General features: G+C 37.4%; 4 protein-coding genes across 20 annotated transcripts in view; 2 read left to right on the top strand and 2 right to left on the bottom strand.

Annotated features, from left to right (window-relative positions):
• Window positions 1–37978, bottom strand: part of SHROOM1 (shroom family member 1) — a 44716-nt gene extending 6738 nt beyond the window's left edge. For 2 of the 3 annotated variants that reach the window (XM_034404658.3, XM_060688557.2), the window contains exons 1-4: window positions 37754–37978; window positions 9917–12649; window positions 3903–3973; window positions 276–839 (exon numbers count right to left, since the gene is read on the bottom strand). In XM_034404658.3, coding sequence (XP_034260549.2) covers window positions 276–839; window positions 3903–3973; window positions 9917–12499 — 3218 coding nt within the window. In that variant the 5' untranslated portion in view covers window positions 12500–12649; window positions 37754–37978. Of the gene's footprint in view, window positions 1–275; window positions 840–3902; window positions 3974–9916; window positions 12650–37055; window positions 37127–37753 lie in introns of all 3 variants that reach the window. The other variant, XM_087883642.1, reaches the window with a different exon arrangement.
• Window positions 37979–56934: 18956 nt separating this feature from the next.
• GDF9 (growth differentiation factor 9) lies at window positions 56935–58945 on the top strand. The gene is made up of 2 exons (XM_034408740.3): window positions 56935–57436; window positions 57896–58945. The coding sequence occupies exons 1-2, from the start codon at window positions 57031–57033 to the stop codon at window positions 58837–58839; spliced, it is 1350 nt and encodes a 449-aa protein (XP_034264631.3). The 5' UTR covers window positions 56935–57030; the 3' UTR covers window positions 58840–58945.
• A 20204-nt stretch (window positions 58946–79149) lies between these two features.
• On the top strand, window positions 79150–80945 carry LEAP2 (liver enriched antimicrobial peptide 2). The gene is made up of 3 exons (XM_034404667.3): window positions 79150–79259; window positions 80040–80176; window positions 80766–80945. The coding sequence occupies exons 1-3, from the start codon at window positions 79200–79202 to the stop codon at window positions 80800–80802; spliced, it is 234 nt and encodes a 77-aa protein (XP_034260558.1). The 5' UTR covers window positions 79150–79199; the 3' UTR covers window positions 80803–80945.
• Window positions 80946–84706: 3761 nt separating this feature from the next.
• Window positions 84707–141853, bottom strand: AFF4 (ALF transcription elongation factor 4). Of its 15 annotated transcripts, none has more exons than XM_060688558.2 (25): window positions 141464–141848; window positions 137207–137270; window positions 136287–136371; window positions 123037–123189; window positions 122641–122767; window positions 116856–117647; window positions 115448–115492; window positions 113823–113909; window positions 109811–109847; window positions 108730–108778; window positions 107667–107687; window positions 106950–107004; window positions 104714–104751; window positions 104332–104494; window positions 101401–102324; window positions 98365–98453; window positions 97029–97263; window positions 93442–93539; window positions 91515–91578; window positions 91281–91417; window positions 89996–90067; window positions 89189–89282; window positions 88796–88839; window positions 87780–88000; window positions 84707–87527 (listed from the first exon to the last, which is right to left on the bottom strand). In XM_060688558.2, exons 5-25 carry the CDS (start codon window positions 122761–122763, stop codon window positions 87406–87408), a joined length of 3510 nt encoding a protein of 1169 aa, XP_060544541.1. In that variant the 5' UTR covers window positions 122764–122767; window positions 123037–123189; window positions 136287–136371; window positions 137207–137270; window positions 141464–141848; the 3' UTR covers window positions 84707–87405. The 15 variants fall into 15 exon arrangements, with proteins under 15 accessions (XP_060544541.1, XP_087739763.1, XP_087739766.1 ...); XM_087883637.1 differs by having other exon boundaries at window positions 122628–122767; window positions 141464–141751; XM_087883640.1 differs by lacking the exon at window positions 101401–102324.
• Between the last annotated feature and the right edge of the window lie 2326 nt (window positions 141854–144179).

Here is a 144179-nt window from a genome sequence, read left to right as displayed (position 1 = left end):
TCTCTGATATTCATGTAAAAACAAAAACAAAACTCCAGAAGAATCACAAATGCTTCAGTCAAATTTGTTAGCAGGAAAAGCTAGCTACCAGACTCCTGATTTTTTTTGCCATATTAGATTAACGTGGTTCTCCACCGATTGTGCCTATGATATTCATGCACCAATGTTTTTTTTCCAGTTGCAAACAATCCACAGAGTTGTTAATATCCATTGTGCTGCACACATTTATCTCTACCCTTACATTCAATTTAAAGTTCTGTGCTTCCTAAACTTACTCATTTGCTTGGGCAGATTGAATTCCCCCATTCCTTCTGTGAGTCCTCCCTATCACTGAAGTGTTCACAGGAAAAAGGCCTTCCATGAGATCATAAACAGTCTTTCTTGAGGGATGAGGCATGAGGATATCAACCAGAGATCTGTCTTCCGCAATAACCTCAACTGCAAGATGGCCACATTTTTGATCCTGTTGAGATTTTGACTGAGTTATGGATAAAGCTGTATCTTGCAATGAAAACTGATGCTCCTGTTCATTTTGCAGAACTTTTAAATTCGCAAATTGTTGACTCAAATGTTGAGGTCCTTCATTGTCTAGGGCTGTGCCATTGTCTGTTCTCTCTTCTGACTGATCTGATAGGTCTTCTTCCTCTCTGTGCTGCCACTGGTTTCCCCCAGGATCACTGAACACTTCCAAGTTTTCACTTATTTTTTGCTTCAGCTGAGAATTCTTACTGTTTTCTTTGGAGAACAAAGACAATTCAACTTCTTGACCGTGTGAATTCTCCAAGGATTTCTTATCATCTTCACTGCCTGCAGAATCTTCTTTCTCAGACACAGAGAAGCTAGAACAAAAAAGTAGATACAGAATTATGCAATTCTACACAATCTTCTTTTTTCTTTAATGATACTTCTTATGAGCCAATGCACGGGCTGTGTTTACATGTGACAGTAAGCCACAATATACTTTGTTTAATTTTGGTTTAGGAATATTGTATAAACCCAAATATTGTGGTTATATCCCGGGGCTTCTTTAGATGTCATTTTTACAAATTTTAAAAAAAAACATTTTAGAGTTGCACTCTACCATAACCTCACTTACCCACATACGAAATAGTATACACATTTTATACTATAATAATAACTTTAAAAAATTAAATAGGTAGCTTTCCCCAGATGTTATTAATTTGGAAACAGTGTCGAATATTTCTTTGGACAGTCATGTTTTCTATTTCCCATCCACCCAAACTTAATGTCATAAAGTTTTGAAGGTTGCAAAAATTCTGTAAAATCGCACTGCTGGAACATAATATGAAGTGCCATAAATGCCTCACATGTCTCAATCATGTCCTGTTGGGATTAGTATTTTTTCTCAAAAAAAACCCCCAAAAAACAAAGACCACCAGAAGTTATTTATAAAAAATTCATCTAAAGAGGTACTTGTATGAATTAATTTAATAGTACACTTTTACACCAATTATCCAAGCATAGAGCCTGCATAGGAGGTATTTGATGGGACCTGTGTATCTCAAATGACTTGTTACTATTATTGACAGTTTCACAGCCGAAATAGGCTTCAGAGTTGCTTCAGAGACAAGACTGAATCCTTTTCTTATCAAAACACCAGAGGTGGGTTTCAGCAGGTTCTGACCAGTTCTGGAGAACCAGTAGCGGAAATTTTGAGTAGAATGGAGAACCGGTAAATACCACCTCTGACTGGCCCCACTCACATCTATTCTCTGCTTTCTGAGTCCCAGCTGATTGGGAGGAAATGGGGATTTTGCAGTAACCTTCCCCTGGAGTGGCGTGGGAATGGAGATTTTATAGTATCCTTCCCCTGCCATGCCCACCAAGTCACGTCCACCAAGCCATGCCCACCAAGTCATGCCATGCCCACCAAGCTACACCAACAGAACCGGTAGTAAAAAATTTTGAAACTCACTACTGCAAAACACTACTTTATTTTGTACACAAGTTCACATGTTTAATTCCTTTATTGTTTTAAACATTATATTCAAAAACTGCTGAAATGCTGAAGTCAGAAGAACTCATCCAACAAAAGTATTTTAGTTCCCACTCATTATTTTAAACACATTTCTTGGTTTAGTTTTAGGCTTAGTAATAGTGGCAAATATTGCTTGGGCTACAGTCACTGTATTAATACTTGCCTTTATAAATAAGCATGGGGATGAGGGCGGATATGGCAAAAAAGGAAATTGGTGTTCGGTTTGCGCATGGTTTAGTATAATAGTTATGCGCCTCTTTTTTATTCAAGTAAGTTGGAAACTTCATCAGCCATTAACCTCTAATGACTTATAGCATCTTTGACGAGGTCACTAATGCAGGTCACGAGCAAGGAAACAAAAAGCACCCGGATTGCAAGAAGTATTTTTAATGCCATCATTTGGGCTAAAGTACAAAATGTGGGGAAACTGTGATAGGAAACTTCAGCCCTCATTTATAATTGAGTACATTAAAAAAAAGTATCTTGGATAGTTTTAAATCTTTTCTTTTCAGGCTTTCAGTAACCTAGGCTAAGCTGCTATTTATAAGTAACTAATGAACTCTGCCACCTGTTGATTGTTCATGTCTATAATTCCTCCCATTTTTTCCCCTCAGCCTTGTCATACTCTTCATAATCTCACCCAGGCACTGTTGAAGTGATAGAATTTCTGTTTTCATTACTACTATTTTGGCATAACAATGATTGGATTACTCTAAAAAAACGCTAAAGATCACTACTGGGAAAATAACTCTACATTTATCAGCTTTTTTAACCTGATAGTTATATCACATTATCATGTGATTGCTTAATATGTATATTACCACATATTTAATATATATTTAATATAATTGCCCTGAGCATTTTCTACAAAATGGCAAGTTATAAAATTAACAATTTTTTCAAGGTATTTTCTGCTATTGGCTCAATTTGGAAAATGTCCCTTTTGAAATACACAGTTTAAGCATAAGTCTGGGGAAACGCGGGTTGTTTTGATTGCTTATGGTGAAAGACAGAGGGAAACATACAAGAGAGGTAAGAGGTTCTCTGTGTGGAACAAGCCACTTTTTGATAATGCCAAGAGTCAACACTGGAGAGAGAAAAAATGGAAATGCAAGAAAAGGTGAAAAATAAAAGAAGAAACTAAAAATTAAACAACTGCAGGATGGGACAGTACAAAGGCTTTTTAAAAAGTATTAGATGATGGCAGAGGGAAGAGGATCTAGAAGCTTCTTTTGGAAGAGAATGCAGCAAATGGTTTTCAGAGAACCACAGACATATATGTACCATAAGGCAGTGGTGGGATTCAAGTAATTTGACAACTGGTTCTCTGCCCTAATCATTTCTTCCAACAATCAAGAGCCTTGATAGTACAGGGGTTTAGTGCACCCTGTTATTAACACAGCTGCCTGCAATTTCTGCTGGTTCGAATCTCTCCAAGGCTCAAGGTTGACTCAGCCTTCCATCCTTTCTAAGGTAGGTGAAATGAGGACCCAGTTTGTGGGGGCAATAAGCTGACTTTGTATAAAATATACAAAAGAATGAAGGCTATTGCTTAACGCATTGTAAGCCGCCCTGAGTCTCCGGAGAAGGGCGGCATATAAATCAAATTAAAAAAAAAAAATCAGTTTGCCACACTGCTCAGAAAGTTAACAACCGGTTTTCCCGAAATGGTGCAAACTGGCTGAATCCCACCACTGCCATTAGGGTACATTAATGAAAAATATGAAAAAGAATCTTTGGTGGAACGACAGCGAAAGATGAGGGCGAGGGGAAATGCATATGAAAATGCCAGAAATGTCTTGCACCCTGCATGAAAAGCACATGTTGGAAACCATGTTCATCTCTGCATATTAAAATTCTAATGAAATAAAACTGGCCAGATTTATTATATGGTCCCATTTACCTGTGATGTGCAGCATAATATTCATGATCCTGAGATGACGAGGTTGAAAAAGCTGTAGATCTATAGTAATCCTAAAAAAATAAAAATTCTGTAAGAAAGTTTCATCATTACAAAGCACCCAGGTTGGGTTTTTTGTTTTACTTTTAATCTAAACGTGTTGATATAAAATAACACGTTAGCAACAGAAAATGAAGATGTTCGGGGCCAAAGTATTGTACATAGGGACTCTGGTTAAAGGTTGTCGATTGCTAAGAATCCAAATAGCCATGTTTTCGGTTCAAAAACAGAAACAAAGACTTTGATACTTACCAGACCTAGTGGCATACCCAATAGGAGAAGAGCGGGTCAGCTGAGTGCCAAGATAGGCTTAACTATGGACCTGTTTTGCCCTGAATGGTATTTCAATACTCTGCAAAGCATTTTATCCCTCACTAGCTGTACCCGGCCATGCGTTGCTGTGGCCCAGTCTGGTGGTTCCACTGGGCTAAAAGAGTGAGGCTGAAGTCCCAAACTCTCCAAGAACATTTGGTGGGCTTGGGCGACTCGATGTCACTCACTTTCATTAGTCACATGACACCCCCCCCAGCCACGCCTATCCAGCTGGTGATGGAGAAAAAAATGGCCCTTTTCTTGCGACTGGGGTTGATGATGTTTATAGGCCGCTTTCCCCCCCCCCCCCCGAAAGCATATCCAGGGGGTGGAGAGGGTGGTCTAGTTGGTGAATTGCTGGTCAATTGCTGTGGCTCAGTCTGGTTAAATGGAAAAGAAAGGAAAGAGAAACTGCACGTTTCTAATATATTTAATTGCACAATGCTTGTGGGTATACAATATTTTTTGTTGTTCCATTGTGTGTGTAGATATAGAGATTGTCTGGTTTTCCGACTCTAGAACATGCAACATATAATTGTCCATGTGAGAAACAATCCGTGTATAGATCTAAACTGCAGAATTCTAAAGATTGGCCCTGAGCTTTGTTGATGGTGATTGCAAAGGCCAATCGAATTGGGAATTGCAATCTCTTAAATTGAAATGGCATATCTGTTGGAATCATAGGAATGCGAGGAATGAGGACATCCTCACCTTTGAAAGGATTTATCTATCCTGGAAATTATTGATGGAGTGACATTTCATAACCAGTCTGCTTTTCCCTAAAATTCCCTTCATCTGTGCTTCCTATAAGTATTCAGGTATATATGTGCAAATGCCCATTTTTAGACATTTCATTCAGTAAAAACACAACTGCAGCTGTGGTGTAGTATGTTTCCTCAGAGAACAGAGCAACAATTTATATAGCATTTTTAAACATGTAAATGTATGTGCTACCTGAGTCTTCTGTATCTGGACTGCTGATATTTTTTTGTTGATATGTTTTGGAATTATACCTAGTGAAAAATTTGTGATTTAATTTTCAAAAGTCATGTGGTAAAATGTTGGTGTGTTGGTTTTATGTCCAGAGATGGCGCTGTTTTTCAATGTTTTTCAATGTTTGTCAATGTCTTTCAATGTTTTCCAATGTTTTTCATGTTTTTATCTGTCACAGGTGTGACATGTATATAATATAGGTATATAAAAACATGCCCATAGTCGAATGCAACGTTGTGTCAAAATTTGAAAGCAATCAGTGAAGAACTTTCGGAGATGTGCAGTTGTGTACAAACGGAGATTTACATTTTTATTTATATAGATTATGATCCAGCCACTGATACAACATTCACCCAAGAAATGCCAACCCTAGAGAGAATCCAAAGATTGTTTTATAATTTCTAAATTTAGCAGGTTACACTGAGTCATGCTCAAACTTTGGTCACCATTTTATATAAGACGTCTAATCTTTGAGGTCTTTCAATTGGCCCATTTAGGTGTTTAAATGGGCCAATTGAAAGACCTCAAAGATTAGACGTCTTATATAAAATGGTGACCAAAGTTTGAGCATGAGAATAATTATGGCTCAGGGATGAAATGAGGGGTCCTTGGTGCTCTCTAACTTTGGTGGTTTCCTTGCAAACATCTCATTACCAAACAATTACCATTCATCAGTGTTCATAAATAACTGCAATACTGAGAAAAAATATTTTTACAACTGATAAGAATGTAAGATAACAAGGGGAAAGGCTGGCTGACTTGTACTGAAGGGATCCCTACAAGGGGATTGGAAGTTGGACTGGTCTGGAAATTCATCTCACACTATAAAAACAGAAAATCCAAGCAGACTAAACATTTGCTTCACACTCCCGGAGCTTACCAGTGAAACCCCAGACTTATTGCTTAAATAGTGATCATATGGCATCATGTAACTTTGCTACAGGTAGTCCTCATCTTACAACCATTCGCTTAGTGACCATTCAGAGTTACAATGGCACTGAAAAAAGGGACTTAAGACTGTTTTACACACTTATAACTATTGCAGCATTCCAATGGTCACATGATCAAAATTTGGACAGTTGGCAACTGGCATGTATTTGTGACTATGGCAGTGATCACCTTTTGTGACCTTCTGATCAGCAAAGTCATTGTGGAAGTCAAATTCACTTGACAACTGTGTTACTAACTTAGCCATTGCAGTGAGTCGCTTAACAACTGTGGCAAGGAAAGTTGTAAAGTGGGGAAAAACTCACCTAACATCTATCTTGCTTAGCAATAGAAATTTTGGGCTCAGTTGTAATCGCATGTTAAGGACTGTCTGTATTCAGAACCAAAGAGGGAAAGGTGCTCAGATCTGGTTTGGATGGGCTCACCAGGCCTGTTATCCTTAAAAAAGGAACCAAGAGAACAGTGGTGGGTTGCCCTCGGTTCAGACCAGTTCGCAAGAACCGGTAGTAAAACCGGTGGGAGACTCCGCCCACTGACCTGGATGTCATCAAAGTAGATCTGCGCATGCGCAGAAGAGCACACGGGCACGGGCATGATGCGAACTGGTAGTAAAGGTAAGTAGAACCCACCCCTGCAAGGGAAGATGTGGTTTCTCTAAGGAATAGCTAATCCAAACTGGAATATTACATAACTGATTCCTTCTTGCTCCAGATTGAGCACCTCTCCATCCATAAAATATGTTGTTGTGCAGCTACAACCACCAGCTCTCTTTCTCTCTGACATACACACATGCACACACACATGCACGCGTGCACACACACACATAACCAATGGAATTTTTTCCCCACCTTTCATAACTATGCAGGAAGAAACATACTTGGGGAAGTGGGAAAGTCACTGCTACAAAGGGGAAAGCTGCAACTTCCCTGTACTCTATGTTATAATTCACCCAAAGTGTTACTTTGCTTTCTGATTTTCTTTAATTTATATTTACATACACACACAGATATATGAATTAAAGAAAACCAGAAAGCAAAATAAGGCGCTATACAGAATGTATAAATTAGTCTCAAGATCCAGCGGTACAGTACTCTAGTCTGCTTATTTCCATATCTCCTTATGTCCGATGACCTATGGACACAGAAAGCTGGCCCATAGTGTAGACCACTATTAATCTAAGTCAGTGTCATCTTTCATTGGGAGCAGTTCATAAGGTCTTGGGTTTAGAGTTTTTTCAGTGCTTGCTACATGCTCAAATACTAGAGGGCCATGGTTTTAACTGGTCCAGTTGCAATCAGTAGATGTAACATTTTGGTTATCATATTTTAATCAATGAAGCCAAACTATTAAGGTATTTCAGAATATAACTGACTGTAAATTAAAATAAATAGACAGCACAGTTTAAAAATAAGGGAACATTCATGAAATTCATAAATCCAACTTTTCTATCTCCCTTCGCATAATTTTACCAAGAAATCAGGAACTTCTTTTCCCTCTGGTCTTTTAAAACAAATAGCTCAAGAGTTATCATCTGAAAAGATGTAAAGTTCTCATTCTCTGTAATATGAGAATTATCCCTCTCCTTAAATTCCATTTAAAAATGGAAAATAGTCTTCTCCATCCATGCCCTCCAAATTAATTGGATCAAAAGTTTCATCATTGTCGTCCCACATGGCTATATCTGGAGGGTATTGAAAAGGGTATCTTATAGACTGGATCTCTAAGCCATGATTCAGAAAATCTAGGAAACCAAGTACAATGATTCATTAAACTTTTCCCCCCTGTTTTATTTTTTACATTGCTATATGAATACTCTGCTATGTTTTTTAAAAAAAAACATTTAAAAACAATTGTCCCAATGGTGCTTTTTCAGGAGGCAACTGGACTTTCTTGTTTTTTCTTTGAAGACGTTTCGCTTCTCATCCAAGAAGCTTCTTCAGCTCTGACAGGATAGTGGGGAATGGAAAGAAGGGACAACCATGATCTGGATAACTGAGAATCTCTACAGACATTTAAAACAAATGATTATAGAAAGTTTGTTATCAGAGAAATAGGTAACTGAAATCTCTTGAGCTGAAGAAATAGGTAATTGGAGTTTTGGCATGTATTTCTTGTTTAGTGTGGAGAAATAAATGTGGAACATGACAGAAAATTTTAAAAGGTAATTTAAAAAACAGTAAGATTCAAGTATTAATAAAGACAGATAATTGTCCATGGTCAGTAGCTTTTTTTTTTTTAGCCCAAAATCAAGTTGGGAACATAAAGAAGCAGCAGATTACATGGCAAACTATGGAACAATATCGTATTTTCGATAGACAGAAATCAGTTGAGTTTCAGTATCTGTATCATGGCACATTACATGGTATTTGATCACCTTTAAACTCAAGACAAAACCTCTTATTCAAAAATTACTAGCATACAGAAAATGGTAAACTTTGAAAGTAGTTTATCACCAATAAATTTCACATAAAAATCATTTTATACGAAATGTAAAATATGACTTCCAGCAAAAACACCCCAAAATGATTCACAATGAAAATAATATTGTGCTGCTTCATTCAGGCTGTTCCCTTTGGGGGGTGGTGGTGGTGGTAGAACAGAGTTAAAAGAAGTTGGAAGCCAAGGACGTCATTTAAGATATTTCTGCTCAGCCCTTCAGGACTTCTGGAGTAGGATTGTCCAGGTCCCTCCTATGGCATCCTGTAAGATCTTCCCTGTCATAGTCCCTGCCCAATTAAACAGCATCATCCTGAAGGTCCAGATAGCCCTGATATCTTGGCCTTTTATAAGGCATTAAAAATCTGAATGTTACCACAAACATTTGTCTGTTCTCATGATTCATCAGCTGAAATGCAATGATTTTTAGAATCTAGTTTATGTTATATTATTATAACTACACTATTCTGGATTAATATTTTTGTGTATATTTTTCTTTCCTTTTTTTGCTTTAATCCTCTCTGCCACAAAAAGTTATTGTTGTGAGATGGATGATTACATTCATTGTTTAAATAATAAATAAAGAGAACATAAGAAACCAGACCTTAGCCAAAACAATTCTACTCTGTTTCCCCCAAAATAAGACATCCCCTGATAATAAACCCAATCTGTCTTTTGAGTGCAGGGCAATAAGGCCAAGTGTTTATTTCAAGGTTCAAAAAAATATAAGACAGGGTCTTATTTTCAGGGAAACACGGTATGTCTAAGATAAAGAGGAAGTTATTACTTAGTCTCTCATTCTTTTTAAATTCAGCTCTTTAAAAAAAAACCTATCATGACAAATCTACCAGTAATCTATTAACTATTTTATGATATTAAAGTATTGGGAAAGGAAGAATAAAAATATTATAGCAAGTTACTGTTTAAGTCACAGTGATTTTGATGAAAGAGAAAGTAGTCCAGATATTTTCTCTTTCTTTCTGCTTAATTATTAATGCCCAAACATACTGAAGTTCATTGGAATTACAGTACAAGTGAGGTAATTTTTCAGATTATGAAATTCATTCATTCTTCAAGATCATGCTGGAAATAAAAGTGACAATGAAGCATAAGTCATGCCTTCCTCCCTGATTTTTTTTCAGTCAGTGATCTCTTCAATATATTGCTTTTACACAGATGAAATTCGGACTCATATGTATTATAGCATACTAAAGGAAAGAGCAAATTATCACCAGAAGTAAATTATGTATTAATAGCTTCATAACTACCTGAACAGGAGAAGGAACTGATTGGGATCTCTCTCGTACTCTGCTGGAAACAGTATCTGAGTGAAGAAGACTTTGAGCAGGTACATATTTGCTGTTGTAGCTTTCTTCACTGATAGCAGGCTGTGCTTTTGAATTCAACAACTCAGACTCCAGTGATCTGACAATACATCTATCAGTTGTAGTGCTTGTACAGGTTAAAGTAGGGAAGGTAGAAGGTGGTTCATGAATTCTCCCAGAAGCAGGGAACGGAAAGAACATATTCTGTGACTTCCTAATGATACCAGGATTGGAAGTGTTGTCTTCTGGAAGCCTCTTTGAACTCAGAACTCTGAGTTGTGAAGTCTGCTGTGACCAGTTCTTTGCCATGGCAGGTTGTTGCCCAATCTTTCGTTCCATGTACTCTAGGAGCGCATTTTGTTGCAATTGCTTCAGTTCAGCTTTTGAAATGGCCCTGCCTTGATTTTCCAGAGCTTTACTTCTGATTATCCTTATCCCCTGTCCAGTAATTTCATCAGACCGGGATCTTGCCTTTTTCTCTCCCCATGATATATTTTGATCCTTCTGATCATCCAATTGGTTGAGCTTATCAGGTTCAGAATAAGACATCTTCTTTTGTTCTTTGGTTGCCCTTTTCCTGGCCCCAATTCGAACAGTCTGTGGCTTTCTGGATTCCCAGTCTGCATAAATATTTTCCTGTGGCTTGGATGGAGGAATTGATTTGGAGTCCTCATTTGTACTAGATAATGAAAATGACCTTAAATATTGAATAGATGGCCTTGAAGAGGGCTTCTCTTTTAGCCGAACAGGCAAGCTCATCTGTAAATCCTTCCTCTTAAAAGATGTCTCTCTTAGGACTTTCTGTTGGGCAAATTTAAGTTTTTCTCGGTAGTCATTCTTGAACTTTTCATCCAAGGAACCTTCATTCTTGTTGGCAATATCATCCACGTGGATGTTACTGTCTTTTGGCCTTATTCCTGGTTCAGCCAAGCCTGAATGATTGTTCCTTGGAGATTTCATCGAAAAATCTTCATGTTCTTGATCCTGGTTTTTATTATTCATAAGGCTGGAATTTCTCCCACCAGAGAGATAATAAAGCAAAGGAGTTGTCTTTCTATTTATCTTGATATTGGCAGAGTCATTCTGGGGTTGACTTTCAGCCCTTGAAAATGGCAGTCTGGGGAAACCAAAAGGCTTGAGCATTTCCTCCTCTTCAGGATATGCTAAAAGGCTGGTGCTGCTGGTTGTATTCTGATCTGCTTTTCCAGGGCTGCTGAACAATTGAGAAGCAACTTCCTCTGCATCATAATTGAAATAAGATCTTGAACGTGGTGTCTCGTAAATCTTACCGTAAGATGTTTCGGTAGGAGCCAAAGCTTGAGAGGGCAGGTTCTGGATTTTTAAAGGCTGCTGCCAAATGCTTCCGTTGTCTCCTTTCTCAGAACAGAAAGTGCAGTCCTTATCTTCATAGGTATTAATTATTCTTGGTGTAACTTCATTAGGAACAGAGCAGTCAGCGTATTTTAAACTTTTACTGCTCTTGTGATCGAAACCTGAATAATAATCAACTCTGAACAGATCCAGAAGCTCGTAAAGCTGCCCCTCCTGTTTCGTGAGTACTGTAGCCCTGCTCGTCAAATCCAAGTGTGGCTTGTGTACACTGCTGGCATAATATTGTTTGTTCTCCAGTGGATCATTAACAGGTTTGTGGTTGGTCTGCGGTGAAAGAGAAGGCTTAGCCCTCGTTGCCTCTGGAATTTTATAAGCATAAATTGCATTCTGAGCAGTCAACATCTCCTGGCTCTTCTTGGACAAAGAGCCCAATTTTGACTTTTCTTGAAGAATAGAATGCTTGGTGGAAGAGGCAGTACTATTCTTTGCAGTGTTCAGGGTAATAGGACACCAAACAACATCCTTTTCTGTGACTTGACTTTCATTCTGAGAAAATGAGAGCCAACAGTCATTACAGCAATTTGGTAGGGTGTGCAAAGGAAGCCCTTGATTGCCCTCTTCCTTGTAGGTTTCTCCTTGAACATTACGGCTAAAGCAAATTCCAGCATGAGTTTCATCCACATTTCGGTTAGTTTTATAGTGATCTACTTGAGCTGTTGGGGATGGCGGATGAGAAAGCAGAGGTGAGAGCCTGGTCAATGGTGATGCAGTTTGGTATAACATCTCAAGGGTTGGCTTGCTTCCATATGATTTTATATATGCAGGGCTGTCCAACCTAGGGTAATTGCCTTTTCTCTTGTTTGCATACATCTGTTCATCCTCAACATGTCTTGCACTGGGATTACAAATATTTCCTATATATCCTGAATCCATGTATGGCAGTTGCTTCAGAGGAAGCAAATCATCAGAGCCTAATGACATAGGGACGTCTGGAAGATTTGAGCTGCCTGAGAAAGAACTGTATGCAGAATCTGTTTTTCCAGAAATGTGCGTATATTGGTCTATGCCAGGAAGAGGGGTCTCTGGAGATAAAATGTGAACATTGTTAGGTGAGACCAACGGTGACAAGAGCTCAGCTATTTCTCTGACATCTCCAGAGTGCCATTTTGACACTTCGTTGTCAGAAGAAGACATTTTGTACTATGAATCAGTCTGGTCTTCTAGAAAAGAAATAATCTGAAGAGATCTCTGGTCTTATTGCCAGGAATGCACATTTTGGATCATATTTCTTTGGAGAAAGTTTCACCCATCAGCTTCACCTTTCATGAGAAGAGGAGATGGATGCTAGAAAAGAAAACACAGAATTAAAATACATCTAGTACATCTGTTTGTTTTTTCTAGCTAATCATTAAGATGATAAACCAGGCAAAACATTTATCAACCCAAATGTTTTAAACATCCAGTACCATATCTTATAAAGAAAATAACCTATCTCTCGTAGTATAATTTTAAAAAATTGCTCTTATGATTGAATATATCTGTGAAACTCTGGTGCACAATTATTAATATTCTACACATACCTTGTGAAATCATTGTGATATTGTTTTCTGGTGTATTTTATAGTTATAACTGTTACTGGAATTTCATAATTCCAGTAATTAATATTATAGTTTTTATAATAATCATATTACATATATTTTATTGTACTTTTTAACCAATACAGCAAATACCTGATACCAAATATTAGGAGTAATAGCACTGAAGCTGTAATTATGAATCCTATTGTCACATGAATTATATTTACATGTGCATTGACATTAGAAGAGGAGATCATGTTGTTGTTGTTGTTGTTGTTGTTGTTGTTGTTGTTGTTGTTGTTATTATTATTATTATTATTATTATTATTATTTATTCAATTTATATCCCGCCCTTCTCCTAGTGGACTCAGGGCGGTGCACAGTCAGAACTAAAATGTTAACTTTCCTCATCTGTTACATGAATATATTTGCTTTACAAATGATCTGTGCAGCGATCAACCGCTGGCTGATTGTGACACAGCAAAAGTTGTCGCATTTATTCATTCCACCCCCACTTGTACTTTTATCCAGAAACATTTGATTGGTTAGCCTTAAAAAAAATATTCAAATTGTTTTCATGGAAATATTTTATCTGCTTTCGCCACCGCTGTGTAAAATTTGAACAGATTTTGTTTCAGCCATTTATTTATTTGCCAATAATGCAATTCCTCCCCGAAACCTGTCTCGGTCAGAGAAAAAAACAAGGTAGGGTTGTTTTCACAGGCATTTGTTTGAGTGATAAGTTTCTAATTTCCTGGTTCCTCATTCTGGAATTTGACTCTTGTTCAGACTTTGGTCACTTAGAAACTGCCAATCCCTTGTGCAATTTTCTTCTTCCCACCTTCTCTTTGCAGAACCTTTTCTCTTTTTTTTTCATTTGGTTGTCTCCTGGTGCCAAGAAGCCTTTACTGTCTCTGGATATATTTTAGGCTGAAACTACAAACGAAGGATCCTACTTGATCTCCAGCTCTGAAGACACCATAGCAAATATTAACCTTCTATGGCAGGGGTGGGCAACTGTGGCCCTTTTACAACCTGTGGATTTCAAATCCCAGAATTCCTAAGACAGCCAAGCTGGCTCAGGAATTCTGGGAGTTGAAGTCCAAAGGTCATAAAGGGGCCATATTTGCCCACCCCTGTTCTATAGTTATATCTTAAATATAACCTTAAATGTCAGGATTGTCCCTTTAGTTTTCCTAATACTATATGAATGTGAAGATATTTTAAATTTAGCTAACGATCTTTATTATTGCATAATACTTAGTAAAAAGGAAAAGAGTTTGCATATGAAAATGCCTTGGAAGGTTATCCCCACAATTTACATGCACTGGCAGGACATTTTAAAAACCATTAAAAATATATATATTAGTCCAAAGAAGTGAACTCATGGTCTTTAATTTTTAGACAAAAAATTAGCATGTAAATCAAATATTGAATCAAAACAAACAAACAAACAAACAAACAAAGCAGCACATGACCAAAGAATTTTTGAAGCTTTTTCTGAAATAAGCCATGCAACTAACAGCAGAACTTACTAAATGTATGAATCAAAGAAAAGATTATTAGGGGGGAAAAAAGAATTATAGCTGTATTTCAAATACTTTGGATTCTTGTCAGTGCTGGGACATTCAAATTCAATCCTCATCACATGCGTTAAACTATTTTAAATGATACTAAAGCCAGCATAGCTGATACTGCTTAGCAAGTCCACTGAAATAGCCTTTTACCTCAGAGAAGAATAATGGTATGTTTATCCTAGTCTGATCCAAGGTTATTTTCTAGAGTGGCGGTTTGGATTCTATTTAATCATTGAAGGAATCCTGCCAGCGAATTGCTAAGGTCTCTTTGCTGCCAAAATAAGAAGTATGTTTAAAAAGAATGCAAAGAAACTACCTAAGCACCATGGCCCTGATTATCATGCCACATAAGTCACATTGGTAAGGCTCCCGAGAGTTACACTGGTTTTGTGACCTTATAGAGAATGAAGACTTTCCACACCAGAATTCACTGCCAACATGTAGCTAGTACAATATTGAAAAGGTGGTATTTTTAACGAATCTAAATCAGGCTACACAGTGAAAGGTAAGATTTTATCTCATGTTCAAGCTCCATAATCGGTTAGGATAGTAATGAACTTTTATTTTCCTGTCCTATGTTTGGGTTTAGACCCCCAGGAGGATCTCAATGCATGCTGAGTAAATAGTTTCTAATCCAGTTAGATAAACTAAGACTCGTATTTAAAGAATCATGAATCATTCTCCAGTCTTCATTGCCACATCAAAGACATAGCTAAAGTTAAATGCATGTCTTAATTGGCAACATGTGTAAAGCACTTGAGTCACTTAATTTTCTCCACCTGGAAGAGGAAAAAAAAAATCTGGCAATTTCCTTCCTAGACTACGGAAAGACAACCAGATAAAATGACAGAAATCCCAAGAGTTCTGTTGAGTCACAGATCAGGGATGGCTGCACACATGACATTTCCAGAGAGCTGCAAAATTAAAAATATATACCAGGGGTGAAATCTAAAATTTGTTACTACCAGTTCTGTGGGCGTGGCTTGGTGGTGGTAGGGTAATGTGACTGGGTGGGTGTGGCCAACTTTTTTTTTTTTACTTTTGAAAGCATTTTTTCGGATGAAGAGGTTGTATAAAAAATGCTTTTAAAAGTGAAAACAACAGCCTCTGATGATCGTGGGGCTCAGCTGGGCAGGGGGGGCATGCAGGGATTTTTGTTACCAGTTCTCCAAACCACCTGCCACCATCGCTACTGGATCGTATGATCCGGTCCGAACCGGGAGCATTTCACCCCGATATATACCATATATAAGAGCATATGTTGGAAATGGCTTAAAACTCACATTTGGGGTATAGAGATCAAAATCTCATATGATCACCTCAGCTCTTCAAAAAATTATCTTTATCATTTTTATTTTATTATATAAAATACAAAAAAGAAAAGAAAATAGGAAATTAAAGGATTCTGAACAAAGGAGTTTGCTATTTTTATAGTGACTGTATACAAAATATCTATCTACAAAATATGGCTGCTAAGTTGACTTCTGAATTTTATCTTAGATATTTCTCAAAATAGTTTTGGCCAGAACAAACTTCAGCCCATTTTGGGTATTATTTTCCAAGTACAAGTGGCCTTCCCTGTGACTATATATGTGTGGTGTGTATCTGTCCATCTATCTGTCTAGTTGGATGCAATGGTTAAAGTGCTGCAAACAGAAAGATCTGAGTTCCAGTCACCTATTAGGCATAGAAGTCTGCTGGATGACTTTGGGCAAGTCTCTCTCCAAGTTCTAACCTGAAAAATGTCTTGAAGGAATGTTCTGTCAAGTTACTCTTGTCAAGAAAACTGTATGATCCTGTCAAAGTTGACAGGAGTCAAGATTGATTCAAAGGCACAAACACACATTCACATACAGACATGTAAGCAATAACTTTGCTGTCTTCGGTCTGACCTAAGTGTAGTACATAAAATTATCTGCTACAATGTCCTATGTGTCAATGACTACTTCAGCTTCAACTAAAACAATACACGAGCACACAATAGATACAAACTTATGGTAAACCGCTCCAAACCTGATTGCAGAAAATACGACTTCAGTAACAGATTTGTCAATGCCTGGAATGCATTACCTGACTCTGTGGTTTCTTCCCCATATCCCCAAAACCTTAACCTTAAACTATCTACTGTCAACCTCACCCCATTCCTAAGAGGTCTGTAAGGGGCATGCATAAACGCACCAGCGTGCCTACCGTCCCTATCCTAATGTCCCCTTTTATACATTTAATGTATACATTTAATGTATTCATAATCATATTTATACTTATATCTGTTATCTAATATATGTTTGATGAAATAAAGAAGGAAGGAAGGAAGGAAGGAAGGAAGGAAGGAAGGAAGGAAAGAAAGAAAGAAAGAAAGAAAGAAAGAAAGAAAGAAAGAAAGAAAGAAAGAAAGACAAATACAATATACCTTCCTGAATTTGGAATTGCCATCTGGCCATAGCTGGAATATTTGCCCACACAAGAGCAAATCACATATCACTAAAACCTACGTCATTTACCAGCCAATTGTAAAAGCTTTTGTCCCATCTTTTTTTCATTTCTACCAGCTGAGTGGCAAGTCAGCAGCAATGAAGAAGCAAAGCATGGGAGAAATGTCCCAGAAGAAAGCATCTTTCTTCAGTTGTGGAGGTGGGCTAAAAAAACAACTATCTGGTACAGAGCAGTCAGATTTTATTTATTTGTTGCATTGCTCCATCCAGTTTGCAGATAGTGTCAACCAGACCACATGGGGTGTCTAAGCAACAGGGATTGCTCCAAGTATGACACACCTCATTATTTCGGTTCCAAAGACAGTATGGAAAAGGAACAAGGCATAAAAAACATTATTTTTCAAAATAAGCAAAAAGGGTAGAGAGTTAAGTACTGTTTTGGACACAATGTTTTCTTGGAGAAATTGTATCTGGAATTTAGTACAAAATTCACATAATGATCATGAGGCTAAAGAATTCAGAGTTTACTGTTTAAATGGTCTACAGATCTCACAAAGATTATTGTTAATCTTTGCCAGAATCAAGTTACTTTCATAGCCCCAGGAGGGTGAATTGGAAAGGTACACATATTTTCAATATTTTAGTACATTTGTCCCAGATTTGGACAAAGGGTTACTAGGTCAATGGGTATAAATTTCTGGGGGCTCTGATGGTGTAGTTTTTATGAAGGACATATTCGGAGGTTAACATGTTAGAAAATCAACTACCTTTAGGGCACTGTGCCCTAAAATAAAGTTGTCTGACAGTTGTGAATCATACATCTTAATGGTAGGCAAACAGTTTTGGCCTCCCAAATAGCAATTTTCCTGCAAACATTCTGAGGTCATTGAGAAAAATAAATAAATAAGCTGTCTCTCAATAGAGCTCTGCATTTCAAAACATGTCATGACAGTCAATATAGTAAAAAACTACAAAAGTTGAAAAAAATGAGGCACTGGCACTGTAGCACTGATTCTTACGGTGTCCTGGAAAAGGAGGGATAGGATGATAAAACAAAAACAAAAATTAACTTTTTAAAATCTCCCTCTTTGGTTATTCTGGACAATTATTTGTAACCTACTTATCACGGCTGTTGATCTGGTCTATCCTCAGTCCTGGAAGGCCACTGGATGACTTAGCCCAACCTACGTCACAGGGTTGTGGTTGTGTGGAGAAAGAATTCTGCCTGCACAGCCTTGACAGATAAGTTTTATACCTAATAAAGAAGTAGATAAGTTTTATCTTCCTGACACCTCAAAAATCAGCCACAATTTCTGTAGCTAGCTTAGACGATAAGGAGATTACTCCTTCCCATCCTTAAAAACAAATTGATGCACTTGGGGACCTGTACTGCTCTTTCACAAGGCTTATGTTAAGGTGAATTCTTTTCAAAGTCCTGACAATGAACATGCCAACAGGCTGAAAACTGTATCACATCAGAGGTGTGATCAACTAACCTATAGAAGGTGGCATCCTAAGATGTTTCTGGGTGATTCCAGGTTGATCTATGCACAGTCCTCCTCTCTAGTTCCTGGTCCTTAAAAATGTTCATGTTACAGGAGTTACTGTAGTTATCTTTTTGGCAGTGTCTATTCATTATTTGTCCTTGATCACTGTTATCTGCCACTATTTATCTGCTCTTGTCTCTTTAAAGAGGTGGATACAGCAGCACATGGACATAAAGGGCTTGAAGTAGCATGCCATTTGGATGTAATAAGTGGTGGTAAATAAAAACCAATCTTCCCCATTGTTTCCCTAATAAAGCACAGTGAACTCTTCAGCTGGCATTTGTTGCCTATTTATGAAAGCAAAGAGATAATTGCTGGGAATGTGAGTACAAAAAGATTAAACTTGCATACATGTATTAGACATCATGATTTAATTGTGCCACTTGTGTGGTGACGTTATGAATCATATGTTGTTGATTTGACATAATATGGATTCTGCAAGTTCTTAGAAGCAATTAGAGACATGTTTAGCAATTCGATTGCCAAAAGATTATTTTTCAAACTCCTGACACACTGATGAATTATATCCAGTTCTAAATCAGTTACAATCTTCTATCTTTTATGGATACCCAGAATCAGATGCCTGAGACAGATACTTCACCTGCCTAAGGGCAGAGCAAGCCCCTCCATAGCTCATATGAACAATTGTAGGAGTTCTTGAGTGCTCCATCTCACAGCATCTCCTGGCAGAAGAATGGGAGAAGGAAGATGCCACAGACTTTCATGAGAAAGAAATACCATTTTCAGTACAAGAGAACTATTATTTTCATATTATATTATGCATTTTGGGTTTCAGTTGGAAGGAGATGGGTAAGTTCATTGGAGAGTTACCTTCTCCAGCAAAGAACTTAGCATTCCAACATAGTTTCAAGAACAGTTTTGACATCAAAACTTATTTTGAGTTTAGGGTTAGGGAAATCAGCCAAGTTGGGTAAGAGGTAGAAGCAGAGAATAGTTAATTGATAAAGTAGATCTACAAAACAGTTTAAAGAAGTGGGAAGGAAAAAACCAAAATGATGTGCTGCTTGAGGAGCAGAATACAGCCCTCCCCATGCCATGTGCAGAGTGATGAGGTCTAAGTCCTTTGCCTTAATGATGGAGACAGCCTTGCAAGTAAGACAAGTCCTAAGGAAGAGCAAAGTCATGACAGTGGAAATGGCAGTGGAAGGGTAAATCTGTCTCTGAAAAAAAGCCACCAATGTTATGCAGTAAAGCCACTAATGTCTATCTGTCTGTCTGTCTGTCTATGTATTTATTGTGATTTTGCAGTAGATTATAATAGGCTATTATTAGCTTTTCAAGATAGCCCAGATACGAAACCAAAACCATGAGTACTAATATGACCTTTATTGTAGTGTTACCATAACCAAAACTTGTATGTCTGAAAGCACTTCCTGCCCTCATTTTATTTTCAAAAGAATTAGAGAGAATCCCTTCTAAGAAGCTTTCTCCTCCCCTTCATTCCTTTGGACTTTCTCTTATCAAAACATTGTTAGGCTGCAACTCTTCCTCTTGTCTCCCAAGGTTATTCTCATAGTCCATTCCAGCTACCTTATTATAATGTTTTTATTGTACTATTCTTAGTTACAAGCACACAGCAAATACATCTATTAGGACTGGTGATGGAAAAGTAAATATACACTGAAGAAAGAAATAATCAGTTCAGGAAATAAAGAGGTGGCGGTGCATAGAAGAGAAGAGAGCCCAAGGATTGTTTTGTTTCTCCAAAAGCCATGGAGAGATCAGAAGCCTGGATACTTTTCCATTCTGATCAGAGGTGGTATTCAGCAGGTTCTGACCAGTTCTGGAGAACCGGTAGCGGAAATTTTGAGTAGTTTGGAGAACCGGTAAATACCACCTCTGACTGGCCCCATCCCCATCTATTCTCTGCCTCCCGAGTCCCAACTGATCGGGACGAAATGGGGATTTTGCAGTAACCTTCCCTTGGAGTGGGGAGGGAATGGAGATTTTACAGTTTACAGTATCCTTCCCCTGCCACGCCCACCAAGCCACGCCCACAGAACTGGTAGTAAAAAAATTTGAATCCCACCACTGATTCTGATTCTGAATCAACTTGAATGCTCAGACCCTTGTATTCACATAATCTCAGCAGTCTTGGAAGGCAAACTGATTTATTTCCATAGGAAAGTAAATAAAAAAAAATATATCAAAAAATAAATAAATCAAAAAATAAAATAATAAAATCATCTTTGGAATCTGCCACCTCAATGCACATCACCCACCTGTCTTTTCATAGAACAACTGAGCCTAGAGTCTATTTGGAGATGGAAAATGGCCATGGGTCCACTTTTGTCTACCAAATGTGTTTTGTTAATATTTGTTGACCATAATCCTAATCCTAACCCTTTTTTTAAAGGTGACTTGAAAGGGACCACTTCTCACTCCTGATTGGATCTTCAAAGTTTGATTTTTGTGGGATTTAGATATCCTTGTCCATTTATCTGAATTAATATGTCAGGTTTTTTTTCTTCTTTTTTTAACTCTTTCAAGGTCAGCACCCCATTCGCTATATTTCCCTTCATCAAGTGAAAATTACTGAAGACATTCTGGGTGACGCAAGAGTATTGCTCCTGTGAAGTTAAAATCTACCTGGAACATGCATGGATTGATTTACAGGCTCACAGGTAATATGATCAACACTCATTAATTTATGGCCTCCCTGTCAAGAACTGATTTGCGGTTTAGGCACTTGTACATTTGCTTTTAACCAAGTAATGGGGAGGAGGAAGCAAAAACGAGTGCCCTTTCTTAATAGAAAAGAATGAGACAAAAGAATCCTATTAATAGTTTTTAATTCAAAAATTTATTTAAAAATCCATCCGTTCTCAGAAGAATGCAATCAATAAAAACGTGAAATGTAAAGCAAATATCATGACTAGTTCACTAGAATTATGTCTGGTACCCAGCTGCGAACGACCCATGGCTTATCAAGGTACAAATGACTAAGATCAATATTTAACTACATTCCTAAAATTCCATTCAGTACAAGTGGCATCTGGCATCCAAGGTTTCTGGTTATTTACAAGCAAAAAACTCTGGGGTGAAAGCACCACCATCAGGCACAATGTAGACATTCAGGGAGAGATCTAATTATTGAAATTTGAGCCTCTGATTAGTATCTAAAATGTCAATAAGGATGAGTGAGATGTTGTTGGTCAATGGTGAGGAGAAATGTACATTGTAGAAAATGCAAATTGTAAAAGGGAAACCTCAATGAGGTACTATCAAGGAGCCTTGATAGTACAGTGGTTTAGTGCACCCTGTTATTAACACAGCTGCCTGCAATTTCTGCCGGTTCGAATCTCTCCAAGGCTCAAGGTTGACTCAGCCTTCCATCCTTTCTAAGGTAGGTGAAATGAGGACCCAGTTTGTGGGGGCAATAAGCTGACTTTATATAAAATATACAAAAGGATGAAGGCTATTGCTTAATGCATTGTAAGCCGCCCTGAGTCTCCGGAGAAGGGCGGCATATAAATCAAATTTTTAAAAAAAATGATCAAAGGACAATAGCAACTTCTGAATGATGAAAAATTGCCACATTTAGGATGTTTTAGATGAGAAAAAAGCAAGCAAAGGGAGGCATGACAGAAGTGCGAAGAGACTTTTTCCTATAAAGGAGAATGTTTGTAGCTCAGGGTTGAAATGAGGAGCAGCTTTGATGATGTTACCTAATTTGGGTAATGAAACATCTGCAAGATCAGAGAGCGACAAGGACTCCTCAAACTTTTTCCTTTCCTTCTTATAGTTCAGTTTAATTCAGTTGAAAGCAATAATTTCACAAAGTATTCCAAATATGAAATACGCTATTCTGAAATGTAGTAATAAACACCAACAAGAACGACATTAAAAAGAATTGACAAAATCAGCAAGAATGCTATCACTGGGTACCACTAATGACTGAAACAGTAAAAGAACAGTCACAATGTCTCTCAAAATCCTGGGTGGCACCACTGCATTTCTGTTCAAATCTAGTTAGCTAATGTGAGAACCAAATGCCAAGTGAACAGACCAGACCCAGTAGTGGACTCCTGAGGCTTTCAGAGAAGTTCAAAATTTTCCTAAAGTTTGCTTTTCTTACACTTGTAAGTGTTCATTCATACAGTAATAGCAATAGCACTTAGACTTACATACCACTTCACAGTGGTTTACAGCCCTCTCTAAGCAGTTTATAGAGTCAGCATATTGCCCCAACAATCTGGGTCCTCATTTTATCTACCTCAGAAGGATGGAAGGCTCAGTCAACCTTGAGCCAGTAAAAATCGAACTGCTGGCAGTCGGCAGAATTAGCCTGCAATACTACATTCTAACCCATTGCGCCACCACAGCCCTTAAGATGCCTTTAAGGTGTTTGACAATAAGAGTATGCTATATTTTAACTTTTTTTTTATTCCATTGCCTGTACCGTAAGTTGTACTTTCTGTTAGAGAAACATGACTGTAGGACATTTGTCCCCTTCACCTAAATCCAGAGGGCCCCTTTGAAAAGTAAAGGTAAAGGTCTCTCTCGCACATATGTGCTAGTTGCTCCCGACTCTAGGGGGCAGTGCTCATCTCCATTCCAAAACTGAAGAGCCAGCGCTGTCCGAAGACGTCTCTGTGGTCATGTGGCTAGCATGACTAAATGCCAGAGGTGCATGGAATGCTGTTACCTTCCCACCAAAGGTAGTCCCTATTTTTCTCCTGGCATTTTTTACGTGCTTTTGAACTGCTAGGTTGGCAGAAGCTGGGACAAGTAATCGGAGCTCACCCCGTTACCCGGCACTAGGGATTCGAACTGCTGAACTGCCGACCTTTCGATCGGCAAGCTCAGCGTCTTAGCCACTGAGCCACTTTGTCCCTATAAAAATTAGCATTCTTTGAAAAGTATTGTCCATCAAAGCAACATTTCTATATGTATTTCTTTTATTGTTGGCCATGTTTCTAATCAGACATGCGTAAGATTATACTCATTATCTAGTTCTAGCAATTCCAAATTGGTACCCTCCCAACAACAACCCCAGATGTTATATCGATATATAATCTATAGTGGTGTGCTGGTAAATGTTTTACTGGATCTGCCAGCTCAATTGCCAGCACCAGGCTGCACTGCTGCCACCAAACTAAGCCATTGTTGCTCAATTCTGCTTTTATCTGGCTACAAAATTTCAAAAACAAAATTTAACAATAAGTTCTCATGAGCCAATATAAGGCAGTTCCAGCATACTACTGACTGGGGATGATGGTAGTAGTGAACCAACATCTGGAGATCCTCCAATTTGAAATGTGGATCCCAAATTCACCGAACCAACTGTAAGCATTTTGAACTAATATTCCATACACACATATGCTTACTGTAATTTATGTGTGTTTTCTTGATATTAATATCAATCTCTGTAAGAGTAAAGAGTGATATGCAACAGAGATAAAAAGGAAATGTTAAACTATAGCATACTCTTATTGTTAAGCATGCTGTACACACTATTGCAGACCAAATGTTGCATTGAAATGAAAATGATTTCCTATCAAAATCAAAGGAAATATTGAGGTGCCTCTGCATGCAAATCTGAATCTTTTTAATATGTTGCAGCAAACAAAAAATAATTTATGATTTGCCTCATCCAGCACAAAATCCAATTTTTCTTTGAAATATTATTTTATTTATTTATTTAAAGACAAATTTTAAATTTTAAAATTTTAAAAACAATTTAAAAAGGAGGTTAGGCCAGGCCAGCCTGCTGGAATAAAAATGTTTTGATGGCATTGGCGGTTGTGATGCCTATTTGAGCTTCAGGGAGCCACAGCAGAGGAATGAAAGAGCCACATGTGGCTCCAGAGCTGCAGGTTGCTGACCCCTGTTTCTAGCAAAATCTGTCTAGCCCCCAACCTGTGCACAATAATTAGTGCCTCAAGAGGCTCTGTGTAATACTCTGCTTTTCTTGCAACAGACACAGACTTGACAATTACCAGCTCTGTAGCAAATATCAGAGATCAGGCCTTTCATAATCAGAATGAGATCTTGACTCATAACCAGTCTTTCTGGACAATTTGGAACCTGAGGCTAAGAGATAAAGGAGATCTCTGATAACATTTTACCACTTAACTGGCAAGTGACGATATGGGACCTGACAACCATAACTTGAACAGGGTAATTTAGGGGGAATGTTTATTTTTTATTTATTTATTTGTCAAGCATATATAAGATAACAGATAAAAGTATAAACATGATTATGAATACATGAAATGGATATGAATAAAAAGGGACATTAGGACAGGGGTGGTAGGCACGTTGGTGTACTTATGCACGCCCCTTATGATCTCTTCTGTATCATGACTGCTCAAGGAACTTAAGGCAAGAAAATTCTACATACATCCAATTCTCAATAACATCCATACATGTTTCACACATTTGTTTGCTTGATTGATTAGCTGCCCGGTTCAAAGTACATGACTTTGAGTGGCTTTTAAACATAAAATCCATTTTTTGACTCACCTGAAAGGATGAGGTAAATTTCATATTACAACTTTGCAAAGTACATATATTTTCATGTCTGGTCTGAATGTAAAACTATATTTCCCATATGACTACATATTACTTTTAATAACATCTACTGCTCCTTTGAAGTTAAAAGGAAGTTAACATATTTAGCCTGAAGCGGGGCTGGGGGTAGATTAGATTAGATTAGATATGAATTATATTAATCAGTATTATGATGCAGGCTTAGTTAGACAGTCTTCATGCTTTAACAAGGTCAGCATAAAAATGGATTTATTTATTTATTTATTTATTAGTCGCATTTCTATGCCACCCAACTCCCTAGAGACCCTAGGGATTCCTGGCGATTCCTATGTTTTCAATAGTTTAGAGATTTACAGAAAATTTGTGGTTTTTTAAAAACAACAATAGTACTTTCAACACTAATTGTTTATATATCCAAGATGTGTCATTTAAAATTCTATGCAGAAATGCACTTTCACAGAGTTAAATATCTCAATAATTGAGATCAGGATGCCTTTGGTAGATAGCAATCATAAAGGTAAGCTAAATAAATAAATATATTCAAAAGGGATATATCATATACTGAAGATCCTTGGTTACTCTGAGATTCCAGCTACAACAGTGAGATAAAATATAAACTGACTGCATTTATTATGATCACCAATAGCCTCCCACCGGCCAGTCCGCTCCCACAGTCTGGATAGTGTACACAGAGTAAACTATAGCTGCAAGCCATGATCCCTGCCAGATGACTATAATAACTTCTGAAACTACATGAAGATTCTGCAAGCAAGCTTTCAGTACTGTTTATTTACATAGAAGAGGCAAGTCAACAACAACAACAACAACAACAACAACAACAATTATTATTATTATTATTATTATTATTATTATTATTATTATTATTATTATTATTATTATTATTTAGAAATTCTAAATTTACCGGACTTGAACATTTTGACTCTACAAAAAAACACTTTACTCGGAACAGCTTACATCCTCCGACGATACCTTAACAGTTCCTAGGTCCTTGGTTAGGACTCGAGCTGCTGAGCTATTAACCAGCCTCAAAGGCTGTGAATCTCACCAAAAATTAAATAATAATAATAATAATAATAATAATAATAATAATAATAATAGAAATAATAAAATGTATGTGAAAAGTTATCAACCATAAACCAGGTAATTCTAAATTAGCTAAATATTTACAACAAAAGCCCGTTTTTCTTTGCCTATTAGCTGATTCATAAATGTTATTTTCAGACTTCCATCTTTTTGCCCACAACTATTTCTAAAACTGACTTTCTGGTATATTTTGTCTTTAGTGTGTCTCATATGAGTTCCACCATGCTTCATAAACTATATCAATATACATCCTAGTGTGTATCACCCATAGGGAAACTTCACACTGGCCTATTAATCTGACTTCCACCAGTATAATGGCATTGGTTAGCCTGAATGATCACTTCCCTATTCCTCAATAGAATAGAATAGAATAGAATAGAATAGAATAGAATAGAATAGAATAGAATAGAATAGAATAGAATAGAATAGAATAGAATTCTTTATTGGCCAAGTGTGATTGGACACACAAGGAATTTGTCTTGGTGCATACGCTCTCGGTGTACATAAAAGAAAAGATACTTTCGTCAAGAATCATAAGGTGCAACACTTAATGATAGTCATAGGAAAACAGTCAATATAAATCTTAAGGATACCAGCAACAAGGTTACCGTCATACAGTCATAAGTGGGAGGATAGGAACGATGAGAAGATTAATAGTAATGCAGACTTAGTAACTAGTATGACAGTGTTGAGGGAGTTATTTGTTTAGCAGAGTGATGGCGTTCTTGTATCTAGTTGTTTTGGTGTGCAGTGCTTTATAGCGACATTTTGAGGGTAGGAGTTGAAACAGTTCATCTCCAGGATGCGAGGGGTCTATAAATATTTTCACAGCCCTCTTTTTGACTTGTGCAGTATACATGTCCTCAATGGAAGGCAGGTTGGTAGTAATTGTTTTTTCTGTAGTTCTAATTAGACTAACCATTTGAAAAGCTAAATAAAGAAACAATCCTGTGTGTTACAGCCACAAAGAGGGACAATTCCACTTAAGAGGCATAATAACTTATCTTGCAAATTATCACAAAGGGTAAAAATGCTACAGTATATGTATTTTCATTCCTTTTTTTTGTAGGGAAACTAATGAATAAATGAAGCAGGAAGCCTTCGGCTACTGTGTTGCTAGTGTTACTTGGCAGAGGCAAAGTTTTGAAACAATAGTGTCTTTATTACCAAGTGACTGAATAAATAATAACACTCTCGACCACAGACAAGCTAGCTTTTTTGTTTTTCTTCATTCTGCAAACTCCCCAAACAAAACAGCTCAGGACTCCAAACATTTAGGCTAAGACTCCTCAAAAGTGGGGAATCTCCATTTTTGCTGGATTTTTAAACCAACAAAAATAGCTTTTAGCCATCTTCTCAAAGAGTATATGGAAGCTGTTGTCAGCATAAGTAGAGGATATCTGAATGGGGAAAGCTGGTTTGGCCTCCGATTCTTTGCTTTACATACCCATTCATTTGTAAGGACAAGGGGCTACTGGATGTCTATGGAGATTCTCAATCATCCAGGCCATGGTTGTCCCAAAGGTGTTTTTTCAAACGTTTTGAAGAAGGTTCTTGCATGAAAAGCTAAATGTCTAAAAACAAAGGAAGTCCAGTTGCCTTTTGAAAAAGCGTCTTTGGGACAATAGGCTACTGGAACAAACTATACATGGATGAGACTGTATGTACATACACACATTGTACATGGATGACACACACATACATACACACAGAAACACATATTTCTTTTTTCAATTCTTTGAGATGAAACAAAAAGTAAAATCTTCTTCTTGGCTTCTGTATTTGAATTTAAAACCCATTAATAAAATTGAAATTATTCAGAGTAGGCAAATAAGATTTTTTTTAAAAGGATGGGGATATTTTTACTGTGCCTAGGCAAAGTTTCAGATGTCAGAGAGATGCATGATTTGTAGTCTGAACAGTACAATACAAATCATGTATATTTATTTAATTCCTCAAATGAGGAATGATAATTACTGTAACTAATCAAGTGGCTTCTTTATGAGGTGGTAGATACTTCAGCTGGCACTCTGACATAGTTTCCATCATTTTATCTATGGGAGAACCAACATAAGGTAGTGATTAAGGCAGCAGGCTAGAAACCAAAAGATCATGAGTTTTAGTCCCGCCTGAGGTAAAAAGATAGTTGGGTAACCTTAGGCCAGTCCTTCTCTCTGAGCCTTAGGAAGAAGGTGGCAAAGGCAATTTTTTTCTTCTGAAAAAACCTTACCAAGAAAATTACAGGGACTAGTCCAGGTAGTTACCAGGAGTCAACACTGACTCAAAGATGCACACAAAAGGATTTTACATCAATATTCTCCCTACCTCTAAAAAATTACAAGAAATTAAGAATTTCTCTCAAAGGGAAGGGAGCATAGTTGATTAAAATACTTACATACAGAGATTAAATACCCTCTTCCAAGTTATCCTAAATTTCCTAATGGTTACACAAGATATGTAGCTCTGTCTGGATTTCCCTTTAATCCACCAATAAAGCAGGACATATAACTCTTGCAAATGTCTGATAAGAGGAAAGGTGATTTCATGTTAAATTACATAAAATAAGCATTCCCTCCCCCTGCTCTTCTGAAGCATAGCTAGACACATTTTCTATATCCAGTGGTGGGATTCAAAAATTTTTACTACCCGTTCTCTGGGCATCGCTTGGTGGGCGTGGCCAGGGGGTGTGACAGGCAGCACTCGGCCTCCTGCAACCCCCTGGGAGCAAAAATGGGCTGTGGAGGGGATGCCACCCTGCGCCACATTTTGGGCCTAGGAGGCCTACCTGCACTTACCTGGGAGTCAAAATGGGACACGTGGAGACTCCTGGAAGAGGCAGGGTAGGCAATTTAACTACCAATTCGCCCAGTGGTGAAGTCCAAATTTTTTTTACTTCTGATTCTGTGGGCGTGGCTTGGTGGGTGCGGTGTGGCTTGGTGGGCGTGGCAGGGGAAAGATACTGCAAAATCTCCATTTCCTCCCCACTCCTGGGGGAAGGATATTGCAAAATCTCCATTACCACCCCACTCTGGGGTCAGCCAGAGGTGGCATTTGCTGGTTCTCTGAACTGCTCAAAATTTCCACTAGTAGTTCTCCAGAACCTGTCAGAACCTGCTGGATTTCACCCCTGGGTTCGCCTGAACTGGCCTGAACCAGCTGATTTATTTATTTATTTATTTATTTATTTATTTATTTATTTATTTATTTATTTATTTATTTGCTTTAATTTATATGCCGCCCTTCTCCGGAGACTCAGGGCAGCTTACAATGCATTAAGCAATAGCCTTCATACTTTTGTATATTTATACAAAGTCAGTTTATTGCTCCCACAATCTGGGTCCTCATTTCACCCACCTTTGAAAGGATGGAAGGCTGAGTCAACCTTGAGCCTGGTGAAAACTGAACTTGCAGTAATTGCAAGCAGCAGATGTTAATAACAGTGCTTTAGTCCACTGTACTACATGCTCTATAGTATCCCACCACTGCCTATATCCAATCTCAAGCTTGACTCTCCCATTAAATAACATGTGAAAAATAAAAATATTGTTGATCAGCACAGGGAAGTATTTGCAGTAATATCAAAGTATTATTGCTTATTACAATTATTTGCAGGCCACCTGATTCACAGGACTTTCTTTGGGGAGGGGGAATGAAGCCTATTAAAATTCATAAACATTAAATGGAGGGGGGAGGCAAATTTTCAATCCATGTTACTGCAGTGCATATATATACTACCTACATATGCAAGCATACATATGCTTTTTATCAGAACAGAATGAAATTTCTGGTAAAGGAAAGTCAGTCCATGTGCCAAATAGCTTTTTTTATATTGCATACTTTTAACTATAGCATCACCCTTCTAATAATTTTTACAGGACAGTTTGACTGAGACCCAATCCTTCTCGGTGCTCAGTCTGCCCTAATAAGTGCAAATCCATCAAGCATACCAAAGCCAGATGAATGTCGGTTGTTGGGTAAGAAGTACAAAAGGAGACAACAGACACTCATGGTGATTTAGTCCTTTCAGTTAGTTGCACAGTAAAATATGCAAGCACGCCAGTAATAAATAACAAATTATCTGCAGGAGAAATCAATGAATGAAAGAGGAGGAACAAAAAAAAAAATCCCAGGAAAATTGTAAAATGACAGTCTTGAAATAAAATAATAGGTTGGAATACCTTGGGAAAGGAAAGGATGGGTGAGGGAAAAAAATCAGAATGAAAATCTGGATAAATTAAAGAACTGAGAGATATTTAGAAGAGAATGGGAGCGATGATGAAGATAAATAAATTGAACTGGGAGAGAGTGTCATACCATATAACCATGGAAAAGAAAGCCTGACCAGCAACAAGATATTAATCAGTGGCAAGAGCAGTGGTGGGTTGCCCTCAGTTTACACCAGTTCTATAGAACCGGTAGTAAAACTGGTGGGAGGCTCCACCCACTGACCCCAATGTCATCAAAACGCTTCTGCGCATCTGCGCGCACAGCCCCACTACAAACCAATAGTAAAGGTAAGTAGAACCCACCCCTGGGCAAGAGGTATATTTCTATCAATCTGTATTTTTAGCTCTCACAAACATGCCATTTTATTAAAAAGGCTGTGGATTGTACAACTAATTGAAAGTGAAAACAAACCTGTCAAATTCTTAAACCCATTGTTCACCTTCCTCAGCTGGACTTTGTATGAACAAACCCCAATGATTATGACTTTTCAAAATGCCTTTGCTCATGGTCCTTTCTTCTACGAAATCCCCAATCTATATATTGAAAGTGGAGCTCCATGTAGGATGTTGAATTAGAGAAAGGAAGTTAGATATCCATCCTAATTCAGGTCAGTGTAAAACCATATGCCAAGAGTTCCTCATTTTGAGTTGGCAATTGTGATTTGAGCCAAGTTAAAACACAACGTTAGTTCCAACCTCAGTCATACCAGGGCCTTATTTTGACCATATGTTGTCTGTCACTTCTTATTCCAAAAAATGTAAAGCAACTCTTGGTTTATCTTTTCCATTTTGAAGCAGCTTGGTGGTCCAAATCTCAAAGCAATAAGCATTAATGTGAGGGCTATGCCATGTTTCTGATTCAAAGGCACAAAATGATTTGGAGCATGCAGAGTTGCTCAGGAATCACCCTAAAAAACAGTTGCATCCTGTGTTAGAATTGTGTAGTTCACTGCCATGCCAACCTGGGGCAGAATATATGTGGTTAAAGCACCATTTTGCCTTTGAATCCAAAGTGCTGTTTCACAACACCTGAGTTAGATGATAGATAGATGGTAGATGGTAGATGATAGATAGATAGGAGAGAGACAGAGAGAGAGAGAGACAGAGAGGAAGAAGCTTCTTGGATGAGAAGTGAAATGTCTTCCAAGAAAACCAGAAATTCCAGTTGCCTCTTGAAAAAGCACCTTTGGGACAAATAGACAGACTATATATTTCATTCTATAAAACAAACTAGGCATTTCACTATTTCAACTTAATCAAGATGTAAACATGACCTAGCAGCATCTTTTTTCTGCTGCATCCCCATGATATTACCATCATCTCATCCCAAGCCCATTGCTGAAACAGCTTAAGTTATTCGTAGCTGAATCATGCTAACATAGTGTTTTTTCTCTTAAGTCGACAACATCCATTTCAGCTGCAAGATCAGTACTATTGAGATGAGGTGAATCGGTTCCTTTCATGGTGTGGAGACAATAACTTGGTCCTTAACACCAATAAGACCAAGGAGCTTATAGTGGACTACAGAAGGAATAGATCAGACATCCAGCCCTTGGTTATCAATGGGGAGCAAGTGGCCAATTTTAAGTTTTTGGGTGTTATCGTAAAAGAGGACCTGACCTGGGGCATTCACGTTGAGCACTGGTCAAAAAGGCCCAGCAGAGATGATACTACCTGAGACTTCTCAGGAAACAACAACTGAATGAAAAACTGCTGGTGGCCTTCTACTGCTGCACTATAGAGAGTATCTTAACTTACTGCACCTGTGTATGGTTTGCTAATTGCACAGTGGCAGATAGAACAGCACTCCAGAGGGTTAACATCACTGTCCAGAGGATCATTGGTTGCCTTCTCCCCTCTTTGGAAGAGCCTTATGGCTTCCGGTGCCTTAAGAAAGTTCAAAAATTTTTTAAAGATCCATCTCATCCTGGGCACCCTTTTTTTTGAACTATTACCATCTGGCAGACGGTACAGGATAATAAAAACAAGGACTAAGAGGCTGAAAAACAGCTTCTATCCCAGAGCAGTAACTACGTTGAATTCTACTGTATAGTGCAATATTAATGCAGTATCAGGGGTTTTCAATTCAATTGTGTAGAATGTGAAGGATGTGTGTTTTTATTTTATTTTTTATAGTTTTCGTATGCATGATGTACACTGAAGATGTCATTTAATTTCATTGTACGAGGTGCAATGACAATAAAGTAAACTTAACTATCTATTATGACTCACCACCCATTATATCGGAGGTGTGAGCAAGTAACCAATAATGGGTGGCATTGCCCAGCTTCTTCTGACCATTTCAGGCTGATCCGTGCCTGGACTTCCTTTCTGGTCAGTTTTGTCTGCCTTCATTCCTCTGCTCTTGTCTCTGGATGCAGAGCTGGATACAGCAGGAATGTGCCAGACATCTATTAAAACTGCATAAGAGGGCCAGGCTTATTGGAAGATCTTCAAGACTGTTTCCACTGCCAGTTTAGCATAAAGCTGGAATAGCAAGCCAATAACCCCTCCACAATGACTCCTGTAAGAAATAGAAGAGTCTGGGGCTCACACATTGTTGTACTGATAAAAAAAGGAGAGGCCCAAGAGAAAAATCTCAAATAAAAGTTATTCTTGTAATTTGGCAACCTCTGCAATCCCAATTGTTTGTTTGTTTGTTTCTGATGTTATTCAGTTCAGACCAGTGGTGGGTTGCTACCCGTTCACCCTGGATCAGGAAAACTGGTAGCGGTGGCAGAAGGCTCCGCCAACCCACCCAGACGTCTCTGCACATGTGCAGAAGTGTTGTGCGCGTGTGTGAGCATGCATATGCCTGCAAGCAAACCAGTAGTGACTGAAACCCACTACTGGTTCAAACTATGACAGAACAGGAGAAGGGAGGAAGGAAGAAACCTAGAGACAATGAAGAGAATCCTGCAACTAATCCCATTGCTATTGACATGTTGTTTATCCATAATCAGGGCTGCACCATTCAGCAGGGAGTCAAAACGAACAGAACAGGAGGCAGCAAATTTCATACCTTATATATTTTTCTGCCCTCATAAGGATAGAGTTACACAGGCACTGTACGTTTTCGTCATTGGCTTTAAGTTGGTCTGCAAATTCCTCTTTCAAATTAGTTTAATTTCAGACCTGCTCAGAACTATCTTCTGCCCAAAAGCATTCCAAAACACTGTGATTATGTTAAAAGTTGCACTCAACCGTCCTCCAGTGAAAAGTAGTGAAAGGAGCCATGTAGAGGAGGTGCACTGATGCTGAGCCAATTTTCGGTTGGCAATCACAGCTTGGAATTGCCAGTGCTATTCAAGTCTCAAATGGCTGAGCAATCATTTTACTCACAAGAGCACAATCTGTTTCGGGCTTGTCATGCAGGTTAAACAGTTTGTTACATCCAAGGAACATATTTTCTAAATGCTTAGCTTCAAGTACTGCAATGGTTTTTTAAATATGTAAATATCCTTAACAATGTTTTGACAACAGCACATGCACTGTTTTTTTCCTCCAAAATTATATTTAATTTTAATGTAATATGTGAGATTTCTCCCTTTATTTTGTTTGATTTCTTCAGGATAGAGAAAGTGTTCCTACCTGACTGGTGACATTTTCTGCAGTTTCAAGATATTATTAAATCAAACATTTCGCCATTCACACAATGATAAGTATACATTTTTTAAAAATAATAAAAATTTGATTTTAAAAAAAGACATGATTAAATCATGATTCACTGAATATAAGATAAATTATTGCATTTGGTTATTAGTACCATCAATGGAATATAATTCATGAATTATTTTACACACTTATTTTAAATCGGATTTAAAAGCAGCACATTTAGTCTCCATTCAATCTGTAAGAATGTTTATTGCATAGAACAGAATATTGCAACAAATACATTCAAAAGAATGTTGCAACAAATACCATTCATATCGTCCAATGTGCATCAAATATACTGTTATAAAATTTTGAAGGGGTTATAAAATGGAATTATAGCTGTTACATGAATATTAAAGTAACAGAATTTTACTTTTTAAAAGGATATAATTCAGTAGGCAATTCTCTTATACATGTTGTATCCCTCCACTGCTGATCTGATTTAAGTGGAAACATTAAAAGCAATCTCCCAGTTGATTTTGTTCCAAGTCTTAATAGTTTCTTAAATGATAAAGCATCTGTAAAAAGCTAAGTCAAACACTTTTAAGAAAAAAAAAAACCCTGAATGTCAGATATATTGATGGAAGGGTTACTATTAAGATTGATGTAAGTTCACCTTGTGTGGCCCCACACAATTACCATTCTCTGAGCTATGCAGCATTCCTTAAATACTAGAATTACTTATGTAACACCAGAACTGGTTTATTTACATTTCCCTGTATAGATGATGCATTAACTATGCCAAAGTATTTCTTGCCTAAAAGACTTTTAACACCTATGGAGCCAAAGAGCATCCATCACAGGCAAAGGGCCCACTCACAGATGCTGCTACTTCATCTTTTATTTCCCAATTAGCACCAGATTTACTGTATAAAAGGTAGTGAAAAGCAAGGGAAAAAAGAGGCCAAATAGAATGTCTGAAATCAGAAAAATGAAAGCTTTTACCTCATGGTCTCTTGCCAAATTCACCACAGTCATTGTATGGCTTTGAATGATGATAAACTAAAATGGATCGCAGTCGGCCTCTTCACTGCCCTGACAAGATTAACTTAATTATCCCCTAAAATCTGACTTTAAGCTACAGAGAATGAGTGGAAAACAAAGTCATAACATCTGGATCTCTTGTGGTTTGATGATTACTACTTCTGTTAACTGCATGCCTTTAATTTTAGATATTTTGTCTGACTTTGAATCTAATGTTTTCCAGGATGGTTCAGAATAAAACAAATCCAAATCACAGCTAAAGTTCCCATGAAGTAACAATTCTTCATGTAGTTAAAATTCGGAAATCAGAATGTTAATGTTGGCAAATTAATATTGTTACCATTTCTGCCTCAATGATGTAGCAGTGTGATGAAATTTCTCCTACAGGAAATCCTTGACTTACAGTCACAATTGAACCCAAAATTTATGTTGCTAAGTGAAACAGTTAATGAATTTTGTCCCGTTTTATGACATATCTTGCCACATTTGTTAAATGAGTCACTTCAGTTGTTAAGTTAGTGACATGGTTGTTAAGTGAATCTGGCTTCCCCATTGACTTTACTTGTCAGAAGGTTGCAAAAGATGATCACATGAGCCAGGATACTGCAACCATCATAAATATGCATCAGTTGCCAAGAGTCTGAATTTTGATCACATGCCCCTGGGGATGTTGCAACAGTCATAAGTGTGAAAACCAGTCATAAGTCACTTTTTTCAGTGCCATTCTAACTTCAAATGGTCTAAAATGAACCGTTGTAAGTTGAGGGCTATCTGTAATTGGTCATTTTAAAGATTCATTGGGTTGTGAAGGGGCATAATTTATTTTTATTAGATTGGTTGGGAAGGTTCATTTCATTTATGACATTCTTTCTAGATGTCTAGCCGTTTCTGCAGTTTTTGTTCAACTTTGTTTCTCATCAGTAGCAAACTTGAAACATATTGAGGACTACAGGGGTCCTTTACTACCGGTTCGCAATGGGAGCGTGCATGCGTGCTTGCTTCGCTCGTGTGCACTTCTGCACATGTGCAGAAGCTTCTGCGCATGCGCAGATCATCAGTGATGATGTCAGGGCAGGTGGACGGAGCCTCCCACCGCCATTACTACTGGTTCACAAGAACTGGACCAATGGTGAGTTGCTACCGGTTTTCCCCAGTTTGGTAGAGTCGGTAGCGGAAATCTTGATAGGAGAGTGAACCGGTTCACTCCAAATGTCGGTTGGGCCCTCCCCCCTGCCCCCGTGCCATACCTACCTTTATTTCTTTTGTTTTTAGCTCAGCTGTAAGGCACGGCAGAGTGGATTGCCACATTTTTACTCAATGTGCTTGCGCGCTTGCGCGTGCAAAGCACATGCGCGATGCAAACTGGTGGTAAAACTGGTTGGAACCCACCACTGAACCGGACTGAACCGGGAGCAACCCACCACTGGAGGACTACTGTATATTGTAGCTTTTCACACAGACACATCTGGGCTGCAATACTCCCGACAGCCACTAGATAGCACCAGAGACAAATAGAGATTCTAAATTTTAGTTTGCACTGAAGTTTTGCAGCCAAAATGCAGGAGCCCCAGAATTATTTCTTCTGGTATGTATGTATCTTCAGCTGTTTTTAAAAGAATTTTAATTCCACTCGGGTAGAACAGCTTTGGTAAATCCTCTGAACTGCTCATAGGTTTTGTAAGGTTTCATAAGGTTTTTATCAAAGGAAATTATAAAACATTTTTATTCCCCAAAAAATATTTTATTCTCTTATTTATTGTTTGCCTATTGAAAGCTATGTATAACTTTACATTTTGTGGCAGTTAAAACAAAATCAGAAAATATATCCAAAGTTGTTTTAAAACACATATTCTGATGATATTGAAGTACAGAGGAACATGGCCTTTCTGGTGTTGATGGAATTTACTGTAATTTGTGTTAACATTGTTGCCTTTTTTCCCCTTTGAACTTTTTGTTGAGAAAGAGTTTTTACCCAGCTTCTGGTTATTTCTTTGGCCTGAAATATTGTTCTGGGAGCAATGAAAATCATATTAGCGGACCCTTGCATGATTCAATAATCAAAGGCTGCTTGTTTAGGTGATGGCTTCACTAAAACCATATGAGTGAATAATAAAATGAATAATATTCACGTACTTTACAATCTCAGCATCCTGGAGAAGATAAGGCAATCCCAGTATGTTTGGTCCTGAAAAAACTTGCTTCCCCTGAATTAAACAAACATCTCCAGATAATGTAATGTTAATGTATTTGCAAATTCAGAATGAGCTGACTAAAATCCCCAAGTACTATTTTACACACAATAGATTCTTATAAGGTTTCCCACACTTATAGAAAATAGTATATATTATAGTAATGTATGACTATAAACTAATACATTAAAAACCAAGTCATCTATAGTTCAAATGTAAAAAATGAAAAAACATACATAGCTCCATTTTTTAATTCCTCATCTGCTCCAGTTCAATTTTGCTTGAAAGAAATGAGTGGCTTTCCATGCACAGTTATCTTTTTGTCTTTGTTAAATGCACCAAATTGGATTCAAATGGCTTACAGTACATAGTTTTGTTCCTTAAAATACCCCTAAACTATAAATTCTAGCAACAAGAAGGCCTTCCTACCTCCGCCAATTTCAAGCTCATCTTCATCTAGAAATCTCAATTTATTTTATTTTTTTAAAAAAATGCTGCTGTCAGACGCAAAATTTTTTGCCACATTCCTGGGCAATAGATTTATCAACTGAAGGTAGATATCATGTTATCATTCTGGATTTGTCTATTTCTCAATGTACTATAGGACTATATAGGAATCATTATAAAACCAGTCATAATTACCTGCTTGTCATCATTTGATGCTGCCTCTGTCTAATTGCACTTTCCAAAGTAGCAACTTGGAAGCATTAAAGAGACCGATGTAGATGATATGCATTCCTAGTCATGCTGTCTACAGCAAGATGTTGCTGCTATTCCTTTATGTTGGATTTAGGAGTACGGTTTCCTTAAGCACAGTAGAAGCAGCTCTTTGAGTTTTCCTTGGTTCCCTAGCTACTTTTACATCTTACAGGCAATTGGAAGAATTCCTCATCCAATCACATGAAAGTAGGTGGGGTTAAAATAATGAACCTGAAACGCTGGCTTCAAACTAACTGTGTTTCAGCCTGACCCAGATCCTCTCATGCAGGAGAAAAAGAGAAGCGCCGGATAAAAAGGAAGATTTACATTCAGCTTAGAATTTGTGACATGGCTTAGATTGTAATTAGAATCTTTTAAGGTATTGATATACTGCATAGAATGGCTACATGTTTATATGGCTCTTAATTTACAGCAAGGATTTTAAATGCCTCCTTTGTCTCTGCAGAAAATTATTGTAAGGCTGTCCTGTCTTTTCTTTGTTTTTTTATGTTGCAGACATTAGTGAAGTTTGGCTTCAGAATATTCTGGCAACCCTTCCAGCTCTTTCTCTGACTTTCTAATTACATATTTGGTTTCCAGATATGCTGGCAAATTATATGCATGAGGAAAATCATAGTGTGGAAAGTATATACATTTCAACTTCTCATATGTCAGGTGCATATTAAAATCTAGTATTGACTGAGTGTATCCCATATATAATTCATTAACAACTGCTGGGAAAGACAGCAGAATAATTGTTCCAGGCAACAAGGCCTCTACTACAATTCCAAAAGCTTCAATTAAATTTCTTCAGGTAATGAGATTTTTTTAAAAAAGTTCTCAGCTGAAGCAGACAGTGCTTAACAAGACTTCCAAAAATTATAAATGGGTATATAAATAAAAACTTCTTTCTCCTTTTGTGACTTGAAAGAGTCCATTGAGGTTGAGCAGCCAAACACCTACAGTAGTGGCCAAAATTGTGGAAACCTTTTGGGAAAAGTGTATTTTCTAAAACTAGCTAATAACACCATTTTTTGGGAGTAGTGCCATAAAATTATATATCAATGGAAAGGTAATTTAATCAAGAATGTAATATAATAACTTTTATGAAGGATTTGCTATTAGAATAGTGGTTACAGTATAAAGAAGAAAAGTGAAACACGTAGAAAAAACGAGATATACAAAAATTATCACCATAGAAAAAATGAGATATACAAAAATTACCATGTCAGTTAATACTTCGTTGGGTAACCTTTAGCATGAATTACGGCCTTACAATATCTTCCCATGGAGTGAACCAAGTCTTTTAGTTCTGCAGCTATTATAATGTGAAACCAAGATTGAATGATTGCTTCTATTAACTGGGTTTTATTGCTGGGTCGCTTCTGACTAACTGACTTTAGTTGGCTCCATAGATTTTCAATTGAGTTAAGACCTGGGCTATTCCCAGGCCACTCCAGCAATGTAATATGATTATCTTGAAACTTCAAAAGAAGTGGTGTTATTAGCCATCAAACCTCAAAAATACACTTTTCCCAAAAGGTTTCCACAATTTTGGCCACTTTTGTAAAGACCAGAAGATGGCATGAGAACCATAAACTCTCCTGAAGTAAATACTCTATAGTAAACTGTAGATAGAAAATTCATAAAACTGCTCTGTTTCACTTGAATTTTGCACCACGAAGTATGAAAAACAATTGCGGGAGGGGGCGGATAATGTTTTTTGAACGCAAAATCATTCACTTCTCTCAAAACATAGTTTTTTCAATAGGCCTGAGGATCCCCAGATAACAGAGAGCCCGCATCTTTGTTGTGTCCTGTGTAAGATTCTGATGCCTTCTCTCATGAACTTGTTTGTATTTATGTATTAATGTTTTAATGGCTTTTGAAGAACGTTTTCATTGCTGTCTTTAGTTCTCCCATTTGTGAGATGGGCAGTCATATAAATTTGATTGATAAATAAAGGAGATCCTAAAAGATACCCAATTCTTGTTCTTCTTTGTGCAGAGCCAAAACAAGATCTTTTGATCTTTTGAGGGGAGGACAATAAAGAGAACTTCCTTCACTCCATCTACAAAAAGGACATTATTGTAAAACTAAGGTAATTTGACATCTTCCACTCTACTATCAAATAGCAGATCACTTTAGAGGATATAGATTTATTCAGTGACAAAAAAAAAATAGTCTTCTAGCAGAAGGATAAACTGGTGCTCATGAAAGACAACTAGATAACTACAGACTCATGGTATCTGCCATTTGACCAGGTTGATGGATTCTTCTAATGGCACAACTGATCTTAGCATTAAGTTGCAAGCTTAATCTTATATCTGTTTCCATTCTGTGCACATTTATGAGAATAAGTAGCAATGTGGGAAAGGAAGTTACAATAATAATCATCCTTCCTAAGTGACAGAAAGGTGGTGTTTTTTAAAGAAAAATAGAAATTGAACTATATAATTCTTTTATCATTTTTAATTGATAAACAATCCCAGAGATGAGATGTTCATTGAAATATTTTTATTTTAAGCTACTTTGAGACACTATATACCTTTAGGTACAGTGGTGAAATCCAAATTTTTTTATTACCAGTTTTGTGGGCGTGGCTTGGTGGGTGTGGTGTGGCTTGGGCGTGGCAGGGGAAGGATACTGCAAAATCCCCATTCCCTCCCCACTTTGGGGCCAGCCAGAGGTGGTATTTGCTGGTTCTCCAAACTACTCAAAATTTCCGCTACTGGTTCTCCGAACTGCTCAAAATGTCCATTACCGGTTCTCCAGAACCTGTCAGAACCTGCTGGATTTCACCCCTGCTTAGGTAAAGGAATAGAACTATCTGGAATCAATAAAATAAAGTACTAATTTTTTTAAAAAGTAGCTAAACTCAAAGTTATGAGATTACCACACCAATACAAGCATTCTAAAAAGAGCCTCTAACTTATTTAAACATGATAATGGCAATATTTTCCTTTGTAAGGCAATATTACTCAATAGGAAGAGTGCTATTGGCCCAATTAAAATGACACCAATAAATATGGCTATAAAGTCATAAAGATGATATCAAAGATATGAGACATGGAAAATTAAGGCTAACATTTCATTGAAATGATGTATATCAGCAATGATACCTCCAAGGTTAAAAATATGAAAGCAAGTAGCATCGTGAAAATCAAAATTGTATCTACCACTTCAAACATTGGTGTCTATACTTTCTGCTTTTCTTTTGAGGATCTCATCAACTACATCCAATCATGGCTTCCTCAGTCTTCATAGCTTCAATCAATTGGTACTTTCACATAACAATTTTTGAAAAGTTATAGGGATATTAAGTTGGTAGCTTATTCTTAACTGTGCCTTAAACACAATTTAAATAAAATAAGATTAAATAAAATCATTGTTTAAATAAAAACAAGAACTTTTGGTTTTGCCATGTTTTGGCCAGCATGCCACAAGTGCAACGAAAGCCCAGCTTTACACCAAGTATGCTTATGCTATTCCATACAAACTAGGATCTCTAACCTAGGAATTCCCTTACATGTCAACATTCTGCTTTCCACATCCCACCAAGTAAAAGCTATGTGCAATATACTCAGGAAGCCATATTCAACACTTCCAAAGACAACACAAGACATAAAGGTTAAATAAAGATGTTCCAAATGCACAAGATTGCTGAATTACAATTTGTTCAATCAATTTTGGAAGAGGAGAAGGGACTTTATTTAGTTTGTTCATAGTTAAAGTTTATGCGTGTGTGTGTTAAAGCCATCATTACTATATGGAAACATTAGCTTTGAAAAAGAAAATTTTCATAACTACTTAAGCAGGGAGTTAAAATCATACTTATTTATATCCAAGAAACATTTTACAAGAAATAGAATATATGTAGCTCAGGGTTAAATTGTGGAGTGTTGGGGGTGGCATATAATTTTCTCCTTGGTAGTTCCTGGATTAGGGTATTATTTTCTGCTTGATCACTCAACCTACTACAGCACAACTACACCAAGCCAAGCAACTCTAGAGAGTGAAGAGAAATCAAAACATCAATGTGGAGGGAAGTATGCAGTGGAGTACCCCAAGGCTCTGTTTTAGGCCCAGTGCTCTTCAACATCTTCATCAATGACTTGGACGAGGGGATAGATGGGGAACTCATCAAATTTGCAGATGACACCAAGTTGGCAGGAATACCCAACACTCCAGAAGATAGGCTCAAAATACAGAAGGATCTTGACAGACTTGAACATTGGGCGCTATCTAACAAAATGAAATTCAACTGTGAAAAAAGCAAGGTTCTACATTTAGGGAAGAAAAACAAAATGCACAGGTACCTATATGTGGTACCTTGCTCAATAGTAGTAACTGTGAGAGGGATCTTGGAGTCTTAGTGGACAACCATTTAGATATGAGCCAGCAGTGTGCAGCAGCTGCCAAAAAAGCCAACACAGTTCTGGGCTGCATAAACAGAGGGATAGAATCAAGATCATGTGAAGTGTTAATACTACTTTATAATGCCTTGGTAAGATCACACTTGGAACATTGCATTCAGTTTTGGTCACGACGATGTAAAAAAGATGTTGAGACTCTAGAAAGAGCACAGAGAAGAGCAACAAAGATGATTAGGGGGCTGGAGGCTAAAACATATGAAGACCTCAAGCTATTCTCCAAAGTACCTGAGGGTAGAACAAGAAGCAATGAGGAGAAACTAATCAAGGAGAGAAGCAATTTAGAACTAAGGAGAAATTTCCTGACACTTAGAACAATTAATAAGTGGAACAACTTACCTGCAGAAGTTGTGAATGCCCCAACACTGGAAATTTTTAAGAAGATGTTGGATAACCATTTGTCTGAAGTGGTGTAGGGTTTCCTGCCTGGGCAGAGGGTTGGACTAGAAGACCTCCAAGATCCCTTCCAACTCTGTTATTCTATTCTATTCTATTCTATTCTATTCTATTCTATTCTATTCTATTCTATTCTATTCTTTAATCTATATAAAGTAATAATATGCAAGAAAAATTTAAAATGGCAGCCCCCAACTATCAGCACTAATACTAACTAAGTGGTACCAGATTTCCTTCCTAGCAGTCCAGACAGGAAACAAAGCAAAAGGATCAGAATTCAGATTAATAATGTTTGCTAGAATGAATGACATCAAGAGATCAACACATGATGTGGTAAGGCAAACCAAGTATTAGGATGGCTGGCTCCATTCCTATAGCATAAGGCAGTGCCAATCAGTACAAAGAAGCATCTCATACAAAGCATATTCATCGCCACTGTATGTTACCAGTACCAAACATGGACACTTACAATAAAACATAAATGAAAGTTAGTCACCGCAGAAATGAGATCTTTGAGGAAAGCTGCTAGAGTGACCAGAAGAGATAAAATCAGAAAGGAGATCATAAGAGAAAGAATTGGCATAGATCCAATCTTAAACTACATACAAAAACAGCAAATAAAGTGGCTTGCTCACCTGGAGAGGATACCGTGGTAGTCCATACTATACAAGGCATATGTAAAAGGAGGAGAAAGTCAAAGAACACAAGGCAGACTTAGAAGAAGATGGAGAGATAATATCAAAAACATATAAGACTGGGCAGCCACCTATCTGAAATGGTATAAGGCTGTGATGGCGAACCTATGGCACAGATGCCAGAGGTGGCACGCAGCGCCCTCTCTGATGGCACTTGAGCCGTCCCCCCCAGTTTAGCTCCGCTGCGCATATACGCGTACCTCCCACCGGTCAGCTGGTCTTTGGGTCTCTGCTGCGCATGCACAGGGGTTGGGCCACATGCGGACCCCCATTTGCACATGCATGGGGGTGGGGCACATACACAGGGGTCACGGGCATTGCATTTGAGGGGTTTGGGCATGGATGTACGCCAGGGGTGGGTTCTACTTACCTTTACTACTGATTCGCAACAGGGCCGCGTGTGCGCTCTTCTGCACAAACACAGAAGCATTTTGATGATGTCGGGATCAGTGGATGGAGCCTCCCGCCTGTTTTACTACCGGTTCTATAGGGGCAACCCACCACTGATGTGCGCATATGGGCACTTGGTCCAGAAAAGGTTAACGATCTCTGGTATAGGGTCTCCTGATTGAGCAGGGGGTTGGACTAGAAGACTCCAAGGTCCCTTCCAGCTCTGTTCGGATTGATTGATTGATTGACTGATTGATTGAACATCAATTGACAATGTTTAAGGCTTCCAGAAGAACAAGAACCAGAATTTTGTATCTCCCTCAATTCCCTAGGGAGGTAAAAAAAAAAAAGCAGGATGCTGATGATGATGATGATGATGATGATGATGATGATGATGATGATGATTTGTTAGGTGAAAACACAAAAATTCGAATGACTCCTCTATGTCAAGTGTAGCACTTTTATAAATACTATTTATGGAACATAATTTTCTTATGCTCTTATAATGAAGGAGGTTCAAGGTTTGATCAATGCAATATCTTGCTGTTATTTTTGAAACTTTTGCTAGACTTCCTATCAGTGTGAGAAATAACTCTCATACCACTTCTTCTTAAATTTTCCCCTTCCTTGTCCCCAGAGAATCCTGGAGATTTTCCTGTCCCCCCTCCTGAATCCTAGCAGAAGCAACCAATATACAAATAATGTCTACCTTTTCTCTTCACTCTCTACTCTCAAGCAACGAGAAATAAGCTTCCTTTTTTTTCCCCACAAGAAAAAGTTTTAGACCAGGAATTTATGGCAGCCGAGTGTCTATATGACAAGTCATCCAAATAGGATTGTTTTCAAGATAAAGCAGAGGAGGTAGAAAGGTATCCACTAGGTAGAAACTAATCTAAGATTAGTTCAGGTTCAGAATTAGGCACCTCTTCCCTTGTTCAGAAATCTCTTCTGAGCATACAGGCTAGGAACAACAAGGCTTTTATAAACAATGTCTTCCTCAGGGTCCCAAATTGTCACCCTCCCTCTTAGAGTCTGTAGATATCTATGGCAAATATGAAGATTAAAATTCTTAGGTTTATATGGATACTACTACAAACGAAATTGGTAAAGAATACAAAATACATAGACATACAGTAGCTAAGGGGCTCAGTGGCTAAGACACTGAGCTTGTCGATCAGAAAGGTTGGCAAGTTCGGCAGTTCAAATCCCTAGTACAGGTCTCCTGCATGAGCAGGGGGTTGGACTAGATGATCTCCAAGGTACCTTCCAATTCTCTTACTGTTAAATTAAATAGCCTCCCGCTTCCCAGGCTCTATCAACATCTAGGTAAACTTTCTAATGAAGTTTACAACCCAAAAATTCCAGCAAGTACTTCACTTTTAAATGAGGCACCTATAGATAGACAACTTATATTGGGAAAAGCATTTCCCAATCACATTATCCAATGTGGGTTAAAAGTGACCCTATTCTCTGAAATGCTGCCCATATAAATATGTGTTCCTTCAGATATCTGAATCCAAAATTACAATGGATTTTCTAGGTAGTTATCAGAACCTTCAATTGGAGTTAAATAATTTGGTAACCAACAGCACTCTTTAAATATTAGCATCATATGTGTGCCAGTTACACCCTTTCCTGGACTGGCAATCTCTACTCACAGTCACTCATGCCTTAGTCACTTCCTGTCTTGACTATTGCAATGTGCTCTACATGGGGCTGCCCTTGAAGAGCATCCGGAAGCTCCAGTTGGTGCAAAATGCAGTGGCCCACACAGTTTTGTGTACACCCCAGTATGCACATGTATCACCTCTCCTGCGGGAGCTGCATTGGTTGCCAATTTGCTTCCGGGTGCAATTCAAGGTGCTGGTTGTCACCTTAAAGCCCTTCATGGCTTGGGACCAGGTTATCTAAAGGACCGTCTCTTGCTGATCACATCTACCTGATCCATCAGAGTAGGGAGGCAGGGAATGCTGCGGGTCCCATCCCCGAGGGAGATACATCTGGTGGGACCCAGAAGAAGGGCCTTCTCCGTGGTGGCTCCCTCTCTCTGGAACATCATTCCCCCAGAGATTAGAATGGTCTCCACTCTAATTCTCTACCGGACGGCACTGAAGGCTGGTTCTGCCAGAGGGCCTGGGGAACCCAGAGCAGGATGGAGCCCATTAAATGGCTTGTGTGATTGGCTGTCGCTGGGGTGGGGGATGGGGGTGATTTTATTACATTAATTTATTTGATTTTTTATTAGTTTCACTGTTTTTAAATGTGGTTTTTATACTCTGTAAGACGCCTTGAGTTGCCATGGGTGAATAGGCGGCAATATAAATTTAATAAATAATAAAATAATAATCATAATAATAATCTTATATAGTGAGCCAATTTGATGAGCACCAGGGTAGATCTGGAGACCGTGAGTTGCAGGCCTGTCTTAGAGGCAAAGGGTGACCTTGGGCCAGACACTTTTTCTCAGCTCCAAGAAGGAGGAAATGATAAACCACTTCTGAAATTTTGCTAAGAAAACTGCAGAGACTTGTCCAGGCAATAACTGGGAGTCAAGACTGACCCAAAGACACCGAAAAAAAAATCCTATTATTTTGTGGATATTTTCATTATTGTAATGTTTTTTAAAGATTATTTTAATCTAAAATAATCTAATAATTATAAAGTTTTATAATTTTAGAATTGTAAGCTGCCCAGAGCTACTTAGTTGACTTGGCGGCTAGGATAATTGAATAAACAAAGATAAATAAAATTTATTTTCAGCGACAAAATGTCCCAAACTGACCACACATCTTTTCAGAGGTTAACATAGTAAGAAGAAAAATACTTGAGGTTCAACATACAAAGGAGCAAACATTCCTGATCTAGACATGCAAGAATTAGCTCCTGCATAACAATGCCCCCAATAATAGCAACACCAGTGGTGAAATCCAAATTTTTTTACTACTGGTTCTGTGAGTGTGGCTTGGTGGGCGTGGTGTGGCTTGGTGGGTGTGGTTTGGTGGGTGTGGCAGGAGAAGGATACTGCAAAATCTCCATTCCCACCCTACTCCAGGGGAAGGATACTGCAAAATCCCCATTCCCTCCAATTTCTGGGGGAAGGATATTGCAAAATCTCCATTCCCACCCCACTCTGGGGCCAGCCAGATGTGGTATTTGCTGGTTCTATGAACTACTTAAATTTTTCACTACCGGTTCTCCAGAACCTGTCAGAACCTGCTGGATTTCACCCCTGAGCAACACATATACCAGATGACCCCACTTACAAACACATCTCTCCTGAGTTAAATTATACCTTAGTTAGGGACATAATAAATGGACAACACAGACAACATGGGACAAACATGAATCAAAAATCCTTTGCTAGTACAGGAGATTATATGTGGTGAGAAAGCTAGGACACTCCCTAGAAACTCTATCCATTTGTCATAGGGAAATATCACAGGTAAACAATTGCATTGAAATACTTTTTCTTCAGATTAGGGAGTCAATCACGCATGTGCTATTTCTTCCAAACGAGCTGCTTCATCCCTATTTGAAGTCTAGTACTGTAAGCAAGTTCCAAAGGGCTTCTTAAATTGTTAAGAGCTAGTAAGTTTATGTATTTAAATTTATTTACTTACTGTACTTCCTTTCTTATTTATATATAGGAGTTTTTGTAAAAATATCCATTTTTGATCCTTACTTAGGTCTGTTTTTCCCACGCTGCATCTTTTGCATTTGTTTTATTTTATTTTATTATTTTCCACTTTTTCTTTTTATAAATAGTTCAAAGCAGTGAACATACCTAATATTCCTTCCTCCTATTTTCCCTGCAACAACAACAACCCTGTGAGGCAGGGGTGGGTTCTACTTACCTTTACTACCAGTTCGCAACGGGATCGCGTGCGCTCACTCACTTCGCATGCGCAGATCGCTGATGACGACATCTGGGGCGGTGGGTGGGGCCTCCCGCCGGTTTTCTACCAGTTCTTGCGAACCGGTCTGAACCGGGGGCAACCCACCACTGCTGTGAGGTGAGTTGGACTGAGAAAGAATGACTGATCCAAGGTCACCGAGCTGTTTTTCATGGCCAGGGCAGGACTAGAACTCACGGTCTCCTAATTAGAGACTGGTGCCTTGGCCATTGGACCAAACTGGCTCTAGTCTTATACCTTGTTTATATTGTGTTGTTTTATCCTGGCCATACGTGGTAATAAAGTTTTTGTGACTTGTGACTAAATCGTGTTCTAGCAGGACATATCCTGCCATTGCTTTATCGTTCATCTTCACTATATTATCTTGTTTTATCCTAGAAGGCAAAACTATCCAGAGCCAACTTTATTTCTGTCTTTTGCCCTCCTGTCCATGTTGCCTGTCTACTCTATATATCTGAGCAGGCAATATTGTTCCATTCCAGAATATTACAATCTGTCCCAAAGTTGCAATTTAGTCAATGACTAAAAAGCAAAAGAAAATAAACAAATGGATCAGCCTATTTTTCTTTCTTTCTCCAATTAAGTATGCAGGATGTTAAATCCTGAACCATGACAGGTGGCATGTAATATGAAAGAATCATGAGGTAAAACAGAAAGTCCAGTTGCCTTTTTAAAAAGCATCTTTGGGACTACCATGACCTGGATGACTGAGAATCTCTATAGACAACCGTGAGATAAAGTTTCCATGTTCTGGAGTTCTGGGCGGGAAGGAATGAGTTAAAAGCAATACCAGCGTCTTCCCTGTTGTTGGAAGAAAGTCTGCAAACCTCAAAGCATTCCTAACTTGTTACACACATCTTGGCAGCAGTGACTGAAAGCTAGCCAGAAGAACAACAAACAGCGAAAAAGAATATAAATGGAGACTCTGAAACCACCAGCCACATTTAATCGCCGAACTGAGTTTGGGCATGAAACATTTGAGAAGAGTGTTTAAGCTCTTCATAAATTTTGCAGAATATATTTTAAAAAGAAAAATATATAAAAATGAAACTGTTTTTATACTTTTTAAAATGAAAAGTGAGAAAAGAAAAAAGGAAAAGGAAAAGAAAAAAGAGAGAGAGCAACTATTCTTCTGGACAGGATAAAACAGTTTTAATAATAAATTAAATATCCCTGATTTTTGCAGGCATGGAAAAACACAGTTTTTCTTTTTTAACCAGGGATTGAAGTGACAGAGTGAGCTATTTTAAAAGATTTAAAACTTGTAGAAAGTTTAGAATAACCAGAAATACAGTGTATCTGATGGTGTGCAGAATCTGGGGCATTTTGAGATAGGAAAGAGAAAGAGAAACTTTGGAGAAGCAAGTGAAGTAAAAGAGCCAAGAATCCCTATACAGGTAGTCCTTGACTTACAACAGTTCATTTAGTGACTGTTCAAAGTTACAATGGCACTGACCTATGACCATTTTTCACACTTATAACCATCGCAGCATCCCCATTGTCACATGATCAAAATCCAGATGCTTGGTAATTGACTCATATTTATGACTGTTGCAGTGTCCTGGCATTATGTGGTCAGCTTTTGTGACCTTCTGACAAGTAAAGTCAATGAGGAAACCAGTTTCATTTAACAACTGTGTTACTAACTTAACAACGGCTCTGATTCCCTTAACTGTGGCAAGAAAGATCTTAAAATGGGGCAAAACTCACTTGTCTCATTTAGCAACATAACTTTGGGGCTCAATTGTGTTTGTAAGTCAAGGACTATCCATATAGACAGTTCATAAAGGAAAGATAGAACCAAAATTAAATAGAAGTTAAACAATACAGTAAACTGTGAGCAATATGAAGAGAAATATGTCAACATCTGCAGTTCATGAGAAGAAAGAATACAAATGAGATCAATTATTTTGCATTTAGGTGCCTATCAAAACAAAACAAGACTTGCAACCTGTAAATACAAAGAGTGTCAATGAAAGCAAAGATGTTCTGTTGGTAGCAGGTCAAGTAATGAATAACCCAATAGGACAAACTAATAGTTTACATTAATGCAAATGAAGACAAAATGTTATCATCCCAATTAGACTGTGGAACCAGTTATCAAGAAACCTGATAAACTGCCATATTTCCCTCAAAGAAACGAATTAGTTTTTAATATACATTGAATTACACTTCATTAAAGCTGGGAGGACAATGCCAACTCAAACGGATTAGCATAAAGACAAATTTTCATTAGTAGATCTGCTAAGGATTTTTTAAAATTATATTTTGCATTTATGACCTTTTTTGTCTAACTGATCATGCTCCAGTTACAATATATCAAGTCTCTTCTTATCATTTTTTAAAATATGTTTCATTTTGAAAGTTTCAGATTGGAGAGAAATATGTGCTTGCCAGGCAGATGAAATGATTTAATTGCCATAATCTGCCATTTATGAAAATAAATATATTTTTATACTTCTAGCAATTTCTTTAAATAGAAAAGAAAAGGTCATTATAAGCTATATTGTTATTTGTCCTATGTTTGCTGAACCTAGATGACTTGCTATCTTCCCATCCATCCATCTCTAACAAAAATGTTTTGCCAAAAAATAAATATAATTTGACATAACCATATAAATAATCAGGTGGCTATTTTCAGGTATCCCTGAAAAAAATCTGCCTTTTGTTGTTTAGTTTTATTTGGAGATTCGATTTGTATATTACCTGCGTGTAAGAAAAATAATTTCTTTTTCCAATATACCACCCTTTGAGGAAAATAGCCAACGTTACACTATTTTCCCATAAAATTAAGATAAGGCTAATATAATTAAAGATTGTGGATAGTGACCATTCATGCTGGCTGCTTCTTGAAAGATTACTCCTTTCAAGACTAGGTTTCAAATCAAATCATTCTTTGACTTGATCAGAAACGGAATGAATATCATGTTGGGGTTTATCATCACTACTGTATATAGCACTTCTGCCCCCCTGTGACACTTCACAGAAACACATTTTTTCCTTTCTCCAGATATTCTGGAATGATTTTTCAAATGTTGTTTACGCTCAGGTACAGGGGTGGGTTCTACTTATCTTTACCACCGGTTCGCAACTGGATCGCATGCGCAGATCGCTGATGACGACCTCCGGGGCAGTGGGTGGGGCATCCCACCGGTTTTACTACCGGTTCATTCGAACCAGTCCGAACCAGGGGCAACCCACCACTGCTCAGGTATCATGGTATCTTTTATGCCCCCTTACCCCTTCTACTTTACCTCAGCAAAGGAAGAAGTCTGGCCTGAGAAATAATAATTGGACTAAAGACACCAGTAAGTTTCCATGTCTGACTAGGAATTTGGCCCTTGATCAGTTTCACTTCTGCTGTCTGTGCTCCCCCGTATGTTGGAAAAGGTATAAAGGAGGGAAGACAATGTTTAGATCAGCGAACAATCAAACCAGCCAGGATCAGTTTTGGAACCTAATTTTGCTTTGGCAGGCTGTTCTATAGTAAATCATTACTCTCTTTTCCTTAATTCATGTCTATTTTTTGTGCTGGATCTTCTTTTCTATGCTTTTTTTCTTCCAGGATCAGATGAGAGGGCAATAGGAGAGAGCAATTCAAGTTCCTCTCACTATGTGGTGACTGAGTTCCATCTAAACCAGGGGTGGGTTCTACTTACCTTTACTACCAGTTCGCAACAGGGCTGCGCCTGCATGCTTGCTTCACTCGCGCACACATGCGCTTTTCTGTGCATGCGCAGAAGCGTTCTGATGATGGCGGGTTGGTGGGCGGAGCCTCCCTCTGGTTTTACTACCGGTTCGAACCAGGGACAACCCACCACTGATCTAAACCCACCTAGCTTCTTTCCTACCTTAAAAATTGAAGTTCTAACCATATTGGAGGCTTTGCCTCCCACAATGCTTCTCACTGTCCTTTTAATTGTTCTATTGTTCTTTTCTTTTTTACTGTTATTTTAATACACTCGGGTATCACTTATGGTTGCGTGTACCTTGAAACATTTTTCTAGATGTGCACATTTACTGCTTTTTAAATAAGTGAGCAGCTTTCAGTTCAGGTAATACCTACATTAGGTCAAGAGAACAATTCGGAGCATGCAGTTTGTACTTTATAACTGGGGCAGATGTCGCAGGGATTGAACAAAATGCCAACATAGATGAATCCACAAATAAACATGATCTTCCCGCAAAGGTCATTCTTTTTTTTTTTTTTATTGTTGACTGTCCAGAGTCATGTACTTGGAAAGGATAGCCTGGTAAATTAATCAATCAATTAATTAAATTAATAAAGCCATGCCTATCCAGCAACCCAATCATTTGCCTAATAGTGCCAATAAGCATACTTCCTCCAAGACATATCTCCTCCAAGTGATGCTAGGATCACTGGGCATCCCTCCAGACTCTCTAATAGGTCCACAAAAATCACATTTATTTGCCAGCCTATGTTGAAACATAAACAAGAGAAGCAGTAGTGGCATCAAATGCATTAATTTTAATTTTTAAAATGGTAAATATTAATAAACATAATCCATGCAAACCCATACATCTTTTGTGGTTCTCAATAATTTTTTAGAAGTGGGAAAAAATCCCAAGGGACAAAAAATTAACAAGCATTGGTTTAGATTATAGTACCTGACAAGAATCTGGTCACAGTTAAAGCAAACAATTGCATATCACAAGCTCATGAGTAACAAGGTACCAAAAAAAAAAAATCACATTAAATGGGGATAGAATGAGGGATCAACAGGTGACAGGAAATCATAGGAGGATGAACTTTACCAGAATTTTCACTAGAGGGATCAGTAGAAGTTGAAATAGAATCCATTGATATGGTATCATAATGATCCAATCCATGGAAATCTGCTAGAATTACATTGATAAGAGAGAAATGACTTTTCCTAGAATCTGACATTTGTTATATTACAAGGTGGCAAGAAACAAAGGACTATGAACTGAAAAAAATTATGCAATTGTTTCAGCATGACATGACCTATCTATGCAGAACTGCATCCATTTCTAGGAAGAAGGAATAATGATTCCACAATTGGCAGAAATCAAGCACAAAGTGCATTCAAAGTACTGAAAGATATTTACAGCAAAGTAGGATGGGACTTTGATCCAAATACAATGTATAATACAAAGTAGAACCATCCATTAAAATTATTGCTACATAAAGCAAATGCTACAAGGCCAAATCCGTATCTAGCGCTGTTTGTTCATCAGAAGACACCAGCCACAAACCTAAGTCTAGCACAAGACAAAGAACCATGGTTTGTTTACTAAGACTAAGAATAGAGAAATTTTGTTTGAATCACTGGGTATCTCTTAGGAAACAAGAAATAAATGGAGATCTTCCAGTCTTACAAACAGGGCACAAACAGGGAATTAGTGCCCCCTTCAAAATAGAGCAGAGTCAGTGATGGGATTCAACTAGTTTGCACCTATTCACTAGAATCGGTTGTTAACTTTCTAAGCAGTTGGGAGAACTGGTTGTTGGAAGAAATCTTTTGCTTTTTTCCACTTCCTGTAAGGAAGGCAGGAAGGAAACATTCTGGTGGTGTTTTTAGCCTAATCTTTATTGCCCTGCTTACAGAAACTGCCTCTCAGTTAACCCTCATTACATTGTAACAACTAAAGGTTCTTACGCCCAGACTTACTGTAGCCTGAGCTTCTCTGGAGGGTTTTTTTTTTCTTTGGTGATACTTTCCTGGGGTTTGACTTTCTTAAAGGGGAAGGGTTGTTTTAAGCTTTTTACACTGCTGTTGGGAGGAAATACTCCCCTGTTGGAGTTCTTTCAGCCAGGATGCAACCATCAGCATTTTGAAGAAATAATTGAATAATGAAGCAGAGCTGCCGGAAAGAAGCTTTTAATGACAAGGAACCAAGACGAGTGACATTCAGCAAGGCTGAAGCTAGAAAGATTGACATTCAAACGGGAGTTTACATACCCTGGGTTTTAAACTGGTTTTTGGTGAAGTTTAATTCTGTGCTTGGTGAAGTTTAATCCTGTGTTTATTGATGGGATAATTTTCCCTATTCAGCTTTGTTTGGAAGGAAAAAGGTTAATCTCTGTTCCTGAAAAGAAGCAGGAACAGAATTCAGAAATCTTGCTAGTTCCTGTGTCTATTTGTTCTGGTAATTGGGTTAACAAGCAACAGCTACTGTGTTTGCTCTTTTGCTACATTCTAGCACTAATTGCTTTCTTTGTAGTTAGGCTTATCTCAAGCCTAACTTGAGCTTGCCTGGGGTGTAAACTCTGGCAATGAGCCAGACAAGGCTTATGTTTTAGTTTTAAAAGGATTTAAACTGTTGTGATTTGTAATTATTTGTATTGTGTTTGAATTTTTTCCTGCCTCATGGTTTCTTTTTCTATCTGGGGAAGGGGTCTTCTTTCACTGCTTTAGTGGTTCCTGGCACTGTCCTTTCGGGATGTACCTCCAAGAGGCAGGATGCAAGCTTGGCACTGATTTTTTTTACTGCCTTTCTGGTGGGCACGTGATCTCTCCTTAAATGTGGATGATTTCCTTAGGATATCTTATGAGGTGAGTGAGACCAGCCTTGCTTGACAAACTTGGAGGGCAGAGACTTGAACCTGGGTTCCCTATATAATTTGTTAACTTGTCTCTTTAGTTCGGCATTTTGTAGCCCAAATATGCCCATGCACTTTCTGGAGAGCTTAAATGATCTCTCTGCTAAAGGGTTTCACTTTATGAGCAAGAAGTAGATGAACTATTGAAATATCTGCAGATCAGAAAGGCTATGTTCTAGTCCAGCTTTTTTAAACAGAGCCTGAGAATAATTTAATCTCCTTAGAAGACTCAGGAGCTAGTTCAGAACAAACTTCCTTCCTTTGATTTAATAGAGATCTCAACAGAAGTATCTGTAAAATATTCTTTAAATAAAATCTGTTTGGAGGCTAAGCTTCTCTGATCATGTACGCCTCTTAAAAATGAAAGGGAGATGAAAGGAATGGTAGAGTCTTCTGAATCTATTATAATAGATTACAAACTTTTCTAGTCCCACTGCTTTCTTGAGGCTAAAGTGATGTGCAGTTCTTAAGTTTCAAAGTCTTTGTAATTGCCAGTTTAGGATTTTGACAAAGCAATCTGTTGTTCTCCTGTCTGCCTACATGAAGATGAAAAGGGAAGAAAAAATGGTGGTTATTGCACTTACTTTGGTGGTGTCATCACCCACAATTAGCTTTGCTTCCCTTCTCCACTGCAAGCAAATGGACTCCTCAACATTAACTAAGCTCTCTCTCTATGAATTGTTTTCTAGACCTCTGCCATGGACAATGCCTGGAATTAAGTTATCTGGCAATCCTGAGAATTTTAGAAATAAAGAATACTTAGAGCCGACAGACTCTACAATACAATATAACCTACAGAGGCAGCTCGTTTCTGCAGGAGAAGAGCCCCTATTCTGAATAGCCCCATATCACAAAAGAACATTTTTAAGTATTAGTGATTAATTCTCTGACTATAATTCTCTGAACAAACCCATCAAGCAAAATCTGGCTTACCTCTATATAGAAAGACAAAACTCAGATTACACAACTATGACATTATTTAAGGAATTTCTGCCAACCACAACTGAATTCCACTTACGCACCCACACCTAGACACTAGGAAAACTCAGAGCTGGAAACTAGATTGGAATTTTAAACAAAAACATTCTGGAAGTGACCAATGGCAACCAGTGTTATATTACTTACTTCCAAAAACCTACATATCTCTACCACCTGTCTATAGCATGGACAGTTTTTTTTTAATTGCAGTAGGATAGAAAAGTATTTAATAAATCAATAGTCATAAGGAGTTTGACTCAACATGAAAGAACCTTTAACCAGTACATTTTTGTGTAAATACCAAAGAAACAATAATCAAATATACAAATGTATTACATTATGTAAATGAAATACTAAAAACTTTTTTAAAACCTGCAGAATACACAGCTTTAAAAAACTCAAAATTGCATGATAAATGCTCATTACTGAATGAGTACAACAGAACGCTCTTGTGAGGTATTTCTAAATAAATATGGAAAAATACTACAACGTATGAAAATCAAACTGTAGATCTGTAAAAAAAACAAAAAACTATACCTTTGAAGCTAACAGCCATAGTAAGGAATATGTTTAGCTTTACTGTGATTTGAAATCCATTCTAGAGTTCCAAAGCACTGCATATGCTGTTTTGGGTGGTTGCAGAATACTTATTTGCTCTTCATTTTGTGATAACTCCTCTCCATCAAAGGAACTTTGAAGAATTCTTCCAAACAGTATGTAATTTGAAGACAAAAGGCATACACTGGTATACAACACACTAGCTAACTAGCCAATCTATCTATCCAGTCACTGTATTATGAAGCTGCATAATGAAACATTATGAAGATCTTTGGATTTCTCTTCTACATTAACTAGAGACTGGAGCTTGGTAGAAACTGTTACTCAGGAGTTAGACTTGCTTGCTAGATTTACCAAGGACTTTAATTAGAACTCTTCAGTAATAGTTAAAAATATTCAGCTGGAGGAACTGATTGGAAAGCTGTTTATTCTATTTCTTTGCCTCCTTTTTCCAATCACCATAAGTTCTTTTACTAAATAACAAGCAGCAACATCTGCAATTCATTTTTCTCTTTCATTCCATTTATGGAAAACTCTAATGAAATTGTCTTGGCATTCATTGTGTCTTAAGCAGGAAAAGTTGTTTTACACTGGATCATTATTATCATTCTTAAAACTGTAGAGATTTTTTTAAAAACAGAATAGCCTGTACATTTTATTCACCTTAACAGAAAATAAACAAGTTATATAGTAATATTGACCCTTTCTCCCTCCCTCCCTCCCTCCCTCCAGGAGTTCATTATTCTCTATATGGCATGCTTGTCTTCACTTGAAAGGCCAATGCAGTGAAAAACACATCCCAAACAAGCACTACTCTGTGAATGTGTCTTTAACATGAACAGGATTATCAAATTAAATGTTTCTACTATTGGCATTAAAGTTAAGCACAGCTGTAGTTTTAGAATCAGGTTTAACTAATCTTGAGCACAAACTTAAATCTCTTTCCCCAAGGAAACCCTATTTTAAAGTACAGGCTTACTTTCTGGAAAGTGTTATAGAGTTATAGCACACTTTTTCACCACATGTTCCAAATTATTTTAGCTAATCTGATTTTAATGTTACTAAACTGCAGGTGAAAACGTTACTTAATTCACCTGCAAAGGGAGGAGTCTGAAGTAAATAGGATGGCACCATCAGATGTGTCTTTCCTTGGTGTCTAATTAGTGTAACTTTATTTAAGAGGCTAGAAGGAGCTGCCTCTTTTTTTTTTTTTTTTGAGGGCTTGGTCTGTTATGGGAGAGATAGCTACTTTGCCCAACTAATCCTCATCATGAAGTTTTTAGGGAGTTTATTTCTTTGTTTCTGTTTGGACAGGTTCTTCTTTCCTGGGGTCCTATGTGCCCCTAGTTTGAGAAATGAAGGGACTTCTCAGCCATTACATTACTGCATCACAGAGATGCAGGCCTCCAAGAGATCTCCATCATTGGTTCTTCCAAAAGAAAATGGCCAAGGCCCACATGCTCCTCTTTTCAAGCTGCTGTCTGGTCATTATCCCCAGGGCTTGGAAACTGATGTCTCAAGACCACCCCCAGATTCTAGAGCCTTACGTTATATGAAGCATTTGTATAAAATGTTTGCTACCAAGGAAGGTGTTCTTAAGCCCAACAAAAGCCATCTCTACAACACTGTCCGCCTTCTTACACCACATGCTGAATGCAAGCATCCGACTACTAATGGTATGTGAAAACTTTTTTGGGGTTAATTAATTTTTTGCCCCTTGTCAAAATATGGGTGGTCTTGCTTGTTCTTCTATATACAATGGAATGGGATACATCTTTGGGGTCTCTTTTAATAGTGTAAAATATATATTTTGCTGTAGTTGGAAAATTACCTCTCTTTTTTTTGTCAAATGTCAATAGTGGTGGCCATGTTGTTTCTCCAAAGCTTTATACTTTATAAACTTACTTATACTAGGCTTTTTTTTTTTAAAAAAACTGAATATTCAAAATGGCTGCCACCCTAAAATATCTGCCTTCCTTGACATTTGCTCAGAAAAAAGCTATGCCTAATCAGAAAGTCTTAGATCAATTGCTTTCATTTGCAAATATACTAAAGTATACAGTGATTAAGAGAAGCAACCTGGGAGGGCAGGACTACTTTGTTTAAGCATTTTTTTTTCTTCAATCTCTTTGCAGGAGATCTTCATTCAACAGACCTGTTTTTCAACTTGGATTGTGTTACTGCCTCAGAGCACTTACTGAAGTCAGCTGTACTCTTCTCATTGGATGAGTCTGTTTCTACAGCTTCAAATCTTACCTGTGTTTGCAACATGACTATTCAAGAAAGTGATGCCTCCAGTCAAGTGTACATCAATGTTCCACATGCAATGGTATTCATTTTGGATTTGGAACGTAGACGCAAATGGATTGAGATTGATGTGACTGCTATTCTTCACCCTTGGATAGTCACCAAGAAAAGAAACATCCATATGGCTGTGAATGTCACCTGCTTGAAAAATGAACATTCTCCCAACTCTGAATATGGTTTCTTCAATATGGCACAAAGATCCCTTTTTCTTCTCCTCTATACTATTGACACTAGTGAGCACACTTATCACAGATGGAATTTTCTCCAAGTCAGAAAGAACTTTACATTATCTACTCTCAAAAAGCATCCTTTCACAATTCCCAGTGAAGAGGCCAGGAAAGGCCTTAAACAGGGAAGAGCACCTCGTCACCGAAGAGAAGAAGATAGGAAAATGAAAAACACTCCAGTTCCAATATTTAACATAAGTCAGTATTACAAACAGTTCTCCTTTCCTCAAAATGAATGTGAGCTTCACAGCTTTTGGTTGGAATTCAGTCAACTGAACTGGGACAAATGGATAATTGCACCACATAGATACAATCCTCACTATTGCAAAGGTGAGTGTCCAAGAGTTGTTGGTCACCGCTATGGCTCTCCAATCCATGCGGTGATACAGAACATAATGCGGGAAAAACTGGATTCTTCTGTCCCTGAACTTTCCTGCATTCCAGCTGACTACAGTCCTTTGAGTGTTTTGAAGGTGGAGGCTGATAGATCAATTGTATACCAAGAATATCGGAATATGATAGCGAAAACTTGTACATGTCGTTAAAACTAATTGTGATGTAATAAACCTTGTAGTTTGGTATTTTTCCTTATTGTGAATTGCCAATTAGTTGAAAAATAAAGTATGAAGTGTAAAAGCAGATAATTCTAAAGTGTTTGTTTTTCTTTGCTTTTTCTGATCTGCAAGAGAAATTAAAAGGTTTTCTTGTTTTCAAAGTAGAAAAATTATCCATGAATTGTAGGTGTTTTGGGTGTTTGACAAAAAGCACATTCTCTAAATTAACAAAAGGAGTAAATACCATGTCATGTCACAATAGTTTTTGTTTGTCTTAAAACACTAGTTTTTAAACTAGTGTTTAAGCAGAGGGTCTTACTATTACTAATTTCTCAATTGCTTAATTTTTATATTTACTTTTAGTGATTGAAGCTGGTTGAGACTATTATGACTACCAGATGTAAATTTCATTTTAAAGCAATAACGATTTTTTTCTGACTCTGCAAGTTCATGCTGCAAAATAATGCAGACTAAGTTTGTTATATCTCTATAAACCCCTAGGAAATAACTTTGAGATTTTGTAATGGCTATGTGAAGATACTTCTGCAATAATCAGCAAATTGTATTATGTTATGTACAAATATTGGTAATGATATAAGCATGAGTTCTGTGCAGAAGTACCTTCTTTTACAGCAGAGGTCTTCAAACTTGGCAGCTTTAAGATTTGTGGATTTCAGCTCCCAGAATTCTCCAGCCAGTGAACTTCAACTCCCAGAATTCTGGGAGTTGAAGTCCACAAGTTTTAAAGCTGCCAAGTTTGAAGACTCTGTTTTACAGGCTTGATAATGTGGAAAGAATTTTGCATCAGACCTAACAGGCTAAAGAAAAATCCCTTTTATAATGGGCCTTTATCTGATTTATGACTTTAATTAACTCTGACATTCAGGTTTTAAATGCTTTCAGTTTTGCATTCTGATTTATCAATGGAAAACATCATTCACCTCAATATAAATTAAAAATCTGCACTATAGCCCATGATATTAGTGAACTTTTAAAAGTAGGTATTCTGTAGGGTTGCCAGGTCTGCTTCCAAAAAATAGCGGACAAGCGGGGGGGGGGGTTAAGTAGTAAAAAAATAAAAAAAATTTACAATTAAATTATATCTTTTCTTACAAACATTTTAACACATATTAAAATAATCACTTCAAAACTTTACTTAAAATTCAAAACATCAAATATAATAATATGTAAAATATTAAATTACATTTTACTTTGCTGTCATGTGTATTTTTTATTTGACTGCACAGCTTTGATTAATTCTTTGTGTTTAAGGAATAATTCTTTAATTTCAGTACAACGTTGAGAAATATTAAAAAATATACAAAGTTCACTTCGAACTGATGGTACAAGCAGTCGGTTACGTTCGTCAGTCCACAAATTTCCTATGACGCTGAAAATTCATTCAACATTTGCATTTGATACCGGAATTGATGCACAATACTGGAACAGTTTCAGTAAACTTGGAGCTGGCTCTTGCTTGAAAAAGTACGTCCACTTATCAAGGGATGAATCGCCCTGCAGATGAACATAAACTTCTTCTAAGGCAGAAATTTCATCGAAGAGAGTGTTGGGTGGAAATTCTTCTCGCTATGGTGATAATAACCAGATGTTCATCATTTCTTCTAAAGTTGGAGGATTATTGCGATCAATTAGATTGAAACAATTTAGCGTCTCATATATTGAATCGGTGAAATTATACCACTTTTCTAGGTACGCAATGGCTCTTTGATACATGTTGATGGCTTCTTTCTTGAACTTTTGCACGGCATTCTCAGGCAAATGTTTTTTACGTAAGGCAAATAAAACTTTCATTCCAAAAAACTGCTCATCGTATTTTTTTTGCAAAGAATCACGCATCTTACACATGATAATGTGAAGATTACATGCAAGAATTTTCTTGCTTTCCAGCTTCAGTAGGGTGTCGTGCATTATTGACATGAAGAAGTGCGTGAAATATAAATACAATTCTGAAATTGTTGGTTCATCGTCCTTTGCGAGTTCATTTTCCTGATCCGTAATAGGTTCCAGATAACCTTATGGCACTCATCAAATCCAAGAGAAATAGAGGTATCCAGTTTAAAAGAAGTCTTTCGACCGCTTTAAACAAACTTAACCAACGTGTTGGAACATGGCGCAAAACTTCATGGAAACTTACATACCATTTCATCATAAAGCTTTTGAATAAAAAAAATGTCCACTATTTTGTGAAAAAAAATAGTGAACATAATGTGAAAAAAGTGGACTGTCCGCTCAAATAGTAGACACCTGGCAACCCTAGCTTCTGTAGATACCTTAAAGCATTTTAACTGAAATGCCATTTAAGTATATTTATAAGCCTGAACACTTGCTGTAAATAAATGTGAATTGTAATTTGTCTTGGTTTTTATTTTTCCATTAATCCCAATCCTTTATTAAATATATTTTGTAGCAATCTTTGGTAGTCAAACACTTTGATCAGTTTAATGAAAACAGGTACAGGAAAGTAATTGTTTTTACATTCTTGGAACTAACTAGGTAAGTTGAAATATGTAAACTTGATATGAAAAACAACCCTGTAATAGACAGTAAAATCTTACCTAGTCTGCTGCTATCTGAAGTTTGTGATAAATTTTGTAATGGGTCATGTGAAGATATCTCTGTAATGAGCAAGACATCTGTGATAGAAGGTAGATGAGGTCTGGGTTGTTAGTATGCAAATTATGACTACCAGATGTAAAGAATATTGCAGGAAGGGATTAGAAATTGGCATGTTTGAATTTCATTGCCTTGGAAAGTAAGCTTGGATTAGAAGAACAGATGGCATTTTCTCCCATGCTACAATGCATTGAGTTTCAAAACCGGTTGTGAGTCCTAAGATGAAACTTAAAATGTTCAGTGGGATAGTTAGCAACATTTCTAGGATCTTGGGTGCCCTGAATAGTTTAGAAAACTATTTGAGTTTGATTTGGACATTGTGCTGAATCAAACTATCTTTTAAATCACAGATGGATTTGTATAGTAAAGCACAATCACACATTTTTCTTAGGCTAAAATATGCACTGAGCCCTTCAGCAAGTTGCCTTGTCAATGCTGAGCTATCCCTTCAGTCATCTGGTTGATTTACTGCTGTTGAAGCAAATATTTCCAAAGTTTTGAGCTACATCTCCCACAATCTCATTAATCATGCTTTAAGAGGCTAATGAGGCTTGAAATCCAAAGATGGATGGTCAGTTATTTAAGACAGCCCTACTATTCCTCCCATGGCTTTGGGTGACAATGCCTTCGAGTCCCATAGTTAAGTTTCCATCAGCTGTTTTTTTCCTGAATATGTTGAATGCCAATTTTAAAACCAAAGCACAGCTGCCATTGGTGCCAATGATCACTTATAGTATACTGATATCAGGTAAAATCCCAGTGACTAGAGTTACTATGCCAGGTTTATATCCTGAACTACAAATCTGTTCTCCTCGTGAAAGAAATAGTCTATTTAAATAACCAAAGTTATGAGAGACAAGCTCTTTCTGACCTGAAAGCATCAAAATGATATAGTTTGGATGCTTTATTTGTTTAATATTATTGCAGCATTAGCAGAAAGTTTCAGCATTTTCATGGTTGGGTTGAGTTTTTTTGCAATAGGAAAGCAAAGGCAGTGACTGGATTGGCAGCAAGGGCTTTTTTTATTTAGAAAGAATTGTTGAGGCCAAGAAACAGTGAAGAATGATAGGAATCCAAGCCAGATCTTTAGGTTAGGTTTGCAGAACATGTCAAATCAAATGTGCTTGGCTGATTGGTGGCTTCGACATCTTAGTGAAACTGGCCAGTATGGCTCAGTGCAAAGTCAGAATTAAAAGTCTAAATTAAACCATGATTCAGTTAACCATGAACCAGAAGCCATGCACTAGAAATGCCGTGTGCATTTTTGCCTGTTAGAAGAATTTATCCTGAAATCCCAGGCTGATTTTTATGTGCCTACTTTAAATACTTTAAACACTTTAAACACAGCAGTGGTGGGTTGCTACCGGTTCGCCCCGGATTGGGCAAATCGGTAGCAGTGGCGGGAGGCTCCTCATCACAGATGCGGAGAAGCATCACATGCGCAGAAGCATCACAAGTGCACATGCGCCGACGAGCGAACCGGTAGCGATGGGTTTTGAAACCCGCCCCTGGAACACACCACAAAACACTATTTTGTTATATGGAAGTGAAGCAACAACACTAGATTTTAATGGTGGATATTGGCTTGTGATAAAGCGGCTTACACAATGCCTGTGTAAGTATCACAGTTTTCCATATTAATGTAGGGAGCTAGGTGCAGAGGAACAAAACACGTAAGAAGTATAGCACATACACACTTACATAAAATGCTTTAAGAATGTTGTGTATTGTAATTTGCATGAAATCAGCATTGGAGAAAATACTGTATAATATTCTACAGCCTCACAATCTATATCATTTATAATGCCTTGTTTGTGTGTAATGTGAAGATCGAGATAATTGAGGGTGAATTCACAGTGATGTCTAAGGCAAAATATTTCTTGAAAAAATACATCATTTTACTATTTGCTGCCTTTGAATAACATTGCAAGAACAAGTACTTTGATGATGTTAAGACCAGAAATATCAAGTATAAATTTGGAGAATGCTGTTACCAGATATTGGGATGGTGTAGAACTTCTTCTTGATCCAAAGTCCTGACCAACTAAACTCAAGTAATGGATGGTATCTTGAAAATGGCAATATGATTGACTTCCTGATGGATATTACTTCAGATCCGGGTCTTGATTTCTGCTTCTTCTCTCCACTCCCTTAGCAACATAACTTTTGCATGGGTGCAATTGGGTTCTTCCCAGCCCTTCAATTCTAGGATAGTCTAAGCATGATGGATACTAAGCAAAACAGAACTTGGTTAGTCTAGGGAAATGCCAACTGCAGGAAGGAACAGCCTCTTGATTCATTGCTGGATTTTGGAAAATGAGCAGCGGTATCAGTGGTTTTGGGATAGAGGACTCTTCTTAAGCCCAAAGCAATAGAAGGGGAGCTATGGACGTTGAAGTGCTTTAGAAGATGTAAAAGGAGCAGCACCAGGAGAGGATTGCATACCAGTCTAGACTTAAGAAGTTTGCCTTTCTTAAGAACTTAGGGAGACTTAAGAAGTTTCCCTAAACAATCAAGTCTTAGGCTAGCATGTAGGACATACCTGCCTCAAGTGAAACCACAATTGTGCTAATCCCATGGAGAACCTGAGTGGAAAGTGCAAAGGTAGTTCCCTAGATTTGCCACATCACCTCAAAGGTTGTCAGAACCAAGTCATTTCCCTTTTCAGTGACTAGTGGGGAAAGTGGAGAGGCCATAGTGGTGGATTTTACTAACTAGTCACTGAAAAGGGAAATGATAGTCCTCCCATAAATTGATGCACAATGTTGTTGAGAGTATAGTGGTATCTGTTGAGATTATTGATATATTTCCACTCAGAGCTGAGTAAGAGATGTTGTGGCTGTTCTTACTTGATGTCTGGGAACAATAAGAGATTTAATTCCAGCAGAGTGGCTGTTTGTGCAGAAACTATCTGGCTTGCTGCCACTTCTTATACTAATTCTGGGATAACACTTATCCTGAAGTAACAGATTTACAGTTTGGGAATTGAATTTACAATTCCTACAGAGCAGCAGATTATGACCATGGGCCAAGGGTGACTTCAGCTAATTTTGATAGTTCTGAAAATTACCAATTTATTTAGAATGGGAGGCTTTAGCCATTTACATATTTATTATCATAAATATTGCAATTGGGGTACTGCAGTATGTTTTCTTAGGGCTGCCCCTGAGCACTATTCAGAAACTACCGTTGGTGCATATTATGCAACTGAGGGTTGAGACCCACCTTTAGCGGCAAAACCTTGGTCAAAATAAGATACAATACTGATAATAACATGAATGCTTGAATTTGGGAGAATTGCGGGACCATCTCCTCTGTATAGAATCTATCCATCCTGTTCAAGTTATCCAGCAGATAATATAATGAATCTCCTCCTTGAAAGAAATCAGAGAGGTGCTCCATGGAGGGTTGCTCCCAGTTCAGTCCGGTTCTATAGAACCAGTAGTAAAACCAGCGGGAGGCTCCGCCCACCCGCCACGATGTCATCATTTATTTTATTATTTTATTTATTTATTTATTTTATTAGATTTCTATACCGCCCTACTCCCGAAGGACTCAGGGCGGTGCACAGCCAAACAATAAAAACACATACATACAAAATTTAAAATAGAATAAAATCAAATTAGATAATTTTGGCCCCGACAAATTTAAAACCCCAAACTTTTAAAACCAATTTAAAACTGAATATATAAAATACTAAAAGATATTTAAAATTTTAAAAATCTTTTATAAAAGAGGGGGGAAATTAGGCCAGGCCAGCCTGGTGAAATAGTAAGGTCTTTAAGGCGCGGTGGAAGGTGCGCAGATCCGGGATCCTCCGTATCTCTGGGGGGAGCTCGTTTCAGATAGTAGGTGCCCCCACAGAGAAGGCTCTCCCCCGGGGCCGCCAGTCGGCATTGTTTGGCTGACGGCACCCGGAGGAGCCCCTCTCTATAGGAGCGTACCGGCTGCTGGGAGGCTATTGGTGGTAGTAGGCAGTCCCGCAAGTACCCAGGTCCTAAGGCATGGAGCGCTTTAAAGGTGGTAACCAGAACCTTGAAGCGCACCTGGAAGACCACCGGGAGCCAGTGCAGCTCGCGCAGGAGGGGTGTTACATGGGAACGCCATGTCGCTCCTATTACCACCCGCGCAGCCACACTCTGCGCCAGTTGGAGCCTCCGGGTGCTCCTCAAGGGGAGCCCCATGTAGAGAGCGTTGCAATAGTCCAGGCGGGAGGTGACAAGGGCATGAGTGACCGTGCGTAACGAGTCCCGATCCAGAAAGGGACGCAACTGGCGAATCAGGTGAACCTGATGAAAAATCCTCCTGGTCACGGCCGTCAAGTGCTCTTCTAAAGACAGCCATGAATTCAGGAGGATGCCCAAGTTGCGAGCCCTTTCCGTGTGGGCCGATGATTCGCCCCCAATAGTCAGTGATGGCATCAACTGACTATATCGGGATGTCGGAAACCACAGCCACTCGGTCTTGGATGGGTTGAGCCTGAGCCTGTTCCTCCCCATCCAGATCCGTACGGCCTCCAGGCACCGGGACATCACTTCAAGGGCATCGTTGGGGTGATCCGGGGTGGAGATGTACAGCTGGGTGTCGTCAGCGTACTGATGGTACTCCACCCCGAAACCACGGATGATCTCGCCCAGCGGCTTCACATAAATGTTGAACAGGAGAGGCGAGAGGACCGACCCTTGCGGCACCCCACATATGAGGGGCCTCGGGGTCGACCTCTGTCCCCCTGTCAATCATGGGTGATCTGCGTATGCGCAGAAGCAAGCAAGCACGCTCCTGTTGAGAACCAATAGTAAAGGTAAGTAGAACCCACCCCTGAACATTTTCCTCTGGAGCAGATCTATGTTAAAGATCCTGATACGATTAATGTTCAAGAAAGCTAAAAGATTTACTGTATCTAGATGTTTCAACACATTTTTGAAGTTAAGCATTGCCTAGCATGTGGGTCAGTAATTTTAACTTCGTTTGTTTCAATTATGTTTTCATTATTGCATTTTGTTTGTGACTTCAATTGTTTTTATGTAAATGAGCCATCTTCAGTAGGTGGATCTATATGTAGTAAGGAAGTAAACAACTAAATATGGATGCATAAGAAAGAAAATATGTGACCTCAAAAAATGGGATTATGTACACAAAACTTTCAGGAACCAGTGATGATAGAAACATGGGAAAAGATTTGTGTTAGAAATGTTAAATTTACGCAAGCACAAAACTTAAGAGAAAATTTTTATAAAATGTTTTATAGATGGCATTTAGATCCTAAAAAATTATCATGTATGTATCCAAACTTGCAAGCTAAATGTTGGAGATGTGAATGTGATGATGCAATTTATTATCATATATGGTTCACTTGTAAGAAAATTAAGGCATTTTGGATAAAAATTTGGTGGGTGATGCAGAATATTTTGAAAAAAAGGTTGAAATTTACTCCTCAATTGTTTTTATTGGGCATAACGATGGATTGTACAGCAGTAGAGACTAAACTGATTTTGAACTTAATATCAACAGCTAGGCTGTTGGTAGCGCAATATTGGAAGAAGGACTCTTTGCCTACTATTGAAGAGTGGACACTGAAAGTAACGAACTTAGCAGAAATGGTGAAAATTTCAGTGTATTTGAAGGACTATACACAAGAAAGATACGTATCGGAATGGAGAAGACGGATTGATTATATTCAAAATAAGTATCAGACAAGAAAATATCAAATAGCTTATGAATGAATGTTAAGTTTTAGAAGTACGTTATTTATAGTGGAGTTAAGATTTCAGGGGGGGATTTTGTAGTCTAAGGATAGATAGGTTAATTTAGCTTATGATTGTTAACTGAAATACCCTGTATTTTGCTCTGGGAAGTCTTGGGGGGAGGGTGGGATGTGGGGAAGGGGTGTGGGGGGTGTGGGGGGGAGGGAAAAGGGTGGGGGGAATATTGGGGGGAAAATCATATTTTTTTGTAAAACTTTTCAATAAAAAAAATGGGATTATGTGGTTGACAAAAGGATGTGAGATGACATAAATACCTGTGAGTATAGTATTGTACACAGGTATGAGAATATTTCTGCTCAGAGAGTAAATCAGTAAATTATGGCTATTTCATGGTTATTTCATGGAATCATATTTGATTCAATAAAGTACTTTTAGTTGTCTGGAGATTCTTCCTTTAAGCCAAATAACTGAAACTCATAATTTAAAGTTAGGGATATTTATATGTTAAATTCCAGAATGGCAAATAGACAGCAGAAGAAATTTGGAACAGTCCATTATGGCAGCTCAGTTTAGTTTTACAGTTTAGTAACTGACTTTGCTTTGTTTACTTGAACTTTAATTTATGAGTCTGAGAGAGACAGATTTCAGGGGATCTGTGCTTTTTGGCCCTGTAAACTAAGATTCCAGTTTACCTAACAGTTCATTGGTTCCAAAAAAATATATCTTAATTTGGCAAAAGGAAAATGCATAATGTTTGCCTTTGAACTTTATTTAGGTAAATATTTATTACTTGATGTTATTTCATCACTCAAATTAACTGCATTATTTCCAAGAAAGTCTCTCAACACGATAATCTTTTGAATGCTGTCAGGAAAGTTGATATTAGCTGATGACATTTTTGTATTTTACATTGAAGATTTAAATTCATAAATGCTAAAATTAACTTCAGGACATCAATTAATTTAAGTGTTGGCTGAGCTAAAAAGCTTTCAAGATTTTTTTCTGACCTTATGGTTTTCACTTCATCCGTGGCATGAGTGATTTTCATATTTTATTTTAAGTATTTCGTGGAATTTAGCTGTTTGGCAAGATTAGTCACATTCTGTTGTTACAACATGACAATTCACTGTACTTAATAATGTCTTATGTGTGTGTGCCTATGCATACAGAATATTAAAGGATGCTTTTAAAAAATTTTCTTCCCATCTCAGCAGTTACACATTGGTTAAGTAATATCATAATTTTCTTCACATCAAGATTTTAGTTTTCTCTTTCAATAGCACCCACTTTGAAGTAATTAATTGGATAGCCCCCTTATGGATAAGAATCAGTGCATTTAAATCAGGAATTTGTCTGTGTGAGCAGAGGGTTGGACTAGATGATCTCCAAGGTCCCTTCCAACTCTATTACTACTACTACTACTACTACTACTACTACTATTATTATTATTATTATTATTATTATTATTATTATTATTGATTTGTGAGAAGGTACTTTATGGAACAATATAATTCATCCCTACTTAGTTGGCCTTCAAGAGGTGATGAATACAGATCTTGCCAAGCACATTCAGGTCACAAATAGACAGTGACATTTCAGGGTAGATGGATAGATCTTATTTATTTATTTATTTAGATTGATTGATAGATTGATTGCCATTCTGTATTTACTTATACTTATTTCAAGAAGCAGTTATTTTAAACTGATCAATCAGCTTGTTCTAAAAGCTTATACGATTCCCAATCATTTCCACTGCAACAAAGCCAATTAAGTTATAATCTTAATTGTACCATTTATTTATTTATTTATTTATTTATTTATTTATTTATTTATTTATTTATTATTGCGATTTATATGCCTTTCTCCCTGGGGACTCAAGGCGGCTTACAAAATGACAAATTCCAATACAAATCACAATGAAATAAAATTAAAATCAGCAACCCTATTATAACAGTTTAAAATTATGACAGTGTACCCCCAAACGGATCAGTTGAGTTGACGGAAGAGCCACGTCTTCAGCTCATGATGGAAGGAAAGAAGGTCGGGGGCTGTCCTGAGCTCGGTGGGTAATCCATTCCAGAGGGCCGGGGCTCCCACAGAGAACGCTCTCCTCCTGGGGGCCGTCAGCTGACATTGTTTGGCCGACAGCACCCTGAGGAGGCCGACTCTGTGAGAGCGCACAGGACGGTGGGAGAGCAGCTGGAGATGGTCCTGCAAGTACCCTGGGCCTAAACCATGAAGGGCTTTATAGGTAAGCACCAGCACCTTGAAATGTATCCAGAGCGCCACCGGTAGCCAGTGCAGCTCACGCAGGAGAGATGTTACACGGGAGTATCTAGACGCCCCCGTAACTACCTGCGCGGCTGCGTTCTGGACTAGCTGGAGCTTCCGGATGCATCCCAAGGGCAGCCCCATGTAGAGGGTGTTACAGTAGTCCAACCTAGAGGTAACGAGGGCATGAGTGACCGTGGCGAGGGCATCCCGGTCTAGAAAAGGGCGCAACTGGTGCACAAGACGCACCTGTGCAAAGTCCCCCCTGGTTACGGCCGTCAGATGGTCTTCTAAGGACAGCCGAGAATCCAGGAAGTTGCGGACCCTATCGGAGGGAGCAAGTTAAGTACCATTATATATATTATTATATACTATAATTATATGAGTAATATATAATTTCTCATGATCATTTTAATAATAGAAACCAATTCTGCCTCTCCTGAGTTTAATGCAAAGGAATTAAATACATAAAGGAGAATACAAAGCTACGTATATAGACATAAATATTTTCATAGGAAATTTTATTGAAGTGTTGATAATCACATAAAAGTAAAATAGTCAAGAAGTTGTTCAAAATAAGAGTATTGTTTTTCTAAAATATGATTAATCGATTACATAAAGAAATATGAGTATTTCACATTCCAGTTGTGTTTTTGTTCGTTTGTTTTTACTTTTGTCATTCCATTTCTAGTGACGTGAATTAAAAAGTGCCTCAGATTTCAACTGAATTTTATTTAGGAATTGGTGAAACTATGCTTTCAACAGGTTAGAGTTAGGGTTAGGTTTAAAATAGGTGAAATTTGGACAGTCATTATTAATCTAGCATATCCACAATTAACAATGGATCATTGGATGACCCAGAGAAGACTAATAATGCATATTGTGCCATTTTCCAAACTGAATATTACAATTATTGAATTTCTTTCTTAGAATAAAAAGAAACAGTCTCAAAAGCTGAATTTTGACACCAGCTAGGACATTCTGAGTTGAAGTCCACACATCTAAAAGTTGTCAAGGTTGGGAACTTCTATAGTTTTTATACTATTCTTGTATTTCTTGTATTTCTTGATCTTGTATTTCTGCACCAAAGGACATGATATGGAGACATTGATTTTTTTGTCTTTATTTCTGTATAAATAATAGGATTGTATGTGAAAATAGATACCTTGAAACAATTGGAGTTTTCCATTTTTATTTGTCACAAAATATAGGTGTCCCGATATTTCAAGGACAGTCATACCATAATAGTTGTTCTGTATCTTAGATCAAGTCTTATCCAATATCAATTTTGTAGGTGAAGAATGAGTAGTACTGAAGCAAAAGAATCAGACTGAAATGAGAAAATTAAGAGTACAATGCACTCATGCTAAAAACCCAGTTTCTGTATTTCTCCGCGTTCATTCACAGACCCTTATCTACAACAGTAAGCACCACACATATACAATAGTGTGACTTTGTACAGGCTTTCCCACGAGAACAATTAGTTGCTTGAAAAAGTCATGGAAATAGATAATTGTAATTAGAGAGGGTAGAACTTCAAAAAAGAAAATACCAGCTCCTGCTAGGAAAAAATAGATACACATTTTTTAGATAGATACACAAATAGATACACAAAGGGAGCAGAGATGTTATGGTCAAATAAGCAGGAAGTGTCATGTAAACAGAACACTGCGACAATGCTTGCACGACCCAACTAAGATTATTTACACATAGATAAAAGGACTGTATTTTGTGCATCTAATGGACTGATTAGATTACAAGAGTTTATGAAACAAGAGATCTTGAAGTTGCCACAAGACTCTTGACTGTTATTGCTGAACAAAGCAAATTCTTTCTATTGGTGTACCAGCTCCAATTGATACCAAACTTTCCAAGCTATGAGTTCAATAGACATTTTCAAATAGTTTATGACATCACTGTTTTCAACACCAGGAGCAAGACATCAGGGTCTGATTATGTCAAAACAGAGGTTCTAAATTTAACTTTTTCATCACAAGGTTCAAAGAAGAAGGTTCTCTTCAAAGAATAACAAGCCATGTTCTAGGATGAAGTACATAAATGGGCCAAACTAATAAGATACAATGGACAACTGAGGTGATTTTAAGTTTCAATTTCTCCAAGCAATTTGTCAATATCTTATATAATCTGATATGTACACATTAGGGCTGTGCCAACAATTCAAAAGTGATGGTCTACAAATGATTCCTAGCTAAGTAAAATATCTCATCCTAAAGTGACAAAGCACTTTGGCAAAATCATGAGGCTGCTTCTTAAGCTGTCTCTTGTATTGCTACACCACACTTGCTTTCAAAGACTACATTGGCCCTTACTTTTCTGAGACACATGAGAACATTTTATTGGGCACCCATGGAAATGGACTAAATGAAGTAAAGGGTCTGTGCTCTCTCTCCATGCAGGTTTTAGGTAGTTCCCGCTCTTGCAAGTCCTGTTTGACAAGCCAAATTACTACTTCTGTGAAAAGTATTTTGAAACAAGCTAAGATTAGCTTCTAAGAGATTTGGTGAATTGCTTAGAACAAACAGTACTTGCATGCATAACAGAAAACATTAAACAAAGCAAGCACAGTCCTGGATTCAGAGAAATTCTGCACTCCTGTATGGGCACTTTTTGCTTAGATGAAGTAAAATATTATAGAAGTTTGGGCTTTTGTAGAGTTGGTGAAAGAAATACTATTTCTTAACATGAGATTAATTAAAATGTCGGGCTAATATATTTCATCAATAAGCATTTGGTTTTTGTAGGATGGTTCAGCAGTGAAATGCACCTACCTTCACTACCTGTTCGGGGAATGTGAGAACGCATGCCTCTTCTGCGCATGCGCAGAGCCTTCTGCGGATGCACAGAGGGTCAAAAATGGGATGTAATGACGTCCCAGAGAGTAGGCGGAGCCTCCTGCCACAGGCGCTACTGGTTCGCGCGAGCCGGATAGATCCGGCCGGATTTCACCGCTGGGATGGTTTAGTATACAGAAGTCCCAACCATGAACTCGAGTGTAATACATAGCTATATTTATTATTGTTGGCATTGTTGCTGTTGTTAGTTGTATAGTCAGGCAAATTTTTAGACTGGATTTGGCATTTTTATCCACCTACCAAATCGTTCCCTAGAGTCACCTTATAAGGGAAATTGACAGCATAAACATTTAATAAATAAAATAAAAAAATAAGGAACCTGTGATAGGCAGATATTGTTATTTAATAATATTAAAGGTATTGTAGCAGAATGTAAGCTGTTCCTCGTAAAGCTGCCTTTCAATGATGATTTTGTCAATGCCGATGGTGTTGAAGTGGTGCTTCAGCTGTCCTGGAATTGCACCCAAGACGCCTATTATTATTGGTACTATCTTGGCTTTCTTTTGCCACAGTTCTTCTACTTCTATATGTAGGTCTTTCTACTTTGTGATTTTTCTCTAGTCTTTCTCATTTATTGTCTCTTTCCAGGTACTGCAATGTCCACTATCCAAACATTTTTGTCTTTTGTTATCAACAATTGTTTAGTCTGCGGTGTTGTGTAGCAGAAGCTTGCCTGTTTGAATTCTAACGCCCCAGAACACATTAGCTTCTTTGTTTTCTATTACCGTGTTTCCCTGAAAATAAGACCCTGTCTTATATTTTTTTGAACCCTGAAATAAGCACCTGGCCTTACTGCCACGCACTCAAAAGCCCGATTGGGCTTATTATCAGGGGATGTCTTATTTTGGGAGAAACAGGGTACTTTGTCTATTTTGTACTCCCACCATTTTTTGGCGGGGGGGGGGGGGCTTCTATTGCAGATATTCCAATGTGCTGCTATTGCTACTTTACGATTCTATTGTTGTAATCAGTTTGTGTGATCTTTTTGCAGCAGCTAACTAAGTGGTTCACTGTTTCTTCAGCTTCTTTGCAGAGGTAGTGTACTGTACTATCTGTTCTTGTCTTTTCAATTCTGGCTTTGTATGCCTTTGTTCTTAAGGCTTTGTCTTGTGCAACCAGAATTAACTCCCTTTCTGGCTCTTAGCTATTGCCAGGTCTTGTGGTTATCTGTTTTGCCTACTAGCTTCATTATGTAACGGTCATGTAATATTATGCTTTGCTGTGTCTCTTTTCTATTCTTCATTTGGCCTTTCTTATAGGCCAGTTTGGTCTCTTTGGTATTCATTAAGCCTTCATGATGTTCTAGCTTCAATGCATCACTACTAACCTTCTTGACTTCAGTGTGCTTGAGGTTGTCAGCCTGAAGAATCTCAGGTATTTGTACTGATCTTCCTCATCCAGATTCTTATCTTATTTCCATAGGACATCTTGATTCCTTCAGATTTCACAATTTTCCTCTTATTAATAGTAGGGGTTGGACATTTGTCTATTCCAACTCCATTGCAATATCTTGGCTATACATTCAGACAGTGTTGAGCAGTGATTCCATTTCAGATGGTATTTTCCCATTCAGCTTTAGCTCATCCTTGTAGAGGAGGTAGGATAGCCTAGCAGATGCATTTGATGTTTGATAGCCATGGCTTGACTTGTTCAGTATTCTTGACAAAGGAATCAATGCAATGGCAAACCATAGTGGTGATAGTGCATCTTCTTGAAAGATTCCTTTCTTGATATTAACCTCTCCCAGTTTCTCACCATTGACCAGCAACTGTGTCTTCTATTGTGCCATTGATCTTTGCTCAAAGCTTCTGATGTTTTTCCTGACTCTTGTTATTTCTAGTAACTTGATTATCCAGTCATGTGACAAATACCTTCCTATAATCTATCCAACCTACATTCAAGTTGTTCTTTCTTCTCTTATAGTTTTCAAAAATCATCTTGTCAGTTGATCTTTTGTCCCTCTGCTGTTTGGACAGTTTCTGTTTCTGTTTTAATATTTCCACTGCTTGCTTGATCTTCCTTGTTTCTAGATGATATTTTTATCAATATTCTTTACTTTTTATTTTTATTTAATATTAGATTTTTATCCTGCCTTTATTACTTTATAAATAATGCAAGACTCAATATACTTAACACTTCTTCCTCCTATTTTTCACACAATCAGAAACCTGTTGGTGGATTGGACTGAGAGAGAGGGCAATTGGCCTAAGTCACCCAGCTGGCCTTCATGCCTCATGTGGGACTAGAACTCACAGTCTCCTGGTTTCTAGCCCAGCATCTTAACCACTAGACCAGGGGTCTGCAACCTTAAACACTCAAAGAGCCATTTGGACCCGTTTCCCACAGAAAACACCGGGAGCCACAAAACCTGAGTGGGCGTGGTCAATTTGACATCACTCACTCCCACAGACACATGATCCTCACCTAGCCATGCCTATCCAGCCAGTCATTAGGGCAGAGAACCGGCTGTTAAAAAACCTGGAACCACAAAACCCTTTTCACATCTCCCTCCCTCTCTCTCCCTCCCTTCCTCTCTCTTCCCCCCTCTCTATATCTCTATGTCTCTCTCCCCTTCTATCTCCCCCCTCTGTCTCTATGTCTCTCTCCCTCTCTCTCTCTCCACCTCTCTCCCCTCTCTCTGAATTTCTCTCTCTGTGTATCTCTCTTTGTCTCTCTCTCTCCCCCCTTCTTTCTCCCCCTCTCTCTGTATCTCTCTCTGGCCAGCTGTGGTTGCGAGAGGAGAAGGAGGGGGAGGAGGAGGAGGAGGATTGCCTGAAGGGAAGCCTCCACCGCGACTCGTGCTCATTCCTCAGCCCACTGGATTTCCAAAAAGTTGCCAAGAAAAAAGAGAAGGAGTAGCGAAGAGCCCCAAGGACAGCTCACCAGGTTGACCCACCCTTGGCTTTCTGAGAGAGAGAGAAAATACAGACCCAGAGAGAGAGAGACAGACAGACAGAGACATAGAGAGAGGGTGAGGGAGAGACTGGCTGACGAGCAAGCGTCATTGGCGAGGGTGCTCCGGCTTTCTCCAAGCCTGACCCCTGGAGTGGGAGTGCAAGGTTTGGTGGGGCCATCCCCCCTTTCCCGCTGCCCTGAGCTTCTTTACTCCTCCAGCGAAGCAGTGCTGCCACTGGCTTCCATTGAAAAGCGTCCTCTAGGCAATGAAAGTCCCCCATGCAAATTTTAAAGCCGTGGCTGGGCACTGCAGGCCCATCTCCTTTTCCATCATCCTCTCCTCCCAGATCCCATTCCCACCCCGCCAGCCCTCGTGTTAGCAAAACCGGCATCAGTTGCAGCCAGGTTGGGCCAGTGTCTCAGGGCGGAGAACAGGTTGCACATCTCCCCAAATGACTGAGGCATGCCCAGCACCAACAAGGGCTGGAAGAAGCTCCAGCAAGAGTGAGGCACTGGAGAATCAGCCTTGGCCGCTTCTGCATCACCCGCTGTCGCCCTTACCTTCTCAGGCCAGGTGAGGAGTGACTGGGAAGGGAGGGTGGGGGGCGGGGCCAGCCAGTGGTGGGATCACACGACAGGAAGTCACAGCAGAGGACCCAAAGAGCCGCAGGTTGCAGACACCCGCACTAGACCAAACGGGGTCTCCTTAGCTTCTTTTCTAGCTTGCTTACCTCTGAATTTAGCATGCTGATCTTATTTTCCAATCTGATCTTCCATTTTGTTGGTACACTGATTTTTGTAAATATTTGTTGATTTTGCATCCAAGATCTTCAGTTATTATTACAGTTGCACTGTACATTAGTTTGTTTCTTACAGTGAGTGGTACTAATGTTCAATATTACAGTATTGGCATCTTTTAATATGTGCTAGCTGGGGGGGGGTTGTAACAGGCTTCAATGCAGGCAACATTTTTGTGCTATTTTAGATAATCAGTTATTTGTTTCTGTGCCTCTTGTTTTTAGTTAGAGGATTTTGTTCTTTCTGGGGAAAAAGCAGAGGAAAGGGTGGTTGGTTAGAAATGAGAGTGGTTCAATAGCTATGCTAGTTTCCTCTACTGATTCCATCTGTTTTGTTTCTCCTATCTGAACTATTCTGGCATAGCTTCAATTTCTTTGTCCTGGGTAGACCTTTGTAATTCTTCTAATTCTACTTCTGGGAATGCTTTATATTGTATTATTAATTGATAGCCTCTGTTCTGTTACTTCTGATTCAGGAAGTTGTTCTTTCGAGAACTGGTGCATTCTTTTCAGATATTCTCTTCTCATTGGACTTGATTTGTCATAACGAATCATTATTCCTTTGCTTCCAGTCACTGTATATTTGTGACGGGAAAGTAATTTTACTTCCAATGGTCCAGACCCTGCTTACAAAGGGGGGGTACTTACCTTTGCTACCGGTTCACAAATGTGAGCGTGCGTTCGTGCCCACTCGCTTCGTTCACACGTGCCACCTTCACACATGTGCAGGACCTTCTGCGTATTCGCAGAGCATCAAAAACAGGACATGATGACATCCAGGTGGGTGGGCACAGCCTCCTGCAGCCGCTGCTACCGGTTCGCCCGAACCGGATAGAACCGGCCGAATATCACCACTGCTGCTTACTCAATAACAATAGTTATTTCTCTATATATAATTTATTATTTCACACATCATTGTGTAATCATGGCTGCCAGTTTTTTATTTGGTGTTGGCTTCGTAGCGATTAAGTGTTGTCCAAGATTGTTTAGTATTATATGCAGTGTGTCATTAACACTGGGACCACTACAGCTGGTTTATCTTTATTTTTTCCATTTCAATTTTCAAATGTTAATACTTTGTGATCTTCTTTAATTCTTTCTCTTCTCTTCTACTATCACCTAGTATTGTCGTGTCAATTATCTACACTTTCTTTTTAACCACAAATTTGATGTGATTTTATCGTTTTGTATTCAGAAATTCCACAATATTTTAAACTGCTGATTTTTTTTACTATCTTTTCAGTTATCTGTTCCCACCAACTTTTCCTTATCAGCACATGATAATTTTTGCAGATGTTCCAATGAATCAGTTTGGCAGCTGTGTTGTTATTTATAATCAGCTGTGGATCTTCTCAGCAAAACTGAGTATATGATCTATTGCTGCTTCTGCTTTTTTGCATAATCTGTACTTTGAATCATTTGATGATTTTTTAGTTCTAATGTTGGCTGCATTAGTTATAATAGATTGCATATGAGCAACTAAAATCAAGCCTTCGGTTTCTTTTTTCAGTGTTCCTATTGTAAGAAATTGCCAGGTTTAGCATTATACATTTTCCCTTGATCTTTTATAGAAATTGGCCATATAATGCTTTCCCTTGCCAGCATGTTTTTATATCGTTTTTAATTATATCATTTTGATATTCTTGTTTTGTCTCCTGTACATTCAGTAAATTCCAATTTTTAACTTGCATCAATGCTTGATTTTGAAGATCCTTTACATCAGTAAATGCTTGTTTTTCTTCTTGAAAAATTTATTTGAGTTATATTTTCTTGTTTTTCGATCCAAATAATTATTAAATGGTTCATTTTATAGTCAGCCAGATGTTCAGACAGGATTTGGCGTTTTTATCTACCTATCCAGTCCTTCGTAAGGACCCTGGATACAGATGTTGATGTGCGATGGTGTTAGAGATAGGATGTGAGTTGTTCTGATTAAAGCTGCCTTTTGCAATTGACTGATGGTGAATTTGTAAAAAAAAAAAAAAGTTATTATTATTTAAATGTAATACATGCCACCCACATATTTGCAATAGTCATGCAATTGCAATTTAGATGCATAGAACTACTTATTCACCTACCAGCTTAGTGCCTTGCAGCATGTGGAAGTATATTTTGTGGAATTTCCTCCAGATGTGTCATATCTATAACCACTCTGAGAATCTTGGATACTGCAATTATTGCACACATATAGGGGGCATCAGGTTTAGAGTCTTTTTTTAAGTATTTATCTCTAAAAGTAAGTATTTTTAAAAAATATTTTGGAAAGTCTTATAAATAATGTAGCACATAGAGGGGCCTGGCAAAAATCTGGACATAGCGTTGTACAATAATTTCTGCTTCTGCAAATGAATTTTTGTCTTTTCTTCTTGCTTCTTGTCAGGGAATTGATGAAATTTAATCTGTGGCTGAGATGCTGAAGCTTTCTTAGATACTCACAGTGAATTAACAATCGAAGCAAATTCTGAACTTAAACACTGTTATCTGCAGCAGAAAAGTTTTAAAATGTATTATTGCCACACACTCAGAAGAATTAAGGGTTGATCTGTTTTATTCAGCAAAATCTTTTAGAGAAATCAGTTTTACAATTTACTAATTCCAATTGTGGGTACATGCATGCCTGCTTATTATGTATTTATTTGATGATAATTTAATTTAATTTAATTTATCACATTTCTATGCCGCCCAACTCCCAAGGGACTCTGGGCGGCATAGAAATGTGCTTATAATAAATAAGCACCACTCACTATAGAGTTTTTTTTTTAATCTACTGTTTTCTTTTTCTTGCTATGCAATTAGATAGTTATTTCCTATGTAATTAAGCCTAAAACACAATGAGAAAACAGCATTATTTTTTGCGCTTTGACCATTGACCCACTTACAAGTACACAAGAGTGAATTCTAGGTTTTAAAAAGGAACAGCTGGCCCGTTTCATATACCGATCAAGGTACAAGTACTTGAAAAATAAATATATTTAGGTTATAGGACGGACCTTGGACTATCACTTTAGTAGACATTAACTTATTAAATCTTTATGTCTCTAAAGTGACCTTTGTCCCTTGAATAAGCTGGGAGGGTGATGCAATGGGAACTTGCATCTATAAAAGGTGAACAAGGATGTTCAGGTGTACTCATTCCCTTTTGTGAAAAAAATTGATGGGCCAAAAAGGATTCAAAGATGATTCAGGGTTTGAAAGTTTTGGCAATCTTCTCAATTTGTTCAGCCCTACTATTTCAGGTAAGGACATAATTGGCATTTGGATTTCAAAATTGTAAGCCAAATGTATTTCAAGCCTAAGAGATATCTGTTATCAGAAGGGATTCAGTGTCTGAAGGGCTGTTATCAAGAATCCAGGAATGACCTATTACTGTTTCAGTATTGGACTTCTTCCTCAATGGATTGAATTACATCTGTTTCCAATGGCTTCTGCTTACCCAGTAAATTCAGGAAGGGTGGACTACTCCAAGTCTCTTCTCATGTCATCTTCAGAGACCATGGGGGAAAACCTGAGTTATGGTTTCCATTTTTTGGAATGGCATTCTCAAGATTTCCACATTTGTTTATTTAAGAAGCCACAAACCCTAGCTTTTCTGGGAAAGACAGTGATGATGACCAAGAGATCTTATGCTCCAGGGAAATTTATTGTGATAGGTAGCTTGGTATATGTATATTTGTTTACCTTATTGGATTTTGTTTAACTTGTTTAACTGATTGGATTTTGCCTTTTCTTTTTGTAAAAAGCCCAGAGTTTCAAAATTGAGCTAATCTGCAAATACTGTCAATATATTACTATGGAAAATTGGTAGCATTAAGATGTAAGTTATGTGAATTTCTGTGGGACAGGCAAGTTTTGAAATTATCATTGACTTAATTAATTTTTGTACAGAAAGAGTAAGCGGTCATAAATTTCATGCAGAAATGACAGGATCTGAGAAAAAGTCTGAAGAGAATTCTATGGGCTGAATGTTTAAACAGATTTCAGTTTCATGTCATAGCCAGATTATAATTATGTTTCAGATACACTGTGCTTCACTGCATCCAGAAAATGCTCAGCTTCTTAGACCAAAAAGAACGACACCTTTCTGGAGAGGACTTTCAAGACCAGTTGGAGCACCATGCAGGGATAACAGTGAATGCTTCACAAGAGTGTGCAGGTAATTTCCTTCTCATGCCTGAAAATGAAAAATGTTTCATGCAAGTGTTTTTACTGTTAGGATAACTGCAATTATCAGGTTATTTTGAATAGGAGAAAGGTAAAAATAAATTAACATTTCTCCAGGTCTGTATATTAGCAGAAGGAAAAAAATCAGTAGAAAAGAAATTACAAATCTAGACTTCATTTACAAAATATTTTCTATTTAATGTTAAAACTGAAAACATTAAACAGTAATTTTTAATATAGTACAGTACAGATTGAAATTAAAAACATTTTGGAAAATGAAATGCAGGCAATCTAGGACAATCTAACATGAAAACTGATTTACCTTTATTGACACATTTCTTATTCCTTGCAATTGTACATCATTACCATCAAGAACAAAAACCTCCCATTTGGATGTGCAACTCTAAAAAATGAGCTAAATAAGTACTGGTAGCACTATTGCTTTCCTGAAACAAAGCAATGCAATGTTTGCTTCAATATTACAGAAACTACTGTTAAAATACTAGATTCTTTCTTACATACGAATTAATCTTAATGTGCCTAAAATAGTAATCAGACTGATTCTTTGTTTTATTTTGTAGGAACAAACTATGTTCTTTAAGAATATTGCAAGAGTAATTATGTCTTAAGAAGAACAAGCTGTTACCTTGGATTATGCTCCCCTTTATTTATTGTCACATCTCCTAATATATATATATTTAAAGCTTTTTCAATTGGTGCTTCAGTTGTATGGACAAATGAAAGAATTTCAACTTGGCAGAAATATATGCTAATTTAATTTATAGTTTCCATCTTGTTCCAAGATGCGCTTTTATCGAAGCTACAGTAGCTTCAATTGATTTTATCTTTTATTTGTATTTTTTTTCTGTGCAAAAAAATAAAATAAATACTTGTAAGAGCAACTACAGTTTGATATTTGTCTTGCATACCATTCAAAAGAGAAAGACACATAACAATTAAGACACACTGAAAATATTCTGAGAAGAGATGGACTTTCCCAACAGATGACTCTTCTGAGCAAAAGTGATAAGATTTTGACTCTATCTAACTATTAATAGTGTTAGACAATTTCAAGCAGTTTCCAGTCTTAATGAAGCACTTAAAGAACATTAAATTATTAACAACAAGCATTTAAATACCACCAATTCCAACACTCTTCCAAGTTTTTTCCCTTTTTAATTTTTCCTATGGCTTTCAAACTTACATTGCGTAGTGGGTAATGCTGCAGTCAGCTTAATGAAAATATTTCAATGATAATTATAGGAAGTCCTGTCGCCTTCCCACTATTATGTGTTCAGGAAATGAGAGGACAGATCACAATTGCTCCCATTCTCAACCTGAAAAGATTTTCTGATCTAATGTGCAGTGCCATGGCAGAAAGGTTTATACTAAAGGATTAATTCAAGCACAGTGCTTATAAAGTTTATTACAGAAAATCTATTTGATATTTATTAAACTTAGTTTCTCCAGTTACAGTTCTGCATTGTACAAAGCATTTTAATGACACAATAGTTAAAAAGATCTTTACAAATTGAAATGCGATACCCTTTTTTCCAAATATTTAATTGCCATAAATTTGTTTAAAAATACACATTAAACGCATATTTCAGACACTAAACTTTCTATAATCTCAATACCACAAAATACATAGAATATACTATACAGATGTGGAAAAAAATCTGGTTAGTATATAATACTTTGCTCACCATTAACATACGTGAAATGCACATATACTGACTTAGAAATCCTAATTTGGAGCCCCAAAGTACCCTTTTGAAATTTCAAATGTATTGCAAAGGAAAGGAAAAGGAGAAAAATCACAGTTTTATATGTTTAGTTTTGGTTGAGAACAGATGACTAAATAGTAAATAAAAAATGTAAGTAATGGACACAGCATGTACAATGCACACAACAGACAGCCATATTGCCAATCATAATCAGTACCAAGATGCATGTTCAAGGTTACTTTTTTAAAAAAAGATTTTTTTAAAAAAAAGATAAAAGGGTACAAATAACCTCTCTCCCACCCCCCCATCCCATACGTTTGCCCAAACTAAAAGAAAACCTTCCTTACCAAATAATTTCAAATAAGATAAAGAATCTTTAATAAATATATAAGCACTTTATCCTCCATATACAAAACTTCTTAAAACCATTTAAAAGGGGAGTTTGATACAAATGTGCTTGCAGAGACTATGCCTGGACTGTGCAGCCACATTTTCAGACATCTGAATGTAATCATCATGGGACAGTGGCTGCAGTTTTGATGTTTTTTATTCACTAAGAGAGAGAAAATGGTTTTGAATCCAATATGCCAACATCATTCCTATTTTGGCAGTCACATTATCAGAAACAAAATGCTTTGCCAATAAGTTTTTAAATAGAACCAAGAAGCAAAACCAACATTTCAGTAAGTTCAACAGGTTTCTTAGTGGAAGCGGTGGTATAAATGAACTGAATTTGTTTAAAACTCGGATCAATCAGTAAATGCAGAGGGCATGAATGCATTTAGTGAAAATGCTTGCATTTCCAGAACAGCCTCACTCCAGTGAAATTGATTAGTAATTTATCTCCCATATGCTATTATAAAATGCCATAAATACATTGAACTTATCTAAAAGAATAAAACTGATCATCACACTTTGTATTGTACAGCTAAGCTGTGTTTGTTACACCCTGGGGGGAAATGAAGTTGCATAATAGTGTTCACTAGTAAAGTATACTGTTGAACCATTGGAAACTCAAATTTCCCACAATACTGTTTTCTGCTCAATTTAAAATCATTATGTCCTTGATCCAAATATTTATGAAATATTTGCTATTCAAGACTCTTATCCTATGATTTGGAGGTTGCTTTCTCCTTCCATTAGTTAAACGTATTCAACTTGATTTGCTCAGGCCCATTTAAGCCATTTTAATAAAAATACCGCAGAGTTGATTACAGGGCAAGGAATTATACATAGCAAAGTTAGTATTTCCTATAAACTGCCAAATTTGGCAAACTATACAGTTATCTGCTGCAGCTGTGACTTACTTGCCTTTGGCAAGCAAATATACCTATTGGCGCCATATGGCTGCACCTGCTTCATAACACTCTTACATGAGTTGTTTTGTATAAAATCATAGTAATTAAGCTTCAACAATCTAAAAGAAACTGAAAGCATTCCTGCATAAAATGCAAAATTTATCACCACCATCAAAATGAGGATGGTTCAACATTCAATAGATATTGTGATGTAGTTAGATGTACTATAATCTAACACAGATAATAACGAACTTTGAACAGGCTTAATTTCATCTATTTCTGCATATAGATATAGTATTAGAAACACGTATATTACAAATTGCATACTGCCATCAAAAGGTCTATAACCATTTGCTCTTCTTTACACATAAGAGACTTAAATTGTATTTGAACACGTTGGGGTCATTTAGTCTAGTACCCTGGATGTTCATTTAAGATCCAAAAGGAAGTAGCCAAGTATGTACAAAATCACTGGGTCCTAGACTAAATTTGCCATCAGAACTTCATTTTAGAATGGAATGTGCCAATTGTTTTCTAACCTATTCCTAACGCCCAAAATGAAACTTTTATAACCTCTCAGTCTAATACAGTCTGAAAAATTAACTGCCAACACTCTGGTAAAGCATTTCAAGATCTCTAGTGGATTTCATCCTACCATTTGTGAATTGTTCTCCTAAAACTCAGCAAGTTTTTTGGGGAGAGGGGGGGAAGACGGGGGATGAAAGATCAAAATTATTTGTGCGATGAAGCAATTCATTTTGCTCACTCAGGTGTAAAGTATTAAGCCATCTTATAAAGACGCATCACTGGGATATATTAAAACACTGATATGTGTTAATACTCAGTCATGGACTCGATAATATATAATATTCCAGAGTTTTCAAACGAAAATAATTGAACAATTTCTGTTATGGGCCGAGATGTACACGCAATGGGCTCAATACAAATTAAGTCCAACTCAACTAAGGAAAGTCACTTGCCTTTGAACTTTAAGTTTATTACGTTCTTGCACTTAACAATGAACTTTGGCAAATTACTCATGCACTCCTGAGATCATTGAATTCTTAAGTTAGGTGCAGTGGTGAAATCCAATTTTTTTTTTTACTACCAGTTCTGTGGGCGTGGCTTGGTTTGCGTGGTGTGGCTTGGTGGGCATGGCAGGGGAAGGATACTGCAAAATCTCCATTCCCACCCCACTCCAGGGGAAGGATACTGCAAAATCCCCATTCCTTCCCCACTCCTGGGGGAAGGATATTGCAAAATCTCCATTCCCACCCAACTCTGGGGCCAGCCAGAGGTGGTATTTACTGGTTCTCTGAATTACTCAAAATTTCCACTACCGGTTCTCCGAACTACTCAAAATTTCCGCTACCTGTTCTCCAGAACCTGTCAGAACTTGCTGGATTTCACCCCTGCTTAGGTGGCATTTTAAAAGTTGATAATTTGATTTCAATTGCCTGAAAATTCGACTGATCACTTAAATTGGAAAACAAACGATTTATTATGAATAAACAAGCAGTTTATTTAGGACACCCAAATAAGACCTCCACGAGACAGCTATTGCAACAGGTAAACTCATTGCAGCTTAAGTCTACATTTAAACCTAGAGAAGCCTTGCTAAATTAATAAAGAGACAAACACTTAGGAAGTATCTGGAGATATATAAAAAATCAGTCTGATATATACTATTCTAGTTTTAAAAACAATAGATTAAAAAAGAGACATTTTCTTACTGCTAGTCTATGTTAAATGGGTACAAAAGGAAGCAAACTAGTCAAATGATCATTGCAGCACCTTATAAGAAGAGCGCCTATAATCCACGCTGGGATAATGTAAAGATTTTACTATAATAAATGTGTCAGGCACTTTCAAATGTCAAGGATGTTGACTTTTGATATTAGCAAGAAAATTAGTCTTGGAAAATTAGCTATTTATTATTTGACGCTAGCAGGAATCTGTGCTCTTCCTCTTGAATCTATGGTTTATGAAAATGCATATATTTTAAAATTGCTTTTCACAATTGATATTTTTACTCAAGCAGCTTACATGAAATAAACACTGAAAGCCCGCTAAAATATTTCTTTAACTCTTTAATCTCTGTGTTGAGAGTAAATACAATAATGTTTGCTAAGGGAGCAATTTAAAAAATCTTCTCCAAGATAGCTGCTCACACTGACTGAAAGGAACACAAGTATGTGGAACACTAGTACGTTGCAATTTCATATAAACAGATGGGTTTTCCCATTATTGATTAGCTAAGGTGATTTTTGCACATAGTAAATTTACAGTGATAATTCAATCACTTACATGGCAAAACCACAATATACTTTTTTGTATAAACAAAATGCTGTATGGTTGTGCCTACATGTTTTTCTTCTGCTCTCACAACTCATTCTTGTGCTGCAGGGTGCAACAGTAAGCTTTAATGACATCGAATACAAACCAAGTGATTAGCAACTTCAACGAAACAGATCGTAAGTATCAGGGTATAAAAGAAACCATGTATCCCATCAGGATACAAATCTCTATGAATATACAAACTATTCTTTAGTTGTTATAATTTATGAAGCTACTGAACTTTCACTGTCCCAAAGATACTGCAATACTAATTGGTGTAAAATTCTATCCTTCTTTCAAAACTCGCCATCATTTTGGCACATAGCTTATACAGCTAGACATAATTTTAGTGCAATTGTTTTCTTGAACATGCATGTTCACATCTGGGTGGGTTTTAGGAACAAGGGCAGGCAAAGCAGCATATCACAATTCCACAACGAAAAGGTTTAGAGTCTGACTCTAAAGCACGAGCAACATGAATTGTCAACAAATGACAGCCACTAGAATTAGGAAAAGGAAGTACAATTTTACTGCTGGAGACTGACTGGATACCAGGTCCTAAGTGTAAAACGTCTTGTAAACAGTATTTAAAATCTTCATCTAAAAAGGCATAAGGCACACCAGACATGATAGGGACGCTAAAGCAGTATTTTTTTTCTTTTAGTCAGATAAGCACCTTCTATGAAAAGGTACCTTGCTTATTAACCTTAAAGCAGATTTTCATGCATGATTCTTGCTGATCACAGTTATTTCATTATAATTAAATAATCTGTTCCCATCACAAACATTTAACATTAATGAATGTGCCACAGAATGGCATAAAAGCAAAATTTCAAATTAATTGGACCGAACAGTTTAAAATGTCCCTGTAATTCACAGGTCTATTCTCTACCCCGTCTTGTCCATTACATAATTCTGACAAAGACAGATGTTTGTCACACATGGCGTTTTCTGATGAAGCATGTCAGTTTCACATAAGGAATTACTACTGTTAGAAGCTTTGGTGTCTAACAATTACAAGTTAGGAAATAAAAGAGGCTGCACCAAAGTATGAGATTGTCCATCTGAAACCATTCCTATTTTATACTTGGAGACTGAAGTCCATTGTGACTCACATCACATTGAATATTGCATTAAATGCAATATTTTGTAACGTACTGAGATTATTAGTGTTAAGACATGTGTTTCGAAACTGATTTGCCATACAAATACTTGAATATTTTGACTTCAAATGATTTAATTGATGATGAAGTTATAACCTTGGAACTTAGCACATCAATAAAACTGTGGCCATCATTAAGGGTTGACTTAAATATGCAGGAAAATGTGTGTGTCTACACTTTAAAATCTATCAACCCTGACTTTCTCTTACAAGCTCCACCATCACAAGACATTACAGAATAACAAAGCTCACAAAATACTTAAATAAAGTGTCTACATTTAATCTTCACTAAGTACTTGATTAGGTAAAATTCATAGGAAAAACAGCTAAGTTTTAAACCAGCCCCAAAACACAGCTTTTAAAAACAAATTAAAATAAATAAGTTTTAAAACAGATTTGTTAGGCATCATTATTAGAATTCCAATCCAATTGCAAATCAGTGAATCCATTTTACATTAAAACATTGCAGAGTTTAAACTATTTTTAAATATTCTTTTTTAAAATGGGGTCAGCTGAAAAAGTTCATTAACACAATGTTTGGAGGTTCTTACACACATGATGCTGGGAGACACAGGAAAGTGTTCCTTTCTCTTTGATTTCACTTTCTTTGCTTTCATTATGGCAGTCTTCCTTATTTTTTTTTATGACACAGTGTTGAAAAAAAATCAGAGGCAGCAAGCCTCTTACTTCAATCCAGTTATAACTTGGCATCCACACGCAACCAATGTAATCCCTGTCGGGTGTAATGTACCAGATCTGTCATAACACTTGCATTAAAGATCAGAGGACCCATAACTTTGTCCAGTTCTGCAAAAAATTCTATAGAAAAAAAAAAAGAAAAATAATCAGATTGAAAAAGACTGTTTCCCATGACATCTCCCAAAACAAATTGATAGAAATCACATGCCTTGTTAGTTTTTATAAAACTACAGTATAATCCAAAAAGAGATTGGAAAATATATCAAAGCTTTATTGCTTTAATTGACTCAGCAGCAACGATTTCTTCTTCTTCTTTTTTAATTGAAAAAAGTTCACTCTCCTGGAGTATAAATTAATGCAATTCAATCTTACCCTTTTGTTCTCTGGCAAGCTGATCTGCTTGGTCCCAAATTTCAGTGGCATACAGAAAGTTGGAAGTAACCTGGACGTAGCTGGCTGCCATCTGATGTATCCTCTGTGGAATAGTAACTGAAGAAGCACTCCCTGAAGGGTTGGTTGACCCTGACGAGTAATTTCCTGAATTCCCTGGAGACAATTTTGGTGAAACTGGAGATGGCATGCTGACAGGTTTGCTAAAAATTAAAAGGGGAAACTTTCTTTACTAACACTTGCAAAACTACAAAACTCCTATAAAGTTACATAATTCAAAACCTGCATTCTGCTATTAACTATAGAAACACAATTTCAATATTTGTGCCCTGAGTTATCTGGTAGCTGCAGCAGAAACCCATGTAGCATCCAGTATTAAACCTCCTTTAAACACCTTTTCTAAGGAGGTAACTGAATATAAGGAGTACTATGCACTCCTTGTTTTATAAATTATTTTTTATGTTTAATTGTAATTTCTCTGATTGTTGTGCATAGCCCAGGGTAGTTGAGAGACAGGCAGCATACAATTTCTGTCCATCTAATTTTTCAAACACACAAACACGTATGTGTGTGTTTATGTTTATTCTGCAAAATGAATTATGATTGGGGTCCATGTGTACAATCTCTTATTTAAACCATTCAAACTGCTTATAAGTGTTCAGTGATATTATTAGTGTTATAATGGTACTACTACCACTGCTCTGGTAGATGATATAATTATGCAATAAAATCCCCTTCCCCTTTATTTGTGAAAATTTGACAGAAGTCTGCATAAAAAGTTTGAATCTATCAGGAGAAAACAGAAAAGTTCTGTCATATAAAACATATATATAGGAAATATTTAGCCACAAATTAATTAAAAAGTAAAGACTTATAGAACAACTGCTTTTATAATGCTTCAAAACTGGATAGGAATTTCAGATATCCATTTCATATTTTCACTGTTTAATTCATGCCTTCATACAAAAGACCCAATAATGCATTACATAAATGCTTACCTTCCCATACCAGGTGATGGGGCTTGAGAATTGTTATAGGAATTCTGTTTAGGAAAAACCCAGAAATTTCAAAATTAATGCAAATTCAATACTATACGTTCTACAACAACAAATTTCTAAAAAACCGAATCAATCCATGAAGTGCTTTGATATAGTCCATTTAAAACATGTTACAGCACCAGGAAGAATTTGAGTAAGAATGGAAGTCAAATCTAGGCATAATCACTACTAAAATGAAGTGTAAACATGTCTGCATAATTAAATAAGTGACACAATAAACTTTCCAAAGGCATTATTGCTAAATTATATATCAATGATAACATTTATTTAGGAAAAGACTAACAAAATTTCAAATTATAAATTAATACATTTTTAAAAAACACACATTTTTACCTTCAAATGTTCAGTCAGTGTCTTGGAATATTTTAACGCACTTTCCTTCTTCAGCTTGAAAAGTCTTAAATATAAGAGGGACTGGCATCTCAGACTAATAAAAAGAAGAATGCTACTATTTTAGAAATTTGCTAATAAAAGATCCTCACTGATCTTTAATTTTATTTATTTATTTATTTATTTTGTCAGATTTATATGCCGCCCTTCTCCTGCAGGACTCGGGGTGGCTCACAACAATAAAACAACCAGACAATAAATAAGAGTTAAATGATATTAAAACTAATTTAAAATCCCCAATCCCCAAGTTAAAATCTACAACAGATCAGGGAAGTTGGTGAAAAAGCCATGTCTTTAGGTTGGCGCAGAAGGTGCCATCTGGAGCTCAGTGGGCAACCCATTCCAGAGGGTCGGTGCGACCACAGAGAACGCCCTCATCCTGGGGACCGTCAGCTGACATTGTCTAGCCGAGGGGACCCAGAGGATGGCAGCCCTATGTGAGCGCACTGGGTGGTAGAGATTACACTTCTACTGAGATTCTTTAAAAATAGCTTTTTAAAAATTGAAATAGTCAAATTTCAATAAAGATTAAAAAGAAATGCAAGTATTAAAACTCAATTAGGCTTTTTTGCTTTATTATTAATAATACAGTGAATAATTATTTATTTTTATAGTGACTGTGTTGCTTTCAGATATTAAACTAGAATAGTAATATATGCTTTATCTGACCACACACAAAATGAAAGTATGCCCAAATACATTTTGCCTCTAACTATTCCCATTCTTTCTAATTTAGTTCTGAATACATACCATAGTACTGCTAGCCTTTTGTCTGCAGCAGTTGCATCTGGTGCTGAGCAATTCTTTAGCTTCATAGTGTACCTTCAACCAAAAAAGAAGACAAATAATACATTTTAAAACTCTTTTTCGCTTTTAGTTTTAAAAAATATATCGCCCAAAACGCTTATATACTAAGCATTCTCCATTTCTTAAAACCATGTCAAGTATAGCAAAATACACTGTACAAAGCTAAGAATTAAGAAAGTGTTTTAAATGATAGTTCTGCAAACACTTGCAAAATATTAACTTTTTCTATATAAGATTTAATACCTTACTTTGGCCACAAACTAAATAATAAAAACCCAATGATATATCCTGTTATACTCCTAGTTGGCAAGTCAATTTAGTTCAGATATTGACTCAGTGCCTAGAGACTGTGAGAATCTGGATGGGAGGAACCAAATCCAACTTAACCTAGGAAAATGTAGTGGGACTGGGTTTGGGTCCCCTTGGATCTGGTGCCATGTTTAACTCTTGCTGGGGCTGCTTTCCCTTGGATAGAGCTGGTGCACAATTTGGGGTGGGGGCATTCCAGACTACAACGCCGCCTCAAGGAGCAAGCTAGGGGAACCTTTGGACAGATTCATTTCATTCAACAATTGGACAGATTCATCTCATGCAGCAACTGCACCCATTCCTAGACGGGAAGGCCTTGCTTACAATCATTTACTTCCTAATCATTTTCCAGTTAGATCACAATGCGAGTTACATGGCTTCCCTTGAAGACAATCTGGAAGTTACAACTAGTCTGGAATGCAGCAAAATGCAAAGTTTTGAGTAGTTTGTCTGTACTTCTCCACTGCTCTCCAGTTTCGTTCCAGGTGCAATTCAAAGTGTATCATATCAGAGAAGGTGGGCATGTTTGCTCCAGATGCTGTAAATGTTGCCGTCTGCTGGGACCTAGAAAGTAGGCCACTACTACTCTCCTTGCTTTCCTGAAGGCATTGGAAGAACTGATTCTTTTATGCGCTGAGTTAGGATGAGGCTGTAGTCTGGTCAATGTAAATATTGCTGAATGGGCCATTGGGAGTTTTTGATGTTGATTTGATTGACTCCTTATATTTTTATTGCTATTTTTGTGAGCCATCCAGAATTATTGTACAAAAAAAAACTGCCATGTAAGTCTTATAAACAGATGTTGGCAACTGAAGAACACCTCTAGAACCAACTATTATTAGTATATCACTTAGGAGTACAATTCCCTATTGTGTCCCTATTCTGGTAATTATACTAATTGATTGTCTATATAACTTACTTGATGAGCTCCACAGTTTCAGAATACATAGGGAATGGGGACTTGGATTCCTGAGCATTTTTCTCCAATGCATTCCCACATTCAATAAATGAAACTACAGCATCAAGGTAAAAAACAGCTTTTTCAAACCTGTCAGACTAAAAAAAAAAAAAAAGGTCTTACATGGAGATTTATGACAACGTCAAAGAATTCACCTTAAAAGGATTCAATCAGCAGACAATACATTTTTCTTACCAGTTTATCAGCATTATGTTTTAATTTCTTTGCTTCTTGCAAATAGTGATCTGCTGAGTAGCTTCTGCAACATAAAATGAAATGGTAACATTACAAAATGTCTAATCTTTGTTGCTCTGCTTATTTCATTATTTGTGTCTATTTGAGGATGGAGTGCAAAGGGTGTTTATTCAAAACATTTATATAGCTAGCCATCTTGCAACAAACTCTGAGTGGCTCCCACAAAATAAAAAAATATCCATAATAAAACATAAAAGCCATATTAAAGCTATTAAAGCCATAAACATTAAAACAAAAAACCTGGCACTAAATGAAGCTTCTGACATGCAGTCATCTTATCCTATCTCGGAGATGATGGGAAAAGCTCAAGTTTTCAACACTTTTTGGAAGGCTAGGAAGGTAGAAGCCTGCTGAACTTCAGGGTAAACAGCTATTGTACCATAGGACAATAGCTGCCACAGAAAAGGCACACTTCCTAATTCCCGTGAAGTGGCAAAGTTTAACAGAAGGGACTAGGAGTGGGCTAAGTATCTCATTTAATGAGACAGAATAAAAAAAATGGAATGAAATGGAGAAGCCTGCCTAAATTGTCACTAATTTGGCATGGGAAATAACTTTTCTTGGGTTGCACAATTATATACTGATACCAGGAGCAGTAAACACTTCTAATACTATTTAGGATACTGTGCCAGAAACAGTGATGAAATAGTCATCTCCCTGCCTTCAAAACAAACACAAACCCTCTTATCTCCTCCAAGACATAACTCCAGCCTAGTAATGTTCACTGTTCTTCAATCTGCACTGATATAATGCAGAGCTTTTAGAACAGGGGTCCCCAACTCGTGCGTGGCATGCTAGAAACCGGTCCACACAAACTAGTCCACCCCATCTGTGGAATGCAGAAAGCACATGAAACCACGCCTTCGGTCCATAGAAAAACCTCTCTCCATGGTCCCTGATGCCCAAAAGGTTGGGGGGGGGGGACTCTGTTTTAGAATACTGGTGTAAATGGACGATGTTCCTGTATTGGTGCTTAGCATTAGATCCTGTGTACAGCATATGTACATCTGTACATCTCTGTGAATAACAGATATACTGGATTATAGTATATCACTAAAGCTTTGGATTGAGCTTTGACTCAACTGCCTGCAATGTGTTCACAGGCTGAATATACAGTAATGAATTTGGGTCAGATTTTGCATGATTGTCAGAAAAAGTACCTTTGGGATCTTAGGTTATATCTATGGAGATTCTCAGTCATCCAGGTCATGGTTGTCCCAAAGGTGTTTTTTCAAGAGGCAACTGGACTTTCTGGTTTTCCTTTGAAGAGCTGAGCTGAAGAAGCTTCTTCAAAGAAAAACCAGAAAGTCCAGCTGCCTCTTTAAAAAGCACCTTTGGGACAACCATGACCTGTATGACTGAGAATCTCCATAGATGTATCGTAGACTGGAAAGTCAGTTCAAAATACTGTTCAGCTTCTGTGAACAACCTTATTCATCAGCAATTTTTAAAATATAAGAAAGCAACAGTATTTTATTATATTGGCACCCCAAAAATGTAGCACTACAAAACTGGAATGCCCCTCTGGATTTTTTGTAGCACAAACAGGTCAGACCTGTTAATGGAACAAATTAATTAATAGAACAAATCTGATAACAGGACTCAGAACAAGCATAAAACAACAACAGAGCATTTTAACTCTCAGGACATTCTACTACAGATGAATGCTCATGAATGGTTATAAAATGTGTTCATCTTAAAAAGTGCTGGCAGATTCTTTTTGATTTTTGTTTACCATAGATCCTTCTATAACTTTTATCAAATTACAGTATAGTTTATGAAAAAAAATTAATATGAACTATACCCAAACATTTCTGCAGAATTCTAGCAACAAAACCATGCACCTGGTTTTCATCTTTGTTCTCACCTGTCATCAAATACTAGCTTTGCTCTTCGGGACTTTGAACTATCGGAACTTGTGACGGAGGCAGAAGGACAATTAGAAGAATTATTTAAAACCTTTTCCTTGGAAAAAACAGAATACAGTTAATTAAAACATGTTTGGAAGGAGAGGCTTTGCAATTGCCAAGTTCAGGCTAGTTAAATGCAACCCAGATGTTTGCCACAAATCTAACTTGACAAACAAAGGTGTTAACCATAATAATAAATTCAAAACAGAAAGCAGATGGAATTTTAATAATTATGCTATTATAATTTGCATGAATATTGTTAATACAGTAATTATTTTGCATCATTTAATACTTCAATTATAAAGCTTTTTTGGCTCTGTAATGGTATACTAACTTACGTTGAGCTAGGCTATGCAGCAAATATTTGACAAAAAATAGGCTTCATCCCATTTAACTTTTTTTCCCCCAACAGAGCTTTTCATCTAAAAAATAGTAGTAGAATTTGCAAAATGGACAAAATCATATTCTGCATGCTTGAATTTATTTCTTAGCAAGTTGGGATGGGTGAGGGGATGGGAAGTGGATGGCTACCAATATGTTTGGCCATCTGTATATCCTTGGATTAAATATTCAACTATTTCCCTGCTGTAAAAATATAAGCTTATTTAGGAATGCCAACATTAATTGGGATCATATCAATTAGCTCAGCTCTCAATATTATCTACACAATCTGATCTGTTCCTCAACATCTTAAACTCAGCTCAAACATCTTCAGGGAAGAGCAGGGGTGAAATCTAAACATTTTTGCTACCGGTTCTGTGGGTGGAGCTTAATTAGTGGGCGGGGCTTGGTGGTAAGGTGACTGGAAGGGCCTGGCTTGTTGGTCAGGTGGGCATGGCCAAGTCAATGTCACTTCTTTGCCCTTTTTTAACCTACAAAACAAAACACAACACAACTGGCTCACCCACAATATAAAAACAGCTGTGCTAGACCCAAAATGGCCCCTGCAACAAGCAGGAACCTCACACAGCCACAAAAAGCCCAAAAAACCAACTTTCACACTTTACACACACACAACACAACACAACTGGCTCACCCACAATGTAAAAGCAGCTGTGCTAGACCCAAAATGGCCCCTGCAACAAGCAGGAACCTCACATAGCCACAAAAAGCCCAAAAAACCAACTTTCACACTTTATACACACAAAATTCCACATACAGCTTTGTGAGATTTTGTGTGATTTTGTAGTTAGAGTGAAACACTACAGAAACACACTAAATCTCACAAAGCTGCACAAATATTATTTTATTTTTATTTATTTTTATTTTTATATAAAAGCAACTAAATTTAAAACTTCCTAAACTTTAAACAGCTAGGTCTAAAAAAAGAACAACTAAAAAAAAACCCCCAATTAACTATTTTTTTAAAGATCCCAAAGGGGAAAAAAAACTTACCCAATAGAACAGGGGTCTCCAACCTTGGCAACTTTAAGACTTGTAGACTCAACTCCCAGAATTCCTCAGCCAGCTTTGCTTTGCTGGCTGAGGAATTCTGGGAGTTGAAGTCCACAATTCCCTGCCTGCTTGATTGCAGGCAGGGAGATTCAGTTGCTTGCTGATGTAATCGATTGCAGGGATTACAGCAAGGCGTTGCGACCAATGTAAGTAAGCAAGCTAAGGGGGGAAGGGGAGGGATTTTTGCTACCGATTAGCAGGCAGAGCCATTTAAAAGGAAAAAAGTTTTTTTCTTTTACATGGCTCTGGCGATCCAAGCTGAGTTGCCTGATTAGCAGGCAACTCAGCTGGGATGGTCAGAGCTTGGCTGGTCAGAGCCATTTAAAAGAAAAAAAAAGGCTCTGATGATCGCGTGGCTCATGGGGCATGGGGAGCGGGGGCAGGGATTTTTGCTACCGGTTCTCCGAACTGCCCACCGCCATTGCGACCTACTCGCCCAAGCCGGTCCAAACCAGGAGCATTTCACCCCTGGGGAAGAGGCATTTACTTGGGCATTTACACATTTAGGGACTCAATTGATGCAATGTTCCAAACCACATGGACATACCTGTTTTACAAAGAGGGGCATGATGTGTAAGACAACTAAGTGCCTCTGGTATTAGGAAGAGGATTAATGGCAGGCCTAAGTTTTAATGCAGGACATTTTTAAAAATAAAGTTTATATACCGTATTTTTTGGAGTATAAGACACACTTCCCCCCCCCCAAAAGAGTGTGAAAATTTGGGTGCGTTTTATACTCCAAATGTAGCTCCGCCCACCCACCGGCCCCCACCCTTTGGCCTCTGCCTCCCAGCAATTTACTTCCTTGCAGCAAGCAACAAACAACAAAACAGGCCATTTCAGCTTCACCGCCCTGAGTCCTTCGGGAGTAGGGCGGTATACAAATCAAATAAACTAAACTAAGCACAGACTGATTAGCACAAGCAGTTTATTGTTGGTTGGATCAACCTCCTGACCCTCAGCTATTTCAGGCTGCAAGGATTGCCATTGCCTATTGCCATGCGGGCCTCCGCTGCTTGCTGCAAGCAGGCAAATTGCTGGGAGGCAGATTTTTTTTTCTTGTGCTGAAAATGAAACTAAAGCAGACTGTTTGCTGCAATGAGGCAAACTGGGAGGCAGAGGCAGAGTTATTGTGGGTGTTTTATGGTCTTATTTTCTTCGTGTCCTTTTGTTGTAAAATTTCTGTCTAGAATCAACAATTAGCTGGAATTTAAAAAGCATTTCACTAACTTAATTAAAATGTTACCTGAAGGAAAATAAAGAGAGGGAGGAAAAAGCTTTACATCTAATATATTGCGTGCTGAATTGATTCGGATTTCAATACCAATCTATGCAAAGAAAAAAACTTAAAACAGTTCCAAACTGGTAAAATTTCATAATATTTCCCATATCCATATACTAGCGTATATCTTGTTTTTCTCTCAAAAAAAGGTAGGTGCGTCTTTATTTATTATTTATTATTTTATTTATTTTATTTTATTATTTATTTTATTTATTTATTTATTATTTTATTTATTTTATTTTATTATTTATTTTATTTTATTATTTTATTTTATTTTATTTTATTATTTTATTATTTTTATTTTATTATTTTATTATTTTATTTTATTTTATTTTATTTTATTATTTTATTTTATTTTATTTTATTATTTTATTTTATTATTTTATTTTATTTTATTTTATTTTATTTTATTTTATTTTATTATTTTATTTTATTTTATTTTATTTTATTTTATTTTATTTTATTTTATTTTATTTTATTTTATTTTATTTTAATTTTATTTTATTTTATTTTATTTTATTTTATTATTTTATTTTATTTTATTTTATTTCTATACCGCCCTTCTCCTGCGGGACTCAGGGCGGTGTACAGCCAGGATAAAACATAGCATATAAAATTTAAAAGCATTTTAAAAAACAATTAAATAATTTTGGCCTAAGTTTAAAACAACCCAATTAAAACCGAAATCAATTAAAAACTTAATAGTCCGGAGTGTCTTATACTCCAAAAAATACGGTATGCTGAATTTCACACAAGATTTAAAGACACCAAAAACAAGTTATAATCACTAATTGAAGTATTTTTTACCTTTGTTTCTTTAGTGTTATTTGAAGCCTTTCCTTCTGTCTTCTTTTGCTTAGATGAGCTACTTTTAGTGCTGCTATTATCCTTGTTACTATTACTGCCTGATTTCAAGGAAGAAGACTGACTGATAGTTCTTTTCCTAGATCCGTGCTCTTGCTTTGGATCTTTTGCAACAACTGAGGTTGTGTCTGGAGATGGGAGAAGATCCTTCTCTTTAACAGTGCTTTGCTTTGAAGACCTGTCCTCCCCAAATAAAATAGGAAACAGAATTAAAGATGTTGTACTTAATTATATGCAAAGGGTATTTTTTGCTTTTGCACAATCAGCTTCCAAGCAATGAACTTATTTTATCAAACTATTATATTTGAGAAACAGAATAACACAGTTATCTCAGGTTGAGGAAAAGAATAGCTGGAATATCCCAAGGTCATATAAATTTGCAAAAGGCAAGTTTATTTGAAACAGTTTATATCCTGCAATGATACCTTTAACAGCATCAAATAACAAATCTGCCTATCCAGGTCCTTAGGAAGAATTCAACAGGTGGATAAAAATGCCAAATTCAGTCTAAAGATCTGGCTAACTGTGCAACTGTTAACTGTGCAACCACAATATGCCAAAATCATAAAAAGATTCTACCTTCCCTAATCCTTGCTCTAATCCTTTCTTCTCCAATATATAAATAAATATATTTTAGCCTGCAATACTTCTTTTCATCTAATCAAAACTGTCACAGTCAAAATGGAAGTAGGTATGTTGAATAAAACAAGGGAATGCAAATGTGAAATAGTAAGGAAACAGAAAAACAGCAGAGGCTTAGAAAGCATTTAAAAAAAAACTTTATAATAAATATAAATCAAATTAAGTAATAATCAATATATAAAGGTGGTACAGATGTTTTTACATAAATTGATTTTGTTTTAATGTGTTATATTGTAAACTGCCCAAGAGCTTTGACTATTAGGAAGTTCAAAAATAAGAATAAACAAATTAAAAAATAAAATAAAGGGTATGGAAACTTCTAGAGGCATCATAGCAGCTGGAATCACTTTGTTTGAAGTCTCCAAATAAAGTATTCTTTAATCTAGAAAGATGTACAATATTTGGAATAGTATGTCTTAAACACGACCTCCCAAAGATTTAAAAACTGCAATGGAAATATTAAATGTGTAAGAACATAAACTTGGCATCAGTGCTTGTTCAAATAATACTATACAACTGAATTTTAAACAAGAAATTATTTGCCTGATCCCTAGATGAAATGAAAACTAGAAACTGAATACATAAGAATGTGCTTACATCATGTACTTGTGTACTATAGGTTGGAAAAGTTACTCACTCTCTATTACTAGAAGTCTTGTGTGCTGTAGAAGGTTTTTCTTCCACTTTAGTTTTCTTGCTTTCAGTGCCTCTGCTGTCTTCTGCGTTCTGTGATAGAAGATTTGAGAGTTAATAACCAAGACGAAGTTTAATAATCTCAACTATACTGATTTTTATAAATCACCACAATTCTCAAAGAAGCCAGTGACGTTAGGATGGTATGAGTGCGGAATGGGACAACTTGCCATAGGTAACTCGCCACGGCCAATTCACCGTGGAACAACTCACCATGGTCAACTTGCTGCAGAGGTCAACTCAACAATTCTATTTAATTATTTAAAATAATCAAAAATTATTTTAATTTTTGTCATTCATATTTCATTTTATCCCTCTTTTGGCATTACTTTTTAATTAGTCTATTCCACTATTTCTTGATATTATTGTAACTCTTGTCCATGGCTGGCCTTGGTGAGTTGTCCCACAGTGATTTGGTTGGAGTGAGATGCCCATGGCAAGTTAATCGCAGTGAGTTGGCCATGGCATGTTGGCCGTGGCAAGTTCTCGTAGACCCTGATGAGTGATAACAATCTTGGCAAAACAGCTGTTCTCAGTTGTGTAGCTGGGCCAAACCAAGGCAGCAAAAATGCCTCAGATTTCAAGAAGGTAATTTTAATGCTCCCCTAGGGTAAATATAAATTCTTAGAAATTATATTAAGGTATTTCCCAGCCTTATTTTCAATTATATTAAGGCAAAATGTCTTTGAAAACTATGAGTGTTTCCCCCCATATTTCTCCCCATTTGGGCCAAGCTGCCTTTTATGAAGCTATCAACCAATTTAGTCATTGCTATTTCTTCCATTTTTACCAGCCTACCTTCCATTTTTTACCAGCCTACTACCCACAATTCCTTACAAATAACTGTTATAAATAATACTTCTCACAATATTAGAAGTAAATAACATACATTGATGCTGTATGATACCATAGTACAAGAAATACTGCTTAATTTGATGAATGTAAACAAATGTGACACCTCACTTTTTATTGGTCACAGACTGTCAATATGGCTACAATTCTTGCTATGCTGACAACAGCATTTTCTAAAAATGGAAATTTCTGTTTCCCAAAAAATAAGACATCTCCTGATAATAAGCCCTATCGGGCTTTTGAGCGCATGGCAATAAGGCCAAGCGCTTATTTCAGGGTTCAAAAAAATATAAGACAGGGTCTTATTTTCAGGGAAACATGGTATACTATTTCCAAAAATATGTAAGAATATTTTTATTATTAAGCTATTAAGTTAGTAGGGCTGTGCAGTGCTTTGGCTTCAAAAGGGAAAAAGTGCAGTAAGAGATGCTGATGTGGTATTTGTGGGGAACTCATTAAAGCAGCTGCATTTTTCCCCCTGGCCTTTGCAGCCATTACATTGGCCCAGTATGATTCAAAAGACTTTTTCCCATCAAAACCAAAACAGTACTGTAACCATTAATAATGCATTAAATCAGATCTAAAAACATTGAGTATATCTTCTCATTAAAATGTAATAAAAATTATATAGCAATATAACTATACAAATATATTATATAATAGAACAAAATAAGTTTAAAAAATAAACCTCGAAGGAATGTCAAGTTGCATGGCAGACAGGAAAAAAGAATAACTTACGATCTACCCTAAACCACCTAGTTATTTATATACTACTGCTAAACATTTAAAAAAATATTTGCAATGTTCTTTAAGTTTAATAAAATTAATGCAATTTTTTAAAGTGAAACAAAATTGCCCATCTTTATTGATGTAGCCACAGACACTATGTCCATAATCTATTATTCCATCCTGCACATACATACATATATATACATATGTATAATATGTATATGTACTGTGTTTCTTCAAAAAGAAGGGCGGGTCTTATTTTCTTTTGACCCCCGAGGCCGTCTTTTTGGAGGGTTCTAATTGTTGACTCACCTTGTGGCAGTGGCACCAACAGCCTCGCCCAGCAGGAGCCTGCTGCTGGCCCACTTCTTCTGTGGCCACTTGCCACCACTCACACACATCACCCCGGCCTCTGTTTCGCCTTCAGATGCCTGCTGGAATGCATCTGTAGCCGATAACAAGAGCTCCGGATTGATCTGGCAGGCATCTGAAGGCGAAACGGAGGCCGGGGCAATGTGTGTGTGTGATGGCAAGAGGCCGCAGAAGAAGCGGCCACAGAAGGCGAGGCAAGTGTTGGGATGGGTGAGGCCTGGTAAGTAGGGCAGCTCCACCCCCACATTCTCACCCTAGCTTATTTTTTACCTGTGTGCCTCGCCTCACCTTCTGCACCCCAGGGTGGGTGGGGTCTTAATTAGGGCTAATTTTGTGAGTGGGGCTTAATTTGATCACATGCGCTCAAAAACGTGATAGGGCTTCTTTTCAAGGTGGGTTGTCTTTTTGGAGAAACACAGTATATATGTGTATATATATAGGTGTATGTGTGTGTATGAAAGTATATATATATGTGTGTGCGTATATATATGTGTGTGTGTGTGTGTACCTATATATACACACACACATACATATATATCACTATAGTACAAGAAATACTGCTTAATTTGATGAATTAAACAAATATGACACCTCACTTTTTATTGACCACAGTCAGTCAATATGGCTACAATTCTTGCCATCTATCTATCTATCTATCTATCTATCTATCTATCTATCTATCTATCTATCTATTTCTATATCTATATATCTCTATCTCTATCTCTATCTCTAAATCTATATATAAAACCAAGGCTTTAAGATCTTTGCATCAAAGGTGCAATCTATGCTGTAAAGAACAGTACTTATTTGTGAACACTTAACATTTGTTTATTTGGTTTGTACATCATTTTTAGAAATTCCAGGTACAGGACTCTCTCCTCCTATTTTCCTCCACAACACCCTGTGAGTTACGTTAGGCGGAGATCAACACAAAATAACCTCTGGATGAAAGCCACCAACTTTAAAAACTACTTTATTAAATGTTCAGTTCTGATCACAAGTTTAGCACTTCATGATGAAAACTGACCTGACATAATTTATGCTTTTTTCTGCCCTTGTTGGAACTTTTGTCAGAAGTTGTTTTCTGGGGTTCTCTTGGATGTTTCTCACACACATTTTTTCTCTCTGATTTTGATAGGTCTGTCTCTTTGTAAGGCTTCCCTGGTATTCTGGTTAGGAGGCTCAAGTCAATCTTCACAATAAGGGGATATCTTTCATCAGGATCACTGAGCGGTGAAAGGAGTTCCTTCTCTTCCATAGGAGAGAATATTCGTTGCCGTAAAAAACTGTCATCCTCCTCTATGGAGGGTTTAACAGGAGTCCTATTGCTGTCCGAATATTTGGGGGTTTGCGATGAAGGAGGAAGGCTCTCATTCTCATCAGAATCAGAGGAGGAGGTATCTGTTTCAATGAATTCCTTAGATTTCTGAGCGGGTTTGTTTGCCACCTTGCATTTCTTCTTCTCTGTGATAGGCCGAGGGGATGGTTTAGGCTCCTTTTTTATATTTGGTTTTCTGGAGCCTTTTGTGGCTGCTTTATGTCTGTTGGAGGGTATGTTTGTTGCCATGTCCAGGGGGGTTTCACTTTCTATCTTCAGGCCTCCTCTGGGCTCTTCTACTGATGGTTTCTCTGCTTTTTTGGGCTGTTTCTTGCCTACAGTCCTCCTTTGGATCGCACTATCACTTTGAGCAGGTGACTTCTGTCGACCACGATTGCTCTCCGATCCTTTCTGGCTACTTTTTGAATCTCTCCCAGATGTAGAGGATATGGAATCCTTTGATCCACTTTGGTCTGCATATCCTCCCCCTGTGCTCTGATCTCTCCCTTCTTTTTTGTAACCTTGGGTTGATGGGATGTTACTGTCAACAGAAGAAGCTGGTGATACTTTGTGTGGGTTCACCTTGTTTAGCCAGTTGTCAAGCTGCCACTTATTTGTTGGAGGCGGCTCAGGCTAAAGAAAGAAAAGAGGAAAACCCAAATGACAAAATTCTGCATGTATACAGCCTGGAAAAACAGGGATTATTTTGCTCACTTCACTCCTATGGCCCAAAGGCTGTGACTGCATCCAAATTTGAAAAGAGGATCATCTAGAAATGAGAGGAGGGCTGCCACAGCTTGCTAGATTTCTCAACCAAGAGAACTGCACCAGAATGACAGAATTCAGCTCACAATTCATATCATCAACCTGGAAGGAAGCACTGCTCTTTTCAAACAAGCCGATTCAGTGTTACCCAAAATGGCTGGTACAATAATAAAGGACACAAATCAGCAGCACAATCCTCTCTGTTAAGAGAGCTATTCCTAGGGGCTCAGCAAGCACAATACAGAAGCTTCGTTGTGCAATTCAGATATCTGGTTTCTTGACAGCGTCAATCATGACTACAGGTAGTCCTCGACTTACAACCACAATTGAGCCCAACATTCCTGTTGCTAAGCAAAACAGATGTTAAGTGAGTTTTGCCCCATTTTACAACCTGTCTTGCCACAGCTGTTAAGGGAATCACTGCAGTTGTTAAGTTAGCAACATAGTTGTTAAGTAAATTTGGCTTCCCCACTGACTGCTTGTGAGAAGGTCACAAAAGGGGATCTGGGACACTGCAACTGTCGTAAATATACCAGTCAGTTGCCAAGCATCTGAATTTTGATCACATGACCATGGGGATGTTGCAATGGTTGTTAAGTGTGAAAAACAGTCATAAATCAATTTTTTTCAGTGCCAGTGTAACTTTAAACAGTCATTAAATGAACTGTTATAAGTTGAGGACTACCTGTATTTGTTTACTGTTTTAACATTTGCTTTGTTACTTATAATACATTTTTTAAAATATAACATTTTCAGAAGCTTGGATATGTCATATAACAGTTAGCACATTTTAAACAAATAAGCAAGCCGGAAGGCAATCATTCTGAAGAATGGAAAAGGAAACATATTTTACTTTCCTTTATTTTGGAATATCCCTGTATCATAATTTTACAAGGGTGACATTTTAAAATCGTCAAGGTGTGTGCACATGCATTTTAACCCACTCTCCCTCTGGAGGATAGACAGTTGTTTGATCAAATCAATGCCATCCATATCCCACCACCTTATTTCCTTCTTTATAGCTATCAATGTGACATTTTGTACAGGTGGTACGTGACTTATGACCACAATTGGAACCAGAATTTCCACTGCTAAACAACGTGGTGTTAAGTGAGTCATGCGTGATTTTACCTTTTACCTCTTCTGCCACATTTGTTAAATGAATCACTGCAGTTGTGAAGTGAATCACATGGCTGTTAAACAAATCAGCTTCCCTCTTTGACTTTCCTTGTCAGAACCCAACTGGGAAAGGTGCAAATGATGATCACATGACCCCAGGATACTGCAACTGTCATAAATACATGCCAGTTGCCAAGCACCCAAATTTTGAACACGTGACCATGGAAATGCGACGGTCATAAGTGCAGTCATAAGTCACATTTTTCAGAACTGTTGTAACTTTGAACAAATTATTTAAGCGAAGGACTACCTGTATCTTAAGTATCAAGTTAATCAATTCACCCAAGAATTCCTGCCTTTGGTGTTTGTTGTGAATTTGAGGATTCCATTTCCATGGAACAAGAAGAATTCCTCTAGCTTTCTCAACATACAAATGTTAAGTTACAGTGTGTAAGATTTGACAAAATTTAAAAGGTAATCAGAACAAATTGAACACATTTACTTCTGCAAATTTTGGAAATCCTGAGAGTAAATAGAAATCATCAGTAGCTTTTTGGTTTTAAGCTAAACAGGCATCAGACTATGCTTGCTGTTAGAAAGTTTTGATTGCAAACAGATTATCTGTATAAACTAATTAATTGATTTCACAAAGCTGTAACATAAAGACCTATTGCTGTTTATTAAAGTATCTGAGGACAATTAATGTCATGGTTGCCAGCCATAACACTATTTGAAAGGCAGAGAAAAAAAACTTACCTCAGGAGATGCACTTTGAGAAGGCTCATTTGCCTCGCTATCGCTGGAACTACTTTCACTTTCTGAGTCTGAACCCGAACTGCTTTCAGACCCACTATGGCTGCTTGAGTCATCCCTAGAATTATCTGCTCCTTCACTTGTATGCTGGGAAGGCTCAGAATTGCTAGGAGAAAAAGGGAATGGAGAACAAAGGCTGAGAGGTTTTAAAATCTAAAAGTAGATTTTAAAACGAGTAACTAAACAACCATGGAAAGGGCTGCATTTGCAGGTAAAATTCCACTGCCTATTATTTCAAACCCAATTCTCAAAAGTAGATTATATGCAACTACCATGCATATTACTTTAATATAACTGTATACTGCCAGACACTGTATCTACATACCTTCCGGGTGTACCTCTTGGTACTGTCTTATCAAAATCCTGTAAGTAAAGGGAAAAATGCAGATTAGTGCAATGATAATTATGGTAATAATAGCTTTGTTAGTATTTTATGGCATGGATAAAGATAGATTATCTGTATAAATGAAAACTAAGGAAAATAATCTGAAATTAGATTGTCAACTCATAGTTTAAATACTACTACACACTGTGTAAATTTATATATTAGCTTTTCTTCCTATGACTGGTACCTGAAGTAAGTATACTTAAGAGTACAATCCCAGTGTTGCTTTTTAATTTTTAAAGTTTTACTTGAAATGAAGCAAATGATAGAAACAGCGTAATGTTTCCAGTTGAGTTAATTTATCTGGCATGGAACCTCCCACTGACTTTATTTTCTTAACACTTGATTAAACATTTTCTCTAGGCTTTTTATAATGCCCACTGTGATATTTTTTCACTAGTGATATAGTTTATGTGTCCTGTCAGGTCTGTGCAATGCTTTTGATTCTGTTAGAAAGAGGTCCTTTGGAAAGCACAGGGGTAGGAACACAGCACCTATTTGGGACCCACTAAAGCAGAGACATCTGTTTTTATGATTGGACAGGAAGTCTCCCTACAGCAAATCAGTCTTTCTGGATAAAGACAAAGTTGCTTTAATGCATTGGACAGGGATTAAATTGATGCTTCAGTGCACATTGAAGCACCTTTCCAACAGAACCTAAAGCACTGCACAGCCTTACTATTTCTAATTTATTCCTGAATTCAAGATAGATAATCTTTAATAAATGCTTTAATCGGTATAGGTAGTCCTCAATTTATGACTACAATTGAGTCCAAAATTTCTGTTGCTAAGCAAGACAGTTGTTAATTGAGTTTTGCCCCATTTTATGACTTTTTTTTGACAGTTATTAAGCGAATCACCAGTTAGTAACTAGTAGTTAGTAACACGGTTGTTAAATGAATCAGACTTCCCCATTGATTTTGCTTGTCAGAAGGTCGCAAAAGGTGATCACATGATCTTGGTTCACTGCAACTGTCATAAATATGAGCCAGTTGCCAACCGTCTGAATTTTGATCACACATCCATGGGGATGCTGCAGTAGTCATAAGTGTGAACAACAGTTGTAAGTGTCAGCCCTGGAGGCCATCTTTTTCTTTGGATCTTCAGGGCTACCACACTTGGTGCAGTGGAAAATTGGGAGTGGGGGGGGGGAAGAATGTTGTTACGGCTAGATATCTCTACAACTCCATTCAATTGGGGGTGTTACTTGGAACCCTGAGAATGTTGCTTTTTTTCAGTGTGTTCTAACTTTGAATGGTCACTAAACGAACTGTTGTAAATTGAGGACTACCTGTAGTGGACACCTTTGTCTAGCTAGAGATGTAGTTTACAGTACAGGTAGCCTTCAGGCATTGTTTTATCAATGGTTCAAAGTTACAATAGTGCTGTCCTCAAAGTTACAACCAACACACCACCCTTGCGATCATGTGAACACAATTTGGGTGCTTGGCAACTGGTTCACATATGCTGTATGACACTTGCAACATCCTGTGGTCATGTGGACGTGATTTGTGACCTTCCCCTGGCTTGCAGCATCCCAGAGTCCTGGAATTGTCATTTGCAACCTTCTGAGGGAACTTCTGACAAGTAAAGTCAATGGGATAGCCAGATTTGCTTATCAACAGCCTAATTCTCTTTAAGACAGTGGCAAAAGAGTTTGTAAATGGAGTACAACTTACTTAACAACTGGCTTGTTTAGCAATGGAAATTTGGGGCTCAATTGTGGTTGTAAATCAAGGACTACCGTTCCACGTTTTTCACCTTAAGTTAAGAGTACACTAATGCATTTCACATGTGATTGTCCTTGAAGGTAACTGAATACCAACACATCATATGAGCTGTCCAGGACTGAAGTCCCATTTCAAAGATTTGCCACTAAGGACATGGCTGGGGAGCCACATGACAGCTTTTTCAACTGAGGCATAAAAGTGAGCCTCAGTGACAGCTTCACTATCTTTTTTTTTATAAGCAATAAAGTTATTATTTAAATAGGTTTTTCTAGAACAAAGATTTTAATTGTGCTGCAATTTAAAACTGAGCTTTAATTTTGTTTTCATTTTTGTCTTGCCTTGGATTAATTTCATTTTTGTGTTTATATTACATTATTTTAATTACATGACAAGGCTCATCAATTTGGGAATAAAAAGGCAGAACAGAAATTAATAGTAATAATCACCTGTTCACCATCACTGTCTTCACTGCTGCTGAGTTTCAAATCATTTATCAGAACACTGGGGTGGAGGGGAGAGAGAGAGGGAGAGAGATGGAAGAAACAATTTTGTTAAAAATATTGTCAGATATACCATATCATGATACTGTCAATTTTCCTTTATTATTAAACTGAAATAGTACTCCAAGAATGATAGTAAGGACTTACAATGCTAACAAAGTCCAATAGTTATTCTGAAAATGCAAGCATTAATTGTAAAATTTCATACTCAGAAACAACATGGTAACTAGCATAAATAAACTATGTTGCAATCATGTCTAGATGCTGCAACAGACCACATCTAACCAAGATTTAAAAAACAATAATAAATCAGGAACAAATTGATCAGAGACTGTAATAACGATTATTTCAGCAATTATAATATAAGTAACTAGCATCACTGAGGCTATAGATAATTTTACAAAAGATCCCAACTAAAAACTGATGCAGTCGATAGCATGCTAAATCCTATTTTTAGATTTATAATTTAGGAACTGTTATAATATTTTAACTGAATTAAAAGTTATTTCACTGAATTAAAAGTTCATTTTCATTCTTTACTCTGATAATTCAAGACCTGGGATTTGAATGCTTTACAATAACTAAATCTGAACAAAATATTCATATTTTTCAAAAAATTAAGACATTACATTAAATGATAAACAATAACAAACAATATCTTACTTGGTCTGGTTTGAGTCACATCTGGAATAGAAGCAGAAATCGGGTTAAACATTTTCAAGCTAAAAGACTTCAAAGTAAAAATTACACAAGTCATATTTTATTTACATTCAGACTTGACTTCTACACATGCAGCAGAAAAGATGCTAAAGGTAAAGAAATGGATTGTAACTGCTGCAGACTGCATATGAGACATATCAGTTTCAAGCTCTTAATACAAGGCACCAATTACCTGCTTTACTCTCCTATGTGGCATGGATAATCAGAAGCAGCATTTGAGAATGTTTCTAAATAACTTTAGAGATGACCAAGAGATGTTTGTCTCTACAAACAAGTAAGGTTTTAGTAGGACTCTGAAACCTGCTCACCATATTTATGTGGTAAGGGCTCTTCTGTTAAAGCTGGGAAAAAATGGAATCATCACTGCAACTGCATTGCACTTACAGTAATACTATAATACTTTAAACTATAAAAACCCTGGAGAGGAAGTCTGAGATTGCTGTTTAAATGTTGAACCATAAAGTATTCAAACTGTCTGTCCAGTTCTAAGTCTAGAGCAGAAATAGGAAATATCAACTCTATAGTTGTTTGGATTGCCAAAGCACTGGGAGGCCTCAACTTGAGAATGTCCTTGATTGCACATACAAATGTAGAAGAAGACAAGGAGTAGGAGCAAGGAGGTATCGAGCGGCCTAAAAGGCAATTCAATAAGTCGTAGACTCCCAGCAAACATCAAAGCAATAGGCTGGCCTGGAAATCAAAAACATCCTATTCCAAACATTTCCATATTGCTGCCAAGTAAACTGAATATGCATCGAGCATTACGCAATTTTACAATAAATAAAAATGTATTTATTAAATAAAATAAAAATTATGGAAACCTAGGTCCCCAGTCATTTCCTGCTCTCCAGGACAGACTCCATTTCTGTTCTTTAGGACAGGAAGTGAATTATTTAGAAATAAGTATATCTTAGTGTAGCAAACACAGGTGTCTTGAAACAGTATTTGTATAAATATGACCATTGCTAATTAGTTTATATTCACTCAAAATTATAGCCATACTTACGATTTAGACTGGTGGCCATTAGAGGTTTTCAGTGAAGGATTATATCTTTCTGAGCAGAAGAAAAGGAGAATGTAATGGTTAAAAGTGAACTCTGAAAACATATGCACTAACTAAATTATACACTTTATAGACTATAATGGCCCAGATTGACATTGCAAGATTGGACAAGTTTATTATTTCAGAAAAAAACTTTGTAAATGGATGGTCTGCTTATTTTAGACCATGGAAAGTGAGTGCTGCTTCTGGGAGAATGAAGGGACACTTTTGTATAAAATGTGCAACAACCATCACTCGTTCAGGATTTCAATGTGAGCAAAATACAGTACATTCAAGCTTACTATATTAGCAAAATGTTAGATACAGGCCAAAGATGGCATGGAGGGGAACCTGGTAAGAAATAAAGAAAGAAGGCAAAATGTTTGCGAGCCCTGACACTCAATTGAACACTATATACATGGAGTAGATCAGTCATCCAAGTTATAGAAGAATAGTCTGATATTTCAAATTGCATGCAGTTATACCAGTTAGAATGCTAGTTATAATTATGTTTAACACAATCATTTTTAAAAGAAATTTGTTTTAAAATTGGAATCACTCCAATGTCAGAAAGTAAAAGAACAGGAAAATTATCTCACAAAGGTCTGGCATAGACGTTGCCTGCTTTCAATTCTGTCCCAGTTAGAAAAGCAAGTAAAGACAGCTCTGCTGGTGCTTATTTTTCTTATTTGTAGATATTATAGGATTCATGAATCATTTCTATAGCTTCAAATATATATCAGATTCAAAAATATATCATAAAATTCTCAAATTTAGCTACAGAGCAAATATAAGGAAATGCAAAATTAATCATAAGATGTCAAATATTCTAACCTTATGTCCTATTAAACAAGCAAGTATACAACCACGACTGGAAGAATGCATGAGCTATGTGATTCAGTTCTTTCCTCTGCTGAAAGTCCCACCAGATCAGTATTAAATGTTTATTTATATTAAAAAAACAGCATTCCAAAGGAAATCTGAATGTAAAACATCAAAATTAGACAAAGGAATAATTCAATAGAAAGATTAAGCATGTACTTACTTTGATCCCCAGTGCCAAAATTAGATTGCTGAGTTTCCTGTACAAAACAGAAAAAGTTATGTTATTAACAGAACATATTAAGAAGAAAAATTTAAGCTACCAAATATCATGCAGCTTTTACATTTGTCAGTCCACAATTACATTGTGTAATTTAAGTAATCATAAATGCAAAGTTGGTATATGGAAAAAGTACAGGTAATCCTCGACTTACAATAGCATTTAGGACCAGAAATACTGATGCTAAACCCAATCTTTGCAGTCTAGATTGTCATTATTAACCAAAGCCCAAGGTTGTTAGGCAAGGCAACTCTCTGCTGGCTTCCCACAACCAAATGCAGTGGGAAAGCTGACAGTAGTTGCAAGTGCCAGGCCAGCAAGCAGGTAAGTGGCTACTGCCAGGTGAGGGTAGGATACCCTTGTGCATGAGAGGCCATGCCAGGCCTCTCATGCACAAGGGTATGCATGAGAGGCCTGGCATGGATCAGGAACGGTGTGTAAGAGTTACATCAAGAGTTGTAGAGGGTGTGCAGGGTTGCATGTTGGGGAGTTTTTGATGTGGATCGGGGAGTGTACAGGTAGGGGAGGGTGCATGAAGATGCAACGTATGTCAGGAACGGTGCACAAGCAGCCAACATGAGCACAAAAAGACTGGGGGAGGGTGCACGGGTGGGGAAGACTTACCCCAATGACTTGTGACCTTTTCTGCTGGCTTCTCCATTGACTTTCTGAGGAAGCCAGCAGAGAAGGCTGCAAATGGCAATCACATGATCACAGAGTGCTGCAACTGCTCATAAGTGTGAACCAGTTGCCAAGTGTTCAGAATGCAAGATCATGGGAATGCTGGGATAGGCAGAACTCCAAGAACTGATGGTAACCATCATTTGTTCAGCACCGTCATAATTTTGAACAGTTGCTAACCAAATGATGAAATTGAGAACTATCTAAAATACAGCCCTACATTTATCACTACCTCGAATTCTGAAATTAGGATCAGATGTACCAGATCAGATGCAGATGATTACATTTTTAGAGGAAATCTGAGAGAAACCTGTCTTATTTAAATTTTGAGTATTTAATTTGATTTTTCCTTTGTTATTGATATGTGTGGTATCATCATGTCCATATCAAACAAACTTTCTGAAGTCTTTAGAAAGAAGGTTATAGATGACGAGTTTGAAGTGATTTTAAAAGTTTGCCAAACAACTGGACATAAATCATTCCATTGTCCAGAAGATTATCTACAAATGGGGAAAATTTCAAACAATGGCCAACTTTTTCTGGGTAAGCTATTCCAGCACATCAAGCCCAAGAGCAGTATGCAAGATGCTCAAAGAAATCTCTAAAAATTCCAGTATTCCATCCATGACTTACAAGTAACTCTAACTCCTATCAAGGTCAAAGTGATTAAGTCTAGCTTTAGAAAGAATCTGTACAAGTTAAATCTTTGTCCATCAAGAACATTAGGCAAGGCTAAAGTTTGCTCATAAACACCAAAGAAAAAAAAGCCAGGATTTCTGAAACAATGTGCTCTAGAAAGATGAGATAAAGATGTGAGTTTTTGGTCACAGTAACAAAAACCGTGTAGGCAAATACCAAAGACAGCATTTCACCAGAAGAACCTGACACCAACTATAAAGCACGGTAGGGAAAATATAAGAGCTTAGAGTTGCTTTTCTGTATCAAGGCCTGGGCAGTTCACCATCATAGGATCCATTATGAACTCTCCATTGTACCAAAGAGTGCTTGAAGATGATGCAAGACCACCTGCCAGAAGACTGAAGCTCAACCTACAGTATGACAATGACCCTAAACATTCCAGTAAACCTATCAACAAATGGCTGGAGAGGAAATGGAGGGTTCTGGATTGACCCAGTCAAAGCTCAGATCTAAATCCCATCAAGATGCTATGGGATGATTTCAAATGAGCTATGCATGCAAGAAGCCCCTCAAAACACTGCACAGCTGATAAAATTCTTCCCAGTCAGTGTCTGAGACTGGTAGATCTATTATAAGAAATGCCTACTGGAGTTGCTTCTACCAAAACTGTACTTGCTTTTTCCACAGAATGTAATGGTATCTGTTAATTTTTTGTTGAATAAATGATTGCAAACTAATTTTTCATAGTTTATTTGTTCAATTATATCACCTTTCTGTTTATATACTGTTTGAAGTTAAAATATTGATATACCCACATATTTTAGAAAAGAAAGAAACTGTATATGGGGTGTATTTATCATTTCATGTGTCTGCAAATGTTAGTAATTTTTATAGTTGGAAACAATGACTTCCTTTACAATATTATGCAGACTCACCTGAATCTTTCAAACCTCACTGATAACACAATCTAGAAAAATCTATTTTCTTCATAGACCTTGGACTATGAACACAATTAGATGAATAATGTTGACATGTTATAGTCCCGTTATGGCGACCCTATGGCACGCGGAGCCATATTGGTGGGCACGCGAGCGTTGCCCTAGCTGAGCTCCAGCACGCATGCACGTGCTGGCCAGCTGATTTTCGGGCCTTCTGGGCCCACCGGAAGTCAGCAAATGGGCTGTTTCCAGCCTCTGGAGGGCCTCCGGGGTGGTGGTAGTGGGGAAGGCTGTTTTCACCCTCCCCAGGCTCCTAAAAAGCCTCTGGAGCCTGGGGAGGGCGAAAAACGGGCCTACCAGGCCCACCTTGCCATCACATGCCAAAAGTGGGGGGAGCACGGAGTGGTTGCATGCGCATGCATGGGGGGGGGAACAGGGCACATAGAATTATGGGTGTGGGCACGCACGCACGTAACCACCCCGCACTTTCCCCGCTTTTGGCCCGCGATGGCAAAAAGGTTAGCCATCACTGTTATAGTGCCATTTATTTATACATATTCACAACTTCTATAAACTTTTGTTACACTGAATGCTCCAGAAAACAGTTAATCTACTAGTTATTATTAATTGGTTTTCTAACTCATACCAGAAAATTCTCATACACAATTTTTGCTTTTATAAACAATGTACGTTGAAAAATATTTGCCTAAATGCTTTAATTCATCATTTATTCCACTCAAATTACTGAATTATTAGTTGCTATTAAACACAGGCAAATTTGTTATCTAGAAACATTTGGGCAGGTGGTTTCTCATTTTGTCATTTTTCTATTCAGGTTTTGACCAGAGAAACATTAAACCACATAAAAATTATTTTATGCTATAAAATATTTGGTATCTTCAGAAACTCTGTTTAACCCCAAATTATCAATTTACAGTAAGCAAAGGAGGTGGGAGAAGGGATTAGTAGAAGGTATTTTAAGATCTGCAAATAGATGTCTAGGTAATTGGCTATAAATCTTCAAGTTTTGCCAAGCAGAAATTATTTGAAAATAGGAACATTTTTAAAAAGTTGTTGAATAAAAAAATTACTGAGAAAAGAAATAGAAATAATTTCATGAGAAATTGCCATAATTGCAATATGGGGCACATTTCATGTGCTCAGATACAAGGTTGGTTTTTTTTAGCATATGACTACCACTTCCCAGTCTGTTAGATTCTCTGATTCTGCCCAGTGCAATAATGATTTATTAAGAGATTGTCACAGTTTTGGATATTTTTTCATTAGAATAAACTGTCACCAAACAGTACATGTTTGTTAGAAAACTAGCACTGCCCCATTTACAATGGATTTTCTATAGCACTAATAAGACCCTTTGAAACAATGAAGTGCCATGTTAGAAAACAGCACAACTCAAGCTTCCAGACAGGATTCCAGTTATGAATAATTAATATGATTTAATGTGTAGAATATATTAAAAAGATGTTTAACTACAGGTGAAAAATAGTGCAAAATGACTTAAACATCAAAACAGTTACACAAGAAAAAGAAGTTTCAAGCCCACAAAATAAGCAAAGTGTTGAGTTGAAATAAAGAGATTCTGAAAATCATGCTTCAGAAAATATTGTTTCCTCATCCCAGGTTTATTTGATTTCTAACAATAGCTACTTGTAATATTTAAAGCATTATTCATTTACCTTTGTTGGGAATGGAAACTTTGAAGGTTCAGTTTTGCAAGGTGTGTGTATTGCAGTAAGTGGCGGTGGCCAAATATGGGTCATCTCCTGTTGTGAACAGAAACCCAAAACATTAGAAAAATTCTAATAAAACACTAAAACATTCTCTTTCAATACAATACAATTATGCCTACAGAACACTATCAGTGTCACTCAATCATTTTTTAGACAGTGTTTCTCAACCTTAGCAAGTTTAAGATAAATGGACTTCAACTCCCAGAATTCCTCAGCCAGGCTGGCTGGGGATTTCTGGGAGTTGAAGTCCACGTGTTTTAAATTTGCAAAGATTGAAGAACACTGTTCTAGATTCACCTTAATCTCTTTCCCAATGATAATCACCCAACTCCCCTTTCACTTCTCAACTCCACAACTACAGAGCTATAAGCAGAGATGAATCTATTCTGGACATTTAAAAGTAGAGTAACTAAAATACTGAATGGAAAGTATAACTGGAAATTTCAATCATTTGAGTCCATTTACCAACTGATTCCATTTTTTGACATCTGAGTCAATGAAGATCTCTAGCTACTGGATTTATTGCCTAAATAAAGTTGAGGCCAAATTCATAAAATGGAGATACTGTAGGTTGCTATTTCCATGTTTGAAAAATAGATATAACACATTCTAGTCAGGGCTACATTCCTATCATGAAATAAGTTACTAGATTTGTATGCTGCTTAATTCCCTGCAACTCTGAGCAGCACCCAACAGCAAAGAAAGAAATTACTATAAAGCCAATAAAACTTAAAAGGTAAAGAATGGAAGACAAGTAAAGTGAGAGAATTCTTCTGTGAAAATTCACTAAAGCCTCAAGTGGCTTCAGGACAGCAGAATGCCTTTAATAAATTTCAGCTGATTTCCGAGTGTTTCGGGAATGATCTGAGAATGATAATGTTTGCCTTTAAATGCTTAACTTGCTTGGCAAACAGGTACACAAAAGATCACTTCTTCTTATATCAATACTAAGATCTTAGGGGCAACTTTTCTCTGGATAAAATTGTTTGTGTGTGTGTGCGCGTGCATATGTGAAGGGGTCATTCACAATGGCACCCATTCTTTGAATATTTTAGTTGCAAAAACTTGCCTGGCACTAACATTGTTACTTGGCACTATTCAAAACACAATTTGCTCAGTAATTTTAAAATAATCAAGCATTATGTTAATTGCCTTTGAACTATTTTAATGAAGATTGTGTTTACCTTGCATGGTTCTTTCAATTGGAATTAGTATTTTTAGGTATAACTTAATGGCACTAAAATACCAGTGGGTTCATAAATGATGATATGAATTCTGTTCATAAGAACATTGTAGACATGCAGTATTACTGTTCCTTTACCAGCTGTCAAAATGCTCATTGAGGGTCTAGAACTGACCTTTTCAGGATAAAAGGGAATTAATTAACATCATTAGTATCTGTTCCAGCGAAATGCTCCTTGTGAATTTTGCTTTCTACTTTTATTTTAATATAGGAATATGCTTTTCTTTCATAATTTTAAAAAATATACCTGAAACTTAAATAACTTTTAAATCGTTTTTAAATAATTAAACAAGTAAACAATAATAGCCAATGTAAACATATAACTTACTTTTAGAATCTCATCCACACTGTTCATATCACCGGATGCTGAAGCCTATAAATCAATATTGCAAATTTAATTGAACTGCATGTCAACATGTTAACATCTCCAAAAGCTACAGGCCTATCTAAAATGTCTAATGTCTTCCTACGGTACAGATAGTCTTTGACTTACAACCATTGGTTTATTGACCGTTCAACATTACAACAGAACTGTAAAAAGTCACTTATGACTGCTCCTCACATTTATGACTGTCACTGCCTCCCCACAGTCATGTGATTAAGGGTATATATTTATTATGGTTGCGGTTTTGGGCTCATTTGATCAGCATTTGGCACCTTCCCAACTGGATTCCAAAAAACAAGGTCAATGAGGGAAACCAGATTCACTTCATAATCACAATTCACTTAACAACTGCAGTGATTCGCTTAATAACTGTGGGGAAAAAAGTCATAAAATCAGGCACAACAGATTTAACAACTGCTGGTCCCAATTGTGGTCATAAGTCAAGGACTATTGTAAAGAGCTATTGTTTTTGTGGTCAGGTCTTTAACTCAATTAGGTACATTCATCTAATAACTGTGATCCTCCCCTGCCCCCCAATCATTAGAAACCTCACTAAAATTCACAATGGGCTGAATAAAGCCCACAGAAATCTACAGCTGTTTACCAAACTATAATTCTTAATTAAAAGTAAGAGGCAAATAGTTAAATATATGAGTGGAGAGCTCTCATGTCATCCCTGCACCTTGCCTTTTTAAATGATGCCCTTGGATCCAGAATGAAAAGAAAATACTGAATTAATGAAAAAATATTTTTTAATATAAAAATGTGCATGTTGTATTTTGTAATTGGAAATAATCATTTAATCAAAATGCATAACATACTAAAAAGTAATGATACCAGTTTTTCTGGGAGATTATCAGTCTACACAGGAGATGGAATAAAAACATAAATTACAATTTTTAATCATTCATCATATATGATATAGTGTTTTTATTTTAAATATAGAAGGTAGATATGGAATTTGGATCTGCTGGCAGTAGTTTGGATTCAACTCACAGAACAACTAATGAATTAGTATTAAACCTTAGAATTTAGCTTATTTAATATAAATGAGGTTGCCAAAATTAGCTGTTTGCATTTCAAATTATCAGAACCAAATATCAACACAACAAAAAACATTACTATGTACTACAGTTGACTAGCGCCTTAATACTAAATTAATAATAATATGCAGAACTAATATTTTAAGTGATGGATTTCTTTTTACTTTTTATTATTTTAATGTATTTAATGGACTTTATATGAAAATGTACATTCTTAGTAACTTTCTTAATGCTAGTTTATATTTACAGAATATCAAAGTAATCATGGTTCTGACTGCTATAACTATAATTTTAAAAAGACAACTTACATCAAGTGGTTGAGAAGGAATTTTCAGCTTTGTTAGATGTACTTTGCTACTAGGTTTCAGTTCATTCATATTGTTGCTATGATTCTGGCTACTGTAGTGTTCAGAAGATAACTTTGGTTCCATTGATTCCTGACCATCCATAGGTCTTACATAGGCAGTAGGCTTCTGCAACATTGTACTTGACTTTGACATAAGCGAAGGAGGAAACGACTGGCTACCACTAGAAAAAGACGGTACACGGGAAGGTGAATCCCAATTGGCATCTGGGTCTCGTGGAGATTTGGATCTCTGATGTTCTTTACCATGATGGTCATTTCCATGAGATCTGGAATGGCTGGGGTTCAGAGAAGAAACAACAGATGTTTTTCCAGGACTGGAAGAATGGGATTTTGAATGTTCTGATCCATGCTGGGTTTTTTTGCGGCTACTGCTGCTTCCACCACTGCTGTATGAGTCACGATCATGCCTCTGTCCGCTATTGCTAGTGCTGTTGCCACTGTTGCGTTGACTACTATGTCCACCCTGTAAACCTGAGGACCGTTTCTGTGACTGGGAAGAAGTGCTAGGCGCTGGGCCTACAGGCGTCCATTTGCTGCTCTGATGAGAGCCAGTATTGTGTCTCTGATCACCAAAGAAACTTTGGTTTGATTTGTCATCTGTTGCTGATGGACCTGTCGGTTTGGGAATTCTAACAAGTTTCTGGAGAGACTGGTCACCTATAAGTTCCGTCATTTCATCATAGTTTCCAAGCATGCTTTGGATACGGCTAGACAATTTATCTTCTTTGCTGGTCTGTATGAAGAATGAATAAAATGAATAAAAAAGATGCATAATGTTACAGTATTAAAATATACTGTAATCATATAAATTTTACATCAGATGAATTATTAAATGGTAATGCACATTTGAAAATTATCCATATAATCTTTTTCAGCAGCCATCTGAAGCATCTGGCATTTAAAGCAGTTATTTAAAAACCAATCCAACTGCCCAGAAAAATAATACATAATTATTACCTAGAAATATCACTAAAATTCCTTTGATTTTTAAACTACACTTGTTGTCTGAAAAGGCTGGGTTTGTACCAGGTGTGCCATGCTTAGTGAAACACAAATGGAAGTGGAGATTGCAAAGACTTTATTCTGTGCAGAAAAAGAACACAGGGGCATCACTCTGTAGGCCTGTGCAAAGGCCACTCCATCAATAGTACAGTTTTTATACTGTGTTTCCCCGAAAATAAGACCCTATCTTATATTTTTTTGAACCCTGAAATAAGAGCTTGGCCTTACTGCCATGCGCTCAAAAGCCTGATTGGGCTTATTATCAGGGGATGTCTTATTTTGGGGGGAAATAGGGTAGTTATTTCTTCAAAAGCTCACCTTACGCACATTCCTTTTAAGTCATCTTATCCATGTTACCAGAGTTCAGCCAATATTGCTTAGCTAGCATAATCAGCATTAACTAGCAGCAATCAGCACTTCTGTCCCTAATTTCCAGTGACAATTAGCACATTATACCATAGTTAGTACATTGCCCCCTAGTTCTTCTTTTCCCAAGACATTGCCTTGTCCTATGATAAGTGTGGGATTTCATTTGAGCAAGCATTCTCGATTATTTTTGCTTTTGCAAGCATTCTTGACTATTCTTGTAAGATACTAAGTATCAAGGCCTATATGCTTCTGAATTTTAGCTACTTAATATAAAGATATTAGGAGAGGGGCCTTTTAGCCTTTCCATGACACTCGCTGCAAACAGAGTTTTGTATTTTCCGTGATTAACTGGAAGAACTGGTATAAATTGGAACGACAGATTGCAGGTAAAGCTGAAAGTAAAAGGTTTCTGGATGTATAGGCCCTGAAAAACCAGCAAATAAAGAGCTCTCTTCACTATGCATATTATTTGGAAACTATATAATTTTCATCAAACTGAGTATGCGTATTAAAATGATTTTATTTCTGCAGTAAAAATATTCAACATTTTGATTTCTTATATTAAAAGTGCATCATCATTTCTAGCTTTTTTTAATGTGGTTTTTGTAAATGTGCCTTTCCTTTAGGAAACTGTAAAAAAACCATTTTATATCTTGCAATATAAATTTAAGGCAGAAACCTGAAATCCTATTTTTAAAGAAACTGATAACCTGGCCTCCTAGCGGAACTGTCACTTGTAACATATAAAGAGCTTTGTTCACAGTGTTGAATGACTGACTGACTAAGCAAAAATGCAGAAGAGGAACCTTCTTTTTCTAGAGATCTGTATCTCCCTTCTTTGAAATCAAGGCATGGCGCAAACCATATAAGGCAAGAGAGGAGAACATTCTCAACACTGAAGGAAGGGTTACGTCCCAATAACCTGTGGGGCTCCCAGTACTTCTATACGTTCAGATCTAAGTTTCTGGATGTTTATACATGGATGGTGGAAATGGGAAGACATAGCATTTCCATTCCAACTCTGAAAGCTGAAAAATGTTTTATAACGATGCTGAATTTGTGGCAAAATTTCAATCAGTGTGGGAGTTTTAAAAATGAGAATAGAAAAGTCCATGATTCCTCCCACTCATTTCCATTCTTGTTTGAAGGGGAAAAAATTAATAGTAAATAGTGTCTCTAAAATCTGACCATTCTGTAAGGCAATGTTGGAGAGCCTGGAATACCAGGCCGTAGAATGGTATAGATCTCATAGAGAGAATGGGAAAAAAAAAAAAAACAAATTGTCAATCTTTGCATAGAAGATGATTTAGAAAGATATAAATGCTTATGTTAGAAGAAAACAGATTTTTAAAAATCATATTCAGAACTTAAGCTTTAAAAATAAACTAGACTTTGAAGTAATTAAACTAAAGAACCAACACAAGTTAACTGAATAAAATAAATATACAAAGAAATAGAACCTTTCTCAAAGGACAGAAATATAACAATTTCTGCAACTAAATCATCACCCATACAGTTAAGAAGTAAACAAATAAAGCTAGCCAGCAAGTAAATAAATAAAGCATTTTGCACTAAAAATTCAAACCCAAATACATTTATATGTGCTTTATATTACATTGCCAATTGTCTCCAATTTTTCCTTTCTATTCAGTACACTCCAGCAGAGCGTACTGAGCACCCATCTATCAAATATTGCCATCTTGTGGAACTGAGGTGGTTTGATTTCTCTATTGTGGCCCCATCCTCTAGAACAGCATTCCCACTCTCCAAAATAAGAACTATATTCTCTCTTCTAGCTTGGTCCCAGGCCTCGAGTTAATATATTATTTATTTTATTTTATTTATTTATTTTCCACATTTATTATTTTTATTGTATTTTGGGGGCCCTCGGCTCATTCTGTTTGATTTATGTTACTTTTAAAATTGGTTTATTTTTATACCCTGTTTCCCCCCAAATAAGACATCCCCTGATAATAAGCCCAATCGGGATTTTGAGCGCATGGCAATAAGGGCAAACGCTTATATCAGGGTTCAAAAAAATATAAGAAAGGGTCTTATTTTCCGGGAAACACAGTATATTTTTTAAAATTTAATTTTATTGTTTCATACACCATCCAGTGTCAGTGGAGTTGTCCAACTATAACATATCTGAATAAACAAACGTCACTGGACTGTTTAATGCAGATTTTATCTACTTTTAATTTTCACCACACGTATTTATCTTCCTGTACTAAGAATGTTATTGAAATCAAAGATGACTGAAAAACAAGTGGGAAAACTTTTCCTTCCTTCTTCTCTATTATTTCCCTCTTTTAAAAATAATATTTAAATACTACATACTTAATACTAGTAAAGGTAATAGTACCTTTAAATAAGGGGACAAGAAAAGCAGTAACATATTGTCTACTCCCCTCTTTCAGTCTTAAAGAAAATGAAAGCACAAATAAAAATAACAGTTTATGCTTAAATAATGTATGCTCTCATGATTAGGAAAATAACTCAATTGCATGAAAGAAACACGTTTTGCAGCATCAAAGTGAATCTCTTATATACAAACAGCCAGGTACTAGAAATATCAAGCCCTAACAATTACCTTTCATCTATAGAAAACATTCTCCGCAAATCTCAATAATGCTACTGTCTTGAATCACTCTTTTGCTACAAGGCAAGAGTACATTGTAACAATTATCTCTCCAAGTACTGTTAACCATAATTCTATTCTACCAATTCATATTTAGAAAGTTCGGGGGGGTCAAATGGTTTGAGCTGTCAGTCCTGGGATATTAATAAAAAAATGTTGACATGAACGAGCTTGTATTATTTATTTTATTTTATTTTATTTCCAATTTATATACCGCCCTTCTCTCTGAGGACTCAGGGCGGTGTACAGCCAGAATAAGAACATAAAATACAAATATTAAAAAACAGTTAAAAATATATATAAATTTGGCCCAGAAGTTAAGAAATCACAAACCGATTAAAACAATTTAAAAAATTTCTTCTCAAGCCAGCCCGGCTTGCTGGAAAAAATGGGTTTTAAGGGCACGACGGAAGGCATTGAGGTCATGGATTCTCCTTATCTCTGGGGCAACTGATTCCAGAGGGTAGGTGCCCCCACAGAGAAGGCCCTCCCTCTGGGGGTCACCAGCCTACATTGTTTGGCTGATGGCACCCTGAGGAGGCCCTCTCTGTGGGAGCGCACGGGTCGATGGGAGGTCGTCGGTAGCAGCAGGCGGTCTCGCAGATAGCTAGGCCCTATGCCATGGAGCGCTTTAAAGGTGATAACCAACACCGGAAACCAGTGCAGCTCACGCAGGAGCGGTGTTACATGGGAGCGCCATGTTGCTCCCATCACTACCCGCGCTGCTGCATTCTGGACCAGCTGGAGCCTCCGGGTGCTCTTCAAGGGGAGCCCCATGTAGAGAGCGTTGCAGTAGTCAAGGTGAGAGGTGACGAGGGCATGAGTGACTGTGCACAAGGAATCCCGATCAAGAAAGGGCCGCAACTGGGGAATCAGGCGAACCTGACAAAAGGTCCCCCTGGTTACAGCCATCAGATGTTCCTCCAAGGACAGCTGCATATCCAGGAGGACTCCCAGATTGCGAGCACTTTCAGTGGGGGCCAAAGACTCACCCCCAATAGTCAGTGATGGAGTCAACTGACTATATCGGGATGCCGGGAGCCACAGCCACTCTGTCTTGGAAGGGTTGAGCTTGAGCCTGTTCCTCCCCATCCAGATCCACACAGCCTCCAGGCACTGGGACATCACTTCAAGGGCATCGTTGGGGTGGCCTGGGGTGGAGATGTACAGCTGGGTGTCAGCAGCGTACTGATGGTATCTCACCCCAAAGCCACGGATGATCTCGCCCAGCGGCTTCACATAAATGTTGAACAGAAGGGGCGAGAGGACCGATCCCTACGGCACTCCACAGATGAGAGGCCTCGAGGTCGACCTCTGCCGCCCTGCCAACACAAACTGCGACCGGTCGGAGAGAAAGGAGGAGAACCACCGCAACACGGTGCTCCCACCCCCAACTCTTCCAGCCGGTACAGCATGATGCCATGGTCGATGGTATCATTAAGATCATTATTCCTAACGATCTTAACATTTCATTAATAGGTCTATCAACATCAACTTTAAAAAAAAATAATGTAAGTTTACAAAACATCTTTTTTCCTCTATATTTGCATTTAGAGTGTAAGGTTCAAATTCTTATTTTAATGTTTCTAGAATACTGATTATATTACAGTATATACTACATTTACTTAGAAAGTTCATCACAGTACTCAATTTACAGAAAAAATATTATCTGTGGTGTGATCATTAAGAAAAACAACAAACCTCATGCACTTACAACTTTATATGGTTCAGCAAAAAGAGGAGAATTAGGTGGGAAAGCTTCTTCACCCTGTTGAATTTCTTGATTACGCCTCTCTTTTTCTTTAATACGCAGCGCATTCCGATCTTCACGGTTCATGTTGCTATAAAGGAAAACAATGTAATTATATGACAGGGTACAGAAAGTGATTCTGCTTTTTACACCTTGACAGTCTGAAGCTTTGCTCTCTCTTTACAAAAAAATATTCTAATGCACGTTGTTTTAAAACTAGAAGTGCCTAAACATCAGAAATTGTCTTATGCATGCATACTGACAAAACCTAGCCATTTACTTTCATAAGTAAAGTTATGCTGCATTCTTTAAATAAACTAGTAAATGTATTGTCTAATTTTTTAAAAATTACAGTGTTACCTCGGTACTCGACTGCTTTGAAACTCATTGAATTTGGTACTCGATGCATTTTGACGCAAAATTTTTGTCCTGGTACTCGTCGTTTGTTGGGTACTCGACCCGCAAGCTAGAACTTGTTGGTGTCAATTGCCTCGTGACTTGCTACCCTTTCAGCTGAAACAAAGGGTCACGCATTAGTCATGTGGTTTGTTTGGTACTCATTTTTAGTACTCGTTTCACCTCCCGGAACCAATTAATGACAAGTACTGAGATACCACTGTAATTTTTATTGCTTTTTAATTAACAAAACATAAGAATGATAACGATACATTGTCAAAAACCCCCACATTAAAATGTTCTTACAAAAACTGAAAAAATATGACACATATATCATAACAATAATTTTATATATATACTTGTCTAATGCAAATATTATTCAAATATGTAAATATTTCTAATACATTTATACAACTTATTGTACACTGTATAAATGAGTCCTATATTTCATTATGCTTGTCCTTACAAAATCTACATCTATAGACAATCCACTCGTAGGTGGCAAAGGCAAAGGTCTTCAATTCATTGAAAGAAAGGGGCCATAAATTTATATTTCCAATGCTGCAATATCAGTATTTTGACATAATAAAAACTCAAAGAATCCATTTACATTTATTGTCCAATTGTCAACTTTCATGTACTAGGTGTGCAGTTTAAGACAGTAATACCCTCTGAGAATTTTTGCTTTTGTTGCATAATCATACTTTCTCCAAAATCTTGGGAAATGAGATCATTGTAAAAACATGTATTTTAAAGAAGCATTATCCTTATTACACCTCCAACAAAATTCCGGTTTTGACAGTCCTTTTCTATACAAACATAATGGAATCCAATCAATTCTAAATATTATTTTTGTTGTTTAAGTAAATGTATTGTCTAATTTCATATTTAAAAAGTTATTTTTTTTAAATAATTGAGGACTTTTGAATAAAGTACAGGCAGCCCCTGGCTTATGTCCATTTATTCAGTGACCTTTCAAACTTGTGACAATGCTGATCAGTGGTACTTATGACTAGTGCTCAGATTTTCAGCTGTTGCAGTGTCTCCATGATCATAATTTACAACTTTTCTTGCTGGCTTCCCAGAAGCAAAGTCAATGGAGAAGCCATCAGGAAGTCAGAAGGCACAGTCACGTAAGATCCTTTCTTAATGATGACAACTCGGAGTGCCTAAACTGTTGTTGCTAAGCAGCATGGTCACATGACATTGTGCTCTACGACTGTGTCACTTAGTTATGGCAATTCTAGTCCCAACTGCTGTTGTAAAGACTGCCTGTTTTTTATTCAAAATTCTTACCAGCAAGAGCTGTTTCTTCATATATATATACAAAACTTGTAGTCCCTCATCTCTTTCTCTCTGTGTCAGTCTTCTTGCTCCACAGAATGTCTCTACTCTTCAAATGCTCTCTAAAAAGGATTTGTTTGTATTCTAAATCTATACTTTAGTAAATAGCTCCAAAGTTATAGCAACCTGTAAAACACCTTTCTCACAAAATAAAAAAGCTACTACTTATTCTGGGTTAACAACCCATCTTTACATAAACTTTATCTATATTCAGATGTTCAGTTTTGAACTCAATCTTATGTACTGTCAACTAGCTTTTTATGAAATATTTTTTACTGTGAATATATGATATATTCATATATTCCTTGGAAAATATAAGGAATTATGTTTGAAATGTTAGCTCCTGTTTGATTTGTAACAACAAGAAACTGCATTTTACCCAAAACAATCCAAGTGGTACTGTGTTTATTTATAAGATTATGCATTTGCAAAATAAGATCACTCAAACTTCAATGTTTACATTAAACAGCACATAAAATGTGACTAGACGGCATGAAGCTCACTTAATACTTCAGTTAACATTATGTAAACAAAAGGCTAATAGCTACGGTAGGTACAAAACAGCTATATTCAGCTAAAACAGATATAAAAACAAAAATATGTGAGAAGGATATTAAAGTTCCCTTGGGTAATCAAATATATTTCAAGAAAAAAGAATAAATATCAAAGAAGGTCATTCTCTAAAATGTTAAAAATAAAGTTAGATTCCTTTTTTTAATCATTACCAGCCACCCATACAATACAGGTAGTCCTTGACTTGCCACTGATCACTTAACTGGTTGAAGTTACGGTAGATCCCCCCAGAGCTACCTATGATCCATTTTCAAAGTTACGACAGCTGCACCCACTTCTCCATAGTCATGTGATCACACTTTAGGCACTTGGAAATTTATTCACCTTTACAACTGTTTGCGATTTGCAGCTTTCTTGCTGGTTTCTGGCATTTATTTTTGGTTTCAGGCAAAAAATGCTCATTGGGAAAAACGAATCTGCTTAGCAACTGTGCATGTCAAAACCTGGATCCAGTCAAGTGATGCCTCAACTAATGACTGCAATTCCATGCTCAATTATGGTCATAAATTGGGACTATCTGCACTGAAAAAATGAGCGTATTTTAAAAATTAGAATAATGCAACCCTTCGGGAGATGTTTAGCTCCTACTAGTTCTAATATGATGAAAAAATAATAATTTTTAGATAGACTTTTAAAGATTAATAATGTAATTTCAATTGTTTTTATTTCTAACCTTTTAACTAACTGGAGTGTTATATGCAACATAAAAATACAAAGAAGAAATAGCTCTTAGATGATGTTGCCAGTGAGCAAGACATGACACAATTTTACTCCTGCTTGCCAATATTTAGCTATGAATGATAAATAAGCTTCTGTGCTACTATAAATAACTAGCTCTTTGTACACCCATCTAAACCTATTCATTTAGGATGGCCAGCTCCCAAATTACTGATTTTAGAGCAGATTCAATAAAGTATTTATGTCTACCATATAAATCATGTACTGTAATGTAGAAATTATGTCTCAAAAGTATGAAAAAATAAACATGCAACATTTTATTAGATATTTTATATCTAATAACACCAGCTCAAAAATAAACAAAAAACAAAATTGTGAGACAGCAAGAAAAAGTACAGTAAAACTCAATTATAGAACTGGTGAGCTCAAGGTTTGTCACATGAATCTTAACAATGTTATGAGAAATAAAATCACATTGGCAATAAGAATTATAAATAAAATAGATCTGGGTGATTTGAAAATTCAAGTTGATGGAATCTTATTAGCTGCAACCAGGGATCTTTGTAGTAGAAGCAATATCGCAGAACATGCATTAATATTCAGGAACTCCATTATAGGGGCGAAGTCTGTATTCAAGTATACCACCACATAATTTCCCCCATGAACATCTGTTTGGAGGACATTAAAACTTGCCAGGATAGGGATCTTCTGACTTTGGGAATTATTACTTCGCTTAGGAAGCTTGGGGAAAATTGTGAATAACTGTCCAGGAACATATCTCTGGGTGTGATACACTGTTCAAGTCCTTGGTCTGTTGTTTAAAGATTGCCTCTGCCCACTGATATCCCATTATCAGGATTGCACTAAACTGCAGTTCTTCAACTTCTAATGCAATGTCCTTACCGCAAGATAAAATGAAGTTGTCACTTAAGATTAGAGTGTAAACTCCACATTGGAACAGAAGTAACTTTAGCCAAGAGAATATGCAAATTAAATATGGGTTTTAATTTTGTTCAAGCCCAGTCATAGAACAACACTACATTAGCAACTCATTATGGGGCTTGAAATATGTTCCTTAATAGTTTAAACTGTACCCTCTTTAAAATCTGAAGCACTGTACTGTTCCATTTGGGCTCTAAACAAAGGTTATGCCCATTTTCTGGCTGAGAATACTTTTAGTTGAGGCAAATTTGAACAATGCAATATTGTTCAAAGCAATAATGTAATAGTGATGTACCGGTAATAATTGTAATAAAAAGACTGTTGTTCCTATGCATTTTGGACAATATTCTCAATGTGTGCACTGCATTTACTAGATGCATGAAACTCTACCTTTATATACTCAGAGATTTGATCAGGTGTTTATTCAGTTGCTGGGGATGGATTTAGGGCACTTAATAAATATTAATACTTTAGTTTTAGCATAATTGATTTTGAGGGTTACTAAACTATGCTACACTATGTACAGGCAGAGCCTATAAAGCTTGCTTTAGACCAACTGGTGTTTGAGATAACAGCATAGTACCGTCAGTATATAAGAGGATTGCAATCCTGTCTGTCTTTCCATTTAGCGAGATGATGAGCTAGATTATTTACTTTAACTACAAGAGGATTGATACACAGATTAAACAGTATCAGTGCCAAGATACATCTTTGGGTGATTGTTCTGCTGACAGTAATTTCTTAGTGTAATGGCCCTGCATACTGTATCTAACTTTTAAACTGAAATTCTCACTAAGCTCATATAGAAACAGGAGCAGGTGCTCCTCTAAGAAAGTAGAGTTCTTAAATTTACAACATAATTTATGTCTACGGATAAGTTCAAAAATGAACTTGAAACTGATAAAAGCTGCACATTAGCATGAATAACATTATCTGAATTATTTCCCATAATCTCTGAAAACTAAGGGAATATATCTGCTTAGGCACGTCACCAATTTTTTCTCATCATAGTCTCTGAGATACACACAAGTTTCTTCCTTGAAAATTTGTCTAGTCAAAAATAACTAAATTGAGGCTAGACCTTACGAAAAGTTGTATCTCTCTAGCAGAGCACTTGGAGTAAAGTGCTGAATGAATGTGAGACCATTTAGGGGCTCAGCTAAGATCCTGTAGACAAATAAATTCCTATAGAAGAAGGAGGCTGTCATCACTTTATGGAGTAAGAATCAAGAAGGCAGTTTGGCCAGTTCACAGTAAAGCCTAATGGTTACAACTATCCATTTGAAGGTATTCTAATAGAAAAGATAACTCATAGAAAAGACTCTGAAAGATCAGAAGTAAATACTGAATAAATGTATTTCAAAAACAATTCCAAATATTTTAGTCCCATAATTAATTTCAAGATTATATGAAAGTCAATGGTTTATGAATTTTGAATAATTTCATATATTGGAAATATATTCTATAATCTGAGCATTAGCAGTAACATTGTAGATTTATCCAGTATTGTAATATTGTAGATTTATCCAGTATTGTAATGTAAAGGTATTCATGTCAGTAAATTTTCTCTATGATCACAGTCTGATGATTGAGAATTAAAATGTAAAGAAAAAACAGAGGTGTTGTAGAGAAACCTGCTGAAAGTAATGGGTATGTGAATGTTCAGGAATGTAATTTCTAACACAGTACTACTACTAAATTATGATTTTCCTACCTGATCAGAATAGTCAGCATTAATCTCTTATTGCTACCAATCTGCCTTCTGTTGAAAACCTGTATACCACACGAGCCAGATAGATGGCTGTGAAAATATCTACAAACTCCTCACATCCTGGACATAAACAGTTTCAACTTCTACCCTCAAAGCGACGCTATAGGGCACTGCACGTCAGAACAACTAGACACAAGGACAGTTCCCCACCCCCATGTCATCACTCTGCTAAATAACTAATTCCCAAACTGTCAAACTATCTAAAAAGGCAGTATCACCATCATTATTCTCATCTTCCGTATTACCTATCTCCTTATTTTATGACTATAATGTTGTTGTTTGTATCTTACGATTTATATTGTTTACTTAGCATCATAGTATGATTTATGTTGATCACTTATTTAATATCCATGACTATCACTAAGTGTTGCACCTAATGTTTTATGATGAATGCATTTTACAATGACTATATTAATGATCTATCACTATTGTTGTATGTACATTGAGAGTTTACGCACCAGAAACAAATTCCTTGTGTGTCTAATCATACTTGGCCAAGAAAGAATTCTGTTCTGTTCTGTTCTGTTCTATTCATTTGATTTTATTTCAAAAATAAACATTTTGATCCCAAATTCTTCCCTCTGTTCTTCAATATATGGCTGAAAGCAGGGATGGTGTGAGGGAGTGGAGGACACTAAAAAAGATGGTTCTTTGAGCTAATTGTTCTCTTCCCAAACCAGGGAGGAGCCCTTTTGTTTTACTAATATACAACTTACTGGCCAAATAAACAATAAAAAAGTCTAAGAAATGTAATTATCAAAAGGCAGGGGAATTAAGCCTTACATGAGTGAATCAAGAATTGATGATCGGGCATCCTATTCTAGTACTGAAGAAAAAATTATGGAAGAGGACAGTAGCTTGGAAGCTGGCTCAGCAGGAAATTAAATTAAACCAACTCCAAAAGAACGAAAGCCATAATGGGATGCCAGCTAACATATTTCGGCAGGATTTAGCAGATACGTTTGAACAAGTTAATAATAATCAGACGTTGTAGAGTCTGATAGTAAACATATGCTGCTACTAAAATAAACTAAACAAAACCTCCAAATCAGAATAAAATAACGATATTAGAAAAATTTAAAGAAATATTACAGACATTAGATTGGATTTGGCTGATTTACAGCATTAGAAAAGGGGGGGGGAAGAGAACTAGAAGAATTAGAGAAAATGCAGAAAATACTAATTTAATTGGGTATCTCAATTCAAGTTAACCAGATAGCAAAGTTCATGCCTTCAAATGATGGTGTAAATGTTTCCATAGCATCTTTTCTCCTGAACTCAATCAAATGCAAAACTCAAGAGATAAGTAGTAAGATTTATAAATGCTTTGCTGACAGAAAAATTCTGCTAAAAACATATGGACTAAAAAGAGATAAACACTTTGGAAAGTTTAATTTTTTCAAGCTATTAAGTTCCATCCCGTTATAAAGAAGAAAAGCCTTCAAACGTCTGACAATTATTAAAAAGAAAAATTATGATGTAAATAGAGGTTCCTTTTCAAGCTAATTTTATTTCAACCACAAGGAAGAGGAAATGCTTTTATGTTTATGACTTAAGTATATGAGTTATGGTTATGAGAAGATTTATCATAAACCTAAACATATTTCATGAAGAACAGAGAACAATCTTGGATGTCCAAATAACTGATATAACTTTATAAAAAGAAGATATGCTAAAAGAGATTTGGCGAAAGTGAGATTTGTAAGATGGTTGCTGGTTATAACATTCATAATACACAAATATTTAACATAGTTTCATATTAATTAGGAAGACAAAATACAGAGATTGGTCAAGATTGATGTAAAAGTTACAATATAATGAGATGAGCTGTCAAGAGCTGAACACACCAATTCCCTTAAACTACACTGCTTAGAGGATTTCATTAATCCTCTGTGAACCTCTCTTCAGATGTGGTCTAAATGGCTTGGAGCTGGGATTATTGGGAAAGGGAACAGAAAATATTGAAAGATTAATAGTTCAAATTCTGCTCACACTTTCTGAACTTCCTCCCAAAATAACACATGATGTCACATGGTCATAAACTGAAACCTTAAACAACCACTTAGACACTCCCATTGATATCTTCCAACACCTTTGTTCCTGTTAATGTTTCTTTCAATTTTACATATTTTGAAGTAAAAGTAAACTAAAATTCATATAGCTGATGATTCATCTATTGTCTTTTAGTTCCCTTCCACAATCTAGCCTAACATGCACATTCAAAGAAAGAATGTATGTGACCTGTAAACTCCCATGTTACTGCTAGCACTATATAAATCAACTTTCAAACTTCCTTCCCCTCTTTCACATTCTTTCTCTTATTATGTCCAGACTGTTAGCTGTTTGATTAGGATTTTCTGGCTTCTATGCAAATTATGGCATGCTGCAAAATTGAATAGCATCAATGAACCAGATTGAAAATACAGGTTATGTGTGATGCAAGCAGCACCAGTTTGTCCAATCCCCCCCAAATCAGACCAACTAGCTTTTTGGCAAGTTCCTAGCAGTTCCTTCTGCATTCCTAGCAGATAGCAAGCCTAATTGATCAAAACCCTAATGGATCAAACCCCATATAAACCTTCATCCATGGAATGGGAGTTTTACAATTCCAAACAAATTTGTACTAAATATATATCTCCATTAAATTATAGTTGATAAACAAAAATAATGTACTCTGACCTGACCAATATTGTTGTTAGTTAAGATCCAGCTACCTTCCCTGTAGTGATCTCCTCACTCCCTCTCAAGCAATTTAAAAATTACTAATAGAAGAGAACATAGGTAATCCTTGATTTACAACAGTTCATTTAGTGACATTCAAAGTTACAATGGCACTTAAAAAAAGGGATTTATGGCCATTTTTCACACTTACCACAACTGCAGCATGCACATGGCAATGTGATCAAAATTCAGATGCTTGGCAACTGACTCATTTATGACAATTGCAGTGTCCTGGGATCATGTGATCACCTTTTGTAACCTTGAGACAAGCAAAGTCAATGGGGAATCCAAATTCACTCAACAACCCTTTACTTGCAGTAAAATACTTAACAATTGTGACAAGAAAGGTAATAAAATAAGGCAAAACCCACTTAATAAATGTCTCACTTAGCAACAGAAATGTTGGCCTCAGTTGTGATTGTAAATCAAGGATTACCTGCATATGTAGTTCTGAACTACTGTATATGTAGTTCATGTTTGAACTGTAAAATCCTTGGTGCTCTCTGAGTTTGGTTGTTTGCTTGCAGACATTTCATTACCAGACTAGGTAACTTCTTCAGTGCTAGGGTGGGGGTTTGCTCTCTGTTAATATGAAGCAGCTTGTCCTGTCAATGTTGATGGGAATGTTGTTTTCTCCTTGGTGACTCCTTGATTAAATTGTTATTTACTGCTTGGTTGTTGTCTAAATTGGTAGTTCTTTGATTAAGAAGTAGTTTACTGCTTAATTGTTATCTGCTGTATCAATCCCTGCTTATTTGGGTATTGATTAGCTAGCAAGGTACTCTGGTCTTTTGTGTCCTTTTTAGCTTCTTTACTCTCTCATAGTGCTGCAAGCAAACAACCAAACTCAGAGAGCATCAAAGATTCTACAGCTTGTAAATTGTAGATTATGGGCAAGCAAATATGTAACAATCTTCTTAATAATAGTTTCACTACTACAATCTCCAGAGTACTTGCTCCCTATTTCGCTTACTAGCATGACCTTTCCTCCCATCATGCAGGAATGCTGATAGAGACAAACCATCACTCAAGGCATTGCTACTCAGAAAGAACTATGTGTGCTACTTACTGTTTCCTGTTAGCAAATATACAAAGAAAATGCAGAATAATTTTAAAGGAAATACAAAGTTGTTTTGAAAGTGAGCCAAGGTGGCTAAAAAAAAAAAAAAAAAAGGAAACTCCCAACAGAGTGAACTAAATTAAAAATAAATATGGGGAAATGATTTCCAGTAAAAGAGAAAGCTGGAAAGAAGTATTTATTGATTTGTATGAGAATGACAGTAATATATCTAAAAATGCAATTTAAAAGAATGGTATAAATAAACCAAGAAAAATGGGTGAAAATGAAATTGAAAATTATATAAGGTAGTCTTTGACTTAAAACCATTTAGTGACTGTTCAAACTTACAATGGCACTGAAAAAAAGTGACTTATGACTGTTTTTCATCTTATGACATTTGTTGCAGCACCCTCTAGTCACACGATCAAAATTCAGGTGCTTGGCAACTGGCATGTATTTATGATAGCTACACTGTCCCGGGATCATGTGATCCCTCTTTGTGACTTTCCCCGCCAGTTTCTGACAAGCGAAGTCAATGGGGAAAGTCAGATTTGCTTAACAATAGTTGATTCACTTAATTGCAGTGATTCACTTAACAACTGTTGCAAAAAAAAAAGTCATAAAATGGGACACAACTCACAACTCACCCCTCCTGCGCGAGCTGCACTGGCTCCCAGTGGTCTTCCGGGTGCGATTCAAGGTGTTGGTTACCACCTTTAAAGCGCTCCATGGCATAGGACCCGGGTACCTTCGAGACCGACTTCTGCCACCAATAGCCTCCCACCGACCAGTCCGCTCCCACAGAGAGGGTCTCCTCAGGGTGCCATCGGCCAAGTTATGTCGGCTGGTGACACCCAGGGGGAGGGCCTTCTCTGTGGGAGCCCCAGCCCTGTGGAATGAACTGCCCCCGGAAATACGTAAGATCTCCGACCTCCGGGTGTTTCGCTGCGCTCTGAAGACCCTGTTGTTCCGCCAGGCCGGGCTATTAACATAACGTTTTAAATTGGGGTATTTTAAATTTCTGGGATTTTAATTGGAGCCTAATTATTTAATGATTTTAAATTTTAATTGTTGTTTTGTTTCTGTGTTTTTAAATAGGCTGTACACCGCCCTGAGTCCTTCGGGAGAAGGGCGGTATAGAAATAGAAATAATAAATAAATAAATAAATAAATAAACAACAACTGCCTTGCTTGACAAAGAAAATTTGGGGCTCTATTGTGGTTAAGTCAAGGGCTACCCATAAGAAACTTGTAAACTCTGAAGACTGAAAATGTAGATAGTGCAACTGGAGAAATGTTAAAATATGGATGTTGCTTGTTTGAGTAAGAACTATGCAGATACTTTAATGGATGTATCTAATAATACTAGCATTAATCCCCACTACAAGGAAAAAAAGATAACAAAAGTGCTGGCAAAAATTAAAGGGCGTTTGCTTGCTAGGTCTTCTTGGAAAAGTGTATGGCAGAATTCTGATCAAAAGGATTCAAGGAATCAAAATCAACAAAGTTTGAGAAGTACACTGTAGGTTTATGCATTAGTACAAGGTACACATATCAAGTTTTATTCTTCAACATAACTCTTAAGAAATAAAAATCTGAGAAACAAAAAGTTATCGGTTTAGGAAAACTGTATGATAAACTGAATAAATGTGAATGTTTGGGTTTAGCTGTCAATGTGGCAGAGCAATATACTGTATGATGGAAGTAAAGTATGTATGAAAAAGTATTATTTAACAAAGGGTTCAACAGGGATCAAGGTATAAGACAAGAATGTGTTATGTCTCTTTGTTTTTTGTATCTATGGATTAATATACAAAATGCTTGATCAAGATGTGTTTGCTAGGAATTTGAATATATGTGTACTTTTCTATGCAGATGACTCCATGCTGTTGGCTGAAAATCTGAATGAACTTCAGGGAATGTTAGACTCTATGATCCATGATGACTATGGATCTAAAAATCAAGTTTTCAAAGAACAAGTTGATGGGTTTGAAATGGACAATGCAATGAACAAACAGAAATTATAAACTGGGAGAAACTTTAAGACATGCAAATATTGATACGGTAGAAAGGTTGTGGTCTATTGCAAGAAATGGCAATAAAATGGCTGCATATAAAACATGCTTTGTCCTACTTGTTATATATGGAAGTCAGAACTAAGTACAGGTAGTCCTCGAGTTACGAATGCACTAGAGCCTGCCCATTCCATTCGTAATCCAAGAATTCGTATGAGTGAATTGTGTAACTTGAACACGATCACTCCCTTTCAGCCCGATTCGCTAATTGAATACACGGCTTATTAAGTGCACATGAGGTATCTCGGGGTGGGGAAGGCCATGGGGGGGGGGGTTAGTGATGGAACAGGGCACCTGCTTCAGACCACCCAAAGCCTCCCCCGATCCACTGAGATACCTCATTCTCCCTCCTTGGGGTCCTCACAATTGCTCTCCCCCCCCCATCTTGCCCCACCAGTTCATTTACTTTATGAAGATCAGTCTCCTCTCCAGCTTCTCTGTTTCTTTGCCTGCTCCCTCCTTTCTCATTGGCAAAATGCTTCAGTGATGAAGAACGAGGTACAGTGGGATGCCCGTGCCCCTTCTTTCTCGCTGCCAAACCACTTGATGAATCCTTCAGCGACAAAAAAGGAAGCCCGGATGGATGCCTGCACCCTTCCGGGTCTCCTTTCTCGCCGCAGAAGCGCCTGAGGATTACTTCCCTGTAGGCTTTGGCAGCCCTTTCCAAAAAGACTTTGCTGATAGGAACAGAACTTCAGAGGGATGTGCCCGCCCCTCCCAAGCTCCGCTGGTGCCGACAAAGGCTTTTTGCAAAGGGCTACCAAAGTCTTCACAATCTCCCTGCAGGCTTCAGCAAGGAAATGGCAAACAGGGAAAGCCTGAAAGACCGAAACCTTCCCTCCATTTGCAAATGTGCAGGCCTCAAATTTGCAAAGAATAGAGGTCTAAAATGCGAGATCGTGTCAGATCAGTAGCATGAGATCTCGCGCTAATGTTGTCGCTTGATCTCACGGTATGTTAGGCTTCTGTTCTCTGCAAATGCACCAAAAGCCTGAAACAACGAAGCAGGCAAAGAAACTGTGACAGAGAGGAGATCTTCACAAGGTAAGTGAGCCTCCACAGGCGGAGTGCCTGTGAAGACCTGGCAGGGTGGGAGTGGGGGAATAGGCAGGGCGAATGTTGCAGAGCCTCTGTGGTTGTTCGCAAGGGCGAACAACTGCCATGGTGTTGCAACATTTGTAATTTTGGGACTTGTTCGTAAACGCTAAGGGTGCTTATCGCATAACTGCGAATGTTCTCTAAGGGAACGTTCGTAACTCGGGGATTACCTATGTATCAGGCAATTCAAAAACTAATTACAGTTGGGATGGAAGATTTTAAAACAAGAAGAGATAGCCATGAATAAATGGATGCTGAATGAATGTGGAAGGACGCCTGAGTTGAGAGAAAAGCTGTGGTTGGATAGATTTGATGAAATCCTCAAAACAAGAGGTGAGAAATTTAGTGAGAAGTTTAAACAATGAAAAGCAACAACTGAAGTGGTAAATGCATGTTTCATGGTAGCTAAGGTAATTTGCAAGAACATGAGAGGTATGTGAGGCACAGTGACTGAGTTGGTGTAAACTAGTTTTACATATTTCCTTTTTTTAAATCTCATTCCTTTAATTTCGTTGGTTTACTAGTTCCTTTTCTATAATTTGCATAACTATGCTTACCCTGAGGAGACTTCTGGGTGGGGAGGGGGGGAACTAGCTTGTCTCTAAAAGAGACTGATATATAAACTTCTGTATCTCTCCAGATAAGGAGAGGAGAAATGCTCACATTGCTCTGGATATCACCTCTCCAACCCTCAGTGTTGTCATATACTCAGGGAGGAACAACAGAACACAGATATTTCTAAGCCTGTAATTCAGAAGGCATTGCATGTAAAAATTGTGCTAAAGAAAACTTTCCTGGCTTACATAAATTCAATTATACAAGCAGAGAACATCTAATCAATTATCATTCCAGATACAGTTTATAGGCAAAACAAAACTGGCAATTAAGCAGGCATTATGAACTTGATAAAAACATCATCAAATTGTCAAAGAGAAAAAGAAGCACCACTTACATAGGTATGTCTTAGGTATGGAAAACAAAACCGTTCCACTTCAGCATTATGTTGATCTTTTTTATTTACAATACTGCAAACTTATCTGGAGGTAGGAAAATTCTACATTAATACAATATGCAGAATTTGGTACATTATATTTAAAACTAGCTAATTGTTAATTATTCTTATTTGGTGTTTTTATACACATATGCTTTCACACATAAAAGAGAATTTGAATTTTCTTAATGATATAAAAGTGGTTTACAGTTTTTTTTTTAAAAAAATGGCAACATCCTTATTCAATTCCATACATCCATTTTTATGTCTAACTTGTTCTTGTTAAAATGCATTTTATTTATGGGGATTACTTCAATATTTATTGGTATGGTTTATCAAAATGTTATTAATACTATTGAATAGCAGTGTTATTGTCTTTAGCAATAAGTTTCATTACATGGAAAATATTTGTAAATTACCCAAGATTTAGTTTTATGTGCAAATTAATAGCAGTTATAAAAATAACAATATATACTTATGAAATGCAATTCCTTATGCAAAACCTTGTAAGTAATGTCACTGTAAGATTTTGGCTTGAGTACAATTTAGCACTTTAGGTAGGAGAATACATACTTACTATGAACACTCCCACCCAGTCACAAAGAAAAGCTAAATTGGGGGAAATGAGCACTCTGAACAGAAGCAGCTTCAGCAGCCAACTCCTGATAAGTGAGTGTTCTATGACCGGCATCATGCACAAAGCAGGTGTTTTATGAGCATCTATAACACGTGGACAAAATTTCCAGCAAACACACTTCCTAATTCCTGGTGTTAGAGAACTAGCACACTTATATAATCAAAAATCATACTTCCTCAAATCTTTTAATGCAGTTGACAACTTAACTGTGGTAAGAAAAGCCATAAAATGAAGTAAAACTCACTTAACAACTGTCTTCTTAGCAACAGAAAATTTGGGCTCAATTGTGGTCATACGTCAAGGACTACCTATCGGGATATAGTCAGTATTATCTTTCTTTGAAAGACATATAGCAGTGTAGCAACTCTTTTCAATTTCAAGTATAGAACATTAGGGTAATCTTGTCTTAAAGCTTAGAAAGTTATCGTAACACTTTGTAATTAGTGAAATCGCCAAACAGAATTATCTGGTATCCTCAGATGTTTGACATTAGAAGAATTCTATTTGAATGTATGTATTGTTCATGCTAACTGAAACTTATAAAAGTTGTAATTCAAAACATCTGGAATGCACAATATTGCCTACCACAAAATGCATGCAAGTCATAAAGATTCAGACCATTAGTGCTATGTTAACAGCATTAGCCATTTATATAATCTATGATTGATGCACAATTTCATAGAATCTAGCCAATGAATGTATTTCTAAGCCAACTTCTGTGATAAACTGAAAAAGGAAATCCAGGCTATTTATGCATCCCAGATTAACTGAACCCAAATCTAAGAACAGCAGTGAATCAAAAGATGTATGTAGACTAAGGTTGTTTTTTTAAATCAGTTTTTAATTAAACAACTTAGATTCCTCTGGTTCTTCACATTTGTAAGTTTGTTTCAAATCACAGCATCAAAAGTAAGTTCTGACACCTGAATTTAGTAAACAATATTTTATACTGGTCTCTAGTTATGAATTGACTATACAGATAGTCCTCAATTTACAACCACAATTGAGCCAAAAATTTATGTTGCTAAGTGAGAAATTTGTTAAGCGAGTTTTTCCCCATTTTATGACTTTTCTTGCCAAATTTGTTAAATGAATAATTGCAGTTGTTAAATTAGTTACATAGTTTTTAAATGAATCTGGCTTCCCCATTGACTTTGCTGATCAGAAGGTCGCAAAAGGGATCACGTAACTCCAGGACACTGCAACCGTCATGAATATGAAACAGTTGTCAAACATCTGAATATAAATCATGTGACCATGGGGATACTCCAATGGTCATAAGTGTGCAAAATGGTTATAAGTCACTTTTTTCAGTGCCGTTATAACTTCAAATGGTCACTAAATGAACTGTTCTAAATCGAGGACTCCTGTACTACAATATGAAGATGCTTGATCAATAATAGACTGGATGACAATCAATAAACAAAATGGAGAAGCTGTAGATTGATAAGTGTCCAAGTCTATAAATCAAGAGAATGATTTGGTCTAGATGAATTTGTTCAAAATATAATTTATCATAATTCATGTATATTAAATTTACCTGCCACTTGGGTTGCCCAAACTCTTAGTAGTACAAAACACCTATTTCAATTCCAACTCCTGCGCGAGCTGCACTGGCTCCCGGTGGTCTTCCGGGTGCGCTTCAAGGTGTTGGTCATCACCTTTAAAGCGCTCCATGGCATAGGGCCTAGTTATCTTCGAAACCGCCTGCTGCTACCAATGACCTCCCATCGACCCGTGCGCTCCCACAGAGAGGGCCTCCTCAGGGTGCCATCAGCCAAACAATGTAGGCTGGTGACCCTCAGGGGGAGGGCCTTCTCTGTGGGGGCACCTACCCTCTGGAATCAGTTGCCCCCAGAGATAAGGAGAATCCAAGACCTCAGTGCCTTCCGCCGTGCCTTTAAAACCCACTTTTTCCAGCAAGCCAGGCTGGCTTAAGAAGAAATTTTTAAATGTTTTAATTGGTTTGTGATTTTTAATTTTTGGGCCAAATTTATATATATTTTAATTGTTTTTAATATTTGTATTTCATGTTCTTAATTCTGGCTGTATACTGCCCTGAGTCCTCAGGGAGAAGGGCGGTATATAAATTGGAAATAAATAAATAAATAAATAAATAAATAAATAAATAAATAAATAAATAAACTATTACTTCAATTATCAATACTTTCAAGCATGATTGGTCCATCTATATTCTACTAATTTCTTGATTGTAATACTATACAGTTTTATATTATAAAATAATACAAAACACTTTCACATGGAGATGCCTTGAAATTGAGAGAGCAGCTTGCGCAAAATGCAGCTGTGAGGGTGAAAACTGGTTTGGCAACATGAGGCCATATAAAATTGATCCTTCAAGAGCGTTTGTTAATTATCTGGCACCAAGCCCAACTCAACGTGCTTGTTTTATGTGCAGAAGCCTGGTCTAAATGGCTTTGAACAAAAACTCTGAACTATTCCTGTATTCTTTTGCCTTAAAGATGTGAAATTATATATACCTGGAATAGTTTTAGGATGTTTGCATTTTGTCCTCGCAATCCTTATATAATGCAATGGTACACACAATTGCAATCGACAGTGAACCTTTTTGCAGACCAGTCAATAATTGTTTTTGCTGTTTGTAGAGACCATCCCCATTCTATCTGAGATACGAAAGTTTGGAAGTTCACAAGAAATCCTTCATATACACATCCTTCACAAGTTCCGTAAACACAAGTCCTTTGGAGGCTTGCTAGCTGTTGATTTCCTGAGCACTTGCTCCAAGCATGATATGGCAAGGACTAATGGGGTGTGGCAAAAATACACAAAAATGATACACTATGGACTGGCAAGGCAATAACAAAAATATATTCCTCTAAACTTTTGTTTCTGGAAAAGCTGTAGATTTTTTTTTTTTTTTACAGATTTTACCAAATTTTAACAGTTAATTAATAGTATTGAAGTTTATGTTTTTAACTTTAGGGTCTCTTTTCTATGTTGGTTTTTAAAAATTTGTTAGCTATTTTAAGTATTCAACAACGTAGAATATCAGAGAATAAATCAAATGCAATTAATTCATGGTATGATGATAAATTAAGGTGTCCTGGGATGACCTTCCCCAAAGAGAAACGTCATAAAATGTATTGGTGACTGAGGACATGTAGTGGATGACTGAGGAAAAGGCACAGTTTACAGGACAGGCAAAAACCAAAACCTGAATATAAAGGTTTCTGGGATCCTTTCTCCACAATCTCATCCCCCAAATGACGCAAGCACGCATTATGCCAAGGCTAGAAAAATCAGTCATTTGGAAAAGCCCAGCATAAATTATCTGGACCTGCCAAACTTGCAATAAATCTTAATCAGCCCAGGCACTTGAGTTTGTCAGAACATCCCTTCCTCTGGAAAGGAGGCTGGGGAACCACTGTTTTAGTTTAGCTCCAGGGGAAGTCATTTCTTTTCCACCATGCATTTTGCGTAATAAACAACCCTATCAGCGCTGATTTCTTTGGTTTTGCTTCTGACTCAACTGGACGTGTTGAAACAGCATGAGGGCGCTTTTATTATGAGAAGCGGGAGGTGGGGGGGGGTTGTTGGAAGCGTAATACATCTGAATGAAATTTCGGATGCCCAGTGCTTTAAAACACAGATAGCAAAAGTAGAAGGAACAAAGCAATGACGTCAAACCCCGGATTCCGATTAAATCCAACTAGTGCAAGAGATGACTGGGCCCTCCCGTCAAAAGCTTATCTTGTCTCTTTTATCTGCCTCGACTTTGCTGACACTTCCGAAAAGGAAGGAAGGGGGAAAAAAAAAAGACAGGCCATCCTATCTTTCATCCGCGAAGGGCAGAAGAAACACCTAAAACTTGCCGTGTGTGTGTGTGTGTGTGTGTGTGTGTGTGTGTGTGTAAATGTGTGTGTGTGTGAACATATGCATTTATTACCCGTACACAGACACACATGACTCATATATATATATATATATATATAACCCGTGTCTGTCCATTTTGTAACACGAGAGCCTCTAGATCTCGGTACGCTCAAACCTTCCAAGACAACGTTTTCCCCCCACGCCCCATCCCCCAAATATACCGTGGGACGAATAAGGGAGGAGCGATCCGAGGAAAAGAAGCTGCTACCGGACAGCGAAGTAATGGGGAATTCAGAGCGTGGGACAAGGTTGTGGGGTGGGGGTTGGGGGGGTAGAGAAGGAAAGCCAAATCCAACTTGGGATCAGAAGCAACGAGTCCCGAGTCCCCACCCCCACCCCCCGCAGCAGCCGATGGAGGACAAGCATACAAAGGCACCTCGCTAGGCGAGGGCTTGGCTACCCGGAGGATGGGGAGAGGGGTCCGCCCCCCGGGCCTCCCCCACCACCCCCAATCCGGGGGGGGGAGAGAGAGAGAGACGGGGCCTATCTGGCTCTGAATTGCTTAACTGCGCCTGGCCTCGCCCCGCCCCGCCCAGCCCAAAGGCCCTTTCGACGGGCCCACCTCCCCGAGCCGCCCATCACTCACCTCCACGGACTAGTCCGCTACCACCCCAACCATTTCTCGGGGGGGGGGGCTGAGGGGGAGGTGGGCTGCTGCCGCGCGAGGCACAAAAGGCCGGAAAGGCCCCAGGAACGGCAACGGCAACGGCAACGGCGGAGGCGGCGACGGCAGGAGCCACTGACGAGAAGAAGGGGAAGGGCGGGCCACGGGGGATCACCGCCCAAAGGAAGGCACGGCGGCAGAGTACCATCTCCGGCGCCACTCCATTTCGACGGCTGCGAGCCTGAGACGGGACCGAAACGGGTGGGCGGCGATGTCAAGGCCCGGGCGGTCCCTGCCGCTTTCTCCTTCCTCCTCCTCCTCCTCCTCCTCTTCCTCCCTCTCTCTATGCCCCTCCCCCTCCCTCCCCTGGATAGGACTACCCAGCAACCCCCGCGCCAACGGGCCTCCTCCTCCTCCTCCCCCCCCTCGCGCCCCATCCGGAGACTGAGGGGGGAGGGACCAATTTAGGCGACCACGTGATCCTCTCCCGAAAAGGCATTGCCGAGGCTCGAGCGCCGTCCCTCTTCGGAAAGAGCCTTGCCGGGTTTCCTCGTTTGGGGATCGTGAACTCGCGAAAGGCCGCTCGAAAGATGCGATCGCCCAAATGGGCAGCTTGGCCCGCCCTTCTTAGGCGGAGAGGTCTCGGATGGGGGGGGGGGACGCTCTGCGAGCGAGATAGTCAGCCCTGCTCAGGCGGCTGAGGCGACAATTTGCCCTATCTTTTCAAGTACTTAATTAACAGTTGCAGAAATAATAAGTAAAATTAATAAGCGATATTTGTTCAGAACTGTAAACTCATATTCTGAGGGGGAGGGGGGGGAATCAGCAAGGGAACCACAAACTGCATTCTGCACATTTTCATTCACGCTGCTAAAACCAGACTCGGCATGTGGGTTATATTGGACCGAAGGAGCAAAGATAGAAAAAAAAAACAGGCAGAAACATTACCTCCTTGAATAAGAGTTTGAGGACCCGATCAGATGTTTCTGTAACTGATGTGCAAGGCATCTTTCATGGCACAAACATTCTACTGGGCAGTTATGAACTGTTCTTCATTTCAGTCCATTTTGGTCCGAATCTAAGTTGAATAAGAAAGATTTTTTTTTTTTTTTGATGGCATTAAGGGGAACTTCAGAAGTTAGGATAAGGTTGTATAAGAACCCAGCCCAATCAACATAAAACGAAGCCTAGGCCACAAAAGGTCATTGGTGGTGTCAATAATAAAAGGAAGAAAAAAGATGGGGTGGCCTCATTTTAGAGAAGATTTATTTATTTATTTATTTATTTATTTATTGGTTCAATTTATATGCCGCCCTTCTCCGGAGACTCAGGGCGGCTTACAATGCATTAAGCAATAGCCTTCATACTTTTGTATATACCTGCTTAGTAGGGCTTTTGGGGGGCCCCCCAAGCGGTGTTCTTTTTTATACAAAGTCATCTTATTGCCCCCATAATCCGGACCCTCATTTTACCTACCTTGAAAGGATGGAAGGCTGAGTCAACCTTGAGCCTGGTGAGATTTGAACTTGCAGTAATTGCAGGCAGCTGGTGCTACTTAATAACACTTTAGTCTGCTGCACCACCAAGGATGGTGATGAATGGTTTTGCCTCTAAGATGAGACCTGTTACATCCATAATTAATGGAAGGGCTTGTGAATGCTGTATTGGAAACCTATTTCTGTGACCTCTGAGAAATTATGATAACCATGATGCCAGAGAATTGAAGAAGGGTAAATATTCCTACCTTCAAGAGGGAAGCAAGGAGGACCCATGCGACTACAGATCATCAATTTGATATTGATACTGGGTAAAACTCTGGAATAAATTAAGAAAGTTGTGAACTTTAGAAGATTGCATTGCATATCGGGACAGCATGGATTATCAAGAATAAGGCATTGATCTTTTTTGATAAGAGTAATGAGTTTTGTTAATTATAGAAATAAAATAAAGGAAAAAGTTTCTCTGTCCAGTTGTGTCTGACTCTAGGGTGTGGTGCCCGTATCTGTTTCTTGGCCAAGGGAGCCAGCGTTATCCAAAGACATTTTCCATGGTCATCTGGCCAGCATGGCTTTATGTCAGAGGTGCATGGGACCCAGTTACCTTTCCACTGAAGTGGTGGCTATTAATCTATTTGCATTTTGCATGCTTTTCAACTGCTAGGTGATCAGGAGCTGGGGAAGTAACAGGAGCTCACCCAGTTGTGTGACACTCAGGTCTTGAACCTGGGATGTCAGCTTTCCAGCTAACAAGCTTAGTGTCTTTAATCGCCGAGCCATCATGCCCTCGATTATATGAATTCAGTGTTCATAATATAATTTAAGTACACCAGAGGCTTCATGAGATCTTAACAGAAGTTGCCAAAATATAGGCTAGGTTACACAGCTATAAGATGGATGCAAAGTTGGTTGGACAGTTATACCTAAAAAGTATTTGTGAATGGGTTGAGAGGGATGAAATGGATCAAGAGATATCTAGAGCACCCCTGACTGAAGACAGAATGAACTCCATCAAACATGGATAAAACTGCAATTAAAGCCTACCACTGATTCATGAAGTAAGATGGAAATACATGTTCAAACAATTGCTTCTGCAGATAATCAACCAGCTGCCCCCCTTAAGGCGACCAGATTCCTTCTAGGTGTAGGGGCCTGATGAGGAATTTGATGATTTCCTGGCACATAACATAATTCAGATTTGT

Source organism: Pantherophis guttatus, chromosome 2 (assembly GCF_059756535.1).
Source record: "Pantherophis guttatus breed Tessera chromosome 2, ASM5975653v1, whole genome shotgun sequence".
NCBI classification, from domain to species: Eukaryota; Metazoa; Chordata; class Lepidosauria; order Squamata; family Colubridae; genus Pantherophis; species Pantherophis guttatus.
Note: the sequence above shows the minus strand (reverse complement) of the source record. Positions and strands in the feature narration are given on the sequence as shown.

What these genes read in the sequence shown, in the direction of transcription:
- AFF4 (XM_034404691.2), bottom strand. Translation starts at nt 122,763, where the DNA reads ATGAACCGTGAAGATCGGAATGCGCTGCGTATTAAAGAAAAAGAGAGG. An exon ending in TTTTGGCACTGGGGATCAAA is followed by an intron (nt 108,779 to 109,810) that starts GTAAGTACATGC and finishes TCTTCTGCTCAG; the next exon opens with AAAGATATAATCCTTCACTG. An exon ending in CTCAAAGTGCATCTCCTGAG is followed by an intron (nt 102,325 to 104,331) that starts GTAAGTTTTTTT and finishes TTCTTTCTTTAG; the next exon opens with CCTGAGCCGCCTCCAACAAA.
- GDF9 (XM_034408740.3), top strand. Translation starts at nt 57,031, where the DNA reads ATGAAGTTTTTAGGGAGTTTATTTCTTTGTTTCTGTTTGGACAGGTTC. An exon ending in CAAGCATCCGACTACTAATG is followed by an intron (nt 57,437 to 57,895) that starts GTATGTGAAAAC and finishes ATCTCTTTGCAG; the next exon opens with GAGATCTTCATTCAACAGAC.
- LEAP2 (XM_034404667.3), top strand. Translation starts at nt 79,200, where the DNA reads ATGATTCAGGGTTTGAAAGTTTTGGCAATCTTCTCAATTTGTTCAGCC. An exon ending in GTTCAGCCCTACTATTTCAG is followed by an intron (nt 79,260 to 80,039) that starts GTAAGGACATAA and finishes ATTATGTTTCAG; the next exon opens with ATACACTGTGCTTCACTGCA. An exon ending in TGCTTCACAAGAGTGTGCAG is followed by an intron (nt 80,177 to 80,765) that starts GTAATTTCCTTC and finishes TTTATTTTGTAG; the next exon opens with GAACAAACTATGTTCTTTAA.